Below are 121,896 nucleotides of genomic sequence, written 5' to 3' on the forward strand. Positions count from 1 at the left end.
AGGGTCTTTCATCCGTGTCCGGGGACAGTTGTACACCAGCAGCGTCCACCCACACACGCTCCCATCTGCCCATCCCCCCACCATCCCCCCACCACCTACCCGTTCACTATCCACCCACCCACCACCCACCCACCACCCATCCACGACACCAGGGAGAGCAAAGTAGGACAAAGGGAAGGCCAGGGATCAGCGAGAAGGAGGGTGAGGTGGGTGGGTCCTCATCACCACCATTATCCCTCCTCTGTCTGTCTACCTGAACAGCACCTGCTGTCCTGCTGTGACCCCGCACCTGGAGCACAGCAGGTGCTCGATAAGCAAGATAGAGACCAACACACGAACTCTGCCCTGGGTTTGTTCTTTTTTTTTTAAGATTTTATTTATTTATTTTTAGAGAGGGAAGGGAGGTAGAAAGAGAGAGAGAGAGAAACATCAATGTGCGGTCGCTGGGGGCCGTGGCCTACAACCCAGGCATGTGCCCTGACTGGGAATCGAACCTGCAATGCCTGGTTCGCAGCCCGCGCTCAATCCACTGAGCTATGCCAGCCAGGGCTGCCCTGGGTCTAAAATAGGGTTTGGTGTCCAGCATCTGGTCTGTCTAGCTCAGACCCCGGCCGACCACCAGCCCGCCTTGTGTCCAGACACGGCGCGGAGAGACGGGGGACTTCCCGTCGCAGCCCTAGGACCCCCATCAGGGTGGGGGGAGGGCGCGGCACGGGCCAACGCCGGTCTGCCCTCTCGTCTGTCTTCTTCCCCTCGTTCCTTAAACCCCGAATCTCTTTCTCGTTCTGGCCCCGCAGCCTGACCCCTTGCCCTCTGGCAGCACCCCCTCCAGGGCTCTGCGGAGTTTCACCCCAAAGCCACAGTTGTGTCTTTGAGGCCAGGGTGCCCCACGTCCAGGTGGGCCGCAAGGGGCCGGGTGGAGCCCTTGGGATAGCCTGGCTGGCCACCTGGAGAGGCCAGTGAGACCCCAGTGTCACCCACGGCCCCCGTGGGGGGTGGGGGCTGGGGCCCAGGGCACCGGGCCGCCACCGTCCTGCTTGTCCCACTTCCCTGTGGGGCTCTGACACCACGGCACCCTCGGTCCAGTGGACTGCAGAGCGAGCCCGTTGCTGGCTGGACAGGGTGAGCTGTGGGGGCGGCGCGCGGCCCTTGGCCGAGCTCCCACTGTGGGCGGGCCGTGTAGGGGGGACGGCAGAGCTGCGGGGGCCGGAAACCGCAGCGCAGGGGGGTATAAAGGGCCGCCTCTGGCGAGGCGACCGGTGAAGGGATGGCGCCGTGGCTGCTGCTGCTGCTCCTGCTGCTGCTGAGCCTCCTCTCCGCCCAGGAGCTCGACCTGCGCGCCGTGGTGCGCAGGAACTACAATATGTCCAAGGTGGGTCTGCGCACCGGACTCCTGTCCCCCGCCACCTGCGGTCGCTGCCCTGTGACACCCTGTGCCCTGGGGGCGGGGGGCCAGCTCTCCTTCCCCAGCTGCGACAGCAGCCTGGGGAGGCCAGGGGAGGCCCTGGAGGAAGGGGGGGGGCCGGGGGGGAGGTCCCTGGAGGGCAGAGGTCGGCCCTGGCTGGGAGCCGCCGGCGCAGGAGGCTGGCCCAGGAGGCTGGCCCCGCAGGTGCAAGGAGTCCAGAGCCATCCTGCAGGCCCCCCGCCCATGGGCGCCTTTGTCGGCAGGTGTCAGGGGTCTGGCATTCTATTTCCATGGCCTCGGACGACATGACTCGGATCGAAGAAAACGGGGACCTGAGGGTCTTCGTGGAAAAAATCGAAAGTTTGGACGACGGCAGCCTGAAGTTCTCCTTCCACTTCATGTGAGTGCGGCCCAGGGTCGGCCCCAGGCACAGCCCCCTGCAGCCCCTCACTCTGGGAGCGCTGCGGGTGGAGGCCAGGGGGCGGGAGCCGCTGGGGTGGGGAGGGGCCAGCTAACTGCCGCCTCCTGCCTTCCCCCCTCTGCTCCCCCCCCTCCGCTCGTCCCCCGCCTGCCCCGCCCCGCCCCGCGCGCAGGCTGCTCGGGGACTGCGTGGAGGCGGCCGTGGTCTGCCAGAAGACCAACAAGAACGGGAAGTACACCCTAGACTGTGAGTGGGCGCCCGTCCTTCAGGGCCGGGGCCGTTTCCCAGTGAGCTCCGATTTAGGGGACTTTAGGGGACCCCTGGGCGGCTTCCGCTCAAGCGAGAGGACCCAGCCCGCCACGCAACCCCAGGCGCCTCACCAGCCCCCTGTCGTGAAGGCCCCTGGATCTGTCCCCCAGGGGGCGGGCACCGGAGGGGCCACCAAAGACGGGGCCCTCGGAGTGGTACCGGGGCTCAAACTGCCCTCCTGCCTGGACCTGGCTGGCCTGCCACCCACCCCCTGGGCCCCACGGCACCCCGGCACCCCGCCTGCGGGTGCCAGGACGGTGCTGGGCAGGGCCGCTCTGAGCTGCGTCTCCCGCAGACAAGGGGAACGGGACGGTCCTGCTCTGGGAGACCGACTACAGGCTGTACGTCACCTTCTACCTCCGCAGCGTCAGCAACGGCACCGCCACGCAAGTGCTGGCACTTTACGGTACCTCCGCTTCCCGCAGGCCTGTCTGCCTCCTGCGGCCCCTCCCCCTGAAGATAGGCCCCGCCCCCAGAGACAGGCCCCCGTCCTCTGGGTCTCCCAAACGGCCCAGGTTCCCACCACCACTGTCCCCACAGACAAGTCCCACCGCGTGGTGAGGGTGGCCCCAGCCCAGGCAGTCACGCCCCTCAGCCTCGTGCTGCGGGGGGGTGGGGGGGCGCCCCCAGAGACCCTCCCTGCACATCGTCCCCAACAGCCCGTGAGGGACCCCAGCCTGGTGTTCTGTCCTCAGGACGGTTTTCAGAACTGAGACCCAGCTTCCGGGCCCGATTTGAAAAAATCTGCAAGAGATACGGACTTGGGCCACAAAACATCATCGACCTGACCAGCCAAGGTAGGGCCTGCGGCTTCCAGGGAGGAGCTGTAGGGGGCGCTCCCGGCCCGGCACAGCCAGCCCCGGGATGCCCAAGGGTCTGGGGGAAGAGGAGACCCAGCGGGGCCCATCTGAGCCAGCTCTGTCTCCCCAGATCTGTGCAAGAGATACTAGAAGTACAGGAGACCCCGCTGTTGTGTCGATGGTGAGCTCCACTGGGCACGTGGGCACTGCGGCAGCGGGAGGCTGGTGGGACGGGGGAGGGGGGGACGCGCCGGCTTCCTGGGGGGGGCAGGGTCAGAGCAGACATGAACCCTATCCCGCGTGACTGTCCCAGCGCTGCTGGCATCAGTGACCACAGTCCGAGGGACTCAGAACGACGGTTCTGAACACCGGAGCGCTGGCATCCGGGCGTCCCAGGGCCCCGCCCCCTCTGGAGTCTCCGGGGAGGGTCCCTCCTGCCTCTCACAGCTTCTGGTGGCCGCAGGCATCCCTGGGTTGGCGGCCCCATCCCTCTAGTCTCTGTCTCCATGGTGACACGCCTTCTCCTCTGTGTCCCCGTCTCTCCTCTTCTGTCTCCTATAAGGAGCTGTCCCTGGATGGAGGCCTGGACAACGTGGGAAGACCGCATCTCAGGAGCCTTACCGGAATCACACCTGCAAAGACCGTTTCCAAACTCAGCCTCGTGCACAGCTGCCGACATCGGGGTTTGAACCGGGACACAATCTGGGGGCGCCATGCTGACGTGCGGGTGGCCAAGGGTGACAGGGGTCCCGCTGTGTCCGTCCTCACGACCTCATGGGAGCCTTCGAGGATCTCAGAATACACGGTGAGCAAGGAGATGCGTGTCCTTCCTTCAGAGCCTGCCCCAGACGTGCCAACAGGCTCCTTCCTTATCGCCTCACCCGCCGTGTCCAACAGGGCGGCCCCCCACCGGCCCCGGCCTCACCCTGCCGTGGCCCCCACTCAGCCCCAGTGCCCACCCCCGTCGTTGCCCGGCCTTCTGGACCTCTCTGCCCCGACCCAGGGCTCCCTCCACCTCCCCATCTCCCCTTGGAACAGGGACCACACCTCCTCCCGCTTGTGCTCCTGGGCGCTGGGTGGGGCTGCTGGGCAGGGCCAGGGGGAGGCTCTGCTGGCCCTGAGCACCCCCAGTCTGAGGGGCGGCTGGCCCTGCTCCTCCCTCCTCAGGTGAGCACAGCCTGAGACCCTCCCCATGCCCCGCTGCCCCAGAGATCCCCAGGGTGAGGACGTGGCCTGGGTCAGCCCCAGACTCCAGGGGGTGCCCCTCACGGCTCACACTCTCGGGTGCTGGGAGAGTGCACCCTGCCCAGCCCCGGGGTCTGCTTGTCACTGCTGAGTCTGGCTGCAGGACCAGGGCTCCGGGCACCAGTCTCCTTCTAGGCTGGGGTGAGGGGCGGAGAGCTTTGTGCCCCTTCCAAGGTGCCAGACACCCAGACAGAGCAAGTTCCCGTGGGCAGGTGGTGAGCTGGGCCACCCCCCCCCCCGGCACTCCCACAGCCAGCCGGGCCTCCAGCGCCCTGTCCGGAGCCTTGGTCCTGCCTGCTGGGCTGTGGCAGGGGACGCTGCCCACTCGGCCGTGGCCTGCTGGTGCAGGAAGCTGGCATTTGGCAGTCCCGCCCAGAAGTGTGCTAGGAGGCGGCTGCTGGCAGTGTGTGAAGGCACCCTGGGGCCACGGAGCTGTGTCACCCCTGCCCACAGGGACGTGCAGGGGGAGCTGAGCCCAGATCCTCGGGGTCCCCGGCCCCGGCCGTGTGAGCCGGCTGTGGTGCGCGGTGTGGGGCTGGGGCTGGGGCTGGGGCTGTCCTGTGGGCTCCTGCAGCCCAACCCGACCCAGAGACCCCCATGGACAGGAAACAGTGGCGGTGGGCAGGCAGCCCGGCCGCAGGGTCCAGGGCTCAGGGCGGAGCAGACTCACTCCGGGCAAGAGGGCACCATGGAGACAAGGTCACCGCTGCTGACACCTGGGGCAGCGGAGGTCACACCTCGGCAAACGACTCCGACGAGTGGAGAGTCTGTACCTCCCAGAGCGAGCACGCCAGTCCGAGGACAGGGAGTGGGAGAGACCCCATCACCGCAGGGGCCAGGGCCGCCGATGCCGGCGAGTTCCCCTCGCTGCCCAAACTCACCCTCCAGCTACGATTAAACACGGGTTTCTATCTAGTGAAAGAGGAGGTGGCACACCCTGCCCACTGGCCCGTCCTGTCACCGCCCTCCAATCAGGACACACCAGGGGGACAGGCTGCAGCGTTCCCAGCTGCTGCGGGCAGCATGCCGCCGCTGAGGGGGCCGGTGGAGCAGGGCGCCGGGGGCTCCGGTGCGGGTGCCCGCTGCATTTTCAGAGGCTACGTCGGGCGGGGGGGAGGGGGGACTCTGAGGTGCCGAATTTCCTGGCCGACCTAGGGAGGGGCTGCAGCAGGGCCCGGGCCCCCCCACCTTGGTGGTGTGGATTCCTGCGGGCCAGACTCCAGCAGGCCAGCCAGAGCGTGGGAAGCCCGGCTGGGCAAGAGGGCGAGATGGCCGGAGGCAGCCATGCGAGCAGCTGGTTTCTTTCCGGGAAGCGTGTCCTTCTCTCTTGGCCTCGGAGACGGAGGGCAGGAGGACGGGCCCCTAGTGGGCTTTATGTGGAACACTGACATGGGGGAGCACCCACTGATGGACACGTTCCCTTCTCTGCCAGGACGCCCGGCGGACACAGGTTCTCCTGGGGGCGGGGGGTCTGAGAGCAGAGGACAATCCAGGCTGGCCGCCGTCTGACCGCCAGTCATGAGTCCCTTCCCGCAGGCACAAAGCCCTGGGTGGGGACGGCCCAGTGCTGCCTGAGAAGCTCGGGCCCGGTGCGTGTGGCCAACTCCATTGCACCACGTCTGCACAGGTGCTGGTTGCTAGGAGACCGCCGAGAAGGAGGGAAGCGTGGGCCTGGCCTCTGACCCCAGGGGCCCACAGGCACACCCAGGAGGAACTTGGGAAGTGGGCGTAGGAACTAGGGATGCCGGGAAAACGGGTCTTGCAAGGTCTCAAACCCACAGTGTGCAGCACGGCCCAGTTCTGTCCAGCTACACCAGGAGGGCGGCACTGGGGGCTGGTTTGGGGGGTGGGAGAGGGCTGGGCAAGGACATCCCATCCTGTCCCAGCAGTGCCACCGCGGGGCCTGGCATTGTCCCTGCACAAGGCAGACAGTCAGTGGGGTTCAAGGTCTGGGGCAGCTTAAGTGCTGGTCCATACCCCGTGGGGCACGTGCAGCCCCGCAGGCCCCTGGAGCCAGGCCCTGGGCAATGCGGCCCGTGCACCTGCACCTGGGCACCGTGTCCCCTGTGCACCCCCAGCTCCTGTGCACACCCATCCCCTGTGCACACCCATCCCCTGTGCACACCTGTCCCCTGTGCACATCTGTCCCCTGTGCACACCCATCCCCTGTGCACACCCGTTCCCTGTGCACACCTGCACCCTGCACCCACCTGGCCCTGACATGGCTGAGCTCCTGTGTCCCCTCCCCAGTGGACTGTCCCTTCAGACCCTTTGCCCACTTCTCAGTTCGTGCTTGTTTTCCTTGCCGATCCTCCCGCTGCACGTCAGTTCCACCCCCGCCTCCCAGGGCAGACACCGCCCAGTCCCCCGTCTCGGCCCTCCCGTTCGGAAATACAAACCTTCACTCCCCCGGCCCCTGGCTCTCCAGCGCCCGCACCGCCCCTCCGGCCCCAGGCGTCTGCAGGGCTCTGCTGGCTCTGCCACCAGCGTGACCTGGGCCATGTTGCTTCTAAGATTTTATTATTTTTTTTTATTTATGTTGAGAGAGAAGGGAAGGGAGGGAGAAAGAGAGGGAGAGAAACATCAATTGGTTGCCTCTCTCATGCCCCCCACTGGGGACCTGGCTTGCAACCCAGGCATGTGCCCTGACAGGGAATGGAACCGGCGACCCTTTGGTCTGCGGGACGCTGCCCAACCCACCGAGCCACACCAGCCAGGACCTTGGTCACGGCTCTTGGCCTCTCTGGCCTCGGACTGCACACTGGAGCGTGGGCAAGCGCACCTGTACCACGCGGTTATCATCCCAAGGAATGAATGTCTGGGCGGTACTTAATGCAGGGTGCGCGTCACCAGCGTCGGCTCAGGACTGTCCTCGCTGTCGCTGTCGTGATTGGCAGAGCGTGAGCCCCACGAGCCCACCTGTGGGTCTGCACCCGCTTGGCTGTCACCGGCTCTCGGTGCCGACAAGGAGTCTGGCACCAAAACACCTCAGTGACATCGTCCTGGCCGCACCTGTGCGCTGAGTCAGGAGCCAGAACACAGTCTGTCCGGCTTCAAGGTCAGGACATTGGGGCTGTGCTCTGAGTCCAGGGTGGGCAGACCCACACTTCAAAGCCAGCGTCCTGTTGGTGGGATGGTGGTGACCTTGGCCGTGCCCGGGGCGGGGGTGGGTGGAATTGACCACTTGGAGACAGGGATAGCCACGCTGTCAGGGTCCCTGTCCGTGAGCTCAGAGGCCCTGGCGCCCCAAGCTCCTTGTCTCCTGTCTGTCCCTTGTCCCCTGAGCTCCGCTGGCACCTCCTGAAGGCTGCTTTGTAAGAGGTGCTGGGCTCCACATTCTGGGGTCACCCCCCAGGGCTACACAGTGGGGGCCTGTGCTGGGACCTGAAGGGAGGACAGACAGACATGCGGGGACATTGCACAGAAGGTCCCTCAGAACGGCGGGGGCGGGGCAGGACAGACTGCAGAGCCGGGCCCCTGGCACAGGATTGCCAGACGCAGCAAACAAAACCGCGGGGTTCCCACGGTGCCGGGCCGTGCGGTTCTCAGCCATTGCCCGTTGTCTGAGGTTGGAGCTCGCCAGGGCGGCCTGCCTGGGGTCGGGCAGCCCTGCCTGGGAAGACGAGCAGCAGGCACCTGGGTGAGCGGCTCCCTGCGCCCGCCTGGCCTGGGCTCGCAGCTGAGGACACGTGGACCCAGCAGCCCCTCCGGTGGGACCAGCATGGACCCCTCACTCAGCACGGTGAACTCCAGGGCGGAGGAAGCTCAGCATCCTGGGAGTGGCCACCAGGGCCGGGACTCGAGCACCACGTGATGTGGAGCCAAAACACCTCCGCCCCCTCCGCCCCCTCCGCCCCCTCCGCCCCCTCCGCCCCCTCCGCCCCCTCCGCCCCCTCCGCCCCCTCCGCCCCGCCCTGCGACAGGCTGGTTCCGGTTCACTCAGCCGCTCTCCGCTGGCAGCCGGGCTCCCTGACTCTCGGGCATTTTTAAAGTCAGCGTTTTTGCAGCAGCCTCTTTCCGTCACTGTCACCAGGCCCGCAGTGGATCGATGACAACTTGAAAGGGAATTAGGAGAAGCGGTAAATTTGCCGCATTTATGAGAGCGGCAAAGACAATAAAATGCTTAGGAACAAACTTGACCCAGGAGGGGGAAGCCTCACCCCGAACAGAACACGGTGCAGGCAAGGCCGCTGGAGGGCACTGCAGACCCCGGCAGACCGGAGCGCGGCCGTGCCCCCGGGTCGGCAGACACGGGGTCGCTGAGATGTCGGGGCCGCCCAGAGCGCCCAGCAGCAGCATCAGCACCGTCCCGGCAGCACCCTCTTCGGTTTCTCCCAGACACGAAAGAAATGCACCTCCTGCGACGCAGGTGGGTCTCAGGGACCCTGAATCGCCCGAACCACCTTGAGACGGAACAAAGCCGAGGACGCAGACGTCCTGGCTTGCAGCCTCGCTGCGAAGCCGCGCGACGAGGGTCTGGCTGAGGTCGGACCTGTGGCCCCTGGAGTGGGACAGCGCGCGGAACAGACCTGGAGCACATCGACGACTGACCTCGTGTATGTCGATGACCACTCCACGGGAAAGGGCAGGCCTTCCACTGGCCGTCCGCCCACAGAAGAATGAAGCTGGACTCTTACCTGGCCCCATCTACAAATGTGAACTCGAAGTGGACCGAGCGTGAGCGCTAAAACCACACAGCTCCTCACAGAAAACATAGACAACAATCGGGTCAGGATTGGGAATTGGCGACGAATTCTTGGACATGACACCGGAAGCGACGGCAATGAACGACAAAATAGATCATGGGCTAGAGCAAAATCAGAAGCTCTTCCGCATCCACAGAGTAAAAATGGAACCTGCAGAATGGGAGGAAAGGTTTGCAAATCCTGTATCTGATCGTGGGTTAACATTCAGAATATACGGATCAATAACTTTGATAACTCAATAACAAAAAAAAAAACATAAAAAATGGGCAAAGGATGTGAGCAGACATTTCCCCAAAGCAGCCGTGCAAACGGCTAAGAACCGCATGAAAAAACGCTCAGCATTACTAACCATTAGGGAAACGCACGTCAAAACCACAAGCTCTGAGCTCACACCCATTAGGATGGCTCTCCCACCAAACACCCCACCCCCCGCCACAGAAAACAAGTGTCGCTGAGAACGTGGGACATCGGAACCCTGGTCTGCCCGTTACTGGCAGGGACACAAAGTGGCGCAGCCGCTGTGGCTACAGTACGGCGGTTTCCCAGTAAACTGAACACAGAACTCCTGTCTGACCCAGAGATTTCACTTTTGGGTATGAAGCCCCGGAAGTCCCACGTGCCTCATCCTCCCTAATTAGCTCTGCAAAGACCTTACACCAAATATGGTCACACTCAGAGGTCGGGGTAGACGTGAATTCTGGGGGACACGGCAGCGGAGGGTGGGAGCGGCCCAGCGTCCGTGCACAGGTGGGCGGGTCAACCAGACGTGGCCGCGTGCACAGGGTGACAGCGTTCAGCCGTAGGAAGGGAGGAAGTCCTGACACCTGCCACAACGTGGACGGGCCTGGAGGACGCCATGCTGAGTGAGACGACACAGGAGGACGTAGATTCATGGTCCTGCTCCCACACGGTCCCTACAGGGGGGCGGACCCACAGAGACAGGGAGCCCACGGTGGGACTGGGGCTGGGGGAGGGGCAGGGGTGGGAGTGGGGGTTCCATGGGGACCGAGCGTCCGTGTGGGACAACGGACCATCCTGGAGAGGACAGTGGTGGCAGCTGCACGGTAGTGTGACTGTCCCTGCTGCCGCTGAGCCGTGCCCTGAGACGGGGTGGGGACGGTCACTGTTATATTGTGTTATGTATGTTGTGGGGTTTTTCATTCTTTAAAAATTTTATTTACTCATTTTTAGAGAGGGAAGGGAAGGAGAAAGAGAGAGAGAGAGAAACATCAATGTGCGGTTGCTGAGGGCCATGGCCTGCAACCCAGGCATGAGCCCTGACTGGGAATCGAACCTGCGACAGCCCGCACTCAATCCACTGAGCTACACCAGCCAGGGTGTGTTATGTATGTTTTATCACCATAAAAATAAATTAATTTTAAAAGTAACTCAGATGAATCTTACAAACATAGTATCACACAAGAAAGCTTGACATAAAAGAATAGGCCCTATACGATACCATTTTTATAAATTTCAAAAACAAATTAAATGAAAGTATGGTGGTTGGAATATGAATGAGGTAGGGAAATGTAAAGAAAAGCAAGAAGGTGCTTCCGGTAATTGAGGGTAAAGGTTATATCTGGGGGTGGGGGTGAGGGAGGTAAAGGTCATCCAGGCCTGCCGGTGATTCCAGACCAGCCTCAACCTGACCTCTAGCCCAGGTGGTGCAGTCCAGCCCAGGTGTGGCCCCTGGCTGAGGCAGAGCTGTGCTGTGGCCTCGATAGTGACCCGCTGCCCGGTGTTCTCAGATCTGCCCCCGCACCCTGAGCCCTAGGGAGGCTGGGAGGTAATGAAGCACACCGAACCTGTTGACGTATAATTCACAGCAAATGTCTGCCGTTGGCCGAGGTCACCTGGGCCCTGGGACAAGGAGACAAGGAGGGAGCTGTCAGTCTCCAGGCTGCTGGGGCAGAGCAGGTGGAGTGAGGCTGCCGGTCCCAGGCCAGAGGCCCTGGGGGCTGGCTGGGGGGGGAGGGGCCACAGCCTTCGTCCCTGAAAGTCAGCACAGCAGGAGCCCCTCGGTAACTGTGCTGCCTCTGCCACCTGGGCCAGGGGTGGTGGTCATTGCTAGAAAGTCGCTAAGAAAGGAAAGGACCTTTCTCGGGCGGGGGACAGTGCTCACCATGGGGTCCCCCCACGAGGAGGACACCACAGGCAGACTCGGTCAACTGTGCCTCTCCTGTGAAGGGGTGAGATGCCCACCCTCTCCTCAGGGGCCAGGACACAGGAGCAGCCAGGCGCTGACGTGCCAGGGGCCAGGCCCAGTCCCGCTCACGAACAAACAGGAGACAGGCCCGCTGAGCCCCAGGAGGCCTCGGGCCAGCCGGAGGGACACAGTGCAGCCGGCGGGGAGCTAAGCCAGCAGCACATCACCCCAACCCCTGCTTCCACGGTCCCCGACCCTGCCTCCTCCTGCCCCATGAGGACGCCCATCACTGGATCCACAGCCCGCCCTAATCCAGCACGGCCTCGTCCTTCCTAACTAGCTCTGCAAAGACCTTACACCAAATACGGTCACACTCAGAGGTCGGGGTAGACGTGAATTCTGGGGGACACCACTCAGCCCACGCCACCGGGAAATGGTGACCACGCCCCACGAAGGCAGCAGGAAGGGCCAGCCCCCACGGCTCAGAACCTGTGTGCCTGAGCCGGGGGTCCAACGAGGAACTCCTGCCGCCACCAGCGCGCGGCCCTCACTGGGCCCTGTTATATTCAGCAAACGCGAGTACAAATATCGGAGACTTTCAGGGTATCAAAGATGTTACTTTATTGGCCAAGTTTAACCTGCGCAGGGGCGAACTCTCAGAGTGTCCAGCGACACGGCGCCCACAAGGGGCTGCAGACGAGAGCCGCACCCGAGCGTGCACATTCAGGTCCTTAATAGGGGTTTTGGCGCGAGAAAGCAAACATTCCACAGAAGCTGACGCAGTGGTTAGCTATTTGCTTACAGAGACCGTGCGCGCGCGTGTGCGCGCGCGGGAATTTCAAACCAAGCATTCTTACAATAGGCGGGAAGGCAGGATGTTTGTTTAGTAACCAAGTAATCTAACTAGCTAGGTTCCTATTTCCTCATGGTCTAAGATTATCCCCACTCCTTAGAGGCCCTGCCCCTGCTCTCGCTTCTGGAGCTGAAGGTGGCCTGCGACCCAGCCTGCGCCAGGTATTGGGGGAGAGTGACCACAAGGGGGCCCCCGCCCACGACCGTGAGGCACTCTGGGAAGCTAGAGGGAGACAGGCTACCAGGGGGCGCAGAGACCATGATGGGCATCAGGATCCCAAGAAGCGAGGGTCCTGGAGGCACCAGCGGATCTTACACCAGGCCCCTAAAAATGCTTTTCCCACGGAAACACAGAACCCGAGGCCCCAGACCGAGTGCTCACTCCCCATGAGGGGGCGTCTTGAAATCCGGACCCCATGTCCCTTGTCCCACTCAGAGATGCCCCACCCCACCATCTCTAGTTCTCGGTCCCAGGCGTCCCCGGGCTACCTTGTCCAGGTGACTCGCACTGGCCGGTGCAGTGACAACACAGGCGCCACCGGGCAGAAGTCGAGGGGCCAGGGGCGGGGCGCCCTTGCCTTCCTGTGCCGCGGGGCGGGCCAGATTCGGGGTGGCGGGGTCTCAGGACTGGGAACCTCGTGGGCGCGGAGCAGGGCCGTCGGCCCCGCCCCCGCCCCAGTGCGCATGTGCAATGGGAAAAATGAGGCGCTTCCTGAACGCCAGCTGACAGCTGCCGCCGCAGAGGCTCACGGCTCTGCTGGATTTATTCCTGGTCACTCAAACTATTTTCACTGAATTGCACGTGACATCCCCAGGAACTCATTCCCTAATCACGCATCGCGCACACATATATAGAAACTGTGTGTGCGCGCACAGATCCGGTGAACTCAGCGATCCGGAGACGCGTCTGCGGGTGACTCTGGGTCTTCTCCACGCACAACCCCTCGTCCGCGAACAGCGCAGGCTCACACCGCCCGGGGAATCTCCTGCCTCTCACCTCCCGTGTGTCCCTTCCTGGAGGGACCAGGGGCACCCTGGATGGCAGAGGGGACAGCGGGCACCTCGGTCTGGCCCCGGGAAAGGCAGCTGCGACCCTTCACCACGAAGTGACCTGACCGTTGCTCCGGGCGCCCTGTGGCCCCGAGTCGGATGGAGAGCGCGCCCTTTTACTTCTGCAATGGCGTGCGTTTCCCTCGTGGACAGGTGTTGAATTTTAGCGGAGACCTTGTCTGCAGCCATGGTGACGACCATGGGGTTTTCCCTCCGAGTTTATTGCGATAAAGCACTTTGATCCGTCCCCAGAGGCAGAGCCAGCCTTGCATTTCTGGACTAAACCCACCCGGTTGTGGTGTCTCCTTCTCCCCTCCCCTGCTGGACTCCTTCCATCATGGGAGTCTGTCTGTCCTGTGACTGTCCTTCTCGGGCACGGCCTCTGTGATGAGGACAGGCGGTAGGCAAGGGTGTGAGTGACAGGGGAGACAGAGACGAGCCCCGAGGTCAGGGCGCAGGGAGGGGTGGTGGAGGCTGGATGTGGGAGCGGAGGTGGGGACCCCACGGGGCCACCTGCGGGGGATCTCGCCGGCAGGAAGACGGCTCACCGCCACGTCCCAGGTCAGGGCCTGAGGACACCCCCCACCCAGCCTGTGGGTCCCCGTGTGGCACGAGGAACTCGGCCCTCAACCACCTTCCCGTCGCCAGCAGGGCAGAGGGGGCACACCCGGCTCACTGCCACTGCCTCCCCTGCCGCCTTCTGCTGCTGCCCGTCGAGTTCCTGGACACCACGGCCAGACCGTGCAGATGCACGAGTGGCCGTAGGTGTCGGGCACGTCAGCACGGGACTCCGCTCCTGCAAGGAAGCCTGGGCGGCCCGGACCGTTGCTATGGGAGACTGCAGGCTGCCACTGTTGGCAGAACCTCAGCAAATAGAGGGCGATGGTCGTCCAGCGGAGGGGACCTATGACATCCCATCGTGTGGCCAGGAACCCGCTCCTGGCAAGGGACAAGGGGCTACCACCACAGGCTCTGGACACTTGTCTGAGGTGCCATCCATCACCCTCAGCCGCTCCCGCCTCACCACAATTTTGCGGGGAACCGCAAACCTGCTGTGTCGTGGCCCCCAGCCCTGCCCATCGGTTCCCAGGACACCAACTTCAATGACACTTCGGTAGTCAGCCCTGGGTGTTAGGAGTGGGAGGAGAGGGTGGCTGGGGCGCGGGCAGCAGGGACAGGACGGTGCCCCGATCACGGCTGCGCCCTGGCCTGCTCCAGCACGCCCACCTCTGCCCCGAGGATCCAGGGCCGCGGGCTCCCGATCCCATGGCCTCCAGCAACATGAACACCCAGGGGTGAGGGGTACGCGGGGCTGTCAGTACCCGTCGCCCAGGGGCGCCCTCAGGGCCTGTCACTCTGCCCCCACAGAAAGTATGCCTGGCACACAGGCCTGTCCCCGCCCCACCTCCCAGCCTCCTTCCCGGGCGTGAGGACAAGGGGGGACGCCGAGGCCGGGGTGCTGCCAGCGGGGGTGGGGCTGCTGCTCAGAGTTGGGACACAGGTGCCGGGGTCCAGAGAGGCTGAGCCCCACCCCGTCCCATGGAGGGTCCCCACCAGAGCTCTGCCTCTGGACAGCCGATTCCAGGGGTCTCGTCACCCTTGTCACCGTCCCCCATAACTTAACCACACCTGCAAACCCGCTTCCAGACAAGGTAGCCCGCCCAGGTGCTGGGGGGGAGGGCGGGGACACACCATCTCAGGGGCCCCGATCAGCCCTCCGCAGGTGGAACTGCCCCACGAGCGTCGTCAGGGAGCGTGCGGGTGGGGACTGCGGGCAGGGACCCACGCCTGCGGGCGGGGTCGGGCGGCTGGCGCTGGCCCGTGAGGTCCTGCATCCGGGGGCCACTGTCCACACACAAGCCTCGCCTCTGGCTCAGCGGGACAACCTCTCGAGCACCCGGCCGACACCTGCAGCACTGCCATCCGGGCACTTTGGGGGGCGGCCGAGGCCGCTGCGCAGTGACCTCCGGGGCACAGGGTGCCAGCAGGTGTTGGGGGGGCTGTTGGCAGGAACCTGACACTCTGTTCACTGGGGCACGGGACGCCTGCCTGCCTGCCTGCCTGGGGTCTCAGGTGACTCCATCCCCCCCACTCACACACACACACACGCACGCACACGCACTCTCACACACTCACACGCACAGGTGCACACACATGCCCAGGCACACTCAGCCCCACATGCCCCACGACTGCTCCCTCCCGCCACCGTCCCCGCCCCCCTGCACTGGTCCAGCATCTCAGCTTCAGGACGGAGTGTCCCTGGCCAGAGGGGGGTCAAGGACGCCGAGCAGCTCCAAACGCCTCCAGCAACACACAAGTCCTCACGGCGGCCACATGCTCAGAGCAAGGTGGGCGGTGGGGAGGGCGCGTGGACGTGGGGGGCCGGCTGTCACCAAGGCCCAGCCAAAGGCACTGTCCCACCAGGATGTCCCGGTGGGACAGGGTGAACCCGGGGAGGGTGTGGCCTGACGGTGCCTAGGGTCCTCCTGCACCTGCGTCCCCATGTCCTGCTTCCTGGCAGCCGGGCCTTCCTGGTGGGGCGTGGGGCAGGGGGCAGGTGGCAGGTCACCCAGAAGCTGGGGGTGGTGGTGCCGAAGCCCTCTCTCCAACCCGACTCCCAGAATAGGCCACCAACCGCCAGCATCCGGCTTTCTCAACCCGCCCCTGAGCGCTGAACTCGCATTTGCAGCCAAGAGCTGTAATTTGGTTCACAAAGGGCCCCGGGAGAGGAGGGGGCGGGAAGAAAGCTGTTCCCAGCGCCCCCGCAGCTCCTTTCGGCTCCAGCCCAGCACAGCCGAGCCCCCCACCGGCCCTTGCTCCCCCGGCTCACCTGAAGGCTCCAGCTCAAGAGGAGTGGCCACCACTCCTGTCCCCCCTCCGCTGTCACCGTCCCCAACAGGATGCCCGGCCCCGCACCCAGGTGTGCCCTGCAGTTCCAGGGGGCAGACGGTGCCACTCAGGGTCCTTCTAACACCGCCTTGGTGCCCCCTCCCCCAGTGGGCAGAGGCAGCACAGGTGAGTTCTACCTGCCACCCAAGGCGGGGCTTGTTCCTCACCGCCCATGGGTGGGGGGTGTCCCATCTCTCTGTCCCTTTGGGGACTGGGTCAGGGCCCTGAGCAAGCTGAAGTCCCAGCTTCCTGACCTTCTTTGTGGGGTGCTGGGAGAGGTCAGCACACAGGGGCGCAGGGCAGGGCTCTGCCGGGGGCACTTGGCCAGAGACCCAGGGCCTTCGACGTCAGGGCCCTGCACCCGACCCCACATGGGCGTGGCCGACAGCGTCCTAACGGCCCGGGGCCCCTCCCAGCCCACGGAACCGAACTCACAGCACTGGGCCGGGGGCAGCCTCTGCCCACTGCAGCACCGGCCAGCGGGGCCACCCACACTGCGCACTCAGCCACCTCCCGCCCGGATCACAGCTCCGGGCCTGAGTGGGGGGGCCGGCGGTGTCCCACCCACCGGGGGAGGCACTGGGCTATACATGGCTCACACATGTATGAGCCCACAGGAGTGCATGTTAGGCACACACACATGTTCGTGCGCACACATGGTCTTTCAGGCCACATCCTTCAAAGGAGGCTGTGGGAGTGGACAGCACAGGGCGGACTGACCACGGAGCCGGGCCTGTCCGGGGTCGGGTGGTCTCTGGAACACGGGCTGCCAGGCCCGAGGAAGCCCTTCCAGGGTCAGGGCCGCTGCCCACGGGCCTCGGCTCTGCCCAAGGGTCTTCAGGAAGCCCACGGGGGTGTGGGGTCCTGCAGATGGGGGTCTAGGGGTGACAGCCACCCCTGGTGCCCACCTGGACCCCTCCCCAGGCCTCTCCAGCTGCCCCAGAGTGGGGTCTGTGACGCCAGCCTCTCTGTGGCAGTGCCTCCTACACCGGTCCCCACTCACCTCCGTCTGAGTCACGGAGGGAACGAGTGGGACTCTCTGCTCTGGAAGGGGAGGGCACGTGGGCAGGGGGCGGGCTGCTCGCGCAAGGGGCTCTGAGGTCATCCTCTGGCCCGGAGCCCTGGCTGGCCTGGGGCCCCCAGGAAGCCAGGACCCAGAGTCTGTGCATGCGAGAAGCGTAGGAGAGCCCCTGGCTGGCCTGTGCTGGAGACCGGCCTCACGGTGGCCGGAAGGCGGTGGGACATGGAGCAGAGTGGGTCTGGCCAGACACAGGCTTGGGCTACCCTCGAGGTAACCCATCCCCCCGCCCCGATCCCGGGGGTCAGGCGCAGCTGGGACCGAAGCCGTGCGTGCCCACAGGGGAGTGCGGGTTCAACACTGAAGCGAGGTGGCCTCTTCCCCAGGCGCCCCAGCACCCCCTGGGGTGGGAAGGCCCTTCCCTTGGGCCGCCCAGGCCTGGACAGAGGGAACCAGGGCCACCCTGATGGGCCCTCTGGGACTCCAGACCGGCCTCACAGGCAGGAGGAAGGGTTCCCGTGCCCACCTCTCCGGAGAACAGGCGGGCACACAGAACACTCGGTCGTGGGCCCCCCCGCCCCGAGCCCCAGGGCCAGGTTATTCCGGGAGCCACGAGGCCGCGTCGTCGGCGGAGGAACAAAAGCCCCAGCTCGGAGAGGAAGTGAAGCCGCCCACACAGTGAATCGCGTTAATTACACCAGCGGAGAGCGCTTCCTCTGGGAACGCAGTTCTTCCCTTTAGTGCTCAGCCCCGCGCACCGCAGCACAGATGCAGCCGAGCCCGCGGTGAAACGCCCCCTGCCCCCCTCCCCCGCGTGCACACGCCGCTCCCGAGGCCCGGCCCTGGCTGCCTAGTAGGCCAAGAAGTCGGGGAAGATGCCATCCCCTTCATCCCGAAGGGCCAGGCTGGCGCAGCCCATGTCCCAGCCCCACGCCTCCAGGGCGCCGTCCGGGAGCTCCTGGGAGCCGGGCTCGGGGTCCGCCAGGAAGCCCGGCTCCGTCCTGTCCAGCGGGCTGCTCCTGGCCGGGGCCTGAGCGAGGGCACCGTTGGCTCTGCCCTCCAGGGACCCTGGAAGCAGACACCACACATGAGCAGGGCAGGCAGGTCCCTGGGGGCCAGAAGGTGGGTCGGTGTGCAGAAGACACCCATCTCTGCCCATCTGTGCCCGCCCCACTCAGCAGCGCTTTGCTCATAGGTGACATGGGGCCCCAAGGTGCCAGGACTGGGGTGGGGCTCACACCTGCCGGCCCTGCGCAGGACCCAGGAGGCCCCGTTGGGCCAGAACCAGGAGGTGCTCCCCCACACCGAGCCCTACAGACACTCCACTCAGCGCACGCCCAGGCGCTAGCCCACACAGAGGCACCGAGGGCCAGGCCTCGAGCCACCCCCACACTCATGACCGCAGACACTCCCTCCCGGTGACACCACCAGCAGGGAGAAATGGGAGCTCAGAGACAGACACTGGGACCTGGTGTCACGGGGCAAGGGGGGCCCGGCCCCATCTTCCCGCAACCCCAGACCCACGTCAGGGTAGCGGGAGCCCCAGCGCCCACCCCGATGAGGGAGGGGAGCAGGGGGCCCGGCCCAGCGTCCCCTACTCACCCAGCCACCAGTCAGGACTGGCGGTCAGCGGGAAGGACAGCCCGTCCTCCACGTCACACGCCGGCATGCACCTGCACGGGCAAAGAGACCGGCCCCGGGTGATTCCAGGCAGACCTTGGCCTGGGTCCTCAAGAGAAAAGTGAGGCCCTGAGAGGCGGCTTCAGGTTCAGACAGCTTGATGGCCCGAGGCCCAGAGCGCACAGGGCTGTGGGCTCCTGCCCCGCCCCCCAGCGCCCTCCCCAGCCCGGCTGGTGCACCAAGCCGCAGCCCCCTTACTATCAGTCAACACAGAACCTTTAGAAAAACACAAGTGTTTTCAAAAACACTCATTAGGAAAAACCGAGTCTGGCTGGTCTGGGCCTGGGCGGCGCACACGCGTGGTGAGGGAGTGATGGGCAGAACCTTCCGGGGCGGGCAGGGCCGGACGGTGCCCACGCCGGCCGGGGACCCACCTGGTGCCTGGCGGCACAGCCTGGTCGGTGCCCTCGGCCAGGGGCCCGGCCTGGCCCAGGCAGCTCTGAGCCTCTCCGCTCATCAGCGGGGCGGCTGGCTGCCGAGAGCAGGGAGGCCAGGCCGGGGGCGCCCTCAGGACCTTGGAGGGATTCGGGCCTGGGGTCCGTGGCGCCAGGCCACACGGCCCTGCGAGAGAAGTGAGGTGTGGGTCAGCCTTCCAGCCCGGGCAGCGGCCCTCCCCTGCAGACCCCAGCCCCTCCGCGCTGAGCCCTGACGGGGACGTGGGGCAGAAGGCGCGGAGCACACAAGCAGAGGCAGTGGCCGGGAGAAGGCGCGGAGCACACAAGCAGAGGCAGTGGCCGGGAGAAGGCGGACGCCCAGCAGTGAGGCATCTGGCCTCTGGGGCCAGGGAGGCTTCCTGGAGGCGACGCCCCCTTGACCGCTGGTCAACCTGGGGGCTCAGACCTGGGGGTCCTCATGCTGCTGTGCCCCCCTCTCCACATGCCTGGGACCCCTGACCTGGGGCTCCCTGCTGTGTGACCTCAGCGCCCTCACACCCTGGGAGTGGGTCCTCGAGGTCCCTGGTGCCCCAGTCTGCCGACAGCCCCATCCAGGCGAGACCCGTCCCTCCTTGGTGGGCACACCGGGGAGTGGGAAGGCGGTCTCGCCTCCTGTGGCTCCCGGGGACAATGGCACGGGCAAACACGTGCGGGCGGCTGGAATGCCGTCACCAACAGCCACGGTCCAGAGAGTGACAGACAGCTGGGCAGGGGTCCAGCATGAGAGGCGCCCTGTGGGCTTAGCTGGGGCGGTATCAGGGAGCAAAGACCCCCACATGGTGGGGGGCAGCCTTGTGTCCATGACCCACACCTCGGCCTCAGTGCCACCAAGGAACAGGTAGAGAGAGCCGCCGCAGCGTGGGGGCCGCTCTCAGGGAGCTGGACACAGCAGCGGCCACAGGGGTGAGGAGGGCGGAGCAGGTCCCTCCAGGGCCCCGCACTTCCTGGGGGGCCTGGGGACCACGCTGGTACCCAGCCACGCTTACCAGGGGGTGCTGCTGGCCTGCTCCGCACCTCGGCCCCCGCCGTGGGGGCCTTGCCCCGGTCCCCACCTGTGGTCACACAGCTCGGGGGGTCCTGCTGCCTGGATGGGGCACAGACAAAAGGGGCCCTTGAGGGGCTTGCACCCTCAGCCCCAGCGCACCCCACCCGCAGGGGACACGGACATGGTCACAGGTGCTCCCTTCCCGGGGCCCGGGGCGCTTGCGGGGCTCTGATGCGCCAGGGCCAGCTGCAGAACGTCCTCCTGCCACCTGTGCCACCACACGTCCTCGGAGGGAGGGACGACCTGGAATCGGAACACACACAGCAATCGGGCCCGGTCCCCAGGGAGGCCACGGGAAAAGTGGGTGGTGGTGTGTCGTCGGCTGCCCTGCCCGGGGCCCCGGGGTCCTCCCTGGGCAGAGGAGAGCTGGGTCCTTGGGACTGGGGGCCGGGAGGGTGAAGGCCAAGCCGCCCTGGGCCTCATGGCAACGGGACTCTGACCCCACGCTGGCACCGTGGGTGGGGACTTGAGGGCCAGGGGGCGGGGGCCACGTCGGCTGCAGAGCCTGCGCCCACACGGAGGTGCCAGAGCGGAGGCAGCCGGCGCGCACTCACAGCCTTCACAGCCTGCTGCTCCCCACCGGGCGCCGCGGGGCTGGCGAACCGCAGGAACAGCACCGACATCTCCAGGACCGAGGCCATGTCCTCCCGCCGGCCCTCGAACTGCGGCAGCAGGGCCCGCAGGCGCTCGCAGCTCACCGAGATCCGCTTCCTGCTTCCGGACAAGCGACAGACGCCCGTGAGCCTGCCCGGCGGGGGCCGGGAGAAGGGGCTGCAGCCACCAGAACCCCCTTGGGGCAGCTCCGGGGGCTGCTCTGGTGGAAGAAGCCACAGGCCAAGGCCACGGCCAGCTCTCCGAGCAGCCTGAGCCCTGCAGAGACCCAGGTCCCGGCACAGCCAGCCCGGCCTGGACCATCACTGCCCTGGGGTGTGGGGAGGGCGTGGGTGCTGGCGCAGTCTGGGGTCTAGAGCACCCAAAAGCTCACCCTCAAGATGCCCAGGGCTTCCGGTCAAAGAGGGGGCTGCAGCAGTGGCTCCTGACCCCCATGGGTTTTCCCATCTACCTTGGGGACAGGCCAACTGTCCCCTTAGTGAACAGATGCCACACGCCCGTCCAAGTTGCCTGAAAGTGGGTTGCACCCACAAATATGACCTCCTCTACCACCCACTCCCACCCTGCTCTTTCAGAAACCGGCCCACCCGGCGCCCACCGGCGCCCACCTGCGCTCCCTCTCGCTGAGCACGTTCCGAGGGAGGCAGGAGGCGGGACCATCCGCCGCCACCGGGTTCTTGACTGGGGCCGAGCCCCCAGCGGGGTCCTTGCGGTGGAACTGGGCGCCAGTCCGGGACGAGCTGCTGCTGCTGAGAAGAGTCGACAGCACTTGGCTCCGTGAACCCCCAGAACCACCGGAGCCCAGATGCGGTCAAGGGTACCCTCGGAGGGCAGCCGGGGACAGGTGCAGAGCAGGGCCTGGGTGGCCCAGGAACACGGTCTGGGGCCCTCCTCCCTCCTCTGCCCTTCCCCCCTTTCCCACCCGGTCTGGGGTCACGGGGCAGCTCTGCCCCGGGTGAGCCATGCTGGGTGGGTGCCCGGGACTCGATCCATTTGAATTGGGCGGAAGGACGTTGAGGGGGAGGGACGGGGTGGGAAACCGCGAGCACTCCTGCGCAGCGGCCTTTCACCTCACCTTCTCTGGCACCCCCAACCCCCAATTCCTCACCTGCACCCCCCAGAGACGGGGACTTGGGGAACCCCAGCATTGGACTGGGGACCTTGCGACGCCATACGCACGCAGCTGCGGAGGCAGCAACTCAGCCTGCGACCTGGCTGCGCGCACGCTCCACGCCTGCGCGTCCAGCCAGCCCCACCCACTCACGTGCGCACTGCCCGCCCCCACGTGCTTCCCAGTCAGCCAGCACCTGGCCCGCTGCCCCCGCGCGGCCGCTGCGCACAGCCCTCTACCCCTGGCCAGAGCAACCCGCGGGGAGTCAAGAGCTTCCCATGCAGAAGCTGCGGGAGAATGGCGCCAGGGTGCCCGCACTCCTATCCCCCAGTGCTGCCCCGGGCAGGGGGCCCGGCCAGGGTGGTCCTCTTGCCCCACTTCCCGGGGGTCAGCCCAGCTCCCACTTGGGTGTGGTCTCCCCTCCCCGCCCATGGGTGCGGCTGGTGACAGCCTCAAGCTGGGCGCGGGCTATTTGGAAGCATGAGCCCTGCCCTCAAGGAGTTCCCAGCCCGCAGAGGGAGGGAGCAGAAAGGGGGCATCCTCGGGGTGCAATGGCAATTCCAGGGCACAGCTGGGCGGCATGCCAAGCTGGAGTCCACCGGAGCCCTGGGCGGCCCCCGGCTGGCACGGGGGCCTGGTGTCCAGGGGTCCTGAGGTGGGCAGGTGGGAAGTCTTGGGGGAAAGGAATTGGTCTTACTTAAGGGGAGGGGGAGATGAAGGTTTCCAGAACCTTGAAGGGCAGGTGGAAGTGGGGACCAAGTAGTGAGAACGTGGAGGGGAGTGGGGAGGCTGGTCTGATGACTGTTTCGCTAAGCTCTATGGGACACAATCGCCAGTTCGGGATGGGGTGGCGGATGCCTACGGGGCGGACTCTGCCGCGTCCCGGCCCGACGCCGGCGAGATTCCCGGAGCGACCGGCAGGGGGCGCGCCCGGCCCGGCGCCGCAACCCCGACCCCGGAACTCGCTCTCCCCCACCCCCAAATCCGAGAGAGAGAAAAGTGTTCTCTTTCGGGGCCAAGCGAGCGAAGAAGTCGCCTGTCGCTCCCGACTCACTTCTCCCTCGGTTCCGGGTCCGAGCCACCGCCGGCCCGCATGCCGCTCCCGGACAGCGCGCGCAGCCCAGGGGGTGTCCACAGGGGGGCGCGGGCGGGGGCGCGCGGCGGGGGCCACACCAACCGGACCTTCGTGTTCGATGACGGCCGATGCGCCCCCAGGTACAGTCGGCCGCGCCCTTCCCCGCGCGGAGGGTCCCCGGTCCGGGTTAGCGCCACCCCCAGAGCCCTCCCACCCCCAGGACTCCCCACCCCCAAGATCCCCACTTCCAGGGCCAGGACCCGCGAGCGCCCTCCCTGAGCACCCTGGGGAACGGGCGCCCCCCAGGACCGGCCCGGGCCAGGCGGCGGGCGCTTACATCAGTGACCAGCAGGTGCCCTGGCGGCGTCCGTCTGTCTGCGTCCTTAACGCGAAGGTGGCCGGAGCGCGGCCATGTTTGCATGCGGGGCTGAGCCGCTCCGGCGTGCGGGCAGGTGTGGCCCCGCGCGCCGGAGCGGTGCTGCGCCCGCGGGCCTCCCCGCCCCTTCGGCACAGCCTGGGAGGGCCATCTGGGGCGCTGCCGCGTGGGGATGGCAGGGCTGTGCCCGAGGGGGACATGGCAAGAGGACCCCGCATAGAAGTGGGTTTTCAAGGGTCTCTCTTCCCAGGAAGAGCCCCGATTGGGGTGTGGGCGTGCTCTCGGGGAGGGAAGGGCGGGAGCCCTGGTCTCCAGCCGCTGACTTCCCTTCGCTGGGGCTCCGTGTGCCCTTGTGAGGAGCGGGGCCGCCGGCAAGGGCTTCCCGTGGCCTGGGAGACGGCCGCACTCCACCCTCCTTCTCTGTGCTGGGTCCTGGGGTGTCACAGGGATCCCGCCCATCCAGGCAACAGGCCCAGAGAGCACAGCACTCTGGAGGGTCCGGGAAAAGGGGTGACAGTCCCAGTGGGGGCTGCCTCTCTCCCTGTCCCACCAGCCCCAGAGGCCGGACTCACGAGCCTGCCCCTCACCTCATGCCAGGACCCAGGCTCCAGGTGACCCGCAGCCTGCGCCTGCCTGTGCGACCGTCCCCAGCCGGGCGGAGCCCTGTCCTCTGGGTCCTGCACGGTCAGACTGTCCTGAGGCCGGAGGGGTGGACGAGGGGACCCAAAAGGCGGGCAGCCTGGGCCCGAGCCCCGGTGCTGCCACCAACTGCTCTACGGCAGGACTCAGCCTCTCGCATGAGAAGTGAGGGTGGGACGGACGGTCTCTGAGGGTCGTTTCTGGTGGGGGACCTGCTAGGCAGGGGAGTCTCCAGCCACGTGTCAAGGGTCAGGGTGGCCCCTCCGCAGGACGGCACTGGCCTGCCCCCGGGGAGGCACTGGGGATACAGCAGGCGGGCGAGGAGGGGGCGCGGGGGAAGCGTGTGCCCGAGAACTGGCCGTCCCCGTGGTGTCCTTGGAGGCAGAGCCGAGGAGCCTTGCGAGGCGGGTGTGGCCTGGACCTCCCCCGGGCCCCTCTGAGGGGCCAGCCAGCACAGCCTGGCCCCGGGAGCGCTCTCTCACGAATCCCGTCGTCTTTGTAGTCTGGCTGCCCTTCTGCCCAGCTCCCTCCTCCGCCAGGGGGCGCCCTTCCTGGTGACCCATCTCCAAGTTCACCTGCCCGGCTTGAGCGCCTGGTCCACGTGAGACTTGAGCTCTGTGTCCTCAGGGTCTGGGCCTGGGGGGGCTCAGTCCCCCCAAACACCTCCATGTCCTTCGGGGACAGTCCCCGCCCCCCGGTCAGAGCTGGCCTGTCCCTGCACACACCCACCGCCCGGCCAAGGGGATGGCAGGCAGGCTGGGCAAGGACCCCTGCCCCTGGAAGGGCAGGCTGGGCGAGGATCCCCCCCACAACCTCCCCAGGAAAGGCCAGGTGGCTCAGGGAATGTGGTTTCAGCCGGAGAAGGAAGACCCTTCTTGGCCAAGTCGGGGTCCAGGTCGGGGAGTTCTTCGGGGTGGCCTCCTGCTCCGGGCTTCACAGCCGGGTCAGCCTTGGCAGCCAGTGGTCTGGTCTCGGGCAGGCCTCTGTCCTTGAAGGTGGTGGGTGGTGTCAGCCATAGTGCCGCGGTTCCAGCTGGGGATCTGCCACCTCACCCCAAGTGTCCGCTTTGGCCCTGCCCTGGGGCTGTGAGGCCAGGCAGTGGCCCCAGTCTGGACCTCACGTCTTCCCGCTATACATGGGGCTCCAGGCCCCAGCCACCCCACCGGTCAGTGGGCACACCCTTTGTTGCCGTGCCCCCTCCCCAGGTCCAGAGGCCTCTGCCTGGTGCTGACAGCTATTGTGGGGAGCCCCCTGGGAAGACCCCCGAGTCCCAGGACCCACCGCGCTGCCTCCTGCCTGGTGCCTTCCCATCAGAAACTCCTGGCCTGGCCTTTCCCCAAACTCAGCTCCCAGCACCCCTGCCCTGCAGGGCCAGGGTGGGACCCTCCGGACCCCGAGGGCAGAGGGCACAGACACAAACTGGTGTCCTGCCAGGGCACATGCCTGGGAGGTCCCGGCTGGCCCTCCAGCCCATATTAGGAAGTAGCGCCTGCAGGGCAACAGGAAGTGGCCAGGCCCCAAGGGAAAGGTTCACGGCCAGGCCAGCCGTGAGCTTCCTGATCTGGGGGACTGGAGGGAGCGCAGGGCTCTGCCTCTGTCCAGAGGTGCCCCCGGCAGCAGCTCCGGGGGGGGCAGGTGAGTGAGAAGGGGCCAGGGGGAGGGGGTGCCAGCCCAGAGCTCTGCTTCTGTCCGGGGAGGGGGGTGTCTGTGGGTGTCCACTGTGTCCTCCTGCCCAGGTCTGCCGCCACCTCTGAGTGCGCTGGCCTGTCCACCGGCCACGTGGGTGTCTCAGCCTGTCGGTGCGTCAGGGTCCTGGCATGACAGAGGCCCCCTCTCCGGGGAGGAGCACGTCCCCTGAGGTTTCTCCTCCCGCCTCCCCCGCCCCGGACCCCAGGATCGGGGAATCTGCAGCCAGTGCCTCAGGTGCGCCGCCCTCGGGGACACAGCCCCCCGCTGTGCCGGCTTCCAGGGGGGCCAGGGCGCCTCCATGCTAGGCAGGTCCACTGGGCACGTGCGGACCCTCGTGGGTGGGGAGTGCTGAGGGGCAGGGAGCGTGCACGCCCCTGTGTCCGTGGGCCTTGGCCCCCAAACACGCGTGGCTGGGTGTGCACGGCTGCACTCACGTCCTTTCTCCGAGGGAGACCCGGAGCTGGGGGGCCGCCCCTGCCTGGCGCTGGGGCAGGGAGCAGTGGGGCGCAGGCGTGTGGCCTCTGGCGGAGCCCCGAGGCGGGTGCGGCCCGGCAGCAGCACCTGCTGACACGGGCGTGGGTACAGGTGCCCTGGGGACCCTCCGGGCTGAGACTGTGCACGGGGCACCCGTGTTCACCCCCAACCTCTTCCTCCTACGGAGACTGAGAGCGGGCCGGGCCTGGCCCCGCCCCCGGAGGCAGGGCTCGTGCTAGAGGCTGGAGGACACAGGTGGGAGCGGGGACCTGGACAGGCCTTCCCCGAGGGGGCTGCTCCGTGGTCCGGACCTCCTGCTGGGGTTCCTTGCAGCCACCCCGCCCCGTGTGGGGCAGTGAGGCCCTGGGCAGCAGGCTGTGGTGACCCCCGCCCACCCACGGCGGCAGCCTCCCGCAGGCTTGCCCTGCACCGGCCCTTGCTGGCCATCGATACTGTCATGCATGATGACAGTGGGACCTTGCTGGCGCTGGGCTCTCAGCCGGCTGCCTCCGTCCCGGACGGGCGGCTGTGGCATCGCCTCCGGGCCTGCGGAGGCTCCAGGAACCGGTGGGGAAGGAGCCGCAGCTGGGACCTGCCTGGCGCCTGTGGCTGTGGGCGAGCCCTGGGGTGGCTGTCCATGCCGGCAGGCGCTTGACCCTCCTGTCGGGCCCCCCCCCACCCACAGGCCCCAGCTGTCTGCCATGCTCACAGGGGACAGGGCTCCAATTCGGCACGTAGTCACGCTCGCACTGGGCAGGAAGCCAGGCCCGGCTCTGGGCGGCATCTGCACTGACTGCACCGGGGAAGTGGGTGTGGCCACATGGATCCGGCTCTCAGGGCAGGCGGCTGGGGACCTGCGGGGACCTGGAGGCCTGAGGGGGTTTGGCTCTTCCCTGCACGGCCTTGGGCCCCCGACCCCCCAAACCTGTGTGTTGTGGGGGCAGCATGGCCCGGGGAGGGCGAATGAACTGACTGCCGAGCCAGGTGGGGCCCCATTCCCCCGACCGCCCGGTGGGCACTCTGGCCGCAGCGGCTCCAGGCAGGTCCAGCCTGGGCCCTGGAGGGGACAGCCGCCTGGTGGGGAGCCCTCTCGGGGCCGCCTGGGCGCTGTGGCCATGGCCTGGACCCCAGGCAGATGGCGCTGTGCCCTGCTCCAAGCCCTCCCCCTCCACAGCAGCGCCCGACCTCGGGGATGACGCGCCTGTCTGAGGCGGAGATGGCGGTCCTCGGGTTACGGGACAGGACCCCTGCGTGCGGGACGGCTTCCCTTCTCCAGGGCAGCCCCCAGGCCCCGCTGTGGCAGAGGGAACGCCGGGTCCCCAGCTCAGGCTCTGTCCCGGCAGGCTCTCGAGGGGCTCCCCAGAACACGGCCCCGGCTCGGGGTCGGCACCCCCAGCAGCTCGGCTCCGGGCTGGGTTTGGTCACCAGGCACCTCTGAGCGAGCAAGTGAGCACCCTGTGTCTGGCCAGGCAGCTGCAGCCAGAGGACAGGGTGCAGCCAGAGGACAGGGTGCTCCCGGGCACCCCGGGGTTGAGGGCTGGGTCCACACGAACCTGCCCCCTGCCACCGAGGGACCCAGGCACACCGAGTCCTTCTCAGGCGGGCTCCCTCGGGCAGGGGTGGGGTCAGGTCCTTGGGCTCAAGGAGGGTCCAGAGAGGTGACAAGCTCCCATCCCTGCTGTCCACACCACGGCCAGCCCTTCCTCCCTGCCCCCTGGGCCTGCCCGGTGTGCGGAGGAAGGTGCTAGAAGTGTCAGTTTTGACGACTCCAGTTTGAACCCGGCTTGGTGAGGCCTCCAAGCTCTCCCCTGGGTCCTGTGCGTCTCCGAGGTGGCGGTGGGTGCCAAACCCATTCCCCAGAGACGCCCCCCGGCCTCACTGCGGCTGTTTAATTACCGTGGAAAGGAAACGCCATGCTCTGTCGTGGCCAGAGGGACACCTGGTAGCTCCCCGCTCTCCTGGGCACCAAGCCCAGAGCCCGGCTGCCCCAACCCCATGACACGGCCGTGTCTGCGGGTCTCACCTGGACCCTGGGCAGGGACGGGGGATAAGCTGTGCACACACACATACACGTGTGCACAGGCACACCGCATGGTGCACACACGCACCCCCAGTCTCCCTGTCGGCTGTGGCTTCCCAGGCTCCTTGGAAGGTCTGGCCTGAGTGTGGACCACTGAACAGTGCGTCTCAGGAGAGGCGCCGAGCCCCTGTCACACCCCGGCCCCGATGATCGGTCTGAACGGCACCCGCTCTGGGCTCCCAGAGCGAGCCTGGAGGGCGAGGGGGCCCCTTTCTCAGGATGTCACGTGCCAGGCTGAGGACCAGGCCCGCTTCCCCGAGGTCTGCTCAGGGACAGGTGACACTCGGCAGGGAGGTGCAGGCGGTCCCTTGGCTTTCTCAGGTCCAGTAACAAGGGACGCACCCTCGGTCTCCTCGTGTGGCCCTGTGGGTGAGACATGGTCTTGAACCACCCCCACCACCCCCTGAACCAAGGTCACCGAGCGGTGGGGACGGTCTGTGCCTTCCTCGTCTGCCTGCTGGGCGCCCGGCGAGGCCTCCCCGGGCTGGTGACCCTTCAGAGCAGGGTCGTGCTGGGCGTTCCACATCCATGGGGTCCATGGACAGGGTCGTCCTGCGTCCACAGATGTGCCCATGCACTCGGGGCGTCTGCTCCCCCCCCTGCACTGGTTGCGGCGTTCAGTGTCGCAGCCACACTGGGAGGGCGAGGGCGGAGGGGTCAGTGCCCTGGTTACCGCCCCAGGCCGCATCCCAGGGGGGCTGCAGGCCTCCAGCTCCCAGACCCCTCCCTCCCCCGTGCCCCCGCCCCAAGCCCACGGAGGCCCCGCCCTCTGAGGTGCCGCCAGCCCTTCCAGGTCGGGGCCTGGAGGCCAGGAGAAAGCCCGCAGAGGCTCCAGGTGGGGTGGGGGCGATGGCCTTCCCCAGGGCCCGGGCCAGGGGCCTTGGAAAGGGGTTTTCAGCAGCAAAGGGGCCAAGCCAGGAAAACACAGCCCCCGCCCCCGGCTGTGAGGCTCCCCGCGGCCCAGCCAGCTTGTGACTGAGGAAAAACACCAGCCACGCTGATGCAATTAGGAAAATGTTATTTTTCAAACGCTGCCAGCTCCTTGGGGCTGGACCTGTGACCTGGGAAACAGCTGTGGGCAGGGGCAGTTGTTGAGCCTCTCCCGGGGGCTGTGGGATGGGGGTGCCATCACATGGGGGGGGCCAGGGATGGGCCCAGGGATGGTGGGGGGGCTCAGGGAACGTGCCTGCCCCTCCCGGCCTGAGCAGAGAGAGGAGGGTTGTGAGGTGCCCACCTGCGAGAGAGAGTGAGGCCCACCTGCTCCAGGTGAGTGGCCCTCACTCCGGCCTCTGGGCACAGCCCGCCCGCACCGTTCCAGCCCAGACTCAGCGTGTGGTCAGCAGCCTGCCAGGAGGCTGAGATGGCTCCTTGGTCCCCTGCTGTCCCCCACCTTAGGGGGGCAGGCCTGACAGGGTGACAGGGTGGAGAACCCCCCTCTCCCCCCGCTGGTTCTGCCCCCCTGGAGGGCCTGCGAAAGGCCCTCCAGGGCCCCCCACACTGAAGAGTCTTAGCTGGCATGCTCCCCGCCATGGGGGTCTGCCTCCTCGTGGCACCAGCTAGGGCTGTGGGGGGCGGCACTGAGGGGTGGCCTGAGCTGGGCTCGCCCGGACTGTCAGCTGATGCCGAAGGACCAGGAGCCCTGGGGTCTGCCCGAGTCCGCAGCTGGGCTCCAGGGTATGGGTGTGCAGTGGCTGCCGTGCTGTGAGGGGCGAGCAGCGACCCTCTAGATGGGGGCAGTGGGCAGAGGTCCTGGTGCGGAAGTCCAGGGGGCTTGGGCACTGCTGCACCGGGAGGCCGGGAGCTGGGAGCTTGGTGGCCCTGCTGGCCCCCGTCCCCCCTGCCGCACATGGGTAACTGTAGCCAAAACTCACTTTGGCGTGGGGACGGGCCAAGGACAGCAAAACAGCCCTGGAAGACAAGAGGCTCAGACCCCAAGAGGCTGCAGATCAGAAGGACCCTCCTGGGACCTGGTCTGGCCCCAGCCCTCAGCCCCACCACGGCCGAGTCTCAGCTCTGGGGGCTGGCGACATTGGCCCAGAGGGCTCCACCCTCCCCCACGGACGCCCACTCTCAGGTTCTGGTCTGACTTAGGCTGCCCGGCCCCCGGGAGGCCACAGAGGAGTGCCTCCCACTTCCCGGCCACTCCCAGAGGCAGGCGGCGGAGGAGGGTCCGAGAGGGGGCCTGTGGGGTGGAGGCGGGTGCCCTGACTCTGGGGGAGGCAGAGCGGGTAGCCTTGCCAGGTGGGGGGCAGCTCTAGGAGGGCTTGCATGGCCTGGTGGGGGCTCAGGGGTGGTGTGGGCGCCTGCCCGCCCCTGAGTCGGCGGTGACGAAACTCACCCGTGCCCTGGAGGTGCCTCGGAGTGAGCCCAGCAGGTGTGGCGGGCGCGGTGGCCGAGGCGCTGGCAGGGGCGGGTCAGCCGGGGCAGGGGGCCGGGTCTGCGTGCAGGAAGGGGGTTCTGTGCGGGGGCGGGGGGGGGCGTGGGTCTGGGGCCAGGAGGGCAGGCAAGGAGGCTGCGGGGCGGGCGCGCCGCGCGGCGGGGCAGGGTCTAGCAGGGGCGCGCGGGGCAGTGGGGCGCAGCAGGCCCGCCGGAGGCGCGCCGGGAGCTGAGGGAGCGCTGGCGTGTGCCCGCAGGCAGCCCGGCGCTGGGGACGGCAGCCGCGGGGACGGCGTGCTCCTGGACACCGCTAGCCTCAGGATGAGCGACCTGGACTCGGAGGTGCTGCCCTTGCCGCCGCGGTACCGCTTCCGGGACTTGCTGCTAGGCGACCAGTACTTCCAGAACGACGACAGGTAGGGCGGGCCGGGGTCTGCGCGGTGCGCGCGGCGCTGTCCGCGGTGCTGAAGCGGCGGGGCCCTTCAACTTTCCGGCCGCTGGGACCGGAGAAGTTTCAGGGGCGGGGGAGGCGGCCTGGGGGATGGAACGGGGTGCTCCGCGCCGAAGCGTCTCCCCGGGTCTGCTCCCAGCCCCTCGGGCCCGCTCGCAGCCCTGTTCTTTGGGGGACAAGCCAGGGCTGGGGCCACCCTAGCGGCCGAGACTCTCTCAGTCTGGCCGAGGGCTGGTGGTCATTTATTATTAATGAAGCGACCGTGTCCTTCAAGCTCCTATTGTGGTCACTTAATTGAGGGTGACAACGCTCCCTCGCCTCAAATTCTCCTGGGCAGAAGCAAGCCAAATGCACTTGAGCCTTTCTGTGAAGGACCCCAGAACCGGCCCTCGGGAATAATTCCCCGGGCGGAGGGGGCTGGCGGGAGGCTGGGAGAAACGTCGCTTCCCTCTGCCTTTTCCCCAAATAGCTGTCTCGGGTAAGCACCTTCCCGCTGTCAGCCTCGGGGGAGGCGCGTTGACGCCTGCCAGGGACGCAGCGCCAAGGACTCCCGGGCTGGAGCCGGCGGCGGCTTCGGAGGGGAGCGCTTTCCCGGCGGCAGCGCGCCGTGGGGGGCTGGGCCGGCGAGCCCTGAGTCTCCCTAACAACGGGGCGGTCCCGCGAGAGCGCAGGGCGCAGGGCGCGGAGGGGTGCAGACTGTCAGGACTCTCGGGAGCCCCGTGACAGTGTGCCCCGGAGAGCGAGTCCGTGGGGAAGGTCAGCCCGTGAGGCCGGTGCGCGCGAGGCAGCCTGGCGGACCTCACAGGACGCGCAGTCCCGTTCGGCGGGGGCGGGGCTGGAGGCCAGCGTCCCCACCGCTCGGGGTCAAGGGGCTCCGTCCCGCGAGGTTGTTTCGTCGTGTCGGGCGCGCGCTGCGGCCATAAATAGACCCACCCGGGAACACGTGACCCAGGGGAGAGTTGGCTGGGCTCCCCGTGTGGGGACAGGTGGACGTGGCTGCGGGCTCCCCTGCCCTCCTGGGACGCCGGGCAGGGCTGGGGCTTCCCTGAGCCCAGCGCTGCGGTCAGCATCTTCCCACGGCAGCGCCAGCCCCTCGGTCGGTGCCTGTCCCGCCAGGACGCTAGGACCGGCTCAATTCCTGGAAACAGCGGCCCGGAGACTCTTCCGGTGTGGCTCCGGGAAGGGCAGCCGCCTCTGCCCCCGCGCCCCGTGGGCTCGGGGTGCCTTGACAAAGACCGGTGACCGGGTTGAGGCCATCAGAGTGACACAGCCCTGGTTCTCAGGAGTGGGCGTCCCGTGTCTGCCTGGGCGGGACCACCCGGACCCCGGGGGAAGGGGGGCTGGCGCCGAACCCTCCGAGATGCCCCACACCCTGTGGCCTGGGGCTTTTATTGACATAAAACACGAAATGTACCGCAGGGGACTTTTAGCGCATTCACAACGTTGTGCACTGTCTGGTTCCAGAGTGTTCCATCACCCCAGGAGGAAACCCCGTACCCACTAGTGTCCGCTCCCCCTCCCCCGGCCCAGGCTCGGCAGGGTTCTGGGGCCTGGTGGGGACTGTGGGTTCTGGAAGGGGTTTCAGAGCTCCACTGGGGGCCGCGGGGCCCGGCAGGGGCTGGGGAACCTCAGAGGGGCCGCCTCTTCACTCGCTGCACAGGGACGTGTCTCTTTCCTTAAACTTTCTCCGCCCAGGGTGGTCGGCCCAGCCCTGCTGCAACCCCTGTGCTCACAGGCTGCTCCCCCAGGTCTCACGGGGTGGGCAGTGAGGGAGACCAGGACGGGGCTCCTGGGGGGCGCCCTGACCCCCATACATAGGACACACGTGGGGGCTGCAGCCGGGCTCCGAGCTGCTACCCTAGCCCCGGGGGGCAGGGGGAGGCGGCGGGAGGGGCAGCTGTCGGAGGCCGCCTCCTGGGTGCCTGCACTGTGCACCCCCAGAGCCTCCAGGTCTCCCCCCTCCCCCCTCTATCCTGCATGGCTGGACCCCACCCCCATCACTGGTTTCCAAATGTTCTCCAGGGAAATAAAGCCACAGCCGTGAGTCACCACAGCCTGCAGCCGCCACAGCTTCATGCCCGTGGCCTTGGGGGGAGGACCAGGCCCACGTGGGCGACGTGGGCGGAGGAGGCCGCCCGGCCTCTCCTGGGAGCCAGGTGGGGGGCGGGCAGAGCCTCCCAGGGCAGCAGAGGGCCGGGGCCGGAGTGTCCTGTGCGGACAGCTCGCTGCCCTGCCGCCCAGGAGCGGCTCAGGGAGGCCCTGGCCCCTCTGGTCAGCACTGACCTTCCTGTGCACCTGGCAACCCGAGCATGTGGCCCCGGGGACCCACTTGGGGGTCCGAGGGCCTCCTCCACGGCTCAGGGGCGGCAGCCCCCAGCCAGGCTGCAAAACCTCCTGGGGGTTGGATAACAACCGCCACCTCCCAAAAGGGCGACTCTGGTGCAGCAGTGACAGAGGGGAGGGGAAGGGCTTTGGTCACCACTGGCCCCTAGTCTGTGACAGGGACAGAGGCTTCAGCCCCACCCCCTCCAGCTCAGGAAGGGGCCATGGGGCACGGGGGGTGAGCTCTGTGCTGTGAGGTGCAGGACCTGGCAGCCACCCCACGGGCTTGTCCCCCACCAGGAAACAATGACCAGAAGGCTGGGGTGGGCGAGCCCCAGGTGGGGGGGCGGGGCCTGCCCGCTGGCGCCCCCCGGCCAGCATCCTGGGACCCGCTGCCCTCCTGGCCTGCACGCAGCCCAGCTGTCTGGAAGGTCCCAGAACCACAGGCAGAGGCCACACCAGGGTCTGCATCCATACCCCTTTCTGGCTCCCTCCCAGGCCAAGGGGGTGGGCCGGCCAGGAGCAGCAGCGGGGGCCCAGGCTGCCGGCACTGGGGGGCGCCCCGCTGCAGGGAGCACAGGGCGGCCAGCAGCCCAGCAGCGCCCAGCCCCCTCCACCTCTGTCCCCGAGCCCCTCGGGCTGGCGAGTTCCCCTGGAGTTGAGCAACATCAATGTTGTTCCACACAGCGAGCCGGGAAGCGGGAGGACAGGCAGGCCCACTGTGCCCGGGGCGTGGGGCCGAGAGGACAGACCCCCGCCCGGCCCGGCGGGAGCGCTGTCGGAGGCAGCAGCTCGGGCAGGGCCTGCTCCTGACCTCCGGCCCCGCCCCCCAGCCTGGGCTCGGAGAGGCCGGGGGCTCGGCCAGAGGCTGCCCGCCCCCACCTCTGAGCAGAAGTGGATCCGGCTGCCCCGGTCCCAGATGGCTGGGGACGGAGCCAGGCTCTTCCCATGGGATGGAGGCCCTGCACGGGGGGGGGGGCATTTCCAGGAACAGCCTGTACTCGGGGCCACTCACCTGCGATGGTTGAGAACGGCGCCGCTGAGCCGGGCTGGAGAGCGCTGCCAGCCCTGGAGTGGATGGTGGGGGGCGGGGGGCTGCCCCCTCCTTCCCGCCCAGCCCACGGCCCACGCCTGACCCCTCAGGGCCTGTCTGGGCTTGTCCTCCCCGTCCCTGTCCTGGCACCGCCCACGTCCGGCCCCCCTCCCGCCCCCAGACCCAGGGATGGTGGGGCGGGCGACCCCCCCAGGGGGCTGGGGCCTGTGTGCCGCAGGCCCCTCGCTGCCCCGGAGCCCGCCTCCCGGGGGGACTCGAGTGCATGACACCAAAGCAAAGTCCTCCTGAGCTCAGTGAGGGGGTGGGCAGCGCCCTCCGGGGTCACAGAAATGACTGGCAGTTTTGCGCTCACATCGACAGGTGGGCCTGCTCCCCGGAGGGGCCGTTGACGTGTGACCGTGGTGTCCTCGGCTCGCCAGGGGGAGGCGACGGTGTTCGGCCGCGTCTCACAGCCCCACGGCCCGGGGCCTCCCCGACAGACAGCAGGCCCACGGCCTGGGGGCTGGCCACCGAGGTCGGGGCACCAGCAGCCTGGGCCGGCGGGTGCTGGGGAGGGCCCCGCTCCAGGTCTGGGACGCTCTCTGGCTGCGTCCTCACAAGGCACGTGCATGGGGGCGGGGAGGGGGCAGAGAGAGCGCCGGTGACCTGTAAGGACAGGAATCCCGTCAAGGGGTGCACCCTCATGACCTCATCTAACCCTGAGCCCCTCCTCAGGCCCCACCCCCTCTCGCCACCATGGGCGTCACGGCGTGGGTTTGAGGGGACACTGTCACTGGGCGGCAGGGACCGAGCTGTGCTCCAGTTTCAGCCCGAGGGCCTGTCGGGGGCGCCCTCTCCTCTTCAGACCGGGCTTGTCACCTGGCTGACGGGGTGACCCCCCCCAGGAGAGGGGCCCCTGCGGGGTCGCACAGCTAACCAGGGGGCCTTCAGCAGGAGGAGGTGTGTGGTGTTTTAAAAAATAGGGTCTTGCCCTGGCTGGCCTAGCTCAGTGGGTTGAGCGCGGGCTGAGAACCAAAGTGTCACAGGTTCGATTCCCGGTCGGGGCACATGCCTGGGTTGCAGGCCACGGCCCCCAGCAACCGCACATTGATGTTTCTCTCTCTCTTTCTCCCTCCCTTCCCTCTCTAAAAGTAATTAATTAATTAATTAATTAAAAATTATAATTTTTTTTTAAATAGGGTCTTTGTGGGCGTTCTTAGGGGAAAGCTCTGGCGATGAGGTGGTCCTGGATGAGGGTGGCCCTTCTTCCACGGGCCGGGGTCCTTGTAAGAAGGGAAGGGGCCCCATGCAGAAGCTGTGTGACGACAGCAGAGACTGGAGTGATGTGGCCATGAGCCGGGGGTGCATGGGCCCCCCAGGAGCTGGGAGGGGCGGCAAGGACCCTCCCCCAAACGGAGCCCCCAGAGGGAGCGTGGCCCTGGACCACCTTGGCTTCTGAACTCCGGCCTCAGAGCGAGCGGAGAGGAAATAAATCCGTTGTCCAAAGGCCCCGGTTTGCAGCAGTCTGTTACACCAGCCTCAGGGCGCGACACCCCCGCCAGGGGGCGCACGTGTGGTGGGGAGGCCCCAGAAGCGAGGGTCCCCGTGTGCAGCGTCTGCCCCCGTGTCAGGCTGCTAGGGGAGACCCCAGCGTGGGGTTGTGGGGGCACCCTGAGCCTGCGGGGCGGGCACCACCCCTGTCGGTGGGCCCCTCGGCCGGCCAGGACCGTCCGAGAATAATGCAGCCTGTCCTCCTCCCGCTGGGCTGCCCTCCGGGCCGGCCCTGGGTTGGCTGCAAGTGTGCTGGAGCCCTCACTGGCGTGGCTCGATGGGTGGAAAGGTCGAGGGTTCAATCCCCGGTCAGGGCACGTGCCTGGGTTGTGGTCCAGGTCCCCAGTTGGGGGCGCGTGAGAGGCAACCACACACTGATGTTTCTCTTCCTCTCTCCCTCCCCTCCCTTCCCTTCTCTCTAAAAATAAATAAATAAAATCTTTTAAAAAAGAAAGCAAGCCGGTGTGCTTGAAAGTGAAACCCCGGAACTCAGGCCCCCTCCCGCCCGGCCACGGGAACCTTCCCGGCCAGTCCCCTGCAGCCCGAGCACGCAGGGTGGGGGAAGGGGCGGGGCCTGCCTGCCTGCTGCCTTCGCGACCTCGACCCCACGGCAGCCCAGGAAGGCCACCACTGGGCAGCCAAGGGACACAGCTCCAGTGGGGTCACTGCCCGTGAGCCCCCAAGGGCGGCGAGGGTGCGGGAAGGCCTGCGGGTCCGGGGGGGGGGACGGGGGTGCAGGAGGAGCCAAGGGCGTCTGGAGCAGGCAGAGGCCCAGGCTGGGTGCAGGTCGTGCGGGGGGTGGCTGAGGGGACAGACAGGCCAAGGGGACAGGTGTGGAACCCCAGCCCCTCTCCACAGCCCCCCAGCCCAGAGGGGCCCTAGCCAGGCCCCCACGTCTCAGTCCCTTCCAGACCCAGGGATCCCTTCTGGCTGCACCCTCACCCCAAGCCCGTGGGGTGCTTGAGCCCTGGTTCCCCTTCCTTTTTTAAATTTTATTGTTCAATTACAGCTGACATTCAGTATCCCTCTGTGTTAGTTTCAGGTGTGCACCGTAGTGGCGAGACCACCATCAATCACAGCCTTCACCGAGGGGGCCCCCCTCCCTCCTTACCGCCCTCCAGCGTCAGGGGGCCCTTCAGCAAGTGCCCCCCTCTGGGCTGCTGACGGGCCCGGGGGTCCTCTGGCCCGCCCACCCGCCTCCCGCGGAGCCTCAGACCCTCTGCCTGGCTGACCGGGTGCTGACGCTTGTGCCTCTGCGCGCCCCCCCTGTTCTGCCATTGTTCTGGGGGCCCCTTCCACAGAGACTCACCAGGTCCTAGACGGGGGGCTGCCTGGGAGCAGGGAGAGGGACCCCCGGCCTGCGTGCCCTCTCGGAGGGACGGGTGGCCAAGGACTCCCCCAGGGCCCGGCGGCGGCTGGAATGCCTGGGAGGCTGCGACACCCCGTCCCACCTACCCTCTGGGTTCTCTGGGCAGGAGGAGGGGCACCCAGGGGAGCTGAGGACAGCCAGGTGGTAACAGCCCCAAAAGATGTCATCGTCCTAACCCACGGAGTCCGTGCACGTGGCCTTACGTGGCAGAGACTTTGCAGAGGTGGTCAGGTGAAAGAGTTTTAAATTTTTCACTTATGTATTTTTAGAGAGAGGGGAGAGCAAAGAGAGAAACATCGACCGCTTGCCTCTCGTCTGCGCCCTGACCGGGCACCAAACCCACAGACCGGGAATCGAACCGGTGACCTTTCACTTTGCAAGACGAGCCCCGGACCCACTGAGCGGCACTGGCCTGGGCCCAGTTAGGGACTTTGACACCGGAGGGTGTCCCGGTGCCCGGAAGGCCATCCCGTGTGTCCTTCTAGGAGGGAGGCAAGAAGGGTTGGAGTGGTACATTTTCTCACGGATGTTTTACCACAACTTAAAAAGAAGAACAGAGAGGGAGGCAGAGGGAGACTTAGCACAGAGGGGCCCCTGGAAACTGACCGAGGCCGGAGGGGCCCTCCCCAGAGCCTGGGGGGTTGGGGGGGACACGCAGTGCGGCCAGCCCGGCCACACCTGGGCCTCAGCCTCGCGATGCCGATTCTGGACTTCTGGCCTGCAGACCGTGGGAGAATACGTCTCTGTGGTCCAAGCCGCTCCGTTGTGGCCGGTTGTCGTGGCAACTGCAGGACGCCCAATTGCCAGGAAATCTCACAGCTGTTTAGGGGAAAGCAAACGTCAGGGAGGAATTCGGGGCTGGTGGCCAGGCCAGCTGCCCCCACACACATGCCCTGCACTGGGGAGGGGAGGAGGTGATCCCCCCCCCGGCCTGCCCAGAGCTTAGGGAGCCCCCGGTGGTGCCCGGTGGTTGGAGAGCCCGCCGGAGAGTTAGTGGGGTCCCTGGGTGTGGGGAGTCCAGGGCTGGGCGTTCCAGGGGGCGCAGCGCAGACCTGGCGTGGGGGAGACCCACCCGTGGCCCCCAGTGGGCCCTTCCAGCTTGTTCAATCCAAGCATCGTGCTGCGTCTGGGGAGCTGCCGTCACTTGCTCCTTTACCCTGGGCCGGCTCCTGGCTGGTGTGGCCCCAGGACCAAACGGGATGACATGTCCCCCAGGATTACGTGCTCACAGGTGTCGGGGCTGGGCTGCACCCCTCGGGAGTTCGTATGCTGGATCCCCCCAACCCCTGTACCTTGAATGTGGCCCAACTTGGAAATAGGCTCTTTCCAGGTCTGAAGTGAGTGGAGGTCACTAGGGGGCCCTCCTCCAGTGTGCCCGGGGTCCTTCTCAAGAGGAAGAAACTTGGGACAGGCACAGAGGGAAGGTGTTCAGCCCCACGCCAAGGGGAGGCCAGGACCGCCAGCGCTGCCCACACCCGGACCTCAGCTCTCGGCCTCCGGTCTGCGAGACGACGCAGGTCTGTTGTTGAAGCCGCGAAACTCTCACCCCGAGCAGAAGGGACTTCACCGTGCGATGAAGGTGACCAGCCAGTGGACCCTGAGCCTGCCCGGAGGAGACTGCCCACGGGGCTCCGTCCAATCAGAGCCCTTGGCGCAGAGCCGAGGCTCCGGCTGGCACGGGGAGGCGACACACCGGTGCCAGCCTTAAGGACCGAGGGGCCGCCTGCCCTTAGGGGCTGAGCAGACCTCCAGGAAGGGCGGGCCTTGGGCCCCAACCACCGGGAGCTGAACCCTGGCACCGGCCGGTGAGCCCGGGGCCCACCTCTCTCGGAGCCGCAGCGAGAGCTCGCCCCGCGATGCCGCTCCCGACCTGGGCCCCGGAAACCCGGAGCCAGAGACCCAGCTCCGCTGTGCCGGCCTCTGACCTGCAGCACCGGGAGGCCGCGCACCATCGCTCGAGGCTGCGAAGTTGGGGGCTCGTGCGTCACGCAGCAGAGATGCGCAGGCGCAGGCCTCCTGCCCCGCAGAGGGTCCCGCCGCCTCCGCGGGCCTGCGGGCCTGCTCGAGGGGGATTCACGTGTCCCTCTGCCGCCAGTTATCCTCGCAACTGGGCCTGAGGGCCTGGAGGGCGGAGCCTGGATGATGTGAGCAAGAGCACGTTTAAAGTGCCACCTGCCCCCATGTCCCTCACGGCCTGCTTGTCCCTCCGTGAGAGATGGCCGGAGGGGCCGCTGGGGTCTCGACCACAGACCAGCCCTCCACCGAGCAGTTACCCCCCCCCCCAAGTTGGCTCACGGGGACCGTCACCTGTGAACACCAGTCCCGCTCACGGAGCATCCTCGCGGAGCCCCACGCTCTCGGACATCCGCCTGTCCCGCCCTGGTCCCCCCATCCCCTGCGTGAGTGTGAGCCCCTGGCTTCTGCCGGGGCTGCCGGCCCCGCCCTGAGAACTGGCGCGCGCTGCGGCCTCACCCCGCCGACGGGCAGCACGCGGCCGGCGCCTTCTCCCCGGCGCCCAGTTTTCCGGGCGAGGAAGCCACAGCCGGAGCCAGCGACCGCGTCTTCTTCCTGGGCTCCTCCCCCGGGCCTCCGGCACCGACCCGCGGGGCTGCGCAGGCTCACTGGGGCCCCCCGAAGACGCCCATGTCTTGAACCCGACCTCTGGACTTGCAGATGTGACGACGGAGAGTCTTCAGATGGGATGTGCTCCCGGGTCACCGGGGCGGGCACCCCCCCCCGGGGTCCTGGGGGGTCCTCAGACGGGGAGGCGGACCCGAGCGAGGCCCCGCCATGCCTTGCGGCGCCCCCCCCGGAAGCCGGAAGGGCGGGAACCGGCCTCCCTGGGGCCCCAGAAGAAGCCCCGCCCACACTCCGCCTTCCGGGCTCTCCTCCAGGATGGCAGGTGGGGCGTCCGTGTGTGCGAGCCACCGAGCTCGTGGCGCCGTGGCAGCGTAGCCACGGGAAGCTCACCCACCGAGTTCTCTCCGTCGTCGCTGTCGCTGCTCAGGCCAGCGGGAGCCAGCCCTTCCTGCTGGACACTGGGTTCCCTTTCCTCCCAACCGCTTTACTGTGCAAAAGTACACGTGACACTGACCCTCTCCACCCCGTCTCGGGGCGCACACGGCTCAGCGGCAGCAGGGACAGTCACGCCGCTGTGCAGCCGCCACCACTGTCCTCTCCAGGCCAGGACCGTCCATCTTCCCACAGGGACGCTCGGTCCCCATGAGACCCACACTCCCACCCCTGCCCCGCCCCCAGCCCCAGCCCCGCCCCCAGCCCCAGCCCCACCGTGGGCTCTCTGCCTCTGCGGGTCCGCCCCCCGCAGGGACCGTGTGGGAGCGGGACCATGAATCCACGTCCTCCTGTGTCGCCTCACTCAGCACGGCGTCCTCCAGGCCCGTCCCCTGGGACTTCCTTCCTTTCCGAGGCTGAGTCCTGTTCCTCTGTACCCACCGTCACTGTCGGCTCGGATGCTTGGAGAATGTCTCTCACCCCATTCGCCCCCACCCCCTCCCTGTCTGCATCTCAATTTTAGGGCGTCACTGCCTACCCACATCCTCACCCTGGCCCCTCCCCGCCCCCCTCCAGCCCTCCCCTCCTCAGCGGGGGTGGGGGGGTTGACAGTCCCACTCAGCACTGACTCGGCAGACGCCGAGCCCCCACCCCCCACTCCCTGCTGCCCCGCCCCTCGGGGCTGCCGGGCTCAGGGAGCAGGCAGCATCGACAGGAGGGTTAAGTGCCGGAGGAGCAGGCGATGTGCTTTCTAGTGCCCCACCCTGAGCGCGGCCTCAGAGCTGCAGGTCTCCGTGTGAGGAGTGCTGCGTCAGCTCGGGGGCCAGGCCCGGGGGCCTTGCGGGACAGGCCTCACGGTGGCCCACGACCAGACGCCGTGGCCTCCGTCCCCACTGGGGGGCTGCCTCTCCTCCCCGCCCGGGGAACACCTGACTTTCTGTGACAGAAGCGAAGATCATGCTCCAAACCCACGGAGTCTGAGCCGTGTCGCAGCCACCTGAACCGCCCCGCCACACGCAGCCAGCGCTGGCAGGCACCCGGTGCCCCCTCCTCGCGTGTCACCCACAGCGTTCGTGAGACCCCTCCCCACAAAACGTGGGATGTCCTACTTTGTCATCGGACTATGACCGTGGACTTCGGTCGCCATCGGTCCCTGAGGACGGACAGCACTCTCTCCAGCCAGGGTCCGGAGAGACACCACCCTCGTGGTGGACGGGCCGGACACTGGGCCTTCCCGAGGATTGGGGGGGGCCCTCGGGCCCCTGTGCTCTCACGCGCTCAGGGCGTCGTGCCTGGGCACCCCAGGCTGGCTGCAGTTCGCAGCCCTTGCCCTCCTGGTGCAGCCTGGGTCCCCCGGAGCCCCGCATCTGGGAGCCTCTCGCAGCTCCCCCCACCTCCCGGCCGCACGGTGGGCATCCCTGCCGCCCGGCCCCTTTCCTGGGTGTGGACAGCGGCGCAGCTGGCGGTCCGCACCCCTCCCCCCACCGGGCCATGCAGGGTGCAGCCCGCGCCGGCGGCCCCGCTGGCCCAGTGCTCCGCACTCGCCACAGGGCGTGTCCAGCTCTCTGTCTTCGCAGCCGCCATGCCGAGCCATCCCACCGAAAGGGCAAGGAGCGGCCGACTCCTGCTCGGCCCCCTCTGCCCAGGGGCAGGCAGGGGCCCGGCCAGTGCCCACACCTCGTCCCTCTGGGGCAGGTACGGACATGAGCTCTGGTCAGGGAGGTGCACGGGTCAGCGTTTGTCGAGGCCACCGGCGGCATCCACGACCACGTTCCTCACTCAGCCACATCTGGGCGGGGGCTGGGCAGGGAGCCGCCCTCCTCCCACGAACCCTGCACAAGCCCCAGTCCCCGGTGGGGTGGCGGTCTGCTGAGGCGGTCCCTCCGGCCAGCTGGGCTGCGGGGCAGGCACGCCCGGAGCCTGGTCCTCCGGGTGCTCACACCTGCCAGCGGCTGCCTGAGCAAATCCCCTCGCCTCCCCCCGACCTCGGCCCCGTCCGGGAAATGGAAGGAACCAGGCGGCCGAGCGCCAAGGCTCCCTCAGCCAGAGTCCTCCTTCCTCCTCCCCGTCCTGCCTCCGGCTCCTGGGGCAGCCATTCCTCTCGGGCAGCAGGGCCTCGGTTTCCCCACTTTGCACAACAAACAGAAGCCCCCCGCGCCGTGGGCTGGAGTTTGGGTGCAGTGAGCTGGGCGGGGCTGGTCCCACAGGGCACCCTGCGTCCACAGAGCGGGGTCCAGGCTGGCACCTCATGCCGGCACTGAGCCCGGGGCTCTGTGCGGACACGGAGAAGTGGCTGCCCCCGTGGGCTCCCTGGCGGCTTTGAGGGTAGAAAATGGGGGGAAGGTGGGACCCCGAGTGTCTGTGGGGTGGAGGACCCACGGACAGCAGTGTCCCACTGGGTAGGAGGGGGGGACCCACCCAGCCTGGTCAGGGCTGGGCGGTGAGCAGGGCTCTGGGCAGCCATCCTGAGCGCCACCTGGGTCCCCAGGACCCACAGGCGGCTGGAAGTTGGGCACCTGGCCCAGCACCCAGCATTCTGTCACCTCTCGGGCTGTCCTGCCTGCAGAGGTGAGTGGCTAAGAGCCACCAGCTGTCACCGCACCACTCTCCCTCCCTCCCCTCCAGCGCCCTGAGTGTCGTGATTATTGCTACTACTTCCGTTACAGGGCGGCCCCTGACAGCCGCGGGGCTCCGAGACCCCCTCCCCCAGGGGCGTCCTTGGCGCACCCGGCCTCCTGGGGTGGGGCGCGGTATTGAGCCTGGGTCTCCCAGGTCGCCCTCGGCGCCCGCCCCCGTAGAGGGGGCGCCTCCCCGCAGCTTCCCAGCCCCTCCACCCTGGGCAGTTCCACTGCGGCAGCGGCGCGGGGAGGGCGCGGGGTGGTGCTGCGATGGTAGCTCCCGCCTCCTGCCGCCGCCGCCGCCGCCGCCGCCGTGCGCTCCCGCAGGATGGCGCGGGCCAAGCTGCCGCGCTCGCCATCCGAGGGCAAGGCGGGCCCCGGGGGCGTCCCCCCGGCCGGGGTCTCAGCCCCTGAGGAGCCGCACGGGCTCAGCCCGCTGCTGCCGGCCCGTGGCGGGGGCTCCGTGGGCAGCGACGTGGGCCAGAGGTAGGGGCGCGGGCCGGGGACCCCGCGCGCCACCACAACCGCCGCTGGGAGGGGCTTTTGCATCCTGGCGCTTTCGTCCTGCACGCGCTCCGCTGGACTGCACGTCGCCTGCAGCCTCGGGAACGGGCGGGGGCGGTCGGCCGAGTTTCCCCTGGACCCCCCACTTAAGCTCCCAGACCCCCCAGTGTGTCTCCAGCCTGCCTTGGGGACCCTGTGGGTCTCCCTCTCTCCTGCTCTTAGGGGCTAGCGCAGTGGGCTGGGCAGTAAGCCCAGAGGGGAGAAGGGGAGCGGGATCTGGGGGCTGGTCCCCGTGGCTCCGCAACCCCAGCGGGAGCGGGTCCCCCTGGAGACCACACTCACAGTGGCCCCACGGAAGCTGCTCGGATTGGAAGAGGCAGGGCGGGTATCTGTGTCCCCACTCAGAGGTGGCCCAGGGAGGCCAGGAGGCTGGCGGAAGGCTGCCCAGCAGATTGGAGCTGGGCCAGGGCTCCATTCCCCATGGGAGCCAGGTCCCTTTGGGGACAGCCCACTGGGCCGGGCCTGGCGACCCACTCCGGGCCCCTCGGTGAGTGCAGGTGGGCGGGCAGGACCGGCACCCCCACGGCGCGGATGAGGGCCCTGGGGCTCAGCCGCGGCACTCACGGCAGCCGGCGCCTCCCCTGTGGCCGGAGCCCAGGACCCGGGCTTCCCTGGTGTGGGCCCGGACACCTGTGCCTGGCAGGCTCTTGAGCAGGTTCTCAGCCAGGCAGATGGCCGGACCCAGGGTGCCCGGGGAGCCTCTCCCCTGCCCCTCCCACCCGGCCACCCTCACACCCGGTTTCCTGCTCCTCCGAGCCCCCTGGGGAAAGCTGGTACCCAGCGTGTTCCCACTGGCCCAGGAGGCCGAGGCTGGACAGTAGTAAGTGCCTCTAATAGGCCTCGGGGACCAGACTCCTCTCCATCTTCTCCCTGGGTCCTCTGGGCAGGGCCTCCAGAGGCTCTGGTTACAGCCAGCCTGGCCCCTTAAGGGCTCAGCTTCCTGCACGGTCCCGCTCCCGCAGGGATGGCAGGTGCTGCCCCGGCTGCATCTGAGCCCGCAGTGCAGTGTGGGAGCTGCAGCTTCGGGGCCACCTCCTCCAGGAAGCCCTCCCCCATTGCCCCTGTCCTGTGCTGGCCCTTTGCCTGGGCAGCCTCACTCGCTCAGCCCTCCCGCAGCCCCTGGTCAGCCTCCTCTCGCAGAGCAGAGGGGCGAGAGCCATCCACAGCCTCCTGCCGCCTGGGGCCCTGGGGCCCGCTCTCCCCAGGGGTTGGAGGCCTGTTGTAGACAGAGCAGTTGGGAGCCACAGAAGGTTCCTGAGCAGAGGGGGACTTGCAGGGTTTGCGCTTTAGGAACACGGGTCTGATGGGGCTTCCAGCGAGACCCGAGTAGGGAGGTGGGTGCCCTCTGTCACAGGAGCTGGCAGCCACAGCTCCTGCAGCTGCCCCTGTCCCGCAGGCCCGGCCGCCTTCTGGAGCCAGCCAGAGTCATGGCTCACCAGGCCCAAGGTCCCCAGGGCAGCCCAGAGCCCCCAGGCCTCAGCACTGCTGAGGGGGCAGCGAGCGGAGGGACACAGCCGTGGGGAGACGCCCTGCCCGAGCCCCAAGGCCGCACACCCCACCTCCTGGATGCCGGGGGGGGGGGCGGGGCAGAGGGGGCCAGCGTCAGTCTCCTCATCTCCCAGCCTGGACTCCCCCAGCTGGGAGCGCATGGGCCCTCCTTTTTCCTCTGCCCCCTGCCCCACAGTGTGGGGTGGGCTGGGGGGCTGGTTAGAAAGTGTGGCCTGGGGTACAGGTAAGGAAGCCCATCATGCGAAAGCTTTTGAGCCAAAGGGCCAGTGTGGGGGCAGGGGCGGCCGGCCGTGTACTGAGCACCTGGTGGGTTAGGGCTGTGCCGGGCCCCTCCATGTCCCCAACAACCTGGAGCTGGTGGCCTTGCGCACAACCTCACACCTGCTGGGGCCCAGCGCCAGGCGCACTGACCTGGAAGGAAGGAAGGACTCGGGGGAGGGAGGGGCCGTGAGGCTGGAGAGGAAGAGCTGGTTTCTCCGCCGCTCTCCCAGGCCTGGGCTCGGCCCTGGTGAGGGGCTCCCTCGTAGATTGTGGGAGGGGACACCTGGAGGAGGCTGGAAGGCATGGTGGCGGCCTGGGAGAGAAGAAGGGGGTGCAGAAAGAGCTGGGGTGCGGAGCTGGGGTCTGAGCATCGGGGGTCATGGCTGGTGGGGGGATGAGTTTGGGGTTCGGAGAGGCACAGCAGGGGACGAGCCCCAGAGGCAGGACCCAGACTCGGTAACGGGGACCTCGTGCGCATGTGCGTGGGGCCACGGGCCTCTCCAGGACCCCCGTGTTCAGCGTCACGTGTGAGCCGTGACCTCAGGCCTGTGAGAGTGCAGCGGCGACAGACAGAGCCCCCATGACCACCTGCCCGGTGTCCTGCATTCAGGGGATGGCGCTGGGACCACCTCACCCCCCCACTTCCTGCAACCCTCGCCTGGACACGCTCCACTCCCGAGTCTTCTCCCCCGCCAGCACCCCCCACCGGCCCTGGGTGAGCTCCTGGTCCCGCTGCCGCGGGCTGCGGCTCTGCCAGGCGCCTGCCGCCCCTTGGTGCAGCTGTCGCCCCGACCCGGAGCCAGGGCAGCGCCTGGGCCGGGGAGACAGAACTGGAGCCGGACAGACACACAGAATCTGCCAGGAGCTCCCAGGGACGCCGGGCGGCAGTGGCCCAGGCTCTCTGCCCTGCACAGAGCCCCACACTGCACCCCCCAAGACCTCACCCACCCAGGCACCAGGATTTGGAGGCTCTGTGGTGGGCATGCGCCTGTGACCCCTCCAGGCAGGCTGGCCCCTCCTCTCTGCTGCGGCCTCCTCAGGAAGGCAGTGGTCCTTCCTCTGTAGCCTTGGTTTCCCTTCTGGGGGGCGGGGGGTGGCCTTGAGGGTGCACAGGGGGCCCTGGAGTCCTCCGGAGGAGCAGACCCTGCCCAGCCCCCACCCCAGGCTCCCACCAGCCCCCTGCAGGCCCCGCTGGAGGCGGCTCCCAGCCTCGGCCTGTTCCTCGGGGCAGGGGAGTGGGGGAGTCAGTGGGCTCCAGGAGAGGAGCCCCACCGTCTCATCCGGCCAGGGGTCCTTTCGGGGACCGCCCTGGCTGCCCTCAGCTCCCTGGGTGCAGAGTGGGGCACACGGTGCCCTTTCCCGGTCGCCGGGGTCCCTCGGTGCCCGGGCAGGCTGAGGGGGCGGGGGGCGGAGCAGGGACAAGCGAGCATGGCCAGGCCTGCTGACCGGTGCCTGCTCGCACCTGCTCGCACCTGCTCACCGGACTGGAGGTGGGTCATCTCGGCGTCCGTGACCCCGTCGGCCCGGCAGGGGTGCATGCGCTGGGCCCTGGCGTGCTGCTGCTTCTCTCCGGGCTGCGCGCGTGGGCACCCCCTGCTGCCCGGACCCTGCCTGTCTGGGCCCCCGCCTGGCCCAGGAGTCGGGCCCTCTGTCCCTCCGTCCGTCTTCCACGTTGACCCGCCCACCTGGTGTCTGCCCCCAGGCTTCCTGTGGAAGATTTCAGCCTGGACTCTTCCTTGTCTCAGTAAGTGTCCTGCAGGGGAGGGGTCCGCAGCGGGGACAGACGAGTGTCCTCCCGCCAGCCCTCTGGGAGGAGGGTGGCTCGGGCCCACGCCGGCCCTGGTGGCGGCCCCACTGGGCCCCCTGCAGCTGGCGAGGGCAAGGTGCAGCCCGCCAGCACCCCTATGGGTGTTGCTGGCTCTGAGGGCTGGGGACTCAGGCAGGTGGACCCCCGGGGAGCAGCCCGGGAGTCGGAGATGGGGTGGACCCGAGGCAGCTGCGCCGGGACCCCCGGTAGTGGTAGCCGTGGGTGAGGATGGGGACCCCACCCTGGGGCCTATGTGGGGACAGACTGCTGGGACCCCAGCCTCCACCCTCCCGGGCTGGCCATGCGGGTCCGGACCCTCAGGTGTGGGCGGGGCAAAATGGGGCTGCCCCGTCCCCCGGGTTTTCCTGGTTTGGGCGCCAGGTCGCACGCAGGGCGGGCGTCAGCCTGGGGGACCGGAGCCTGTCGGAGCAGCCAGGTCCCCGCGTTCGGCGATCGCTGGGACTGCCCGGCGGGGCCTGATGGCTAGTTTCACCAGTTAGCGGCACCGGTGCCTCCAGCCGCTGCCGCCGGCCTCCCTGCAGCCGGGGACTCGAGGCTGGGCCACACGGTCTCCCCGGCCTGGTCCCGTGCCGTGGGGCGCAGTGGCGGATGTGAAGGGCACCCCCACGGCAGCGGGTCAGAGCCTGTGGCAGGAAATGGGGGGTCTGCAGTGGCCTGAGGGGCCAGGCTTGGGGCCTCGGTGTCCCCCTTGGTCACATGTAGAACGGAGGTCCCCCAGCCCAGGGCACCTGAGCAGGGACCTGCTCAGACTGTGTCCGCGGGCCCCAGGCCAGGGCAGTCTTGCTCCGAGAAGCCGCTGGCCGCCCTGCCCGGCCCCCCGAGCCCCCGTCCTCGGTCTCCCAGGTGCTGAGGAGGGTGCCCCACGGTGGGGTGGTGGTTTGTGGTGCGGGGGTTGGGGGGCTACCCTGGAGCCGAGTGGCTGGGGAAGCTGCACTGCGGCCATGGGCCAGGGCTGGGGGACAGCCTCGCTACGCCTCTTCCACTCCCCTACCCTTCGAGGTAGACCCAGACCCCCCACACTGGGGAGGTGCTGGGGGGACACGGAGAAGGAGGAGGGTCCCGAGCAGGGGTCTCTGCTGACACCCCCACCAGCCCCTCACAGCAAAGCCTGCAGGCTTGGGCTGAGTGTGGTGGGGCGAGGCAGCCTTCGTGCTCCCCACTGGCCCCAGTGCCCCCCACCCCACAGTTCCCCCATCCTCTGGGCCCCTAGCCCCGGCCCTGCCAACCCACCTGCAGGACCCGGGGCTGTGCAGGGCAGGCAGGTTGTGCCACAAGTCTGTCCGCACCCAGCTGGGCTGGTCACAGGCGCTGCCCGGCCTCAGCATAGCTGGCCTGGGCTGGTGGCTGGGCCTGGGCCCGCTGGCCCCACAGCCCCGTGGGCGGAGCTCCGGCACCTGCCAGAGGCCCGCCGCGGCGACAGGCCCGGGGAGGGAGGCAGTCTGACCTTGGCCCCATGTGAGTGCGCGCTGCTGTGGCCTGCCGGGTGGCCCACCCTCCCCATGTGTCCGGTGCCCAGCCTGCGTTTGGAGCTAACCGCCGGCACAGGCCTTCTGCGCTGTAGCCCCTGCCAGGAGTCCCTGTGCTGACGGTCCCTGGGTGGCCTGCCCCTGGCCCGTGGGTTGGAGAGCTGCAGGTCCTGTCCTGGTGGGGGGTGGGCGCAGAAGGGGGCCTCCTCAGGTCTCCCCGGTGCGGGCAGGACCCTGGACACAGGCGGGCGGCCGGCCTGCTCGGACTCCAGCCGTCCGGGCCTGGGGCAGGGCTGATGCCTGGGCCCCTGAACATTCTGGAAGCCCAGGCCCCACGGGTGAGCTGGCCGGGCTCCGGCCTTGGTGGACCTGCTCCCTGCTCGTAGGGATGGGCTGGCTGGAGCCCTCTGAGGGGCCCCGCCTGTGGCAGGGCTGGGGGAGGTGGCTCCCCGTCTGCCCGGCCCCCGGCTTGTCCTCACCGGCCCGGTGAGAGCTGCTCGCTCAGAGGCCAGGAGAGGCCCGGGCTGAGGACTGTGCTGGGACGGGGCCAGGGGCCATATGAGGCCAGGCTCCCTGCGGCCTCTGGCTCCGAGACCGGGCCTGCCGGCGGCACACCTGCTCTTGACCTTCCCGGCCCCACAGTGGGTGGCAGGCAGCAGCCCCTCCGGTGTGCCCAGCGCCCCGCCCCCCCGCACCCCCAGCCTCCTGCTGAAGGAACCCACGAGTGAGTGAGTGCGAGAGGGAGAGCGAGCGGACACCTGGGAAGGAGCCCACTGAGCCCCGCCCTCGCCGGGGCCCCGGCCGGTTTGCAGGCAGCTCCCGGTCCAGCGCCAGGGCCTGGTCACCGTCACCGTCACCGTCACCGCCTGGCTCCTCCGGGCCCCGGCTCCAGAGGTGCTGCTTCCTGTGAGCTCGGTCACCGGCTCCCCCACGGGGCCCCAAGTCACAGCTGGGCCGCCGGGGGGGGTCCCCGCAAAGGGTCACTCCTCGGCCCACCGCCCGTGCATGGGGGGCATCGGCCAGGTGTGTCCCGCAGCCTCACCCGTGGGTTTACGACTCCGGGGCCATCTTTCCGGGCGACGGGCGACGGGTGCAGGCTGGCATCGGGACACGGGTTCAGGGCGGCCCTGGTCGCTGGCACCCTCTGTGCGGAGGGGTGCGGGCCGCCCGCCAAGCGCCCCCCCGAAACCGGGCCGCGAGCCGGGCCTCACAGGGGAGGAGACGGGGACCTTTTCACTCCTCCGGAGTCACAGCACCTGCTGCCCGACCCCCTCCCCCGCCCCCCGCAGCACATGGGGAAGGTCTGTCCCCGTCACTGCCTGTCCCCAGGCGAGGAGGGGCTGCCGAGCGGCCAGGCAGGCGAGGGACAGGCCGCGTCTGGCCCCGTGACCCGGGGCCGAGCCTGCGGAGCCAGGAGCCCGCCCTGGGCCAGGCCAGTCTGGGCGGCGAGGCCAGGCCCCGGGGTCTGGCAGCTCCCGAGGGGGCTCCTCTGTGGCGCCGGCCAGGACTGGCCCGTGTGACACCCGCGGCCTCAGACCGGCTTCCAGGGAAGGGCAACCTGTGACCCGCGCTGTGGGGGGGGCAGGCCGCCACAGCTCCCGGAACACTGAGAGGAGGAGGCTCCGTCGCTGGCCCTGGGGGCTCAACTGCCCTGCCCAGTCCGCACCCGCGGCCTCTCCCTTCTCTCCTCCCGCGTGGGGCGCGCCTCCCTCCGAGGCCTGGGTGCCACCCGGACGGGGGTCCGCGGCCTCTGGGTGAGGGGCCAGGGGTTGGCCCCAGCACTCGCCCTGCTTGGGGGGGACTCGGGGTTCCGGTGCTGGGCGCGGGGAGGGGCCGGGGGGGTCTGGGAGCAAACCCGGCTCGGCAGGGACGTGGATGGGTAGTGGGGGTGCTGCTGTGAGGCACAGGTGGAGCACGAGGGTGTAGTGGGGGGCTGGGGGCCCCTGGGGAAGGGGCTGGCAGGGTCCGGCAGAGGTGGGGGGCGCTGGCCGAGTCAGCCTCCTGGTCTTTGCCTCCATCCCCCAGCTCCGGGCCCCGTTGGGGGTGGAGGAGCAGACGACCGCCCGCCAGGGTGGGGGTGACGGCACAGACAGGAGGGGCCCAGCGGGGCCACATAAGGGCCCGTGGGGGCCACGCCTGAGTGGAGAGGCAGGGGCAGCTGGTGGGCCCTCTCTGGTGGGCCCAGACCGTGTGCCGGGGGCCGGGGGGCCCGTGAGGAGCACCAGGGGCTCGGCTGAGGGGCGTCCACCCAGACCGGCCTGTCCCGGCCATGACTCCAGAGAGAAGGGCATCCGACGGACTCCCCCGGAGACCCTCAGGGCCCCCTCTGGCCCGCCCCCTGGCGGCACCCACAGAGGAGGGTGGGAGTCAGGGGTTCAGAGGGGAGCTGGGGGAGGGGAGGGCGTCAGGGAGAGAGGGGTGCAGCGGGGCGCCCTGGCCACTGGCTCTGGGTTTGGACCCTGCTGGTCTGTGGGAGGCCCGTCCTGCTGCCCCGGCCCCAGGAGCCCCGAGTGTGGCCGGGCGACCAGACCGCACCAGGGCCGGAGCGTGGGGAGGGGCCCCACCCCACCCCCACGTCCTCCTGGGCCCTTCCTGAGCCCCGGACCGGCAGAGGACACGCGGCGGCGGCCCCGGCTCGGCCTCCAGGCCCCTCCGGGCAGTGTGGCTGCGCCCTCGGAGCGCTGAGTCCCTCTGCACCCGCGGCCTGAGTGTGACGGACGGGCTGGCCGGCTGGCCGCACCCCCACGGCACCCCCGAGTGGCCCGGCGCTGGGTCGGCTGTGGCTCAGGGCAGGGCCTTTCAGACCCCCCTCAGCCCGAACCCCAAGGTTGCCGGTGCCTCTGCCTCATGGGGCGTCTGGCCCGTGGTGACACCCACGGGCTGGCCTTTTGGATTCCTGAGACCGTCCTCCCCATGGGGGCAGGCGCAGCCTGTGACAGACGGTGCACGAAGTCACCCGTGGGGGTGGGCGGCCAGGGCCACCCCAGAGCAAGGCACCCACCCAGCACCCCAAGTCACTGGCCCCTGGGGGGGTTGTGTGTGCTCCCCCGACCCTGGAGGGAGACAGTGTGAGACCACCACACCCGCTCGGGGCCCTGGCCCTGGCCTCCTCAGGGCAGCGGCTCATCACCCCCAGATCCCCCGGGGGACCAGACGGCCCCCCATGCCGAGCTGCACCCCCCACACACACATGTGACAGGCTCCTGCTGGGGCCTCTGGGGTCTGGCCCCAGGTCGCTGGGAGGCTGGTGGGGTTCAGGGTGTCTTGGGGTTGGCCTGAGGGAAGGGGCCCTGTCCCCAGCACTCCTGCAGGGACAGTGAGACCAGGGACACGGCTGCCAGGGGCCACCAGACAAAGTGACAGACCACCAGCTTCTGGGACGCCCTGTAGAGATGACACAGCGGATTGGGAGCCCCCGGCCAGGGCCACACGGGGCACGTTCAATCCTGGAGGAGCGGCTGTGGCCACCGAGGCAGGGCACCCAGGAGTCCCGGCCTCAGGGAGCCCGGGGGGGCACCCAGGTGTGCCCGGCGCTTTCGGAAGGTCCTGCAGGCGGGTCTGCTGGGGGCACACGGGTGCCTTGGACCCGGACGGCCTCACGTCCGAGGTGGAGGCCCTGCCCCGGCTGCGGTCTGTCCGTCTTTGTCTCCTGGGCTCCCTCGGCCGGGAGAAGCCAGTCCGGCCCCACGATGCGGGCTGCCCCGTCCCCCCGCCCCCCGCGGCCGACCTGCAGGACTGTGCGCCCACACCCCACCTCCTGCTCCCCAGGGTCCAGGTGGAGTTCTACGTCAACGAGAACACCTTCAAGGAGCGGCTCAAGCTGTTCTTCATCAAAAACCAAAGATCCAGTGAGCGGGGCCTGCGGGGAGGGGTCTGCCTTGGGGGCAGGTCCAGCTGTACTTGGGCTGCGGGGAGGCCTGGGCTCCGATGGCAGGTGCGGGGCCTTGGCCAGTGGCCCCTCCCCTGGGATGCGCCCGCCTTCCAACCACAGGAGGTGGGGCCGGACCCCATGGGGCCCGCTGGAGACTGGTGGGCCGTGGCCATTGGGCCACCAGCTTGGCCTCCTTCTGTGGCCCTGCCTGCCTCCTGCCATCACCCCGGGGACTCCCTGGCCCCTCGGCGCGGCCCTGCCCCTCCCCTGCAGGCTCTGTCCACCGCCTCCCCAGCGGGATCCTGGGTAGTCAGACCCTTCCTTGAGGGCGGGGTGGGGCGTGGAGGTCATGCCCCCGAATGCCAGCCCCTGAGTGTACCCCCCCCACCCCCACACCACCTGCCCAAGGAGGGAACGCCCTGCAGGGACTGCCCAGCCCAGCGTGTCCAGGGCGCCGGGAGCTGTCGGCTGGAGACCCCAGGCGGCCCAGCAGCCCTGACGCACCCCCCTCGGCCCCCCCCCAGGCCTGAGGATCCGGCTGTTCAACTTCTCCCTGAAGCTGCTCACCTGCCTGCTGTACATCGTGCGCGTCCTGCTGGACGACCCGGCGCTGGGCATCGGATGGTGGGTGACCCGTGGGGCCCTGCCACCGTCACAACAGCCCCCACTCACGCCCTGGGGCGCCCTCTGCCCAGGGCCTTGGGGGGTCCTTCCCCTCCTGGGACTCCTGTCCCAGTGCTCACCCCCCAGGGAGCCACGACGTCCTGGCCTCGGCCCTCAGGTGCCCGCTGGCCCGCGGCTCTGCATGGGACAAAGGGCGCCCCTGTCCATGGACGGTGGCCGCTCCCTGTGCCCGGTGCTGACATCAAGGCTGGAGGCTGGGCCCTGCCCTCCTACTGGGCACCCTGGGCCCTCGGCTCCTCCCCCGGTCTCCCCTTCGTTGCCCGGGGCACCCGCTGCCTGACTCCCAGGGGCAGGTGGGCAGAGCAGCCGCCTGCGCCCACCCGCAGTAGAAGGTGCTGCTCGGGCCCCCTTCCCTCAGGCCGCCTGGGCCTCCGGCCGCCACGGCTGCTGTTGAGAAACGCGTGTTTCCACGCGGGTCCTGGCGGGGAGCGCGTATCTGCCCCGGTTGCGGGCGGGCCTCCCTGTGCGCCCTGCTCATGGCCCCTGCAGTTCTGGGCCCTGAGCTGGGCCCGCGCACGGCCGGCCCGTCTCTGGTGACCTCTGTGAAGGCCGCGGCTCCGTCCCCGGGCACTCCGGACACCCTGGAGCTCGGGCGCGGGGTTCCGGGAGGACCCTGTGCGCTTCCTGTCCCCCCCCCCACCCCGCGCCTTTCCATCTCGCGCCCTCGCCCAGCGTTTCCTCGCTCCATCCCCCGCTCTCCCGCTGAGCTCCCCTCCCCCACGGTCCTGCTCCCCGGGGCCGGGACTCCTCCCCTCCGGGCGTCAGTTCCCGCCTGGCCCTCCCGTGTGTCTCTGGGCGACGCAGGTCCCTGCTCGTCCGGAGGTCACGCCGAGAGCCTTCACTCTCCTGTCTGACGCCCTCGCTGAGGCCCTGCGGTCGGGGCGTGTGGCCTGGTCATCGCTGCCACCTGGGGGCCGCCTCTCCGGCCGGCTCCTCCGGGTGCGCCCTTCCCTGGGGGGTGGGGCCTGGCCGCTGGGCCCTGGGGCGGAGCCAGGAAGGAGGCCTTTCACTCCCCCCGAGAACCAGGGTCTTCATCCTGGTGGGAGGGCAGGTCCTGCCAAGGTGGTTTGGGAGGAAAACTGGGGGCTTGGGCTGACTCACCCCGCTCTCCTGGGTTCATCCCACTTCCCCGACTCCCAGAGGCTCCTGGGTGCCTGGCCCCGCATCCCTACAGGGGCGTGTCACCATCACACGGCACCTGGCAGTGGTGGGGGGGTGGGGGGCTGGTGAGGGGCTGGTGCATGCAGTTGGGTGGGTGGTGGGTGGATGGATAAAGGATGGATGGTGGGTGGATGGATGGTGAGTGGGTGGTGGGTGGGTGGCCATCCACAATGGCCACAGCAAGGCTCAGAGGAAGCAGCTCATTGGCAGAAAAGGAGAGCTGCCTGTCACCGTGGGCTCTGGGAGAGTGCAGTCCCCTGGGTCAGTGCCCAGTGTTGGTCAGAGCTGGGGCAGGGCCAGCATGTCCGCCGCGCCCCTGCCCCTGCCCCCGAGCGGGCACCTGGGTGGGGAGGCTCATCTTCGGGAGGGACTGAGGGCGGCCCTCCTGGCTCCAGCACCTCCGCCCCCAGCGGTCTGTCCGTCTGCCCAGCAGGCTGCCGAGGGAGCAGGTGGAACCCCAATTCTCTCCGGGGCACCTCTCACTCTGCAGGGGGCACGTCCTCCTCGTTCCACCTGCCCACCCCGTGGCAGACCCTCCCAGCTGCCTGGGACTCCCTTCCAAGATTCACAGCAGTGGCCCTGGGTGGAGAGGGGGCGCCCCGACCCTCCCTGAGCAGCCCTGGGCAGCCCTGGGCAGGGTCCCTCCGGGGCGGTGCCGGAGGGGCGGGGGCCAGGCCGGCTCTGTCTCCTCAGCTGGGGCTGCCCGAAGCAGACGTACACCTTCAATGAGTCGTCCTCCGAGATCAACTGGTGAGTCCAGGGTCCCCGGCCGGCTCTCCGGGGGGCCTGGGGCTGGGTGTGGGAGTGGGAGAGACAGAGGTCCAGGCCGGGCGCCCCGCCTCAGCCCGTGAGCCCCTGGGTTCCCTGAGGACACGCTGAGAGCTGACTGGGCCAGCGGCGGCGGGCGGCACGGGGTGTCCCTGCAGGGCACCCCGAGTCCACGGGCACCTGAGGAGCTGGACGGTCACCGTGAGCCGGCCCGGCCCCCCTCTGAGAGGCTGGCAGGGGGCGGGGAGGGGGCAGGTGGGGCCGGAGATTTGGGCACCCTGCTGGAGAACCAGGACAGCGGTGCCCCACTGAGTCTGCTGGAAGTGTGGCCCCGAGCGACTGGGGACCCCGATCCAGAGGACGGGACGCGTCTCCGGGGCTCGGCCACGCCCCGGTAGTGCTTGTCTCCCGGTCATTCCGGCACCCCCTCGGCCTCCTGCCCCTCCCACATGACTTGACCTCATGACAGCCCCGCGGGGGAACTGAGGTCAGCCCCACCCCTCAGCGACACGTGTGGGAGCTCCGTCCCCAGCGCCAGAGAGAGAGGCCACAGGGGCCGCCCGGGGGCTCAGAACCCCCAGCCCTGCCCCCCTCCCCCGGGCAGCTCGGGCGCCTCCCCGGAGGCCCCTGTCCGGAGCCCGGGCTCACCCCCTCTCTCCCCAGGGCGCCGATCCTGTGGGTGGAGAGGAAGCTGGCCCTCTGGGTGATCCAGGTGAGTGGGGGGGTGCTGCCTGCCCCTTGCCCTCTCCCCCTGGGCCCTCTAAGGCCCCTGCCCGCCCCACAGGTCATCGTGGCCATAATCAGCTTCCTGGAGACCATGCTGCTCATTTACCTCAGCTACAAAGTGAGTGCCCACCCGTCCGGCCCTTGGACCCCACCTGCCCCTGACCTCCGGTCCCGCCCCTGACCTCCAGCCGGTCTCCCTCCCCACCCCGGCCGCTGGGCTCCTAGGGCAACATCTGGGAGCAGATCTTCCAAGTGTCCTTCGTCCTGGAGATGATCACCACACTGCCCTTCATCATCACGGTGGGTGAGCCGCCGGCCGGGGAGCGGGCCACCCCGGGCCCCCGCCCCTGACCCGTCTGCCCCGCAGATCTTCTGGGCGCCGCTGCGCAACCTGTTCATCCCCGTGTTCCTCAACTGCTGGCTGGCCAAGCACGCGCTGGAGAACATGATCGTGAGCCCCGCCCCCGCCCCTGCTGCCCCGCCCCTCCGACCCCGCCCCTGCCCCGCCCCTGCCGCCCCGTCCAGCCCCTGCCGCCCCGCCCCTGCCGCCCCGCCCCTGCCGACCCCAGACACAGCGCCTCTGCCGCCCTCAAGAGACCCGCCCTTCCCGACCCCAAAAAGATGGGGGGAGGTGCCGGGTGGGGGGGGGCACGAACCAGGGCCATGTGTCCTGGGCCCCCACAGACTGGGGCCCCGGCAGACCCTCTGCGGAGCGTCCGAGCAGGTGCCTGTCGCAGGGATGTCAGCGGGCAGTGCGGCCTGTGTGCCCCCGCCCCGCCCCGCCCCGCCCCAAGGGCCCCGGCTCCCCCCCACGCTCCCTGTGCAGGGCGGTGCGGCGCTCCGCGCTGGCCTCGGGCCTGTGGGGGGCCTTTCCACCCCTGGGCCCCAGTCCTCACTCCCCGCCCTGGGCTCTGTGCCGCGGGATGGGTCCCAGCCTTGCTGCCGCCCTGCCCGGCCCCGCAGAACGACTTCCACCGCGCCATCCTGCGGACGCAGTCGGCCATGTTCAACCAGGTCCTGATCCTCTTCTGCACCCTGCTCTGCCTGCTCTTCACGGGGTGAGGCCGCCGCCCCGGGAGGCACCCCCTCCTCGGGCGCAGCCGGGCCCCAGGACCAACCAAGGGGTCACAAAGGCAGCTCGGAGCCCCCTGCTCCTCTGGAGCCAGGGAGACACCGCCCTGGCCTCCTGGACAGCGCCTGGGGAGCGGCGTCCTGGCCTGGCCTGGCCCTGAGCCGGCCGGCGGCCCTTGGGCTTGAGGCTCAGCTGCGAGCGGGTCTGGGAGCAGCCGGAGTCCGGGGGTGGGGGGAGCTGCCCCCCAACGTCTGCTCCTGCTCCTGCCAGGGCTCCGGTCCCGCCCGATGCTGGTTGGTCACCGCTCCCATCCCCCAGCAAGGTCAAGGGGCCGGCCCCACGGTCCTGGAAGGCCACACACTTCCTGCCTCCCCTTCCTCGCTCCCCACACCCCCGACACATGCAGACCTCAGCAGAGCCAGACGGGGCATCCACAGGGTGGATTTGGGCCCCCCCACCAGCGGCCAGGTCATCGCACGGCCCCCGGGGCAGGGGTCCCCGAGCACTGCCGTGTGCTGCCCCGTGGCCTGTGCCGTGGCCCCCGGGCCCTGCCGTCCGCACCTCCCGGTGTGTGGTGGGGACTCGGGTTGAGCGTGGGAAGTACTGTCCAGCTTGAGCCACGTGGGGGCGGACCTCCTGAGTGAGGGCGAGGCCTTGAGTGCTGGGGTGGCCTGCGGGGCTGCTGGCCTGGGGGCCGGGCTCCTCCCCTGACCCCCAGGCGCGCACCGAGCGCAGGCAGCCCGGTGTCCACACCCCTGGGGAGTCACACGGGGCCTCGGGGCCTCGGCTCCGGCGGGAGCCGCCAGCCCAGCTGGCTCAGGGGGCTCAGCCCCGTGTCCTGGGTGGCCCGGTGACATACGCCGAGTCTCTGGGTGACGTGTGGTCCCGTGGGCGGGCAGAGCTCCGGCCCGGGGGGGGGGCCCTGAGGTGGCCGAGGCCGGGCCGCACGCAGCCCCTGACCGCCCGCACTCGCAGGACCTGCGGCATCCAGCACCTGGAGCGCGCGGGCGAGAACCTGTCCCTGCTCACGTCCTTCTACTTCTGCATCGTCACCTTCTCCACGGTGGGCTATGGCGACGTGACGCCCAAGATCTGGCCGTCCCAGCTGCTGGTGGTGATCATGATCTGCGTGGCCCTCGTGGTGCTCCCGCTGCAGGTGAGGCCCACCCCCCCTCCCCGTGGCACAGCTGCCGGCGCTGCTTCCCTGCCACCCGTCCCTAAGGCCAATCCGCTGGCTGAGCCGTGGGGGGCGGGGGCAGGGACCTGGCCCAGCCCCCTCCTGTGCTTAGGTATTCAAACAGGAGGCCTGGAGAGCGGCCAGCTGGTCAACTCCCAAGATGTGGAAGACGGGGGTCCTCTGCTGACCCTGAGCTTGTCCTAGGGGAGCCCCTAGCCCCAGCTGCCCCTGTCCTCCCACTCCGCCCCCCCCGTCCGGAGCGGCCGCTTTCACGGCAGGAAGGTCTGCGTGCGCCAGAGGCAACACCGGAGCCGCGGAGCGCCCTTGAGGCCACCTCGCCACCCCTCCCTCCCCCGGAAGCCCCGTGCTCTGTCCTCCTGTCCTCCCCACTGCCCTCTGGCCGGGGCCACCCCCTCACAGGGCCCCTCCCACTGCAGACGTGGGGTCAGGGAGACCGTAGACACAGGCCCGGGGGGGCTGGGGGCCAGCACCCAGCTCTGCCGCACACACGCACACGCACGCATGCACGCACTTCTCCACGCCTGCCCTCTTCCAGCCTAAAACGACTCCCAACCCCCCCCGCAAAGCTCACACCAGGGGGTGTGGGCCAGGTGGGCGGCGTCCCCAGACCTGCAGCCCCAAGTAGCCCACTTGCTTGTAACCAAGTCCTGGAAGTGTCCCTTCCACCCCTGAGCCTAGATTCTCAACTCCGGCTGAGAATTTCCCGACACATCGCCACCCCCCCATGCCAACTGCAGCCGCCGCCTGCCTCTGTGTGGCCCCGCCCCCTCGGTCCTGCTCAGGCCTCCACCGGCCACCCTCCCCGCCCCCCGTGTCCTCTTGAGCCCCTGGCCGCCCACCCCACCCTGCGCCATCTGGGGGTCTCCCGTCGGCTGCTCCCACAGAGACAGGGCCCCTCTCTGACGTCCCCACTGCCCCACGGTGGGCCCCAGGTGCCTCACTGGGGCCCGCGAGGCCCCAAGCCCAGGCCGCCTGGCCCTCACCCGCTCCCGCCCGCAGTTCGAGGAGCTGGTGTACCTGTGGATGGAGCGGCAGAAGTCGGGGGGCAACTACAGCCGCCACCGGGCCCAGACGGAGAAGCACGTGATCCTGTGCGTCAGCTCCCTCAAGATCGACCTGCTCATGGACTTCCTGAACGAGTTCTACGCTCACCCCCGGCTGCAGGTGGGGCCCGCTCACAGCCCTCCCTGCCGGGCGGGCCCCACGCCAGGGGGTCCCCAGTGCGGGCAGGGGTGGGCTCACGGCCCCGCCCCCGCCCCCGCCCCCGCAGGACTATTACGTGGTCATCCTGTGCCCTACCGAGATGGACATCCAGGTCCGCAGGGTCCTGCAGATACCCCTGTGGTCCCAGCGGGTCATCTACCTGCAGGGCTCCGCGCTCAAGGACCAGGACCTCATGCGAGCCAAGTGAGCCCCCCCAGCCCCGCCACCGCCGCTCGGCCGCCCACCTGCCCCGCCCCGGGCCCCCCACGTCGGGGCCGGTCTCCCTCGGGTTCCGGGAGCGGCTCAGAGTGGAAAGGGGGGGCCAGCACCGCTGGGCCTGCGGGGGAGACAGGCACGTGGGTGGGTTTCTTTTCAAGACAGGCTGGCAGGGTGACTTGAGGTGAGAAGACTGAATTCTCAAGTGGAACTTTCCAGAATGTGCCTGCGCACGTTCTGGGACATCCGGGAGCCCCCGTCGCAGCTTCGCTCCCGGAGAGGGACGTGTCTCCGCGGTGCAGCCTGGGCTGTGCCGGGGCTCGGTGGGCCCGGGCGCCCTCACCCTCCCACCCCCTGACCCCTGGACCCCGTCATCTCGCCTGTAAAACTGGGACAGGAGTCAAGCCCCCTGCCTGCAGGCGGTGGCGGTGGCCGGGGACACAGCCTTGCTGTGACCCAGGGCCTGGCTCTAGCCCCAAGGGGTGGGGAGAGGGGCAGGGGCTGCCAGGGCAGGGACCAGCTGGGGACCGGTGGGCTCCAGGGCGACGCAGCTCAGAGGGCCAGGTCTCTGACCCCCATGTCCTGGGCACTCGGGGACTGGGCTGCCACGCCCCTTCTGCAGCCAGGGGTCCTCGGGCGGGAGGGAGGGCAGTGGAACTGGTCACAGGTCCCCGTCCTTGGGCAGCCCATCCCGGGAGGGACAGGCTGGCGGTCGGGGACCAGCATCTCTGCCAGCAGGTGTCCCCCTTCCTGCCGTGCCGCGGCCCCGCCGGGTTGGTGGGGACACAGGGGACGAGCCCCCGCACAGCGGACTCTGCCCGGAGCCCCGGACAGCCAGGGCGGGCGTGGGGCCGGGCCCCGGTGGCGCTCAGCTCCGTGCTTTGCAGGATGGACAACGGGGAGGCCTGCTTCATCCTCAGCAGCCGCAACGAAGTGGACCGCACGGCAGCGGTGAGTGCGCCGGCCCTGCCCAGAGCCCCCGCTGCTGGGCCCCAGCGCTGACTGACCACGCCCTCCCCGCCCGCAGGACCACCAGACCATCCTGCGAGCCTGGGCCGTGAAGGACTTTGCCCCCAACTGCCCCCTCTACGTGCAGATCCTCAAGCCTGAGAACAAGTTTCACGTCAAGTTCGCAGGTACGTAGGATTGGGGCCACGTGCACGCACAGGTGGGGGCGCCCCTGCCGCGCTGGCGGGCCACAGCACGGGCCAGGAGCGCGAACAGACACGGCCAGAGCGGCGGGCAGAGGGGGCCCCAGGCAGGTCCAGCTGTCGGAGACACTGGCCCTGCCCCTGGGGGCCGGCAGTCAGCGAGGGCAGGTGCACCCGCGGAGCTGGGCACCTGGGGGACGGGTGGGCGAGGTGGGCAGAGGGGGCGGGGAGGGGCGTGCCCTGGGGGCAGCGCTGCCGTCCCGCCCGCAGACCACGTGGTGTGTGAGGAGGAGTGCAAGTACGCCATGCTGGCCCTGAACTGCATCTGCCCCGCCACGTCCACCCTCATCACGCTGCTGGTGCACACGTCCCGCGGCCAGTGAGTGTCCGCCCGCCCTGCGCCTCTCCGGGGGGACCGGGATTCGGGGGGCGGGGGCGCGTGCAGCAGGCAAGGGTCCGGTCCGGGGAGCCGGAGGCTGGGGTGGGGGGACCACGTGTGCGGACCCAGATGAGACGTTCGTCCCAGCCAGAAAGTGGGTTTTGGGGACTCTGAGCGGCCAAGTGGTGGCCCCTAAAAATCAGACCCTGGTGTTTATGGCTTTTGAAAACTGTCCAAGTGACCTCTCAGACCACCCCAGAGGCTCAGACAGACAGGGAGGGGTCAGGTTCGAGCTGGCCTTGCTGGCCTCCCCCCGCCCCGTCAGCAGCTGACCTGGGCGGAGGGGCAGCCACAGTGGTGACGTCCCTGCCCGCCCAGGGAAGGCCAGGAGTCCCCGGAGCAGTGGCAACGCATGTACGGGCGCTGCTCGGGCAACGAGGTGTACCACGTGCGCATGGGCGACAGCAAGTTCTTCCGCGAGTACCAGGGCAAGAGCTTCACCTACGCCGCCTTCCACGCGCACAAGAAGTAGGTGCCCTCGGGGGCGTGGGCTCGGCCACCCGCACTCGGTCCAGGGCGGGGCGGGGCCTCGGGGTTGGACGTCAGAGTCCGCATCAGCCCCAGTTTGCCCTGCCACGTGGCTTCCCCTTTCTGACCTCGGGTCATCGGGTCAAGTGTGCAGGGGGGCGTCCCACACCCTAAGGGAGGGCTCTGCCAAGGGTCTCCCCCCGAACGGCCCTCAAATCCTGGCTCCTAAGACCTGGTCCCGCAGAGCTTGCGTTCCTGGGCGGGGCCCCACTGAGCCACGCCCCCCATGCGGTGGGCGGGCCATCTGAGTCACGCCTTCACCGCAGTGTGGGTGGGGCCCCGTCGAGCCACGCCCCCAACTCTGTGGGTGGGGCCCGCTGAGCCACGCCCTCTCCGCGGTGTGAGTGGGGCCCCGCCGAGCCACGCCCCTCCCCCCCAGGTACGGCGTGTGCCTCATCGGGCTGAAGCGGGAGGACAACAAGAGCATCCTGCTGAACCCCGGGCCGCGGCACACGCTGGCGGCCTCCGACACCTGCTTCTACATCAACATCACCAAGGAGGAGAACTCGGCCTTCACCTTCAAGCAGGAGGAGACGCGGCGGCGGGGCCTCGCGGGGCCGGGCCGGGGCCGGGGCTCCTCCCACTTGCCGGTGCACAGCATCATTGCCTCCGTGGGTGAGGCCCTGGCCCCGGCCGGGCATCCGCCGGTGCTCCCCGGGGCCGACCCTGCTCTGGGCCGGGTGGGAGGGCCAGACGACCCTGCCCGGGGCCCAGCCTCAGCCTGCTGGTCTGTCCAGGGGGGCCACCCTGCCTCCTGCAGGTGCTTGGTCTGCATCCGTGTCCAAATGCCTGCCGGGATGAGGCCACCCTGCGTCAGGGCCACCTGGGGAAACTGAGGCTCAGGTGCCAGACTCCCCTGGGGTGGTGCAGCCGGACAGGACCCCGGTCTCGGGGGCATGTGCTGTGTCCACCTCCTGTGGAAGGCGCTCCCCCAGGGAGAGCCCCAGGGAGGGGGTGCCAGCCGGGTCCCCGCTCTGTTCCAGGCACGGTGGCCATAGACCTCCAGAACACAGAGTGCCCGCCGGCCCAGGGCGGCGAGTGCGGCAAGCTGGCGCTGCCCACGGAGAACGGCTCGGGCAGCCGGCGGCCCAGCATCGCGCCGGTGCTGGAGCTGGCGGACAGCTCGGCCCTGCTGCCCTGCGACCTGCTGAGCGACCAGTCGGAGGACGAGATGACGCCCTCGGAGGACGAGGGGCTGTCCGCGGTGGAGTGAGTGCGGCCCATGGGGGACGGGGCGGACCTGGGGGGAGTGCAGGGTGCCCTGGGAGAGGCAGGGCCAGCGGGCCGAGTCCCCGGGCTCCCATGGGTGGCGGCCCGTGCTCTGACTCAGGGCTTCCAAACAGTGTCAAGGGGGACCCTTTTTGGCAGATGGAAGCTTCTGGGGACCCCTGTACCCAGACCCCACGGCCACCGGGGTGGCTGCCTTCAGCCTGGCCTGTGGAGGTCACAGGGAGGGAGCCCTCAGTGACGTGCCTTCCAGGCCCGGGGGCCACTGGCCCATCCTGAGCTGTCATCCTGCCCGGGGTTGGGGGCCATGTCTTCTCACTGTCCTTCCTGCTGTCCGTCTGTCCTCAGCAACTCTTGGCCACTTGGCCTCGGGCAGCACAGACAGGGCCATGGCCCACTGCCGGCCCGAGTGTCCATCCCTCGCCACAGCCCGTCTCTGCTCCTGGCCTTTGCCACTGGGGTGGAGTATGTGGGCACAGATCCGCCTGGGGGTGGGGACAGAGCTGGGGGCATCGGGGAGGGGGCGACCTGGGGCCTGGCGCCCCCGTGTGGTCACTCCCGCTGGGGTCCTGGGGGGCGCCAGCCGCTCTGAGGCTCCTTGTCCTGCCCCAGGTACGTGAAGGGCTATCCCCCCAACTCACCCTACATCGGTAGCTCCCCCACGCTGTGCCACCTGCTGCCCGTGAAGGCCCCCTTCTGCTGCCTGCGGCTGGACAAGGTGAGTCACCGGCCACTGGCCGGCTCCGGTGGCCTCACTCTGCCAGGGAGCAGTGAGGACAGCCACCCTTGACCCACACTCTGACTCACAGCCCGGCTGTCCAGCCAGCTGCTCTCCCGTCCCCCTGGCCTGTGTCCACGTGAGAGGCCTCTTTTCCCCAGATGTCCCTCTCGTCCCAGGCCGCTCACCAAAGTGGGGACACAGGTGTCTGACCTGCGGGCCGTTCTCCAGGTGGGCTGTTGTCCTAGTGGCCCTCACTGTCCTGCACGGTGACGCTGTCCCCACCGCACCCTGTGTGCGGCTGTCCCCCTGAATCCAGAGCCTCCTCGCCCTCCCTCGGGACTCTTGGTGTTTTTCAAAGCACAGGCGGGTTTGCAGACGTGTTCACGGGAGAAGACAGCATGTGCACTCGGGGCAGGGACACCCGAGGTGACGCGTGTCCTTCTGGAGGCCTCCTCGGTGAGGCCGGCTCGGCCACGTGGCCCCGGGGCTCCGCCAGGCCCCTCCGCCGCAGAAAGCCCCAGCTCTGCCTTTGCAGGGCGCGGGTCCCTGTGGGGACAGGCGTGGGGCTAGGTGACTCGCTGCTCCTCCAGACTGCCCCCCAGCGGGGGGGGGGCTGTGTCTGTGCTCACCTGTGCTCATCTGGGACGGCCTGCTGTGGGGAGCCCCTGCCTGGCGGGGGTCACATGGACTCCTGGCCACTGTTGGCCGTCAGCCCTGGAACCAACCTCTCCTCCAAGGAGCCCCCTCTCCCTCGAGTGGAAATGACACTGGGTGTGGCGGGGAGGGTCGCTGTGTCTGGACCTCTCGCTGGACTGAGCTAGAAAACGTGGACACACACGAACACGCACCCCATGCGTGTGTTCATTTCCGAATCTGCTGAGACCTCGGCGCGCACACGGACACCTCCCTGCCTGCTCCCTGACGTGGCTGTGGGCCGTGGGCCGTGGGCCGTGGGGGGCTGGCTGACTCGGAGCGGCACGCGCAGGGGAGGACGGGAGTCCGATGGCGTGGGCGGCTCCCGCGGGGCGAGGGGCTGATGCCAGAGTCCCGGGCTCCGTCCACTGGAGTCTGGGGGCCCGGGGCCCAGGGCCCGGCCGCAGCCCCGCCGTGAGCACCGGCGCCTCCCCCGCAGGGCTGCAAGCACAACAGCTTTGAGGACGCCAAGGCCTACGGCTTCAAGAACAAGCTCATCATCGTCTCCGCCGAGACGGCGGGAAACGGGCTGTACAACTTCATCGTGCCGCTGCGGGCCTACTACCGGTCCCGCAGGGAGCTCAACCCCATCGTCCTGCTGCTGGACAACAAGTGAGGCGCTGGCCCAGCCGCTGGGGGGCGCCCCGCCCCCTCTGCCCGTCTCCCTCCCTCCTGGCCTCTCGTGTCCCTGTGCCCCCGAGACTGGGAGCCCCGGGGCACCCCACGAGGCACGGCAGCCCAGACCCCCATTTCCCTCCTGGGCCTCAGTTTCCCCCGAGGGAAACGAAGAACAGACCCCTGGCCTCTAAAGGCGCCCCCGGGTCTGACGTGCCCCTGTCCCCGGGGCCCCTGCCCTGCCCAGCCCCGCGCCCCCAGGACGGCCGCCCACAGCCCCCGCTGCCCCGCAGGCCCGACCCCCACTTCCTGGAGGCCATCTGCTGCTTCCCCATGGTCTACTACATGGAGGGCTCCGTGGACAAGTAAGGCTGGTGCCTGGCGGCCGCCCGCTTCTAACAGGGGGTGGGGGGGGCTTGCCCTAGCCCTCCTGCTCCCCAGGCAGGCTGAGCGTGGGGAGGCTGGGGGGAGGGGCTGGCTCCAGGCCCCCGGGCCGCGTGGCTCTCCCGCCAGCCTGGACAGCCTGCTGCAGTGCGGCATCATCTACGCGGACAACCTGGTGGTGGTGGACAAGGAGAGCACCATGAGCGCCGAGGAGGACTACATGGCCGACGCCAAGACCATCGTCAACGTGCAGACCATGTTCCGGTGGGCGCCCCGGGCAGGCCGCGGGGTGCTGCCCTGACCCCTGTCCCCTGCCTACAGCTGCGGCCTGGGACCCCCTGACCCCGCCCGTGACTGCCCCCCCCAGGCTCTTCCCCAGCCTCAGCATCACCACGGAGCTCACCCACCCTTCCAACATGCGGTTCATGCAGTTCCGTGCCAAGGACAGCTACTCTCTGGCTCTCTCCAAACTGGAGAAGGTGAGCGCGCCCCCACCGCCCGGTCTGAGCTGTCAGGTTCGGGGCCTGGGGGGCTGGGCCGAGGAGCTGCGGAAACCGGCACCTGCCCTCCTCCAGCCGGGGGCTTCAGAGACCAGAGACGGGACTCCCATGGGTCTGGGGTGGGGCCCAGGGGCTTGGGGACCAGCCACCAGGGACACAGGCCCCAGCTCTGGAGGTGTCGCCTTGGCACGTTTGCTGCCCCCCACCCCAGCCCCCGCTCAGGCCAGCGGCAGCAGCAACTTCCACTTTGAGGGGCAGGGCCGCGTGTTAGGGCGAGGGCTGCGCGCGAGGTGCCCCGGGTGAGGCCAGGGAGCCGGCGCGTTGCCACAGAGGAGGCCCCCTGGTGGGACACCGTGGGCGACACCTCCACGGATTCAGTGCTCTCGGAGCTCACCGGGGTGCCGCGTCTGCACGCGGCGCGCTGGGCCCTGCTCGTGGGCACCTCCACCGTCCCGCCGCACGCACCCCACTCGTGAACACCCGTCCGGGACAGAATCACTGAGGCCACTCAGAACGGCAGGGCGGCCCCAGCAGAGGGTCGCACCGAGCACGGGGCCCCGTGCGGCTGCTGGGGCCGCGCCCCTGAGCCCCACTTCTCAGCAGAGCCCCGCACCCTCAGCCCGGGCCGCAGTGCGCCCGGCGGGGACTCGTGGCTGGGCGCTCGGGCCTGTGCTCAGCTCCGCCGGTGCGCGTGCTCACGTGCACGCGTGCAGGCCCCATGGTTGCCACACACGTGTGCGCCGCCCGGCTGAGCCCCGCTCTCCCGCAGAGGGAGCGGGAGAACGGCTCCAACCTGGCCTTCATGTTCCGCCTGCCCTTCGCCGCCGGCCGCGTCTTCAGCATCAGCATGTTGGACACGCTGCTGTACCAGGTCCGCGGGGGGCGGGGGTGCCCACAGTGCCCGCCGGGGTGCAGCCGGTGTGGGTTCCCCGGGAAGGTGGACCAACCCTGGGTGGCTCTGAGTCTCGTCCCGCCCTGAGCTCCATGGGGACTCACCTCTAAATGTCCCCAGTCCTCCTCCCAGAAGACATGCCTGGGATCCCTTCTGACCTCAGCCACGAGGGGAGTTAGGGACCGAGGCCAGGCAAGGCCCCTGAGCTCCATCTGCTGGCTGAGTTGTTCCCTGGGCCAGGCGGGGGATGGGGAGGGGGGTGGGGGGGGCATCTGTGTGCCAGCTCGGGAGGCCGGGGGCGCCTGGCCGGCGTGGCTCCGGGAGGGCACAGCCGGCCTCACCGCACCTCCCTCCCGCAGTCCTTCGTGAAGGACTACATGATCTCCATCACCAGGCTGCTGCTGGGGCTGGACACCACGCCGGGCTCCGGCTACCTCTGTGCCGTGAGTGAGCGGCGGGGCCGGGGGTGCGGGCTGCCGCGGGAGGCTTCCGGTCGCCGCCCCGGCTCGGCCCAGGGTGTCCCCTGCCGGCCGCCGCCGGCCCCGCTCAGGGCGCCCGACCCTTTCAGATGAAGATTACCGAGGGCGACCTGTGGATCGGCACCTACGGCCGCCTCTTCCAGAAGCTGTGCTCCTCCAGCGCCGAGATCCCCATCGGCGTCTACCGGACCCAGAGCCACGTCTTCGCCACCTCGGAGGTTCGCGGGCGGGCGGGCGGGGCTCCAGGGGGCGGGCGGCCCCCCGCTTCTCCGGGTTGTGGGACCATCCCTGTCTGTAGTTTGGGGTCCGGTCCACGTGGGGCGTCTGGTGGGGCCCCTGGGCCTCCCAGAACAGCAGTGGCGGCCTGGCCCGCCGATCCCACAGGGGCTTCGGGCAGCGCTGGGGGGCAGGCAGAGGCAGCCCAGGCACCCAAGTTGCCCCTGGTTCCCTTTGCAGCCGCACGACCTCCGAGTCCAGGTGAGCCGCCCCCGCCCCGTACGCCTAACACTGAGGGGTCTGCAGAGGCCTGCCTGGGCCCAGACCCCCGCCCCGAGCCTGGGACGGGTGCAGACCCTGGGTGGCACCGGCGTGTGCTGGCCGCGGAGCAGCTCAGAGGCTCGTGGCATCGGCCTCTGTGCCGATGGGGACACTGAGGCCCAGGGGGGTGAGGACCCCCAGGCTCCCCAGCCACACGGGCCATCGGCAGGGCGGGTTCCTGCCCTCCCCCACCACTCTGGCCCGGCCTCCATGTCCCCAGCCCCCTGCTTCTTAAGGTGCCGAGTGGGGGGAGGGTTCCCCACATCCCCCCCAGAGCCCCCACATGCTCACGGAGCCAGGCACAGGCCCTATGCTTCCCAGCCCACCATGTTTCGCACCCCGGCTCCTTCTGCCCCACAAAGTGGGGAAACCGAGGCACAGAGAGGCATGACCCTCCATGGCAAAATCGGGACATGCCGGGCCCGGAGGTGAGGGAGCTGCCCTCGCCCCCAGCACATGGTGGACAGGTGCCAGGGTGCATGGGTGCCAGGGGCTAAGGAGGGGGCTCGGCCTGGCCCCCTCTGGATGGAGAAGGAGGGCACTTGTGTCCCTGGGCTCGGGGGCCCCCCTCAGGAGGCAGGGACTGTCTTCCTCCCCGCCTCCACCAACGGCTCCCCAGCTGCACCCCCACCCAGTCCCTCGGCCTCTGCCCTCCGTCCCTCACCCCCCTGCCCCGGACAGTCCCAGATCTCGGTGAGTGCGGACGACTGTGAGGACACGCGGGAAGTGAAGGGGCCCTGGGGCGCGCGGGCAGGGACCGGTGGCACCGGCGGCAGCAGCATGCACGGCCGGCACTCGGTCGGCGGCGACCCGGCCGAGCACCCTCTGCTGCGGCGCAAGAGCCTGCAGTGGGCCCGCAAGCTGAGCCGCAAGAGTCCCAAGCACGCGGGGAAGGCGGCGGCCGAGTGGATCAGCCAGCAGCGGCTCAGCCTGTGCCAGCGCTCCGAGCGGCAGGAGCTGTCGGAGCTGGTCAAGAACCGCATGAAGCACCTGGGGCTGCCCACCACCGGCTACGGTAAGGACGGACGGACGGACGGCCGCCCGCCACGGCCCCCGCCTCCCAGCTGTGCGTCTGTCCGCCCGCACACACTGGCCACGGCTGCTCGGAGCCCTCCAGCGTGGGACCTGCTGGGCCAGTGCCGAGCCCCTAAGGGAGGGCTCAGCCCCCACTCTGGGCCTCGGTTTCCCCATCTGCAGCTGGCGGAGCCTGGGGTGCAGGGGGAGGAGGCTGCAGGGTGGGGAGGGCCAGGGTGGGCTCCCTGGAAACCGCACGGAGCACAGGTTTTGGTTGGGGACGGAGGGGCCACCTCGAGCCAGGCCCGCCGGTCATCGGGGCCGGGGGGCCGCCGTGTGCCCGGCGGGGAGAGCCCGGGAGCCTCCCTCGCCAGCCCACCCAGCAGCCAGCGCACCCCCCGGTGGCGGGGATGGGGAACAGCATGGAGACCCTGCCGTGGGCCTCAGGGAAGCCCTGGTCTGCCCCTCCCCCCGCAGTACAGCCACCCCACTCCTGCTGCGTCAGGGGGACCGTCACCGGCGTTGGCAGGCGCAGGCTGCCCCTTCTCTCTCTCTTGCTTGCTTGGGAGAGAAGTTTGTGAGCTTCGCCGAGGACAGGCCTGGCTCTCGTGGGTCAGTGCTCCCTCCCTCTGGACGCTGCCTCTGACCCGGGGTCCGAGGGCCCAGCTCCCCGCTGCTGCTGCTGCCGCCGCCACCGCCGCCGTGCCCACACCCTGGGCTGTGCCAAGGCTCTGGCCTGTGCTGGGTTCCTCTTGGGGCCTCTGCGATCACTTGGGCCTGGCTCTGTCCCCTCCCCCCACGTGCTTCCTGCCGTCTGTCCCCTGGGTCGGAGCCCGTGAGCCCCCTTCCCAGTGAGATCAGCTGGCCCCGGGGTCTCTCAGGCCAGACTGTTCACTGGCTGTGCAGCCCTGAGCCCACGTGGGACTCAGGGTTTGGGGGACAGGTGACACATGAGGGCCAGCCCAGCCCTGTCCCCATCACACCCCAACTACACAATTCACCTCTGTCCCCTCCAGTGTCCCTGCCTGGGTGGGTGCTGTCACCCCTTCCAGGGGGAACTGACGCTGAAGCTCCCAGCCGGTGTCCCGTGTTCCCAGTCCCACGGCGAGCGTGGGCAGGTGGAGATTCCAGCCCGCCGACTCCCGGAGTCCTCAAGACCCCCCCCACCCCCACCGCCACCCCAGAGCTGGGAAAGAAGGAACAGACATTCAGTGTAGACCTGCTTCCCAGGCGGCCAGCGCCGGCCACTGGCGCCCTGCGCCCCGCTGCAGCTGGCTGCCCCCGCCCCGCTGCGCCGGTCGCGTGCTGCTTGCTGACCTCTCTCTCTCTCTCTGTTTCTGTCTGTCCCTCTTCCTGTGTGTTCCGTAGAGGATGTAGCAAATTTAACAGCCAGTGATGTCATGAATCGGGTTAACCTGGGATATTTGCAAGGTAATTCTGCTCCGGCCACAGGCAGCCCTGTGCGAGCCCCACCCCGGCCGGGCCGGCGGACAGGACACCGGAGAGGGTCCCTGCAGGCAGGGCCTCGGTGCTTCCAGATCCTATGGCAGGGACCTGGCTGCCCCTCGTCCGCAGCGGCTGCTGGTGACGGGCTGGCCCGGGGGTCTGTGGCTGGCGCCGGTCCCATGGCAGCCCCCGGGCCACCCCTTGCTTCCTCTCCTGCTTGCTAAGCCCTGCACCGCGGCTACCCTGACCATGCAGGAGCGCCACCCCAGCCTGCAGCTGCCCCCTAGGGACCCAAGGACCCTGAGCCCCCACCCCAGGCCTCCCTCGGGAAGTATCTGGATGGTGGTCCCACGCCAGGGTCCTCCCGCGTGGCGGGGCATGGTTCCCCTGGGAATGGGTCCGCTCCGCCCAGAGACTCCCTGGGCCGCCCCGGCCGGGCGGGTGGCCGACGTCCTGCCCTGAGAGCCAGGCAGAGTCCAGGCCACAGGCCTCGCTGCCGAGACCCCTCCCTTCCCTGGGGGAGACTCCGCGTGGCCCCAGGGTGTCCAGGAGCTGACAGGCCTCCTGGGCCCAGGGAGCATGAGCTCGGGGGAGCTGTGGGGCAGGCCTGGGCCCAGGCACGGCGCCTCCACGGTCCAGGGGCTGCAGGGCTGGCGTCGGCATCCAACCCCAACCCTCGCTTCGTGCTTTTCCTTCCTCGACACCCGTCCCTGGAAGACCCAGGGCCGCCCGGGTCGGTGTCTGGTGGCTTCCACGAACGGTGGCGCTGTCGCCCCCTTCCTGCTCCCCGCTGAGGCCCCTGGTGGGGGTGCCACCCCCACAGGGTCACCAGGACACGGTGGTGTTTGCTGAGCACCCCACCGTGTGTAGGCGCTGGGGGGGTGCCTGGGCCAAAGTGCAACACCAGAGGGGAGGCGTGATCTTGGGGGGTGACCCCATTAGCGGGGGGTGACCCCATTAGCGAGGGCTGCAGGGAGCCCCCTGAGGGTGTCTACATGATGCCCCTCTGCCCTGCAGAGCCCCCAGCCCCGACCGCTCCTGACAGCCGCTCGGGGCGGGGGGGGGCACCCCAGCGACCCCCACCCGTAGAGCAGGAAACTGGGGAGGTGCGAGAGCACAGGGTAGAGGCCCGGGGCCGGCATCCCCCGAGGAGGCCTGGAACTCTGGTCGGTGTGAGGGTGAGGGCAGGCCGAGGTCTGCCCAGCCCCCTGACACCACCCTGGGCACAGCGGGCTCGTCCTCCTGAGTGAGCACACCTACCCTGGCACTGCAGCCCCCCGCCCCTGCACCCCTGCACCCCCACCTGCGCCCCTACAAGCACAGCTGAGCCCAGCTCCACCCAGTCTTCTGCAGCCAGGACGCCAGGGCCCGGCTGCCCGGGGAGAAGCAGGCCGGAGGCGGGGGAGGCGGGGGGGGGGGCTCAGGAAGACAGGTGTGAGCGAGCGAGTGAGTGAGCTCCCGGCTCTCAGCAGAGGGCCCCGCCTGGACCCCTGCCTCTCCGTTCACATCACCCATCAGCGTGGCCAGAGCTGATGGCTGTGGTCCGCCGTGCAGGGTCCCCAAGAGCTGCCTTGCCCGCACCCCGCCTTGTACCCAGCTGCTGCACACTCCAGATGCCCGTCTGTGCGCTGCTTGCCCCCCCAGGAGATGCATGTGGGGTGCGCGGGGCCAGGAGGGGCCTCCCCACACAGCCTCCAGCACGAGCCAGCAGTCGCAGCTCCCGCCAAAGGGTCCCGGAGCTGGGAGACAGCCCAGGCCCACCTGTGCCATACCTGCCTGCCCCCTGTCCCCAAAGCACGCTGGGCCCCACCTGCTGCTGTGGCATCGGGTCCCCCTGGGACCCATTTGGCTTGAACGCTCCAGCTCGGTGGAGCTGCAGCCCCTGCCCCTCTGGCTCACGGCAGCTGCCCGGCCCTGCAGAGCTCTGTCCCCTCGCCAGCGGCCCCGGCCTCTCCACTCCCGCCAGGGGGAGCTGGGGGCAGAGGCACCCAGGACGGGACCTCTCTGGAGGGCTGTCCCCGTGGTAGCAATCCTGGGTCAGGAGGTGCCCTTCTTTAGATGGGCAGACAGAGGCCACGAGCCTTTGTCTCCCCGCCAGAGGACCCAGGCCGCTGGCGGCATGGTGGCCGGGGAGAGAGCCGTGAGGTGACCACTGTTTCTCCAGAACCCGTTCTTACTCCCTCAGGTCCCACACCTCAGCAACCCAGGGAGCTGCACACCGGGCTGTCCCCTGCATGCGCCAAAGGGCCCCTCTGAGCTGACAGTCACGGGAGCAGGTTTTGGGAAATAGGGGACACGAGTCCAAGCAGGTGGCTGAGTGAGCGCAGCGGGGGTGGCCTGCCTGGGCCAGGCGCACGGGGCCCTGGGGGTGGGGCAGGCCTGAGGGCTGGGGGGAGTGTGAGTGCAGGTGTATACAGGTGTGTGTTGTGTGTGTTGCCTCTGGCAGGTGTGCACTGCTGCCCACTGGTCCGTGCCTGTGGTAGGTGTGGTGGGTTGTGTCTGCCAGTGTACAGGCGTCCACAGGCACGTGCAGGTGGGCGGCTGTGCGCAGGTGTGTGCATCCGTGTGCAGGGTGTCGGGTGTCCACCGTTTGTGCAGGCAGTAGTTGTGTGTAGGTGTGTAGCTGACTGCGGGTGTCGCGGGCGTCCACTGATCTGTGCAGGTGGCACGTGCAGGTGTGCTGCGGCTGTACACAGGTGTGTGCGGGGCCCACCGGTTTATGCCCGTGGCAGGCGTGTGCGGCGAGCTCGGTGCCCGTGCTCAGGGCAGCCACAGCCGTGAGATGCTGGGTGCTCGGGTTAAGCAAGCTCCCCGGCGTGTGGGCTGGAGCCGGCGCCCCTGCCCCTCAGGACGGACCCCGCCTCTGCCGGCCGGCACCCCGGTGCCAGGGACACGTGTCCGTGAGGGAGTCACCAGGTCAAGGGGCTCAGGCAGGATGACCAGAAAGAGAAAGGGGGGGAAGCTTCCACAGCTGACCAGAGCTCCTGGCTCCCCAGGCTGGGGAGAGAGGAGGTGGGCCGGGGCTGAGTGGCCACCTGACCGTGCATCTCCTTTGCAGATGAGATGAATGACCACCAGAACACCCTGTCCTATGTCCTCATCAACCCCCCGCCCGACACGAGGCTGGAGCCCCACGACATCGTGTGAGTGCCCCATCCCGGGCAGCATGGACACCGCCCTGCACCCCAACACCGAGCATGCAGCCACCCAGGCTGGCTTCCCTGCCCGGGGCTGGCACTGATGCCCGGGGTCCCCCGCCCCACCCGCAGGTATCTCATCCGCTGTGACCCTCTGGCCCACGTGGCCAGCAGCTCCCCGAGCCGCAAGAGCAGCTGCAGCAACAAGCTGTCCTCCTGCAACCCCGAGACGCGTGGCGAGACGCAGCTGTGAGCCGCCCCCCAGGGCCGCCCGGCCAGCCGGCCTGCGGCACGACGCATGAGCACGCACGGACCTGCCCCCAGCCCACCGCCACCTGCGGCCGCTCCCAGACGTGACCGGGAGAGGAGACCTCGCACGCGCAAGGGGAGGCTGCAGCGGGAGGCCTTTTTTAACCTGTTTCTACGAATCTACACGATCCGTGTCTCTCCGCAAACGTACCACAGCCTGTGACCAGGCAGCTGGGTGCGGGCACGGAGGCCGGGGCTGGAGACACACCCAGCTCACTGGATGGGAGAGCCGCGCCGCACCGTGCCACGCACGCCCAGCCCGAGTTTCACGTCTAGGCCGTGGGGCTTGCCCACACTCCTGTGTTCTCTGCTCCATGGGTCCCAGCTGGCCTTGGGCACAGGACTGTCAAGGTCTGGGCTACAGTCGGGCCGCGAGGGGCTGCCCTGCCAGCGGGGGCTCCGGCACCGGGCAGCAGGCCAGTAGGCCAGCAGGGAGCCCCGCCCAGCAGAAAATCAGAAGCACAGGAGGGCCCCGCCGCTTGGCCAGGAGGCCGAGGACGCGAGAGAAGGGTGGTGGGCCGCTGGGAGACCCCCCTGAGGGGCTTGGATGCATCGGGGCCCCCACAGCGGTGACTTGGGCCTTTTCCCGTTTTGCACTGAGCTTCCCCAGCCGCGGCGTTCCTGGGCACCGGGCAGAGAACAGTGCTTTCTGAGGCCTGTCCGATGCCCTTTTAACACCCCATCTGAAGCACAAGCCAGCCGCTGGGCTGCTGGCGCTGTCTTTGGGACCAGAGTTCTCTCATCGAGGGAGGGGCTCTGGGCGGCGGGCACCCCGGTGCCGCAGTGGCGCCCTCGTGACGGACAGGTTTTTGCACGGTCAGTGCAGCACCTTCTATTAAACGGATGCTTTCTGCAAGTGTGAGGACGGTTGCGAGGTGTCCCCTCGGCAGCCTCCTGCACCAGGCCTGGGGCTCCCCTCCCAGCCGCCCCGGTTTCAAGAGTTAGACTACCTGCTGAGACACCTCCCCACGAAGGCCCAGGCCCCAGGGAAGGCCACCAGCCTGGCCCCACCTGGAGCAGGAGGCAAGGCCTCTGTGGTCCTGGTGGTGGGGAACCATGGGGGGGGGGCTCCCTGGCAAGTTGCCCAGCCCTGGAGGCCAGGGGAGCCCCGGGGGTGGGCATGGGGACCCAAGACTGCGGGGTCACCGGGGACAGGGCCACCCGGGGGGAAGAGTGCGCCTCGCCCGCACCAGGGCCTGCAGCCTTGCTCACACAGCACCCCAAGCGGCCACAGCGGAAGGCCCAGTGCACCTGCAGGGCGGGGGTGGCCGGGGACAGCTTGAGCAGTAAACGGGCCGAGCCCGGGCCGAGGGGCGATGTGGCCCAGGGGCCTGCCTTCCCCCTGGGGCAGCCTGGGACTTCCCGTGCTGGCAGTGTGGACAAGCCCTGGAACGGTGGCCCTGGGGTGGGGCGTCAGGAAGGGGCTGGGAAACCCCCGAGCTCTTCATGGAGCGATGGGTTGCAGATGTGGGTGAGGGTGGCCACTGGGGACCAGGGCCAGCCCAGCGGGGTGTCAGTGGCTGCTGGGGTTCCCTGTGGCCCGTCACCCGCACAGTGAGCCTGACAGCTCTCCTGGCACCCCTGCCCCAGCTCCCCGGGGGAAGGGCACACCGGCAGGGGTCACTGGACAGGGCTCCATCGGGTGCTGCAGCCCCCGAGCCCCACACTGGGAAGACGCTGCCCCGGGGAGTCGGTGGACTCGAGGCTGCCGTGGGTGGGCTGGGGCGGTGGGCCGCAGGCTCCCCGCAAGCCGGGACGGGTGGCACCCTCACACCATACACCCCATAAGGAGATGAGAGGTCCTGGGAAGGGGGAGGGAGCGAACACCAGACCCCGCCAGCACCCGGCGCGGCCAGGAGAAGGCGACCCCAGCATTTCGTGGCCGAAGTTTTCAACACAAAATCGGTGGCAAACCTGTTTCCCTCATTCCCAATCTAACGGGAGGCTGTTCGCCCACAGCAGCAGACCCCGCGCCGTGCTGGGCGACTTCCGCTGGTGTGCAAGCGGGGACAGGGTGTCTGTGGCCCCCCCCGAGGCCTGGCGGTAAGGCGTCCACGTGCCCCACAAAGCACTCTCAACTTCCGTGAGTCTGAATGGAAACCACAAACACCCCAAAATCTCAAAAACAAGTACAATTGAGATCCTGGGAGAGGACAGGCTACAGTACCCCTAAAACGCTGACGGAAACCAGACATGGTGGGCACAGAGCAAGGAGGGGCAGACGAGGTTGTGAACAGCAGGTGGGGGCAAGGTGCTGGCCAAGCCACCCACGCCCGTGTCCACGCCCGGGCCTGAGGACATTGGTCGGAAGACAGAGCCACAAGAGGATGGAGAACGGGGCCCCCACCGCGGGGGGACGAACACGGGTGCTGTTGGGGCCTGAGATTCGGCCCCCACGGAACCACGGAGGCAGGCACCCCTGCTCTAGAACCTCACCTTTATCCTGGTGCACACCCTGATGGTCTCAAAGGTGCCTTTCCTTTCGGGGGCTCCAGTTTGAGTCAGGGGTCTTGGAGGCTGCTCGTGTCTTGCTGGGCGGACGTCTCGACAGTCCTGCAGGGCAGAGAGCACGCTGCATCCGAGGTCCAGGGCAGCGGGCTGAGTGGTTCCGAGTCCAGGACCTCAGCCAACTTACCTGGGGCTCGGGGAGCACCTCCTGGCAATCCTGGCCCCCAGGGCGGTGGTGGGCCAGAGCCGCCTTCCTCCTCAGTGAGGTCAGCAGGAGCCTGAGGGCAGCTGGGAACACCTCAGGGTGGGCCCCCCAGCCTGAGCCTGCCCACCAGCGGCCGGGCCAGGCCCTGCAGCTCCCCCACCTGAGCCCAGTGTTGCTGCTGTCTTCCGCCTTGCTCCCGTCACAGAATGCTAAGCTGCGAAGGACACCATTAGGTCTGGCCTGGAGCCCCAGGCCTTGAGGGTGGCTGTCCCTGTCCGTGGCGCTGCAGGGGCCCCTACCTGGAAGGGATGGTGGTTCAGTCTCCTGAGCCACAGACCCAGCAGGCCCCACGCCGTGCTCTGTGGCCCCCCTGCAGCAGAGGCCATTCTGGCCCCGCCCAGCGCACGCGGTAGGCCCGGCCGGGTATGGGGTGCCCTCCTCTCTGGGGGAGATGCCCGTCCCCAGCAGCCCCGCCTCCACGGAGGGCCACTCTCGTGCCACCGCTGCCAGGGTCCAGCAGGCCCCAGAGGACCCACCCTCTTGCAGGCAGGGCAGTCTCTCCCCCTGGTCAGCAGCTGGAAAGCTGGACGCAGGCCCCTCCCGGGAAGAGGCAGAGGCAGCAGGAACTGGGACCTCCAGCACCTCCTGTTGGGGCGCCGGAGCACGGCCGACCCCGCAGCGGCCACCACGACAGCCGCGCAGCCTGTCTCGCTCCAGGGTTCGGGGAGGCGGGGCGAGGCCTGCCCTCACAGCGTACGAACCTGCCGTGGCGCACAGACCTGTGGGCGATCTGGAGGCATGTCCAAAACTCTCCCCAGGGACAGAGGCCCAGACACCTGGGACATCGAGGGGCGGCCGCTATGTCCAAGTTTGCCGGAAGGTTCCGTGTGCTGACCGGCCCCACTGGGGAGACCAGGAGTGGGCGGGAGGGTGCCGCCAGCACGCCCACAGCTCCACGGAGAGAGGCGCCTCGGGCCGGGCCTCCCCGCAGTGGGCCCAGGGCCCCTCCCAGAGGCCCGCCCACCCCGGGCTGCCTCTGGACACGCCCTGGGTCTGCCTGCAGGACAGTCGGCAGGGCTGTGTCCCAGGAGGAAGACACTGTCGCCCACTTGGCTCCACAGAGGAAGAGGCGATGTCATTTCGAAACTCCCCTAAAGCAAGTAGCTGGGGACGCTGACCGAGGAAACGAGCTGTGACCACCTCACACACACACACACACACACACACGCGCTGGATAGAAAGCAAATCAGGTGCTTTATTACAGTTTAGTGCTCTCTTAAAATAAATACCATAGAACATCAGACAGACGGGGGGACGACGCACGCCGGTGCAGAGCACGTGACGGGGGCCATGGGCCACTCAGCCCCCCCCCCGGCCACAGCACCCCTGCAGGCACAGGACAGGGCCAGGGCTGACACCGTACATGCAGGACTGCAACCAGCCGTCCCGTCAGAGCCGGGGGACACTGGGGAGCCTTGTCCCTCCTAGGGTCCGGGCCCCTCTCTACCTAAAACTAGGAGACATTCACACTCGCCTGACGTCCTTCCCACTAGCGTTCCGTCTTGTTCTGCAGTGCGAGACAGATTCAAGTAACACTCCCAAGAAAGTATGTGCAAAACGAACATGAATGACTCCAGAACCTTCCAGCAGTCGGAGCGGCTGGCTGCCGTGCAGGTGCCGGGGCGGGGCTGCGCGGGCGCCGAGGGAACACCTGCTCCGGAGAAACGTGAGACCGCGCGGCCCGGGGAGCTCCGAGAAAACCGCCAGTGGCCGCTGGATGGTTCTCGGTCCGCGGCCAGCGACCGGCGTGGACCGAGGCCCACGCGCCTCCAGGGCTCGCCGCCCTGCCAGAAGCAGGAGCCGGGACAGATGAGTCATGACAACAGAAGCACTAAGAGAACTGTCACTCGAGTGTACCACCTCTGAAGAGAAACATGCTGAGTGAAAAATGCTCTACTTGACCCGGGCCTGTCTTTATTGGAGTGAACACACCGCCGGAGCACTGCCCGAACTCGGGGCCCCGGCTGTCGGGCGGTCCTCCCTGCACCGTGGCCGGGACCGAGACGCGGCAGAGACGGGCCTGCGGACTCCAGTGCTTTTGTGAACTGCTGTTTTCAGTAAACTTTTTCTGAGCAGCAAAGAACAAAAATCATTTTCAGAAATCCCAGGATCGGGTATAAACGTTGGCAGTAGACACAATCAATAAATATCGCACGTCTCCCAAGTGAACGAGACCCCGTATGAGTTCCTTTCCTGCAGACGCCCGAGCACCCCGGCCGACCGGGCGCCGTCTCCGTCCTCCTCCCTCACGAGGGCCCCGCCGCCGCCGCCGCTGCCGCCGGCGCGAGGGGCCGGGCCGTGTGCAAGGGGGTGAGGCGAGAGGCCAGGAGGCCGAGTCAGTCACTGTCAGTTTACACCGAAGAACTTCAAGTAAAAGGACCCCTGCCCCACGCACGCCCCTTGCCAGGCAGCCTGGGGGCGGCGGTGACCACAGCGGTGGTGGGACCCGGCGCGCGTCCCTCCGTGCCAGCCCCGCCCGGCGTGCCGCGCGGGAGGAGGGAGGGGCGGGTCCCCGCTGCCGCTGAGGAGCCGCTTCGGAAAAGGTCTGTGGCTCCTCACCCTTCGCGCCCGAATGGCGGAAGCACGCACGGGCCCACGGCACCTCCTCGGCCCGCGCGCGGCGCGTCACTTGCGCGTCTGGGACTTCTTTGGCACGGCGGGCCGCTTGGGCTGCCACAGGTGGTTGTGGATCGTGAGCGCGTCCACGCTGACGGACATGGTCTTGGCGGGGATCAGGTTGAACTGCTTCCGGTCCGAGCTGTACTTGTACAGCTTGTCGATCATCTTCTTGGTGATGCTCTTCGGGCCCGTGCCCGTGAGCTTGTAGATCTCCTCGGTGTCGGGGTAGTAGCAGTAGAGCGCCCGGAACTGGCAGCCGGCGTCGCGGAACAGGATGATGTAGTGGTTGGCGTCGCACTTCTCCAGCTCCTGCACCGGGGCGGGGAGACACAGGGGAGCCTCAGAGCGGCTCCGGGGCCGCCCCACCCGCTTGGACGCGCCGGGTCGCCCACGTAGGGGGTGTCGGATGTCACTGAGGCTTTACTTACACACGCCTTGCAAACTAAGTGAAAACTCACAAGGAAAGAGGCCCGATATCATGAACCACCAGGGAAATGAAACCACCACAGCGAGACCCCATCCCGCACCGGGCGGCTGCAGCCAGACGGGCAGCGGCGCCAGGAGGCCGGAGAGACAGGGGCCTCGCACGCTGCTGAGCACGTCCGTCACCCCGGGCACGGGGGGCGGCAGTCCTCGAGACCGACACCGGTGCCCACAGGACCTCACACACGACGTCCAGAGCGGCAGACCGGTCACGGCCAAGCAGCAGACACAACCCGAAAGCCACCGGAGGGGGGTGGGCACACGAGCTGCCGCGGAGACTCCCTTCCCGCAACCCGTCCACAAAGACCGGGAGGGGCGCAGGAGGGGCGCAGGAGGGGCGCGCGAACGCGGGGCCAGGGCTGGGGAGGCACCGCAGGACTGTGACGGGCACGGGCTCCTTCCGGGGACGTGGGCTGGGGCTCGCCAGGGGTGCCCGCCCACTGCGCTGTGCATGGGCTGGTGCCACCAAGCTGTACTCCTACGGGGAACTTCGAGTGACGTGCTGGTAGCCTGCCACAGGAGGACCTGTGCCAGTGTCTGCTGTACTGAGGTCTGAACTTTGAAACATTTTTGCGTTAATAACTATCAAAATAAGTCCTCCTCCTACTGGGAAAGCCCTGGTAGGACTTTCTACCCCAGCACTTCTAAAGGGAGGTCCAGGATCCCTGAGACCCGGGCTGGGGTCCCCGAGGCCCAGACCTGGCGTGCTGCCGGCTTGTCTGGCTCCGCCCTCGGCCTGGATGTGGGAGTGGCAAGGACCCAGCTGCCCCCACAAAGCCAGGAGCCAGGAGAGTCTGTGACACTGTGAGACAATGCCAGTCTCCTCGCTAGTGTTGTTTCAGGAAACAGTTCTTTTTCGCAAATGTATACTGTTTTTGTCAATGTATATATAATACATGTATTATTTTAAATAAATAATAATGAAACATATATTTTAAACATTAAGTGTAAAAACCAGAATGCAAAACTATATACATAATATCCATTTTAACTGCATACAAGCTGTGATTAAACAGAATAAGATCAGATGCACAGGAACAGCCCCTCTGGACCCCAGACCCCACGGCCCACTCTGGCGGCCGCCCTCTCCTCTGGCTCCCCTTACCCACCCTCCGCCCCGTCGGCTATTCTCGGCCAGCGGCAGTGTGGCCGGGCAGGAGGGGTCCGTCCATGCCTTCTCATAGCAGAGCGGGGGTCCCTACGCTGACAGAGGCCCCACGGGAGCTGCCCTGTGACCTCTGATCCCCAGCTCCGGGCTCCCAGGAGCTCCTCCAGCCGCCTGGGGCGTCCTTCCCCAACTGCACGGCCCTCCCGCCCCCTCCAGGTCTCCGCCCCAACGCACGTCATTTTCTGACCAGCTGGCCCCGCCGCCGCCCTCGGGGCCCTGCCCTGCTCCCCTGCAGCCTTCCCCAGGCCACGTGTCGCTTTCTAACCAGCAGCCCGAGGGCCAACGGCGGCACGCTCACCGCGCCCGTCTATTCGCACGCTGTCTGTGGCCACTTTCCACGCTGCAACGTCAGGACGGAGCTGAACACCCTTCCCGTGTGCCCTCTGCGGACGCGGTCAGGGACCGCAGCGCACCAGCTCCACCGCCCAGACCGCTGGCTCTGTCCCCGCAGGACGCCAGCGCCCAGTCCAGTGCAGCGACACCGAATGAAGAGGAGTCCCCTGCGCTCCACAGCAGGGACACCACTGTGCACCCAAGACCGAGCTCCTGTCAGGCTGCGGGCACACCAAGTCTAATCTTGATGCCTAGTCTATTCCAAACGCCTTCCAGAGCCTGCCACTTGCTGAGGCCCGCAGCACCTCTCCCCCAAGGGCCCAGGGCCTGACACCGCTCTTGCAGAGGTGTGACCAGTGTGGCCTCGGCGGGGGACACCCAACACAGCAGAACAGAACCAGCCAGCGCTCCCCCAGACCTCCCCTTCTCCGGGTCCCGGGGCTGAGCTGGAGCCACTGTGACACCCCTCCCTCTCCTTCAGCCCTCAGGGCCCTCTCACCCACTCCTGCCAGCCCCTCCCGGCCCACCCCCGGCCCCGTGTGGCTGTCCTCAGGAGCAAAGCAACTTCCAGTCCGCTCCGGCCCGTCTCCTCTCTCTGCGGCCACCTGCCCTCAGCCACCACACCAAGCCCACTGGTTCCCGCACCGCGAACATAACGCTGCCCCCCTCCCACCTCCCACTCCCTCCCGTCCCCCCTCGGGGCCTAAGGCTCCTCACGGGCACCCAGGCCCCAGCTCCGCCCTGGGTGCAGCCCCTCCTCGTCCCTGGAGCCACCCGATGAGCTGTGCGTGGCACGACTCCGAGGCGAGCACGTGTTCTCACGTGCATCCAAACCCGCACACGGCGACGGGCCGACGCGTGTGAGCAGCGAGGGTGTCTGCTGTAAGAACGAACCCGGACTCACGCACGCCCTTCCTCGGCCACACCCCCCCCACCTGCGCGGCCCCTCCGACACTTGCCTCTAATATGGAGTTCTTGTGCGGCTCGTTCACCTTCCCGGCCAGGCAGCAGTGGGACACGGCGTTGTGGATGATGGGCTTGTTGGATTTGCTGCTGGGCTCCTTGAAGAGCTTGGGGCCTGCGGGAGTCGGGCCAGAAAGTGCCGGATTAATGCCCGGAGGCGCACGCGCACCAAGAAGACCAGCCGTTTCCTACGACCAAGCAACGGCTAGGCTGAGCTAGGGAGGTCCGTGCTCCTTAAAAGTGGGAGACCCACTTCACACGTATTTGAAAGAATTCTGAGTTACAAATTTTAAATAAACTAAGGAAAAGACTACATTGTTCATGATTCATCCCCTTCCTAGTTTCAGTTTCTTTGATTCAGGAATGACAAAACAATTTTTGAAGTCTAAGGCTCCCAAGCCCAGGACACGTGACTCAGCCTCGGGGCCGTGCGGATGGGCAGGCGCGTCACCTGCCCCCGAGGCAGCCGAGAGCCAGGCAGTGCCTGCTTCGGAGACCCAGACGCATGCCCGTGACCCCCCCCAGACTCGGGTGTGCGCCCACGACCTATCCGGGGAGCGAGGCCGTCACCTGTGTACTCGGCCACCGAGGCGAGGGAGGACGCTGCGGACGCTGTCTCCCAGTCTCTGTCTGTGCTCCTGCTGGGGTTGCGGCTCAATGTGGGCAAGGCCTCCAGCGACTCAACTCTGAGGGAAGGGACAAGGGGAGGACAGGGAGGTCAGGAGCACGCACCTCTCAACATAGCTGGCCACTGGCCTGTGGAATCTACCCTGAACTGGGCCAGCCACACCTCAAGCAATAAGGACCATCAGCAGGGAGGAGGGACGGACACCAAGAGGGACAAGCACGCTGGCCACGCCCCATCCCATAAACACAGCTCTGGGCACAGTGCAAAACCTCAGGCACCGGCGTGATGGAAGTGGACAGGCTGGAGGGGAGACGGCCTCCACTGAGAAGGTCACGTCCATGCAGCCTCTGGCAGGGCATCTGTGCGGTGGCCACACAGGGCCCAGCCACTGGGAAGCAGGGAGGGGGCAGAGGCAGCTGAGCCCAAGCCTTGCGCGGGTCTCAGTGACTCTCAGTCCACGTCCAGGCAGGCCTGAGCAGTGTCCTGCGCGGCTGTCTGCCCTGGTCACAGCAGTGCACCTGGTGGCACGGCTGGCCCAAGCTGCCCACGCGAGGGAGGCGGGCAGGGCCGGAGCTGGAGCCCAGCCCAAGTAGCTGACCATCAGAATGCAAGTCCATCCGGAACAGAGTCCCTGAGAGGTATCTTCCACAAAGCCCAGGCGACGAGAGGCCACCGGACAAGTGAAGAGGCGCGACACTGGCCGTGACCACAGGGCACACACATAATGAAGGACAGGTGGGGTGCGGGCCCCTGCTACTAGAGGAGGCACCAACACCCCCTCCCAAATCACTCGTCCGCCCGTCCGAGAGGACTCTTCCAGGGAGGGCCGGGGAAACCCTGCCTTAAACGCGGCCTCCGACAGGACACACCCTCCCCCCGGGCCGTCCCGCTCACAACCCGCCGCCTCAACCTGCAGGCGGGGAGCGCACTGAGGGGGGGTCACCAAGTAACTGGTCCGTACGTGTCAGAAGGGTCAAGGTCAGAAAGAAAAGGAAGCTGCAGAACGCCTGTGGCGCACGTGGGCCTGCCTGGGACCGTGACTGGGGGGAGTGTGACTGTGGAAACGCGGTTCTCACGGCTCTCAGGGACACCACCCAACAGCTGGGACGACCGAGTGTGGGCTGTGGAGCGGGGGAGAGTGCTGGCTCGACAGCCTCGTTAGGTAAGGACGCCCCACCCGCGAGAAACACGGCCCGGCGTCTCAGGCAGAGCAGATCTTTTCAGCTCAGGGTGAGAAGGCGGACGCCACCGGGCTGGGAGGGCGGAGAACGTGACAGGAGCGAAGGCTGCAGGGCGTGCCCGGCCCGTGGGCCCACGCCCTGGGGCCCAGCGCCACCTCCCACACCGTGTCCTTACCGCTGGGCAGGCGTGCCCCCCGAATGAACACTCTCGGGCTCGGTCGTCGCTGCGGAGGCCAAGGACAGGCTGGAGCCCGACTGGGCCCGGCTCAGGTTGTCAGCTGCCAGAGACAGACGCACTCTCGTGAGACACGGGCCCGTCCCCCACCGTGTTTGGGCACCAGAAAGAACCAGGCACCAGCCGCCGCCTGAGTGACACCCGGAGCTGTGCAGCCCCATCTCCCGCCCTTGGGAAGCGATTGAAATGTCCACGGGGCAGCGTCCCTTTGGGGAAGGGGCCCACGCCGTCCCCCAAACCACAGGGCCTGCTTACGAGTCGAGGGGCACTTGGTCCCCGAGTCGCTGCGAGGCTCTTCCCGGTGCACTGACTTGGGCCGGGGCTTTCTCGGCTTCGCCTTGGAGTTGCTCAGCCCTTGCTCCTCCAGGATCTGCTGCTGCTTCCTCCGCAGGTACTCCTGCTTGATGAGCTCACGCCGTGCCTTCTCCTCCTCCTTCCGTATCCGGTCCTCCTCGGCTTTCCGCCTGAGAGCACAACGAGACAGTCCTGGTTACAGAGCCCGGTCCCACTGCACAGCCGCCGCCACGCCCAGCAGCACAGCCCGGGCTGCCCGACGACGGGATGCACGCACAGGGCTGCCGCGCCTGGGGTGGAGACTCAGGGGGGAGACCCCCAGGAAGTGCACGGGCCCAAGGGGGGGAGGAGGGCGTGACGTGAACTTGTTCTGACACGGACGCTACGAGCCCGTCCCCGCCCCACGGAGCCAGGTTACCGGGCCTCGTCCCTCTTGAGCTCAACTTCCGCCTCCAGCTGCTGCTTCCGCACACGGGCCTCCTCGGCCTTGCGCTGCTGCTTCAAGAGGAAGGCCGCCCGCTTCTTGGCGAGTTCATCCTCCGCCTTCTGTTCGTCCTGCGAAACAGACACCGTGCACTGGTGCGGGCCCGACCTTGGAGCGCCCGCACACCACCGCACCCCGGCAACGGTCCGCGACACAGGCCGAGAAAGCCCCCACCCCCCATGTGCGGGCCAGAGCCCGTTTCCTCTTTCTGACCGGAGGCTCAGCCTGTCTCCGTGAGGCTAAGCTACAGAAGGGAAAGACGCCGCCCATTCAGAAAGCATCCGTGACGCTGCCAGCTCCCAAAGGCCCCCGTGGAATCCAGCCTGCCTTCCCACCACACGTGTGCTTCCACAGTCAGCACCACCCCCAGCTGTCCACTTCACGGCCCCGCACCGAGTGGAGCGAGCGCCCTCTGCTAAGATACGTCACACAACCGAGGCATGTCCGCCCGCACGCCAGGCAGGAGGCAGGCACACTGTCAGCGTGCAAAAGGGGTCCTCGCAGCCGCTCTCCCTCTGCTTCCGAAGGCAGCGACAGGCCAGGCGTGGAGGAAAGCACGAGTGCCTTCCCGGCTCCACGGCCGTCAGACCGCATCCCGGCGCGGCAGGCCTCCGCCCACCGGTCTCTGGAAGGAGGAAGGGGGCGGGGCCTGCAAGCGGAGACTGCTCCTCTTTCCCAGTGACTGGAGCACCACCCAGAGAACACTGCCCCCCGACACGTGAACACTGCACAGGGTCTGCGCCCCGGGCCCACAGACCAGGCTCTGCGGGCACCCTCAGCCAGAGGCGCTGGCTGCGTGGCTGTGGGCGGAGCTGAGTCCCGGGGACAGACCAGGGCCGTGAACTGCGCCTTGACCCCCCCGACCCCGCGCAGACAGGTCTGCGGGCCCTGCTCTGATCGAAGTCCTTCATGGCACCCCCAGGACTAGGACAGCGTGAGGGCACCCGACCACAGCACACACGGCGCTGCCCGCACTTTACCTTGAAGAAGAAGCCGACCCCCGGCTTCTGGTCGCCCTCACTGCTGAGGTCCACCGTGCTCTCGCGGCCCTCCGTCTGCCCGTCCTCGTCGGGGGCCTTCAGGTCGGACAGGTCCACCTCGATGAGGCTGGCCTTGCCCCTCGGGGCCCCGTCCACGGAACCGTCCTCCCTTCCCGAGATGGCGGGGGTGCTGAGCCCCGCCTCCTTCACGCCAGCGTCCAGGCCTTCTTTGAGGCTCATCTGCTCCGACAGAATGTTCGCGTCTTTGGGCGAGGACAGGACAAACGCCCGCTGGTTGCTCTCATCGTGGAGCCGGTAGCTGTCGAAGAAGCCCTTCTCATGAGGGTCACCCCCAGGGTCTGCAACGCCATCCCAGCCCGGGTCCGAGGGCGCCCGAGGCGGAAAAGGCCGTCCGTGAGGGGGGGCCTCCACGCTGGGCGTCGGCGTCTTGCTGCGGGAACCCTGCTGCCTGTCTTTCGCAACCTTCAGCTCGGCTGGTCTCCCCAGCCGGGAATTCCGGCCCTGGCCGAGACGGGGAGGTTTGCGGTGGCCCGTCACTGCGGTGGGAGAGAGCGGCTCCACAAAGTGGATGGATGCCTGGACCTTTGGGTCCTGGGTGTTGTTTCTGGAACCTGGGGTGGGTGCTGCAGGGGACTTCAGGAGCAGCTGCTCCTGCTGCTGGGAGATCTTCAGGATGGCCTGCTGCAGCGTGCTGATGGTCTCGTTGAGCTTCTCGATGGAGAGGTCGCATTCGCCCACGTCAGCCACGTCCCCGGAGGCCTCCAGGAGGGCGGCAGACAGCACTTTGCCCTTCTCCAGCTCTGGCAGGGCGGCAGGGTCCTTCAGGCTGAGCTGCGGAAGGAAGGCCAAGCTCTCTCTGTCCACACCCTGGCCCTCGCCGAGACCGTCCCTGCCCAGGTCCCTCACAAGAAACACGTCTGTTCTGGACACGGCCGTGTCATAGTCCTCCCCGTCGTGCTGCGCGCACTCCCGAGCCACGAGCTCTGGCTTCAGTGGCTGGGGAGCGGCCTCGCTCTTGCCCTTCTTGACCACGTGCAGGAAGGCCGCCTTCCCCAGCTTCAGGCGCTGCCGGGCAGACAGCGCCTCCATCTTCTTCTTCTGGGCCTCGATGGCCCTCCGCTTCTCCTCCAGCTGCATGTGAAGCTGCACCAGCTCGGAGGCCAGCAGGCTGGCGTGGTCTCTGCCCTGCCTGCCGGGGCTCTGCTCCCTCCTCTGCTTCCACGTGGTGAGCGGGGCGGGGCAGCTCTCCGAGGCGTCGGGCGTGGTCTTCTGGGAGCTGCTGGTGCTCGACTTGGTCTCACAGCTGTTGAGCCTCTGGAGCTTCCGTTCCGCAAAGCTGGTCATCTTCACGCTCCCGCTCGCCATGGAGACGCTGCTGAGCTGGGAGACGGTGCTCAGGCAGGGGCTGGAGCGACCACTGGCGTCGTCCTTGTCCTCGTGCTCCTTCACCTGCATGTCCTCCTGCAGCTTGGCCGACTCCTCCTCGCCCACGTACTTCGCCGGTGGCACGGCACGGTCCTCGCCCAGGAAGTCCTGTTCGGCCTCCTCCAGGTCCGCCACATCCGAGTCGGAGTCCTGCCTCAGGACGGCCCACGGCTCTGGGTCGGGGGCGCGGGGGCTTCTCGCACGGCCCACGGACAGCCTGCCCTCCACGTCCTCGTCGGCTCTGGCCACGTGCAGAAAGAAGCCGTCGGGAGACTGTCCTTGGGACGGCGGGTCGAAGCCGCCACCGGGCAGGGGCCTGCCGCGGGCCTCCCCGGCCTGTGGCCCCGCCTCGGTGCACAGTTCTGAGGAGGAGATGGGGGTGAAAGTCCTGTTCAAGTCACGACTGGCGTGGGTGCCGGGCGCCTTCCTCCGCCCCAGAGGCAGGTGGCCCTCACCAGGCCTCCTGGCCGTGCAGCTTCTCGGCCGCCCTTCCCCACACTCGTCCTCCTTGGCGACCACCTGCTTCTCCTTGGCCGGCCGGAGCACAGCCGGCATCAGCGGCTCCAAGAAGAAACTGTCAGGTTTACTTTCTGAGGTGCCTGCCAGTCTCTGGGGAGACCTGGCACCTGACACTGGGCCCAGGTCACCGCCGTGGGGGGCCCCGTCCGTTCTAATAATGGCCACGAGCTCTTCGTCCTCGTCCTCCATGTCGACATTGTTCAGGAGGCTCCTCCCATTGGCCCTCAGGGTGGAGGGATGAGGCTGGTTCTGTGGGGTCAGGGTGAGGATGTTGGACGCCAAACTATCCTTGCTGATGGAACGGGCCAAGCTGACGCTGTCGCCAGAGCCGGGGTCCACATCGCCACTCGCGGCGTGATGGAGAGCAAAGGGCGCTGGCTGAGACACGGGCCTGCAAGGCGGGGGAGAAGCCCATTGGACACGCCGCTGCCACACCAGAGGCGACTCCAACAGGGCGTGACGGCAGCATCAGTTGTGAAGAGGGCACGGACCGTAACGGAGGGCAGACCAGGGCCGCTGCCGTAACAGCCGCCAAACGTTCTGCCCCCGGGGCCCCTTTGCTCCCTTAAACTGCCGAGGACCCCAAAGAGCTGCTACTTATCCGAGTTATCATTATTAACCATTATCATACTGGAAATTAAAGTGAAAATACTTTAATACTTTAAATACTTTTAAATCAACTTTAGGTTGACTGAATGCTGCAACAGGAAACCCAGTGCGTGAAAAGGGACCACACCTCCTGCAGTGGAAGTCAGCGCCGCGCAGAGCGGCACCGGCCCCTACTCCTGCACATCCCGCACACCCGCCCCTGACTCCGCCCGCTGCGCCCCCGCCCGCACGACACCCTCCCTCAAGAGCAGCGGGGCCGCAGGAGACGTCCCAGTGCCTGGGGTCCTGGGCTGCGGCAGGAGGCTGCTGCTAGTCTAAGGAACGTTTCGCACAGAAATTGAGAGTAGGCTGACAGTTCACCTGTTTTTTTTTTCTGGCCACGCCACTGCTGCTCCCCGTGGCTGCCCGTCCACGCGAGTCAGGGAATTGGACCGGTGCCGCTGATCTGCAGGGTGGAGGAAGCGGTCAGTGTGCGCCGCGGTGAGTAATCAATTCTGTGCCATTTAAAACTCTTTCAGCCCAAGAACCAGTTCTCACGGGAATGTTTCTCACGGCAACAACGCAACTCAACAGTGTCAAGGGCTCACGGCGTGTGCCTCGACAGTGATCAGTGTGAACCATGAAACACAACAATCAGAACCCTGAGCATCAATACATCTCAGTCCGTGCTTAGCGCAACACAGCCACTTTCTGTACACTCGACACAGTCTACTGGATTTCAGCGGTATTTCCACTATAAAGACAACAAATTCCAGGCACGTCGACACCAATGACATCTGTTCCGCCACGGCGCTAACTGAGGCTACCGCGCGCAGCAGGAGTTGACCCTTGAGGACCCCCGTCCAGACAGACAGGCTGCCGTGAGGAGAGGGAGGGCGGTCTTACCGGGCGCGTCCTCTCCCTGCACCGTCTTCTGCTGTTTCTGCCTCAGGGGCAGCAGAGGGTGCGACGGGCTAAATGCGGAAGCCCCTTTCCCCCTAAATTTAGGAGAAAGAACAGAGAGAAAAACCACTGGTTTAGCCATCTTCAAGTTCAAAAGCAAATGCAAAAGAAACTACAAAGGCCATCACGAGTTTACCCTGTCTGTGAGAAATTCACTGATCCTCTGAGAAAGATCAGTTATTAAAAAGAAAGAACCAAAAGAATGCCAGTAACGTCAAACTCGGGGTGGACCACCCGAACTGCAACGGGGGACACCCTGGCGTCTGGGGCGGTCTGACGGATGGGTGTGCGGCACACCATCTCCCGGGGACGGGAACGAGCGGCAGGACAGTAACTCAACTCCAAGAGCAGAGACACTCACAGATGTTCGGGCTCCTCGGGGTGCAGGTGGTGCCGGTGGCAGCCCTCGGCTGGCAGCGGGGTGGGGGGCTGCAGCTCGGCCGGGCTCGCCGCCGCGGGGCTGCCCAGGAAGCTGCGCTTGGTGGCGTTGGAGATAGGAACAGGGGGCCGGCTGCTTTTTTGGTGTGACACAGTTCTCACTGCAGAAGGAGAAATTGTACAGAAATATTCTTATTATTTACAGTTACTTACATCAACAAGAATCACTCCAAAACACCCTGCAACTTTTGTAAGCACCCAAAATAATTCTGCTTTTACTTGAAACCAAACTTCTCCAAAAAAAAACTGGTTTCAAGTTTAACAAACACACCCTGTAGCAATGACTACTGTGAACACTGTATCGAAACGTAAAGACACGATACAAATTAGAAGCAGTGAAACCAACAAGCAGCCTGTAGCAAGTGACCTGCCACCCAGCAGCCACGTCAGCTCCGGAGCTGACCAGGAGCCCAGTCTCCAAGGTGGCTCCCCGAGTGCTGGCCCGAGGCAGTGGTTCCAGGGCCAGTCCAGGGAGGCAGGAGCTGGACGTGGGGGTCGGACCATCCCTGGACGGCTGGCGACAAGGCCCTAGCAACATGGCAACTGGAGCCCAGATGGCTCCGGCACGTGGGGCAGCCCCCAGGCAGTGGCCAGCAGGGGGGATGCAGAGGCTGAGGTGACGGGAATGTGGGTGGCTGGCCTGAGCCTGCTGGAGGCTGAGGGGACGGCAAGAGGCAGCCAAGAACCACATGAGGCCCACATCACAGAGCTGCACTCAGCGGCGGCCCTGGGACTGGCGGCCCGGAAAGCCGGCTGCTGGGAAAGCCGGCTGCTGGGAGGCTGTCACGAGGATCCTGACACATGGGACAGGGACTTCTGTGTCTTCAAGACCTGAATTCCCAGACTCCCTGGAGCTCTGAGCATCTGCACACGAGGGCACTCCTCCCGGTGAGGAACCAGCAACACCGCACACCCCCGCCCTGTGCTCGGAGACCTGCCGAGGCCTCCGGCAAGATGGCACGTGGCCCTGCAGAGCCTGCCCCACCCTCCGGCCTCTGCCAGCCCCCAGCATGGGCTGGGCCTGACAGGGAGGAAGAGGCCATCCAGGGGAGCCAGCAGGCCCAGGCAGCAGCCAAGGGAGGCCGAGTCAGGGGAGGGGCAATCTGGGGGTCTGCCCAAGACATATGGGCAGCAGGGACCTAGTGAGCAGTGTGCAGAGACTAGTCACACAGCCCACGCCGCGTGGGAAGAGCGACCAACTACTGTGCATCCTGAAAGCCAAGGAGGCGGGGGCTCCATGTGCCGAGACCCAGCCGGCAAGAAGCAGTCACCAGTAAGACATGTGCAGCTTCACTCATGCCTTTGCTCCCTTCCGCCTGCGCACACCCCTTCTACCTGCGCGCACACCTTCTACCTGCGCACACACCCCTTCTACCTGCGCGCACCCCTTCCACCTGCGCGCACCCCTTCCACCTGCGCGCGCCCCTTCCGCCTGCACACCCCTTCTGCCTGCGCACCCCTTCTACCTGCGCACCCCTTCTACCTGCGTGCACCCCTTCTACCTGCGCGCACCCCACAGCACTCTGCACCCCGCTCCTGCTTGACAACTGGCTGCTGGGTGCGCCGCGTGCCCAGGAGACAGGGAGTCAGGGGCTCCTGAGAAAGCAGTGGGGCCCACAGCAGAGGTGGGTGGGCGTGGAGGAGACCTCCGGGGCCCCTGTCGGTGCCGGGATGGGGCTGAACCGGGAGGCAGCACAGGCTGCGGGCCCCCAGTGAGGGGAGACACCGAGGTGCCCAAGCTGGGGACGGGCGGAGAGACATGCCCTCGGCGCAGCCCAAACCCGGCTCTGCTCGGCTGCCCCCCAGCAGTCTGGCGGGGTCACAATGGCTTTAGTTGGGACCACCAAGGTGAGCATCGTTCCACAAGCAAGTGGGCACACGGAGTCCCACTTTCACGAAGTGCCTAGCCAAGGTCAAGTCTCCTGCTCGTTTTTCTGCAGGTTTTTCTTCTGCTCACTGCTGCGACCGAGCTTTCTACATATTCTAGGCGCCAGTTACCACTGGCAGTGGCCACGTATCTTCTCCCCTGGAACAGCTAGCTTATTTATTTTTATTGTTCTTATAATCTTTTAATGAAAAAGAAAGGTCTTATTTTAATATGGCTGAATCATGTTTTCCTTTGTGCCTAATGTTTTGATATAAGAAATCAGAAGGACAAAAACACACTTTCCCATATCACCTCCTGGAAACTTTATATGAGGGGGAACCTAAAATTCATTTATAAAAAATTGTGTATTTCAGAAGCAGAAATCAAGAAAAAAAATCCCATTTGAAATAGCAAAAAGAAAAATAAAATACCTAGGAATAAACCTAACCAAACAGGTAAAAGACCTGTACTCAGAAAACTACATAACACTGAGGAGAGAAATCAAGGAAGACACAAACAAATGGAAACATATACCGTGTTCACGGATTGGAAGAATTAATATCATCAAAATGTCCACGCTACCCAAAGCAATTTACACATTCAATGCAATTCCTATTAAAGTACCAATGGCTTATTTCACATTTCACAGACATAGAACAAACACTTCAACAATTTATATGGAACCATAAACGACCCCGAATAGCTGCTGCAATTTTGAGAAAGAAGAGTAAAGCAGGAGGGATCACAACACCTGACACTAAACTATACTACAAGGCCACTGTAATCAAAACAGCCTGGTACTGGCATAAAAACAGGCACATGGACCAATGGAACAGAACAGAGAGCCCAGAAATAAACCCAAGTCTCTATGGTCAATTAATATTTGACAAAGGAGGCAGCAACATAAAATGGAGTAAAAATAGCCTCTTCAACAAATGGTGTTGGGAGAACTGGACAGCTACGTGCAAAAAAAATGAAATTAGAGCACCAACTTACACCTTATACAAAAATAAATTCAAAGTGGATAAAAGACTTAAATATAAACCGTGATACCATTAAAGTCCTATAGGAGAAAGTAGGTAGGAAAATCTCAGATATTTCACGCAGAAACTTTTTTAATGACATGTCCCCTAGAGCAAGGGACATAAAGGAAAGAATAAATAAATGGGACCTCATCAAAATAAAAAGTTTCTGCACAGCTAAAGAAAACAGTATCAAAATAAAAAGAAAACCAACTGTATGGGAAAACATATTTGCCAATGACACCTCAGACAAGGGTTTAATCTCCAAAATACATAAAGAACTTACACGACTCCACTCTAAGAAGACAAGCAACCCAACTAAAAAATGGGCAAAGGACTTAAACAGACACCTCTCCAAGGAGGACATACAGAGGATCTAAAGACACATGAAACGATGTTCAATATCGCTAGCTATCAGAGAGATGCAAATTAAAACCACAGTGAGATACCACTTCACACCAGTCAGAATGGGCCATCATAAACAAAGCAACAAACAACAAGTGTTGGAGAGGTTGTGGAGAAAAGGGGAACCCTAGTGCACTGCTGGTGGGACTGCAGACTGGTACAACCACTATGGAAAGCAGTATGGAACTTCCTCAGAAAACTAAAAATGGATCTGCCTTTTGACCCAGCAATTCCACTGCTGGGACTTTATCCTAAGAACCCTGAAACACCAATCCAAAAGAACCTTTGCACCCCGATGTTCACAGCAGCACGATTTACAATACCCAAGTGCTGGAAGCAGCCTAGATGCCCATCAGTAAATGAATGGATCAAAAAACTATGGTACATTTACACAATGGAATTCTATGCAGCAGAAAGAAAGAAGGAGCTCCTACCCTTTGCAACAGCTTGGATGGAACTGGAGAGCATTATGCTAAGCCAAATAACCCAGGCAGTGAGGGACAAATACCATGAGATCTCACCTTTAACAGGAACCTAAACAACAAAACAAAGAAACAAGCAAAATATAGCCAAAGACACTGAAATAGGGGACAGACTGACAGTGACCAGAGGGGAGAGAGGAGGGAATTTCAGGGGAGAATGGGAAGGGTTCACGGGAACAAATTTAAAGGACACATGGTCAAAAACTAGGGGGAGGGTGGTAATGGGAGGGAGGTGGGGAGGGATGGGTGGGTGGGCTGGAATGGGAGTAAAAGGAAGAAAACTGTACTTGGACAATGATTAAAACAGTACAAAATGCAGGAAAAAATTGTGTATTTATTCTCACATGTTTAAACTTCAGTCATCTTCAAAGTACCCTCCATTTGAAGCAATACGCTTACTGAGACTTTTTCCCACTGCTCAAAACAGTTTCTTGTTGTTGTTTTTTTAACTGTGTGGCTTCCTCTCACATGCCCCCGACTGGTGACCTGACTTGGCCAGCAACCCACGCATGAGCCCTGACTAGGAATCGAACCAATGACCCTTTGGTTCGCAGGCTGGCGCTCAATCCACTGAGCCACACCAGCCAGGGCTCAAAACAGTTTTTGAACTTGTCTATTTTGATGCCTTTCAGTGCTTCTGCAGTTTCTTGTTTCACTCTTTCACATCAGCAAAATGTTTCCCCTTGAGGACTTTTTTAAGCCAGGCAAAAATAAAATAGTTGCCCAGGGTGAGATCGGGTGAATAGGGACGGTGGGGCATGGGGGTTATGCCATTTTTGGTCAAAAACTGCTGAGCACTTGGCATGGTGTGGGCAGGCGCACTTGTAGATCACCCATCATGAAATGGCCTGGCTGGCGTAGCTCAGTGGATTGAGCTCAGGCTGAGAACCAAAGCGTCGCAGGTTCGATTCCCAGTCAGGGCACATGCCTGGATTGCAGGCCACGGCCCCCAGCAACTGCACATTGATGTTTCTCTCTCTCTTTCTCCCTCCCTAAAAATAAATAAATAAAATCTTTTTTAAAAAAAGAAAGAATGGGCGAATACGTTGTCTTCAAAAAAATTTTTCACTGATTTTTTTTTCACGCAGCCTCTCACACCACCACCAGCCGGTGCACTGATCCAGGTGGGTTCCTAGACACTCACCTGGTGGGGGAAACCTGGACTACGGGGGGCCCGTGCTCCAGAACACAGTTCCAGTTTGGGGGGTGGGGAGCCCGCCCTCGTAGATTCTCAAGATGGGCGGGTTATCTTACTCTGCTGAACGTGGGTGTGTTCTGCCTTGCGGGCGGGGCAAACGGGAGGCCCTGCAGGCGGGAATAGCCAGCAGACTCGACACAGCTGCACCTCCCACCGCGGAAGCACATCGGACTCCTGCGGCCCCTCGGCTCTGGTCTGGGACAAGGACGGGCCCCGGGCTGCACAGGCTGAGCACCACGTGGGAGAGCACTAGAAAGGCAGTGAAGACAGGGCGAGGCCTGCGCTCCCACAAGAGGCCACTCAGACTCAGACACCACTGCCGCACAGAAGCCCAGGAAGCGGTCAGGGCCGCCTTCCGCGTGCGGGACTCTCCAGCAGGAAGCAGCTGTCACTCACCATCTTTCAGCTCCTGAACATCCCTGGGTTGGACAAAATCTGGTCTGACGTTCTCGAACCACCAGAAGAGTTCGGCTATAAAAACCATAACGTTTGGCTACAAGAAAACACCACAAAACGGAGATCATGATGAGCAGCTTACTCACGTGTGGTTTTAAAAACATGTGTTATTTAATAATTCATTCTTACCTTCAACACTAAGGGAGCATAAAGCATGTCTTCTAAAGTGAGGTAAAAACATTTGTTAAGGTATTCATTGGAGAACTCTCTCAGAAGCCGAATGTTATACAGACTGTCAGCCATGGACGTTACCTCCTTCAGGCATATATCTAACAGAGAAAAAGAACACTGCAATTCATTAGAAAGGTATTCTGATTCGTAAGCGTGTGTACATACAGAAAATTCCAAACTGAGAAACATCTTCCGGGCAGGCAGTGGCGACAGGTTACAACACTAAGAGATTTAAACATCACAATGAGTATCACAAGTAACAACAACTACAGGAAGAAAACACTCAACAAAAAGACCTGAGAAATCTCTAGGCTCTCATTTAAACTGTTAACATCAAAAAAAATAACAAAAATTACTTGAGATTTTAAAACTGGGCTTCCAAAACGGGCAATAACCACCCCCGTTCGGTTCCAAAAGGGACGTGATAAAGCTGGTTAACGCTTAACCACTGGTGGGGGCTGCGAAAACGAGATGACATGGTGACACCCGGTCCCGACATCCAGGAGACTGTGCGGAGCAGGCCCCCCGCCACGGCACAGCACCGGGGCGGCCGGTTCTCCGTTCCCGGCTGCTCTGCGGGGCGCCAGACCCTCAGGCAGCAGATCCCAGCACAGGGGTCTCGAGGGCCATTAAAACGCCCCCCTCTTTCGGCCCCCTCTTTCGGAGTGTGAGTGGGAGACTCTTGGACAAGGCCACTCAAAACTAAATTAGAAGGAGCCGGACTGATGAGTAAGTTAATTCTGCCTGTAAATAAGTAGACAGGCAGCTGGGTGACACACCCTAAGAAGTCAATTTTGAGGGTTTGGAAGCAGGCGCAAGCAGGATTCGAGGCAGCCTGATCCGGGGACTTCCATCCTAGACAACACCCCAGCTCTAGGGGTCCTCAGACAAACTGGGTGTAGGCTGAGTAACCGGGTACATTCCTATTGCTGAGAGATGTTTCTTTCATTTAAAACTACGATCATGAGCCTTGGCGGGTATGGCTCAGTGGATGAGGGTCGGCCTGCGAACCAAAGGGTCACCAGTCGGGGCACATGAAAGGCAACCACAGGTTGATATTTCTCTCCCTCCTTTCCCTTCTAAAAATAAACAAATAAAATCTTTTAAAAAATCATGCCCGTGAAATATTACGAGCACACAGAAGCACACTGGGAGCTGCGCCTCTCAGGCCTGGCAGGGAGGGGCGCCGCTCGCTGGTCTACTCGCCGCCGGCCACCAGGCTGTCCCCAGCACGACTTCTGACGGCTGGAATGCACCGGTGGGCAGCAGACGGCAACCCTGCCCTCAGGGCTCAGACCAGCCAACTCCACCTCGGCTCCCGGGTGACCCGAGAGACACTGTCTCTGGCGTCTGAGACTGAAGGTGTCAGAGGGCTGGGGAGAAAGGCTGCATCTTCCAACCCTGGTTTCTCGCCTCGCCGCGTTGTGGGGAAGCTGCCGAGCGCCACAATGGGCTGAGGTTCCTCTGTGGCCTCAATCACGGCCACGCTGAGGAAGCCCACCCCCAGCCCAGGCCCCAAGCACCCGACAAGCTCCCTAGTCCCTTCCTGGCTGGCAGAGGAGCTTTCCCAGCCCCTTCCAGCGTCCTGCCCACACCTCCCGCCCACCCACAGCCCCCCACGGCCAGACAGGCACAACAGACCCAGAGCGGCCAGTGCCCACTCAGGGGTTTTCACCCTAAGACGTCTCCTGGCACCCAGACTCTCCCCTTCTCTCAAGTTCGGCTATGTGCTTTAAAAACGATTCTGCCTACAGACCACACTACCCAGCACTTCCGTACTTGAAGCAGGAGCAGGACCGTCACCAGCTCACCCCCCCGACACTAGAGTCTACCACGAACATGTCACCTGTGGGGCTGTGTTCCGGCCATTCCCTCAGCCTTGCACTTCCTGCCTCAAAGAGAAGAGTGCTCAGCAAACCAGAGCTGGCGCTCCTGTCCCCGTGGCCCTTACAGACCTCCCCACGGCGTCATCCACAGCGTCAACTCGCTCTCCCTCCCACCGTCAGGCTGGGGGCACCCTGTGGGGACACCTGGCATCACTGACAAGCCCGAGAGTCACTCGTCACGGCCCGAGGACAGATGCAAGCTTTACTTGTTTTCCACCCCACACGAAGTGCCACCTGTTTCAAATCCCCGTGGCAGGGCTGACAACAGCACGCCACGCTTGAGGCCGAAGAGGAGTCACAACGACCACACTCACAGCCCTGCGCTGCCGCCGCCAGGTGTGCACACACCACCCCCGCTGGCACTGGGGGCTGGGGGCGTGGTGCTCCTGGGCGGTCCCGCGTCTGGGCCCACGAGCCCCCGGGTGTGCTCGGGGGCCCGCACTCACCGTCCAGCTTCATGTGCCCCGGGCAGTAGTAGTGCACCACGGCCAGGAGCGCGGCCCCGTCACTGCCGTCCCGCATCAGGTCCTCCAGCAGCGGGAAGTAGGGCGGCTGCCTCGTGGACAGGTGCTCTCGGCGGTAGCGCACCTGCGGTTGACAAAAGGAAGACAGTCCCTACACATGAGGTGCCTCCACTACCGCCCACGTCACGGGAGCCTGTTACACCGAGAGGCCGCGTAACGCCCGCTGGACAAGGCTGGCACGAGGCCATCACAGGGGAGTGCTCAGGCTGCCCGGGCCGCACACTTTACACCTGCACCCGGGGCACGCGTGCCAAGGCCGGGCACTGCGCTCCCGGCTGCCCCGGGTGACGGGAGCCCCCACTCTCGACGGCAGGGCCCCGCCCCTCGGAGTGTCGCAGCACAGACCGGGGGAGGCAGCAGGCGCGGCCACTCTGCCCCACGCCACATGCTGCACACGGATGAGAGGCCAGTATGGACACCCTCATGCTCGGAAGCCTCTGAATTCCTTTTCTCAGGGTTAGCAGTGTTCACCGCGTTAGGTGATTTTAAAAAATATAAAATGGCATTGGTATCCAGTTCAAGGACTTTCCGAGACCCGATGAGACACACTTCCCCATCCTTGGCCAACAGGGCATAGCAGACCGAGCACAGCGTGCAGGGTGCCATGCAGGACGGGTGCTCTGTGGGGGCCGGGCCTCGCCCGTAGAGGGGCGTGTGCTGAGTCGGGCTGCCCGGCCCCCATCACCCAGGGGCAGGCGAGGCACACAGACCATGCCACTGGCGGGGGGCGGCGGGGGGGCACGGGCACCCGCCCCACACGTCCTGCTGTCCGGTTCTCTGCGTTAACGTTCACCAGGCAGCTTTATAACATGGCGTGTCCCGCAGCCACACTCCCCGGAGGAGGGACACACGCCAGACGAACTGGAGGGAGAAACCAGCAGCCTGTCCTGGCGGCAGGGAGCGCGCAGCTGCGCAGAGGTCGACCCAGAGAGAAAGCCTCTCACCACCTGGAATTTCGAGTCGGTGTCTCAGGAAACACACAGTGCAGAATCACCGAAGTTGACACTGAGCAGAAAAGCTCTGTCACATTCTTTTGAAACGACCGAGGCTTCATTCATGTCCCAGGTCTGTGTCGCCACAGACTGTAACTTGCCTCTCGGGCCGCGGCACAGGCCATGACGCGGGCGGGTCCCGGCTCCAGCATGCAGACGCTGGGGCATGCGCCAGGCCAGCTCCCACACAGACGGACAGACAGCACACAGGGTGACCGACCACAGCATGCAGTGAAGCAAATGGTTTCTCGACGGAAAATGGATGGAGCAAACTTAAGGTCGGGGAAACGCTGCGGAGCCAGCTGCCTTCCCGCCAGGTCTGCTAACCCTCGGGGCCGCGGAGGGGCTGGGGAGGCCTCCCTCCCATGTCCCCACCAGCCGTCTGCTGGACGCGTGGCCCCGAGGTCACAGTGAGCCACTGCTGGAAGGACACTGGAAAGGCGCCAGCCCCGGTCACGCCGTCCAGGACCCCTCGCTCTCATCGGACACCCCTTCCTGCAGCACCACTGAAGTTCGGGCTGGCCCCTCGCTACAGCACGTGACTGCTTTAACACTGAGCTCTTCAGCTTCCAGATCTCAAACTAGAAGACCGTGAACGTTCATTAAGGGCGTTCTCTCTGCTTGGTTATCACTATGCTCCAAAGAGAGCAGAACCAGCGGCGACCCAACAGCCCGCAGCACCGCTCACAGGGCCCGCCCCCAGCTTGTCTCCAGGGGAACGCCTGCGTGACACCACCTGAGGCTAAGCCGCCTGGAAGGGGAAAGGAAGGACAAGGCAGAGGACGAGTCTGCAAGGGGAGGGGGCTCCAGACCCCCGCAGATACACACCTTTCCCTCCAGGCTGGGACCGAGGAGCGAGCTGCCCTCGCACTTCCCGCTTACGGGAAGGCGCACCTCTGTTCCTGGGGCTCAGGAAACCCCTGCCTGGGGAGGGCCTTTGGCCAGTGATCACCTGTCACCAGCTGTCACGCATGGAGACACGGCATGCCACCTTAGGGACGGTCCCTCAGAACAGACAGGACGAAGGGTCGCTCGGAGTCTGTCTCGTCAGTCCTTCTCAGAAAAGAGAACGCCCGTGCCCTTACACTCACGTCCACCGCAGAGTGACTGTGTCCACGAGCAGGAACGTGAAACACTGGCTGTGACACTACCTCGGACACCGGCAGAACCACGCCACGCGCCCTGTGAAGTGCGACTCAGAGCTCCAAGTGCCCCATTAGCTACGAAATGCGGCCGTTCGGCCCTGGCCAGGCTGCCGCTCACACTACACCACGGACAACCACGACACTAGGAGGACGATCAAACAAAAGAAACAGGTGCGGTGCGAGCGGCTGGGAATGGAAGCAGGCGACTGCACAGGATGGCGCTGATGGCGGCGGTGCACGCGAAGTCCACTTACGGGCACCAGCTTCCAGTACCACTTGGAGGGAGACTTCTCGGGAGGCAGGGAGGAAGAAGGCAGGAGAGGAGTGTCAGCAGGCCAGGCCCACGTGTGGATGGACATCATACACACGTGGACGCAGGGTGGACATGAGGAAATCAGTGCCCACGATCCAAAGGGGCAAGTCATGGGCACCTCCACGACACTAGCCTCCGTGGGAGGCCGGGCTGCACACCAGACGGGACAGACGCCGGCCGCACCTCGGGGGAGGGGCAGCACGTCCTCTGTCTCGTCTGCGAACAGGGGGAGCAAGAGCAGGCACGCGTGTGGTGCCCACGTATCCCCACAGCCCGGAGGGGATGCCGGCAGACCGCAGACACGGCTGGACCACATCACACACGCGTTCAAGGGACAAGGACTCAGTCGCACACGTGCTTGGGCAAGAGACCCATGCCGGGGGGGACGGGCAGAAGCGACCGGGACGCACCCACACCACCCGCATCACTTCCTCGGGCGCGCCGTGCGGCCCCGCCCGAAGCCCCAGAGGGTGTCAGGGTACAGCGCCAGCCTCCCGGGCCCGCCCAGGCGTGTACAGGTGTGCAGGATGCTGTTGGCAGTAGGCACCTCCTCACTTGCCCATCTGTAGAAGCTAACTTCCAGAACCCCCAGAGCCCCCAACATCCCCTTCACCCCCAGTTATATGCAGACGCCCCGGCCAGGGAGAGGGGGTGCAGGCTGCATGCCCACTGCCACCAAGGTGCCACAGAGCCAGCCTGCGGGGAGCAGGAGACCCGCTCCCGTCTTGAGGGAAAAGAAAGGGGAAGAGGGCAGCGCCGAGCAGTCCAACGGCCTTACCTTCTGATGGGCCGGGCTCTCCAGCAGCTGCTGTTTCAGCTTCACTTCCTTCTCAGTGATCTCTCTCATTTTAAGATTCACCTAGAGGAGCAGAGGAACACGCTGAAAAGGCAGCTTCTTCCCAAGAAGGGTGTCTGCACCACCACCCAGGGCCCCGCTCCCTTGTTCTGACTCCGACTCCGAGAGGCAGGGCGCCCGGACGGGGACGCACGCGCAGCAGTCTGGGACTCCACGTGGCCCACGAATGCTGCACAGCAGCCGCACCAGCCCCGGGGCACCACGCACGGCTGCCACCTCACACCCACGGCGTGCACACAGCACCGTCCTCCGTCACCGTCGACAGAGACCACTGACAAGGAGGCTGCTGGAGAGCCTGACCCTGGCTCACACGCTCCCGACCACACAAAGATAACCCTAAACAAACCCGCACCCCACGTTCACGGTGCACTCCTTACACAGCCGATGCGACTTGGCAGAAATTAAAGTACTCTCCCCCGGAGTCACTAAGTCAAAGATAAAATAAAAAGTGCAAGGACAAAACGCTGCCGTGGAGAACAGCACTAGCTGATGCGGACAGGGAGGGGCAGGGTCAAAGCTGGAATCTGAGGGAAAGGCACAGACCGAGTCTGTCGTCATTAAAGAAGAACACAGACGGGAAGGTAGAAAATTGTTTTTGAAAGAAAAAGAAGAAAAACGATATAGATAAATGCTACAACAGCTGACTCAGGCGAGATGGGCAGCCACAAGCCAAGTACACAGCACGCTAACTGCGTGGCCTGGGTGGTGGGCCCACGGCTATTCCTTGCACCATGACTTCGCCGTGAGTTCACATCTCTCACGGTGAAATGTGGACGGGGTGTCCTGCTCCGATTGATGGGGGCGCTGACACACGTGACTTTGGATGCGGCATCGTGAGGGGCGACAACACTTGGTGAGAGCCATGCAACTCAGTGGCCAGCGTGTGACGTCCCACAGCCGGCGGGGGAGAGGGCCCGGAAGGAGGAGAGAGAGAGGCAGAGCTCACCGACCTAGTGTTCGAGTATGCAAAAGACCTCTTACAACAACAAAAAGACTAACTTTAAAACAGGCAAGGAGCTGAACAGACATTCCTCAAAAAATCACAAATGGCCAATAAGCATGTAGGAAGAAGCTCCCTGTCACTAATCGCCAGGGGAACACGAATCTGAACCACCCTCAGACACCCTTTCACACGCGTCAGAGCAGCTAGAACCGAAGAATCAGGCTGTGGCTGGTGTGGCTCAGTGGGCTGAGGGTTGTCGGCCTGCAGACCACAGGTCACCACCAGCCGGACTCCCAGTCAGGGCGCACGCCTGGGTTGCGGGTCAGGTCCCCAGTAGGGGGCGCTTGAGAGGCGACCACACACTGATGTTTCTCTCTCTCTTTCTCCTTCCCTTCCCTCTCTAAAAATAAATAAATAAAATATTTTAAAAAATAACTATTCTTTACATACATTGTATAAAAGATTACACTGTAAGCTTCTAAGTATAAAAGAAAAAAAAGTGTTTCAGGAGACATTTTTCTTTTAATCAAAATGCTGTCTAAAATGCAGGACCCCTTTAAAGCAAATAGGTGCTTAAGAAAAAAGGCATGAGTTCATCTGGACCATAAACACACTGGCATTTTCGACTAAGGGCACGCCATGCTCTGTACACCCCGCCACCCCCTGCTCAGGAGGAGTCCCGGTCTGCCCTCCTCTGTACTGACCACAGCAGGCATTTCTGGATGCAGCACGTCAGCTCCGCCGGCCCCTGCTCGGGCCTGGGCCTCAGCACAACCCACGAGGACCCGCCGCACAGCTGCACTCACCTTGTTGACCCAGAATACCATGGCATCCTCAAGGTCGTAGGGAAGCTCCTTCGAGGCACTGAACGTCGAGAAGCGTTTGACGCTGGCCACCACCTTCTCGATGCTGATCATCTCCACGGTGTAGGCCATCATGAGGGCGTCCACCATCGCCATGTGGGCACTCTGCAAGCGGAGGCAACAGCCTGAGTCGCCACGCACCTCCCCCACCAGGTTCGAGGGACCCTGCTCAGACTCAAAACCCTGCCGCCAGCGTTTCCTCCCTTCTCCACCTGAGGAGACAGCGAGGCCTTATCTGCGCACCCCCCCACCCCCAGGGCTGGCCGGCTTGGTGCCCTGCAGGGTCGGGGAGCTTTGTCCTTCTGCCTCGTCTCCCTGACAACCCCAAGGGGCTGGAGGGTCCTTACTTAGGGGCTGTGGGTAAGGCACAGAGGGCGGAGAGACGTATCCAATCACAGGACCACCCTGGGCGCCACCGGCGCACTGCACGGTGGAGTCGTGTACTGCCTTCCTGCCTTTTCGCCCCAGAACCTGAGCAACACCCTCCTGACCCACAACACGGCAGTCGCAAGGTCCAAGAGTAAAGAACAAAACTAAACAAAAGCCGCAGCCCTAAAATGCAAGGGAATGGCTTAAGTGAAAGCAATGCAGGGGGCACCAAATAGGCTTAGACCATGAATGGTCTGCAGAAGTCACATCAGTGGTATGGCTTTCAGAGACAGGTGGGGAGGGGGTGCCTTGGGGAGAAAAAGGCAACTGTCTATTTTGGCACAAAAATACTTACAAGATACACAGGAAACAACAGAACAGAATGGGCTCAACAACCATACAGCCCAGCATCTGCAGGAAGTTCTGCCTCCGAGTGCCTGAGCGTCGGCGGCGCTCAGCACGCTCCCCAGCAGACGGCAGCGGGCAAGCTGCTCGCCCCTACCGCCCAGGACAGCAGGTGCACTTCGCCACGCACAGCACAGGAGGCCGCCACACGTGCAGATCCTGGCCAGCTGCTGGGCACTCGTGTGCACCTCATACGCTTGAAGTCTCGGGATAACTCTGCCTCGTCCATGCAGCTGAGCTGCAGAGGGACAGCTGGTCACATGGCGCGCTGGCATGCCACACGAGGGCCCATGGCACCAGAGGCCATCACCCGCCCCCAGCAAACACCACGACACACTGGGCAAGGAGGGGGCAGTGAGGGGCAGTGTGTGGGGCCACTCACCATCTTTATGGGTGCGTGGCTGAGGTCAGGGTCCGTCACGGGGGTGTCATCGCTCTCCATCACGTAGATCCCTTTCCGGGACAGGGCCTGGATGACAGACTGGTGTCCCTGCAAGGCGGCTGCCTGGTCCCCTTTCAGGATGAGGCTGCAGACGCGGCAGTACAACTCGCTGGACAGCAGGAGCCTGATGACAGGCGGCTTGATGTGCTCCTGCTCGTACTGGTCGATGTAGAAGGGGTCCCTGAGGTCCTCAGGGATGTTATCTGGGCCAAGGAAGAGATGGCCACGTGAACGTGACAGCCACACTCAAAACACCCACGAGGACAGAGGAGCCATTGATGACAACAGGCAACTCACAGCGTTTAAAGGCACCAGCTGGTCCCTAACCCCCATCTTCTCTACTGGCAAACAAGCTGTTCACAGCACCCCGGGAACGTGGGCAATACACGTCACTTAGTGACACCACTGCCGTGACCTCAAGGTCAGCGATCCTGACACAGGACAGCAGGCAGCAGGTGTGGGCCCTGAGGGGCAAGTGGGGCCACAGGAAAACCAAGACGCAGCCCGACCTGGTCACACCTAGAAGCAGCTCTGGGGAGGGAGCCGAGTGCATCCCCCTCTGATGGCACTGGAGGTGACAAGGAGGCCACGCGCCGCAGTCCCTGCAGAAGGGAGTGCCAGGCCTGCTGCTGCTGTCACGAGGCAGAGCGATGGCGACCGGCCTCCATCTGTGACCGGGGACATTGAACTCCACATGAGCCTTGTAACTTAAGCGTCACCACAATGCTACCAAATTGAAACTTTTGTCCCTGTGTTACAAACGAGGAAATGAGGCACAAAGTAAGCAATGTGTCCAAGGTCACAACAGGCAGAAACCAGCTGTGAACCACAGTGCAGTCCACAGCCTTCAAACCGCCTCCCACACAAACACACAGGCCCCTTCCCCACCTCCTGCATGGTGGGCAGTCCCCTAACAGTGTCCCTCACACTGGCTGTGCGAGATGTCAGTCGCTGTCCCCCAAAGTGCGACACTGGAGGCAAATACATTGGGAAGCACCGATGTCAGCAGAGCTAAGCTGATCCCTTCCATGAGGACCTTTCGCGTGCTCCGGGCCCGGGCCCTCCCCCGCAGGTGTGTTCCGGAGCAATCTCGCCTCTGGAAGAGTTCGGGAAGCCTAGCACAGCAGTGCCCCGTTACTGTGGCTTCGGTTGCCCACTAAACCAAAAACATTAAGTGAAAATTCCAGAAACAAACAATTCATAAGCTTTAAACCAAACACGTCGTTCCTCGGAGTGGGATGAAATGTGGCGCTGCCCCGCCGTCTCCCCAGGGGCGTGGACACTTCGTCCAGCATCTCCATGCTGTGTACACTGCCCGCCCCTTGGTCACCCAGCAGTCAGCTCGGTTGTCTGATCGCCTGTCAGGGTGTCTCAGCGCTTGTGTTCCAGCCCCCCCGACTTCCACTTCGTAACGGCCCCAAAGCACAGCAGCAGCGGTGCTGTGACGCGGACAGGCCACGGAGAGCCCACAGCGCGCCCTTTACGGGAGGCGGCGAGCACGGGACGGCGAGACACCCTGAGAGAGGAGGGAGGCGGCATCCGCGGGGCTGCCAGTGCGATCCGGGGAACGGATGCTCTGCTTTACTGTTGGCCGCCGTGAGCCCCCGCCGGGCCCCACTGGACTCTGGCACAGGCGCGTGCACAGAGGGCAACACGGGGGTGTAGGACCCCCTGGTTTCTGGCCTCCACAGGGGCGCTGGGAGACGTGCTCCAAGAACACCAGGGGAGGAACCCATGACGACACCGACACCGACACACGCCGCCCACTGCGGACGTGCCCAGGGTGCCCGCAGCCCTCGCCCCGCACCGAGGCCCGGGAAAGGGTGCCCTGATCTTCTCCACACCCTCACTCTCTTCACGGGCACACTTTCGTGAGCCCTCTGATGCGGGGCGGCCTCCCCGTTTTCCAGTGCTTCGCTCTTGCATTCTTATTGCCGACAGCGCACGAACGCCCAGGCCGCGCCCTCGTGAAGCACCCCACAGCCTTGCCAGGCTGCAGGACACGCCCCTGGCTTCGTGGGCACCTGTGGACCACGGCGGGGCCCAGCCGGACCCCGTCGGGACTTCTGACACAGAGCAGAGTGCACCAATGACACAGAGGGCCCGGGACAAGGCTGGGTGTGTGAGGGGGCGGTGCTACGGGAGGGAAGGAGGCGGGCCCGGGGAACAGATGGCAGCCCAGGAGGACAGGACCTGGCTCTGGACAGGATGGGAGTCAGGAGAAGACGATGAGCCAGGAAGTCCCGCAACCTTGTTACACTGTCAGAATGTCATGCCAGACGCCGGGGAAGGATGCCACAAGGGTCAGCCAGGCCCCCGCGTCAGGACCTGTCCCTCCCCATCCTCCTGTTCCTGCCCTGCTCACCGCCCGCCCCACCTCCGGCCCTCCGCTGGCCCTCCCTCATTCCCTCAAGTACCGGAGGGTGCTTCCTGCCCCACCGTCCAGACGGCCTCCGTCAGTCCCGTGGCTCCAATGCACGCCCTGACCCCAGCCGCTTCCCTGAGCCCCTGTGCCCCTCTGCCTCCCGGAGGTCTGGTGGCCCTGGAGCCTGATCCGCCTCTAAGTGAACTCCCTCGCCTCCCAGGCCGGCGTTCCCCTCCTGCACTTCAGGTTAAGGTCAGCTGCTCAGACAAAAGGCTTCGACATCATCCCTCTTCCCTTCCTGCCAACCCACTGGCAACTCCAGCAGACTTCCCCTCTGACGTGTCCAGAAAATGACAGCTTCCCTCCATGCCACAGTCACCTGCATGCCCCCCCCTCCCCTAGTCCCAGTCCCCTCCTCTGAGCTGGACAACTAATGGGCTCCCCTCCAGGAGGGCGGACGCCTGCAAGACGAGGAGACAAAGCTCCCTGCACTGGAGGGCACAGCTGTGGAGGAGGGGGCGGCCACAGACACGAGTGGAGGGCTGGCCACAGGCGCAGAAAGACGCAGGCCACCTGGGCACGGACCTGGGAAGGCTGCAGAGAACAGCAGCCGTGGCTCCGAAACAGGTTTCTCTTCCTTCAACGGTCAACCGAGTCGAGATGCCTTCCACACGGCGGCCCCTCTACTGGAACTTTCAAATGTATCAACATAGGTGGATTGATGTAAACAACTTTACACTATAGTGAGAATAACTATGTGAACGTGAGTTACGTGAACGCCTCACATCAATTTCAGAATTGGGATACGAGAGTCCGCCCTGACCAATGTGGCTCAGTGGGTTGGACGACTGTCCGCAACCTGAAAAGTTCTGGGTTTGACTCCCGGTCAGGGCTTGTATGAAAGGCAACCAATCCACGTTTCTCTCTCCCACTGATACTTCTCTCCTCCTCTTCCTCCTCCCCTTCCTCTCTCTACAATCAACAAACACGTCCTCGGATGAGAGGGAGGAGAGGACAGAGATGGGAGGGCAGGGGAAACGACGCGCCCACTGAAGACAAGTGCCGGGACCTCCCCGTCCTCCGGAACGCACGCCCCGCGCGGAGGGCACCCGGCCTCGCGCCCGGTGCCCGCGGCCACGTCCTCCCCGGCCCCCGTGAGGGCTCTCTCCGCACAGCTCCGGAGCTCGTTTAAGAGGAGCCCCGGTGTAACCGTCCTAAGCTTTCCAGGGGCTTGGTTCCCATCTCCCCCGCAGACCCAGAAGAGGGTTGCCCGGGTTTTTCACTGCTCAGCAAACGGCAGTGTGCACCTGCCGTGGGCCAACCACGGAGTCGGGGACGAGATGACTTTTCAGACAACTGAAAAGTCGCCAATTCCCACACAACGTGGGGCGGCGGTGGCCCAGATGAGCCACTGCGCCGGCACCGCGGGGTGGCAAAGGAAGCAGGCAGGGGACATGAGGACGACCCTGGTGGGAGACTCCCAGGGGACGGCACAGCTCAGTGCTGCACGGAGCAACCCACTGGGCGTGTCACTCGCTGACTGGTCCGGCAGGCCCTCAGCTAGGCACCAACTGCGTGCCCACAGAGGAGGGCCTGCGGGTGCCTGTGGCCAGGGCAGGATAAGGCACTCCCAGAACCCCTAACAAGAGATAGGACCAGCCCAGGGGGGTCAGGGGTCGGAGAAGCTGGAAGACCACGAGATGTTACCTGCTGGTGTCCCAGGACACAAGGGAGGAGGACAAGACTGTAACGCCAGGAGGAGCCCTGGCTCCCTGCCCGTGGCGGCAGGGCAGGGAGAAAGAAGGACACCGAAGAGGCAGGTGAGTGTGTGGCAGCGGCCACGAGCTGAGGGACTCCCGTCTGACACCGCCTGGGAAGCGGGAGGCTGCGCAGGAGGCTCTGACGCGCCCTAGCGCAGGACTGCCGGCAAGGACAGGGGCCCTAAGACAGACAGAGACGCTGCCTAAGGCAAGGAGGTCTGAGAGACAGTAGTCTGCAGTGACACCGGTCTGTCATTCTCCAAAAATCAACAAGCAGAGCAAGCACACTGGCTGGGGCGCTGGAGGTCTCGGTAGCAACGCAGGGGCCTGTGGGAGGGCAGGGTGCAGGGGCAGAGGTTCCAACCACAGGAGGAAATGGAAAAGGACGGCAGCTGGCCAGGGAGCAGGGCGTCGGGGCACGAGGTCTCCAGAGGGCAGGGCGGTGGGTGGGCTCGGAGCAGGACCAGTGCACGCAGGCCATGTTGGGCCGCTGCCTCCTCGCAGCCCCTGGGAAGCGCAGCCCCACGTGGGAAGGCCGGACACGGAGAGGGCCGTCTCCTGGGGCTGGAGGAGGGCTACATGCAGGCAGACGTGAGGTCGGGGAGCCAACGCAGGGCCTGGAGCTCAGCGACGCTGCTGGCTGCCGTGCTCGCCGGCCGTGCTGCCCACGGGGTGACAATGACACGACAAGGAAGCTCTCTGCCTGGTGCCGTCCGTCCCACCCAGGCCACATCGCGGCACCCGGGGCAGGGCAAGGACCCAGCAGGTGCGGCCATGGCGGCCCCCGGCCCGAGGCCCGAGACTGTAACCAGCTCCAACTCAGTCCGAGGGACAAAGCTGTGCAGCAGCAATGACACGGCGGGAGAACATGTCTCAGTCACCTGGGACCGTCCATCCCTCCCGGACCAGCTGTCCGAATGTCCTGTGGGGGTCTCCTAGTGGAGAATCACCACGACAGAGGCTCCTACAGTGGCCTGTTTCCCTAACAAGCACAAAAGTAATCATAACACAAGGGATCTTCTGATCCTGGACTTCGAACCCTGCCGTGGGGGTGCCGGGAAGGCGAAAGACAAGGCAGCCGGCAGGGCCCACTGCCCTTCCCTCTACACCAGGCTGGCACCGGTGACAAAACCCGATCCCAGGAGTGGCGGGGGGAGGCACCCACGGGCTCTCTGGGTCGGGGCAGGAAGCGCACAGGCTGCGTGCCCAGCCAGAAGACCAAGAAAGGAGAGCCCTGGGCACTCCTGTGGTGGGCTGTCACGGAGAAGAGAGGCTGGGTGAGGGGTCCTAAGTCTGCGCACACTGTGCCGGATGGCCCGCGTGGCCCACGAACTGGAATCAGCACAGCAACAACTTTGAGCACTAAACCAGGGACCAGGCCTCACACTGGTGTCCTGTGGACGGACCAGAACGGCCCACGCGGCTCTGAGGACTAGACCAACCCTGCAACATGCACACCGACCATGAGCCGTCAGGACACGCGGTCTCAACTAACAGAGGCTTCCACGAAGGGTCAGAACGTCCAAGACCCCACGCCACTCCACTCCACAGAGGAAGCCTACAACCACCGGGGGAGAGGCGACGGCAGACCCCAGGCCCTCTCGGGAGGGCCCGAGAGTCAGGGTTAGCTCACAAAAACGGTGGCGGTCTCTACAACCATGCTCGGAGGCAGAAAGACAAATTTTTTTATCCTCACCTGAGGACACGCCCTCTGATTTGAGAGAGAGAGACACACACACACACACACACGGATCAGCCTGTCTCCCATACACACCCTGACCGGGGACCAGCCCCACAACCTTCCACTTCCAGGACGACACTCCAACCAACCGAGCCACACCTGCCAGGGCAGCAATGGCAAGATTTTTAAATGAACAAAAAAACTACTTGACTTGGGATGGCGAACACACAATACAACATTCAGATGATGTAGAATTGTATACCTGAAACCTCTGACTTTATTAACCAATGTCACCCCAATAAATAGAAACGTTTTTTAAAAGACTGAAATTAAAATTAAAAAAATGACCAAAACCCTCACCTGAAGCCCTGAGAACCCAGAGGAAGAGAAGCCCCAGGACAGAGGGAGCCCTGAGACGGAGCGCAAGAGGCCCCAGCGCGCACGCCCCGGCCCCCTCGCCGCCGAGGCAGACGGACGGCAGGGCCGGCCCACTGCGGTCCGGCGGGGAGCTCACGGCACCGTGACACCCGACCCGGGTGGGCAGCAGACCGACCCACCCTCGACACCCCCCACCTCCGTCACAAGGCCCCAAGTGCGACTCGGGGACCTTGCGACACGGTTATGGGCCCTTCCCGAGGACAGGGCCTCGGGACAGACTTCCCCAGGGGCAAGGTGGCCTAGAGGGAAGGCGAGGACGGGGAGCGGCTGAGTGCAGACCCCGCGGCCAGCTCTCTCCAGCGGAGGACGGACTGTCCCCACTCACACCTCAGAGACTCCAGGGAGGCTCCGACTCTGGTCCTTCCTCCACAGACACGCGTCCCCACGCACCGACACCCCAGGGCTTCCAACACAAGCACCAGGGAGCACGGCCAGTGTGAGCTGTACTGGGCGAGGAAGGTGCCTGCTCCAGCAGAGGGACGGAGCGCGAGTTCTTCCAGGGACGGTGCGCCACACAGCGCGCATCGACCCTCCCGACGCAGACACTGGCTACAGGGGCGGCACGAATGTGACACACCTGTGAAGGCTCGGTCACTAGGCCAAGTCCAGGGGGAGGACCACAACCCAGAGAGCCCAGCGTCCCGACAGCATTCTCCCCTGGGGTGCAGTCTAGTCTCCCCCAGTAGCATCTGCCCATCCCAGCGGGCAGGAAGGGGGTAAGCTGCACTCCGGGCACCTCTCAAGCTGCAAGAACAAATCTGGACTCCAGGGCCGGCAAGGAGAGCAAGGGACACTGGCAGCCTCTGGCTGGGAACCTCGGAGGCTGCCCCTTGACAGCAGCCGCAAACCTGACACGGAACAGCCCTCGGAAGCGCTGCGGACAGGCTCAGAGCAGCCCAGGCCGCGAACCAGGGCAGGGTGCCCGCCGACCGCTGGCATCGGGAAGCAGACGTGACTTCTTCCTGGAGGGGGTCACGCCTCGGGCCTCGGGTGATGCCCACGGTCTTCCAAACGCTCTGTGGGCTCAGTGCAGATGAGAAGCGAGCAGGTGAGCGGCATGACAAGGCGTCCCGAACAGAAGCCAGCACGAGGCAGAAACGGACTCACAGACTGGCAGCCCGTGGTGCTGCCAGGGCGGGGTCAGTCCCTCCCAGCCCCCCACACCCCTACTGAGCACAACTGAAACTCTGTGAAAGACCAAAAGCTGCCACCTGGGGATTCTACACCTAAACTCATGCAGGCACCCTGGGGAGGAGAGAAAGAACTTGGGAGAAGCCACCACACTACAGGGTGCCCAAATGGTCCCTCTCCTATCCTGACCTGAACCCCGGGGCAGCCCGGCTCAGCACCGCAGCAGACACCCAGCCGAAACGCGGAGAGACCGCATCTCTCTGGCCAGAGGACCAGGAACCGGGCCCTGCAGGCTGGAGAGCGGAGGGAGCCTGGGCTTTACTGCCCCTTTCTCTGCCAGCCGGCCATGTCACAGAACCGCAGTGACAGCGGGCAGCCAAAATGCCAAGAGGAACTCATCTACTGCCCAGAGGCACCAGGAGCGGGGCCTAGGTGGCGTGGGGAGCATGAGGAACGCCTGTCCTTCTCCTGCCTCTGTCACCGCAGCGCCCCAACAGGGGCCCTGGGCATGCAGAACTGCGGGGTGGCAGCACGGCAGCCAAAACCCAGGGCAGCCCTACCTTCCAGCCAGAGGGTGGGGAGGGAGACGAGCCACAAAGCGTGGGGGGATTCAGGAAAGGGGACCCTCCTTCTGTGTACAAACGGGCACAATGCCGGGCTGTGCGCACGCAAGACAGACCCACAGAACCGGACTGAGCTGGGAGCCCCGCCCACAGACGGCAAAACAGGCCGTGGTCCGAACCCAACGGGATCACGGCACCGATCTGCAGAACAAACCGCCAGGTTCCGCCACCCGAACGATTCTAGCCGGACCCAGAAAACTGCGCCACCGTGTCACGCAAAATGTGCAGGACACAACCCGTAATTACTCAACATACAAAGAGCCAGGAAAATGTGGCCAGTTCTCAGGAGAAAGACAATGGACAGAGGCCAACCCCGAGCGGACCCAGGTGTCAGGCTGCTCATCGCAGACCCTGAAGCGTCGTCCATCGTCACCGGGCTCCAGGAGGTCAAGGTAAGCACTCTCGAATTCAATGGGAAGACAGAAGTCCCTGGCAGAGAAATAAAACCAGTTTAACAGGAACCAAAGTTCCGGAACTAAAACACAGCACCCACAGCAAGCTCAGTGCTGGGCTCGAAAGATGAGGACAGAGGAAAGCACGACCTGCAGCCCGGTCACAGGAAGGGGCGGTCCGAAGCGCGGAGCCCACCAGGGAGGGGCCGTACGCGCTGGGAGACCGCGCGCAGGCGTCACCACCAAGGCTGGCAGGGAGAGGGCCCCCGGGGAAATAAGGCCACGTCTCCCCACAACTGGGGAGGGCCGCCACCTCACAGGCTCCAGAAGCCCAGCGAACCCCACAGGGCCAACCTGAAGAACGCTGCGCCCACACTTCATGAGCGAACCTCGCAAACCAGGGGCGAGTCACAGGCCCCCGGGACCGCTGGCTGGAGGTCCCAGCCACAGATGTTGTAGCCAGTGAGTATGCCTACAACAGCGAGAGGGAAAAAAGACAGGTTCAAAAATTTTTGGCACAAAACCAGAAATTATTTTTTAAAAGGAAAGAAGAAAAGACTGGTCAATTAGAAAAGAAGCCGGCAGGAACCCTAGACCAGAAAAAGGCAGTGCTGAAGCGAACCGCACGCCCGCACCGCCCGCACCGCAGGGAGGCAGGTCACACGCGGGGCAAACACAGTGGAGGAGGGGAGGCTGTGAGGGCCGCGCAAGCGTGACTGGAGACCGGGAAGAAAGAAAACGTGGAAGCAGAAGCAGTGTCTCAACGGACAGTGGGCCAGAGCTCTCCACACTGACAAGTGCACGAAGGCCGGCAAGATGGAAAGAGGGAGTCTGCACAGCGGAGCGGAGCACAGCACGGGGACACCGACGGGATCCTAGGACAAAGAGAAAACCTCTGCCGCTGCGGGAGGGGCCTCTGGGCGGGGCGGGGCGGGGTGGGCACGGCCCTGCCTGTCTAGGACCCTCTGCACCAAGCACAGCTATAGGTCTTGGGCAGAAAAGGCCAGCACAGGAGAACTCTGAGAGGGGGAAAAGGAGGCACCCCGGTGTGGGACCCCCGAGGCCGGAGCAGCAGCACAGCAGGGAGCCTCAGGGCCCCCAGCCAACAGGGGGAGACCCAGACCTGCACTTCCTGGCCCCTGGAACTTAAGGACAGACAGACAGAGTTTACCCCACGTGAACAACAGACAGAACGCACCCTGGCAAAGTAAAATGAGCTAGCCCCAGGGGCCCGTGGGAGAGTATCACTGGAGTCCCCGAAGAGACAGTGAGGATGCCCAGCATCGGAGGGAATGGTGGCTGGAAACTCCCCGTTTGTGGCGGAACCCCCACAGAGTTCAAGAAACTAAGTAAACCCAATGAGAACAAACTCAAATGAACCTACATGCAGGCACATCATAACCCAACTTCTAAAGACCGAGGACAAAATACTTTGAAGCAGCCCAAGTGGCGTGACGGCTGGCACAGGGGGGTGCCCCTCGACTGACAGAGGGTCTCCCCTCGGAACCACGGAGGCCAGAGGCAAGGGGCTCACCATCTCAGGTGCTGAAGGGAAAGGACCGCCAACCACAGAGCCCACATCCGGTGAGACTCTCCTTCAGTGCAGGCAGAGGGGAACTGGAGGTGCCCCCAAACCTTGGGAGAATGGCTAAAGGAAGTCCTCCAGATATGAAGAGCAGGACAAGAGCAGTCTCCTGGACGAGCAGGGCAGAAGGCAGAAGAGCGGAAAGAGACGGCAAGTCTTCCGCGCACGTCTGACGACGGGCGACGACGACACCCTCGGACACTCAAGACGGCGGGGTTAAGACAGTAGGAAGAGCAAGGGGCCGCAGTGGAGAAAAGTTTCCACACCTCCCTAGAGACGGTAAAACGATACTTGTCAACGGCTGCAAGTCAGACACGTGTATTTCAACACCGGAGCAACCACGGGGAAAACTGTAGGAGACACACCCAAAACCAGCATAAATAAATCAAGATGGAACCCTAAAACCAATAACAACAATAAATACCAGAGAAAATATCGGACAAAGGAGACACGTAACAAAATGTCAAACTGAAACCCTCAAGTAGCAGCAGTTACATTAAATGCACATACACTAGATCCACCGAGTAAAAGACGGAGACTGGCAGAGCGGACAAAAACACACCACACAGCTCTGCCGTTCGCAAGCAGCTCACTTCAAAATCAGTAGCTCAGGTCGGCTGAGAGTGAAAGGGCAGAGAGGGCCATGCCGGGCAAGCACTGCTGTCTGTTCTGGGAAGCAGGAATGGCTATGTTAATACTGATGAAACAGAACAGAAATGACTGGGGACCCAGAGGGCCACTGCCTGACGGTGAACGCCTCAACCCACCAGGAACTTCCTGCTCCCGAGGGTGTAGGTACCAAGTGACAACACCTCGGGACGGAGGAAAACGGACAGAGCCGGGAGGGAAACGGAACAGACGCGTGTGCACGCACAGCTAGGGGCTGCAACAGCCCCGGAAGCGGCGGACAAAACTGCAACAAGGAGAGACATGAGAACAGCACCACCGGCAGAGCCTGACGGGCGTGCGCAGAGCCCTCCACCCAACCACAGAACACACAGTTCTTCAAGTGCCCAGGGAACCGTCCCCAAAATAGACCTACCCCAGGCTATTAAAAGAACAGCACTCACCAAGATTAGTTATCATAATGGAATCTGACCAAAAATATCAAAAACACGAAACAGGAAAATCTCAACATTGGAAATTACACTTCTAAGTAATTCATGGGTCAATGAGGAAGTATCAAAGAAAGAGAAATAAACAGAACTGAATGAAAATGAAAATACAACAAATCAACGTACGTGAACTGCAGCTAAGGCAGTACTCCGTGGAAAACTTATAGCACTGAATGCTTCAGCTAGAAAGGGGAAAGGTTTCAAATCAATAATCTTAGTTGCTACCCCAAGAAACTAGGGGGGGAAAGAGCAAAATAAAACCAAAGCAGGCAGAAGGAAGGGAGGCAGGAGTGGGTATAACAGGGAAACAAGAGGTCCTGGTGGAAATAAAATATTCTGTATCCAGATTATATTAATACAATGTCAACATCCTGGTTACAGAAGTTACCACTGGGGAAGCCAGATAAAGGGCGCCCAGGACCTCTCTACCTGATTTGTTAAAACTGCATGTTAACACACAGTTATCTCAAAATAGAAGCTTGATATTTTGTTATTTTTTATTTATTGGTTTTAGAGAGAGAGGTAGGGAAAGGAGGAGAGAGAGAGACAAAAAAACCTCAGACCGTTATTGCACTTACCGATGCACTCATTCATTGGTTGATCCTTGTATGTGCCCTGACTGGGGATCAAACCCTCAACCTGGCATATTGGAATGACACTCCAACCAAATGATCAACCCAACCAGGACAGTTTAATATATTTGTAAAAAAAAAAAAAAAAACTGGGTCCCTTTAGGGTGGCACAGTTGGCTGAAGCATTGTCCCACACACCAAAAGGTTGTGGGTTCAATTCCGGGCCAGGACACATACATAGGTTGTAGGTTCAATCCCCAGTCAGGGAGCATATGGGAGGCAACCAATCAGTGTTTCCCTCTCACATCAACGTTTCTTTCTCTCTCTAAAATCAGTAAACGTACCTTTGGGTGAAGATTAAAAAAATAATAAAAATTGGTCAAAGACCTGAAAAGAAAAAATATTTCATAGAAAAGAGATCCAAATGGACAAGGAGCATAGTTACAGAGTGCTCAGCATGGTGAGTCCCCAGGGAAACACACGCCAAAGCCACGGGGCGTCCACTCTGCGCGGCCAGGAGCACAGACCGACGCTGCCGCGCACTGGCGGGGATGCAGAGCATCGGAGACTTGCACTCTCTGCTGGCGGAGACGAAGAATGACCGCCAGTCGGCTGGGCGGAGAAGCAGCCTATGCGGAGAAGACGGCCCCTGGACACTCCACCTGACCACAGCCTCTCCCACTCCACGCTGGCCGAAGAACCTTGCTCGGCTCTCTCCGCCGCACCGCCCGCTACGTGACGACTTTCCCAGGCACACATCACGAAAGAAAGCCCCAGCCAGCCTGGAAAACTGTAAACAATCTGGCCCAGACTAGTTTCCAAACTAATCACCTTCTATTTCAGTCCACAAACCTCTGTCACAGCAAGGCTAATTGCTCAGGGCCCACAGACACTTGTGCACGGAACCTGGCCTGACGCCCTCCCCTCTGCTCCTGGGGGCACCCAACCCTGACCCGTCTCTCTAAGCCTGCCCCTCACAGAGCTGCTCACGCACCCTCCCACGGCGACCACTGCCCCGGGAGCCCCCGTGGTGTGGCCCCATTCATCCACCTGAGCTCCCGGGTGGACGTCAGGCTGCCAATTCTTAGGCTTCGCCTCATTTCATTCTCCTTTGTACAAGGCAACAGTTCATGTGAATTTTAAGCAACTACGGGGATAGCATCGCCGACCCTCCCCTTGTGTTTCCTACAGAGCAAAGCACAATTGCACACATGACAGCTACATGATTATTACTGCCTTCGGATTTGATGAAAAATGACAGGAGTCTGAGCATTTTAACAGTTTGACCAGGAAGTGAAAAAAGAACACTGGAACACAGGTCACGGCCACAACAGTACCGACAGCAGGAGAGGCCTCTGAGCTACCAGGATAAACATGATATACACAGAGAAAAGTATTAAGTGCTTTTCGGAAGAATGTTTGCTCGAATGTCACATCCTGAAGCACGACAGCGTCCCTCAAATTTATCGGATTGGGACAGTCTGAACTTAAAGATGGATTTACGTTCCACGGTCAGTGTTCAACCTGCGGCATCAGGACGGGAGAGGGAACGCGGGCCACCTGGTCCACCTCTGCGAAGACGCACCACCACGTCTGGCCTCCAGGTCGGGGTCGGCAACACGCCCTCTACACCCGGTACGAGGCATCTCCCGGCTGCCGCACAACAGGGTGGTGGGCGAGCACTGCCTGTCCTGCCGGCGAGACTTCGCAGGACAGTCGTAACCCCTGACCTCAGGACCCCAAGCAGTCCTCAGCAGAACCCACATCCCTCGCTGGGAACAAAAGACTATTAAAAACAGTCTAAACGCATGAACCAATAATCTGAGCGGATCCCGATGGGTAGAAAGTGACAATAGGCTCTGAAGGACGGCCTGCCCCCCAGACTCCCGACGACTGTGTCCCGTGGGCCCAGGGACCAGGCCAGCAGCCGGCTTTCATCCCTAGTTCTGGGGCCCGCACAGGCGCTCCAGACTGCCAGTCCTTTAAGCCACACGTCACCGCAAAGCAAGGCGGTGACCTGGAGCTTACAAGGAAGGGATTTTGCTCCTGGCACCAACTAAGCAAGCAGACTCCGAGCCATCTTGTGGTCCGCGCGAAGGAGCTGCAGCTCAACCAGAGATGCCCTGACCAAGGGCCGGGGCCCAGCTGTCCGCCCGGGGACTCCCCGCCCCACCGGCTTCCAAGTCCGCGGTTAAGTGCTGCGACCAGACAGCGAGCGCAGGAAGGTCCCTCCCTCACTTGCAGTGGGCTCAGAGCCCCGCGGCCTCTCCACGCCAGTGTGCTGCAGGCAAGATGAGAAGGCTGACCTTGGTGGCCCCTGAGGTCTGGCCCAGTCAGGGCAGCCCAGCTCCATGGTGAGTTGTGGTGAGTCTCAACTGGTCTCCAGGACTCCCCAGGGTGAACTCTCCACCACTGTGCACATAGCAACATGCTTGCAAACAGCCGAGTGCCTTCTAGCACTTTCCCTAGGTTGTTTTCAACACTGTCCTTGAGCGATAAGAAAAGCTATTATTCAAAACCCCAAACCAAGACCTAGATATTTTTAAGTTTCCTAAGGTTGTGGAAGGAAATCAAACACCAGGAACACAGGAGCCCAGTCCAGCGCTCTATTCGATAAAGTACGCAGTACTTCCAGTCACCCCTTTAAGTTTCTTACCAATTTATTACAACTTCCACCCAAAAACAATCACAAAATACTTCAGCTAAGAGGTTCTACTCCTTCCTGTACACACTTTTCAATGAGTAAATTCCAACACGTCCAACGCATTATTTCTGAACAAATACACGCTGTCAGTGAAACAAGAGCTCCCCCAGAACGAAGGGGCAGAGCCCGAGCACAGTGCGGGAGACTGCCCGGCGGGAGACTGCCCGGAGTCCCCAGCCGGGCCCCGGGGGGGAGCAAGTGGGAGGAGACTCTGCAGAGCCCTCTGCCCCCCAGGCCCGGCCTCGGTGAGCTTCACTGAGGCAGGGACGGAGGCCCTGGGGACGCCCAGAGGCCCGAAAGGCAACCCTGGGGAGAAGGCAGCCTCGGAGCGCCTGGCCCCGAGCGGCCACACGCCTCCCATTCCTGCACAACCGGAAAGACCGTTTAGTCTCCCTGAACTGCTTGACAGTCGCCTAACAAGTAAAACAGTGAAGCCGCTTTCACCACCACACCCCCCAAAACTGACTTATGGCCAAGGTGTGTGGACTGGAGGGGCCGGGTCTGACTCACTGAAAACCAAGCTGGGGAGGCACATGGGCGCATCTAGAAGCAGAAGCAGCGATTGGCCCTCCGGTGGAAAGAGTTGAGGGGGAAACAAACCTTCATTCTCCTACCAAAGTCCTCCCCACCCCGTCTCCTGCAGGACCAGGCCCCGCTCTGGGGCGCGCCTAACCTCCCTCCTGGGTGTGACCCCCACACCAACAACACAGACGGAACCACTCCAGCTGAGGAGAGTCACCCTTGGTCGTCCAAGTGGGGATCTCCCAAATCTGTAAATTTAAAGAGAGATTCTCTATGCCCTGCCTGGTGTGGCTCAGTGGATTGAGTGCGGGACTGCGAACCAAAGGGTCCCCAGTTCGATTCCCAGTCAGGGCATGTGCCTGGGTTGCGGGCCAGGTCCCCAGTAGGGGCATACGAGAGGCAACCACACACTGATGTTCCTCTCTCTCCTTCCCTTCCCCTCTCACTAAGGGGAAATAAATAAAATCTTTACAAAATAAATAATAAAGAGAGATTCTCAAGTAGGAAAAAAACGTACATCTGCTCCCCTTCCAGAAGCAAGGTACAGCGTGGAAAAGCAAATGGATGGAGGCCAGGTCTCCTAAAGCCAGTGTGCGACGGGCCCTCCGCAGCAGAGGGGTGGCGGTGACCGGCACCGCACAACCCTGCCTTCCATCCGCACACGGCACGGCCTCCTCCGGCTCCCGCTCACGCTGTTCTATAAATACTCGCCTTTAATAACGTCAACGCTGAAAGGTCTATTTTAATATCAGCTTTTGAATTACTTGTCAGCTGCGTCAACAGGTATCACAGGGCGATCAGGGCTGGAAAGGAAAGCAGACGAGCCTCCCGCCAACACCGAGAAAGGCTCACATTTACTCCCAGGTCGCAGACCGACCCCACTCCGGACGCCACAGCCCAGCGTGCCGGCCCCGGCCTGAAGAAGCTGGGGCCGGTCGGAGCGGCCTCGTACCGTGTGCACACATGTCACACCCCGAAGCACGACGGCGCCCCTCCAAGGTAAAGGACTGGACAGCCTGAACTCAAAGATGGATTTACATTCCGCCGTGAGTGTTCGACCTGCGGCATCAGGACGGGAGAGGGAACGCAGGCCACCTGGCCCACCTCTGCGAAGACACGCCGCCACGTCCGGCCTCCGGGTCGGGGTCGGCAACACGTCCTCTACCCCCGGCCCGAGGCTGTCCACAGCACGCCATCCCCAGAGCCCAGTGTTCCCACGAGCAAAGCCTCCACACACCGGAGGGGACCTGGCGCGGGTGCCCCAGCAGCCGGGCCGGAGCGCACGGGGCGTGGAGCACAGAACAGCCCGGGCAGGACGAGGCCGTCTGCCGGGAAACCCTGAGCAGGAGCGGGACAGCGGGGAGGGGTGGGCGCGAGGCGCGGAAGGAAGCACCCCGCACCGCGTCCTGCAGAGACCTCAGGAAACTCGCTGCAAGGCGCACAGCCCGTTGCCCGACGGGGCACAGGCTCACCACGAATGATAAAGAAAGGCAAAGCATGGCCGGCACCGGACACCAGTGCTGAGAGGAGAGGCCGGGCAGGCCCCAGCTGGGGTCAAGGTCACAGCGGGAGGCCGCGTCCCCGGGCTGCTAGTGTTACTCGCTGGTGTAAGACGGCACTTGTCACGCCTGACTCTACGAAGTTTCACGCTCTGTAAAGGTGGACGGACTCCACCTTTCTCCCTCAGCCACGCACGTGGCAGCGCACGGGGCTGCAACCAGCTGCAAACCCAGGGCGGCAGCATCAGGGGAACCTCGGTGGCCACCAGACCTCCAGCCCCAAGCCCCAGGACGAGCGGGGCGCCACGCCGGAGTCCGGCGGTGGCACAGGCCACCCGGGCCGGCCAGAGGCCGCGGGGAACCGCCTGCTCCGCACGTCTCCGGAACGGGTCTCCCCCACGCTGCCGAAAAGGGTACTGCGCCCCCTCGCCCGGGCTACGGGCAGGGGTGTCTTCCCCCGGGGAAGGCCGCTTTAGAAAATGCTTCCCGTGAAAAGGGACGGGGTGGCGGAGAAGAACTCGGCTTGGGCCTGACACAAAGCGCCTGGGAGGAACAAGAGAAGCCGGGGGCCGAGCAACGGCGGGGCCTCGCCGGGCCGTACACGCCGGGCCGGACGGAGCAGCATCGACCACGGAGGAGCCGGGGCCCGGGGGGGCGGGCCGGGGCTCCCAGCCCGGTCAGAGCTCGCCCCGGCCGGGCGGGCCCAGCGCAGGGCTCTGAGGACACCCGACCCAGCAGCAGCCCCTTCTCGCTCGGGAGCCGCACGGCCGGGGTGGCGCGAGCGCCCGAGAACCGCGGGGCCCCGGCCCGCGCCACCCGCCGACCCCACCGCCGCGCAGCGCCGCGCCGGGCCGACCCCGCACAAAGGCGGCCCCCGCCCGCCCGCGCCGCCCCGCGCCGCGCCCACCTCGGCCGTACGCCTTGGCGCAGAGCCACTGCAGGTTGGCGGCGATCTTGGCGCGCGCCGGGTCGTAGCGGTCCAGCGGCACGACGTCCGCGGCGCCGTCGGGCGCGGCCTCCATCCTCTGTCAGCCGTCCCCCGGCCGCGCGGCCGCCCGCCCGCGTTCGCCCTCCGCACGCTCTCGGCGCTGCGGCGGCGCCGGCAACAAAGGCGCCGCGCGGGCCGCGTGGGGCCGGGCCGGACTCACGGGCGCGACCGCCCCGCGTGGGGCCCGCAGGCCGGCCCGCCCGCCTCTCCTCAGAGCCGCCGCCGCCTCCGCCGCCGCGGGTGTTGCTGCTGCTGCATGCTGCGGGGCCGAGCCGGGGTCGCCCGGGAGCCCGGGAGGCGACGGGCGGTGGTGCGGGCCGGGCCGAGGGCCGGGTGAGGGGCGCGTGCGCGAACTCGGGGGCGGCGGCGGCTGCGGCGGCGGAGACCGCTGAAGAGACGGCCAACCGGCGGGAGCGCGCGCACCGCCCAGGTCCGGCGCAGGCGCAGTGGGCGTGGGCCGCCGCCCCGCCCTCGGCCCGCGCTCGCCCCGCCCCCTTCCGCAGGCGCAGTGGGCGCTGTCCGAGGCCCCGCCTCTGGCACGCGCCGGCCCCGCCCCTTTCCGCAGGCGCAGTGGGCGCTGTCCGAGACTCCGCCCCTCTCAGCGGGTGCCGGGCGCGGGGTCGCGCGGTGCCGGCGGCGCGGGCGGACAGGCCCGGGGGGTCCCGCAGCAGCCCTTTGTCTGGCGGTGCATCCTTCTCCCTGTCACTAGGACCAGAGGCCCCAGCCTCTGCCCGACGGAGCCGAGCCCGTCGCGGAGGCC

The 121,896-nt window shown here is 65.6% G+C and overlaps 3 protein-coding genes across 7 annotated transcripts; 1 reads left to right on the forward strand and 2 right to left on the reverse strand.

The window, feature by feature from the left end:
* Nucleotides 1-17,565: 17,565 nt before the first annotated feature.
* SOHLH1 (spermatogenesis and oogenesis specific basic helix-loop-helix 1) lies at nt 17,566-23,374 on the reverse strand. Its single transcript, XM_045845916.1, has 8 exons — nt 23,136-23,374; nt 21,221-21,361; nt 20,555-20,711; nt 20,122-20,243; nt 19,942-20,039; nt 18,896-19,082; nt 18,444-18,514; nt 17,566-17,909 (listed from the first exon to the last, which is right to left on the reverse strand). The coding sequence occupies exons 1-8, from the start codon at nt 23,372-23,374 to the stop codon at nt 17,692-17,694; spliced, it is 1,233 nt and encodes a 410-aa protein (XP_045701872.1). The 3' UTR covers nt 17,566-17,691.
* Nucleotides 23,375-30,749: 7,375 nt separating this feature from the next.
* Nucleotides 30,750-74,289, forward strand: KCNT1 (potassium sodium-activated channel subfamily T member 1). Of its 4 annotated transcripts, XM_045846461.1 has the most exons (32): nt 30,754-30,848; nt 46,825-46,866; nt 52,185-52,264; nt 52,812-52,911; nt 54,826-54,882; nt 55,564-55,612; nt 55,685-55,744; nt 55,852-55,926; nt 55,994-56,077; nt 56,590-56,684; nt 57,674-57,854; nt 58,896-59,060; nt 59,167-59,303; nt 60,203-60,266; nt 60,343-60,451; nt 60,737-60,845; nt 61,224-61,373; nt 61,813-62,048; nt 62,417-62,642; nt 63,273-63,378; nt 64,514-64,686; nt 64,983-65,054; nt 65,203-65,337; nt 65,441-65,552; nt 66,343-66,444; nt 66,825-66,908; nt 67,034-67,162; nt 67,401-67,421; nt 68,163-68,496; nt 69,864-69,926; nt 73,000-73,084; nt 73,211-74,289. In XM_045846461.1, exons 1-32 carry the CDS (start codon nt 30,754-30,756, stop codon nt 73,329-73,331), a joined length of 3,651 nt encoding a protein of 1,216 aa, XP_045702417.1. In that variant the 3' UTR covers nt 73,332-74,289. The 4 variants fall into 4 exon arrangements, with proteins under 4 accessions (XP_045702414.1, XP_045702415.1, XP_045702417.1 ...); XM_045846458.1 differs by lacking the exon at nt 46,825-46,866 and having other exon boundaries at nt 30,750-30,848; XM_045846460.1 differs by lacking the exons at nt 30,754-30,848; nt 46,825-46,866 and adding an exon at nt 48,357-48,405.
* A 2,982-nt stretch (nt 74,290-77,271) lies between these two features.
* On the reverse strand, nt 77,272-121,549 carry CAMSAP1 (calmodulin regulated spectrin associated protein 1). 2 transcript variants are annotated; one of them, XM_045846136.1, is made up of 18 exons: nt 121,056-121,549; nt 103,702-103,964; nt 102,489-102,650; nt 100,662-100,742; nt 99,825-99,857; nt 97,356-97,497; nt 94,982-95,121; nt 94,793-94,889; nt 89,346-89,523; nt 88,928-89,019; nt 88,403-88,487; nt 85,469-87,824; nt 84,423-84,559; nt 83,966-84,174; nt 83,651-83,753; nt 82,237-82,352; nt 81,663-81,781; nt 77,272-79,028 (listed from the first exon to the last, which is right to left on the reverse strand). In XM_045846136.1, the coding sequence occupies exons 1-18, from the start codon at nt 121,168-121,170 to the stop codon at nt 78,726-78,728; spliced, it is 4,731 nt and encodes a 1,576-aa protein (XP_045702092.1). In that variant the 5' UTR covers nt 121,171-121,549; the 3' UTR covers nt 77,272-78,725. The 2 variants fall into 2 exon arrangements, with proteins under 2 accessions (XP_045702092.1, XP_045702093.1); XM_045846137.1 differs by lacking the exon at nt 99,825-99,857 and having other exon boundaries at nt 121,056-121,548.
* Nucleotides 121,550-121,896: the final 347 nt, after the last annotated feature.

This window comes from Phyllostomus hastatus, unplaced genomic scaffold, assembly GCF_019186645.2.
Source record: "Phyllostomus hastatus isolate PE091 unplaced genomic scaffold, TTU_PhHast_1.1 phas_contig_495, whole genome shotgun sequence".
NCBI classification, from domain to species: Eukaryota; Metazoa; Chordata; class Mammalia; order Chiroptera; family Phyllostomidae; genus Phyllostomus; species Phyllostomus hastatus.

Excerpts from the sequence above, each read along its gene's own strand:
- CAMSAP1 (XM_045846136.1), bottom strand. The coding sequence starts at position 121,170 with ATGGAGGCCGCGCCCGACGGCGCCGCGGACGTCGTGCCGCTGGACCGC. Across the intron at positions 103,965-121,055 it reads CGCCAAGGCGTACGGCCGAG|ATAACATCCCTGAGGACCTC; the intron begins GTGGGCGCGGCG and ends TCCTTGGCCCAG. Across the intron at positions 84,175-84,422 it reads CTCAAGAGGGACGAGGCCCG|GCGGAAAGCCGAGGAGGACC; the intron begins GTAACCTGGCTC and ends TTGTGCTCTCAG.
- KCNT1 (XM_045846461.1), top strand. The coding sequence starts at position 30,754 with ATGAGCGACCTGGACTCGGAGGTGCTGCCCTTGCCGCCGCGGTACCGC. Across the intron at positions 60,846-61,223 it reads GTGCACACGTCCCGCGGCCA|GGAAGGCCAGGAGTCCCCGG; the intron begins GTGAGTGTCCGC and ends CTGCCCGCCCAG. Across the intron at positions 65,553-66,342 it reads CTCTCTCCAAACTGGAGAAG|AGGGAGCGGGAGAACGGCTC; the intron begins GTGAGCGCGCCC and ends GCTCTCCCGCAG.
- SOHLH1 (XM_045845916.1), bottom strand. The coding sequence starts at position 23,374 with ATGTCCCCCTCGGGCACAGCCCTGCCATCCCCACGCGGCAGCGCCCCA. Across the intron at positions 20,712-21,220 it reads CTCAGCGAGAGGGAGCGCAG|GAAGCGGATCTCGGTGAGCT; the intron begins GTGGGCGCCGGT and ends GTCCGGAAGCAG. Across the intron at positions 18,515-18,895 it reads GCTGTGCCGCCAGGCACCAG|GTGCATGCCGGCGTGTGACG; the intron begins GTGGGTCCCCGG and ends TTGCCCGTGCAG.